The sequence below is a fragment of the Peromyscus maniculatus genome, chromosome 5 (assembly GCF_049852395.1).
Source record: "Peromyscus maniculatus bairdii isolate BWxNUB_F1_BW_parent chromosome 5, HU_Pman_BW_mat_3.1, whole genome shotgun sequence".
In the NCBI taxonomy this organism is placed as follows: domain Eukaryota; kingdom Metazoa; phylum Chordata; class Mammalia; order Rodentia; family Cricetidae; genus Peromyscus; species Peromyscus maniculatus.
In genome coordinates, this window is record NC_134856.1 from 44,980,055 (window position 1) to 45,112,922 (window position 132,868).

The following is a 132,868-nucleotide window of genomic DNA, read 5'->3' on the forward strand; positions in this document are numbered from 1 at the left end:
AGCAAAGGCTAAAAGGTCTAACCCTCCAATCACAGGGCCCTTCATTAGCATTCAGAAGAGGGCAAATTCCAAGGTTCCAAGGTTTTCAGGAACTCTTATTTCTTTTGGTTTTTCTTTGGGTAACACTCCTGGCTGTCCTGGAACTCACTTTGTTGACCAGGCTGGCCTTGAACTCATAGAGTTCCGCTTTGTCTCTGCCTCTGCTGGGATTAAAGGTGTTAGGAACTCTAATCAAGCCCGTCTTAGGGCCAGTTGTTTGCAGCTGGCTCTGGCACACAGAAGATCATGCTGATGTGGGTGGTGGTGGTAGCAGCAGCACACGACTTTAATCCCAGCAGGCTGATCTTTGTGAGCGTGAGCCAGCCTGGTCTACAGAGCAAGTTCCAGGATAGCCAAGGCTGTTACACAGTGAAACCCTGTCTTGAAAAACCAGAAAACAACAAAAAAGGGAAGTTCCCTTTCTTGAATTTCACATTGAAAAATCCCAGGATGGAGTTAAGAGAACAGAGACCTATTAACCAGCGTAAAAAGGGGTAGTCTGAGATGGCATCTTCAGAGTTTAAAAATGTCTTCTAATTAGGCATGATGACATACTCCTGTAATCCCTGTATTTTGTAGGTGGATGCCAATGGATCAGGAATTCAAAGCCATCCTTGACTACACAGTAGTTCCAGGCCTGCTGGAGTTACAGGAAATTGTACCTCAAAAAACCAAAGCAGGAGCTGTAGCTCAGCTGCTAGAGTGCATGAAGTTGCCAGCATGCACGAAGCCCTACCTAGGCCTGATTCCCAGTACCACACAAACCGGGCATGGTGGCACATAACTGTAATTCCAGTACTTGGGAGGTGGATGTAGGAGATTTGTAGTTCAAGATCACCCTCAGCTACAGAGCAAGTTCAAGGTCAGCCTAGGCTACGGGAGACCCTGTCTCAAACAAAATAAAGCCCAAGCAAACAAAAGCAAAAAAGAACAAGTGTCTTCATTGGTCAGTCAGTGTTTCATAGGGCACTGGTGAGGGGACAAAGGACAGTGACATTCCTTCATGCCCTCAGTCATTTCAGCCGGACTCCCCACTGGGTGAGGGCACCCTCTGAAGCCTCAAGCCATTCCAGTGACCTAAGGGCTTGGGGACAGATTAGGATACTGGGTATGTGAATACAGACCATTCCATACGTAACTTCTGCTAGAAAACCTGGACACAGACTGTGATTCACGTTGGTATCTACAGATTTAAAACTCATTTATCCAAGTCAGGAACCATTTATTTGTCATCTAACAAGTCGGGGCCTGCTGCAGTGTCTAACATATGGGCTGTTCACCACCCATCTCTGTGCGTCTGTCTGTCAGGGCTGTCAGTGAGGGAAGGCCAGCTCGGCCTTGATGGGCTTCACCATCAACTAGTACAAGTCCTAACACAGCTGTTCTGGGAAGAGGCACATGGCCTGACCCAGTCTCCTCAGCTCCCCCAGCCAACCCTAAGCTGTGTGTGTGTGTGTGTGTGTGTGTGTGTGTGTGTGTGTGTGTGTGTGTGTGTGTGTGGTGGTTGTGTGCACTCATGCTGTGTGGGAGGCCAGAGGTTGACATCAGGACTCTTCCTCAGTTTCTCTCCACCCTATTTTTTGAGTCTTACTGAACTTGGACATCGCTAATTTTGTTAGACTGTTTGGCCAGCGCACCCCGGAGATTGACTCCCTGTATCCTGTCATGCTCGGGATCACAGATGGGCTTTTTTACTGGCTCTTACCTTAGTGCTGAAGATCCAAACTCCGGTTCTTATGTTTACCCACTGAGCCATCTCTCCAGCCCCTCAGACCTGCTTTTTACACTTGGTTTTATTTTATGTGTATGGGTGTTTTGAGTGCATGCTATGTGTGTGTACCACAGGCATGGCTGGAGCCTGCAGAGCCCAGGAGGGGGCATAGGATCCTCAGGAACTGGAGTTGCAGGTGGTTGTCGGCTTTTATGTGGGTGCTGAAAATGAATCTGGGTCTTTGGAAGAGCAGCAAGTGCCAATAAGCCACCTCTAGCCTCTCAAATCTGCTTTTTAAAGTAGAGTGGGGGGCAACTTGACAGGACACTTTTCTTTTGGTTTTTCGAGAGAGGGTTTCTCTGTGTAGTCCTCTGGAGAGCAGGCTGGCTTTGAACCCAGAAATCTGCCTGCCCCTGCCTCCCAAGTGCTGGGATTAAAGGTGTGCACTGCTACCCTCCACTTGGAATTTTATTTATTTTTTTTGTTTTTCAAGACAGGGTTTTCTCTGTGCAGTGTTGGAGCCTGTCCTGGAGCTTGATCTGTAGACCAGGCTAGCCTCAAACTCAGAGATCTGCCTGCCTCTGCCTCCCGAGCAGTGGTATTAAAGGTGTGCGCCAGTGCCACCCTTTTTTTTTTTTTTTAAACTGGTCACTTTGAACCACTCTTCTGAGAATTGCTCCTGGAGCCATTGAGGCAGGGGATCAGTTGGAATGCCTGCCAGCCTCAATGGGACATAGAGAAAGCTTGCTACCTAGAAAGCTCATCACTATGCGATAGTACAGGATGGAAATGTTCAAGGCAAATCTGATTACCTCAGCACAACAGAGCTCGACGTGATACCTGGTTCCATTCTTTCAGTCCAGGCCAAAGATGTCTGAGGGATCTCAGGGGCACACCTACCCCTCCAGCAGAGTCTCAGACGCTGCCCTGGCTGGGGGGCCTGTGTGTCCTTGACTTTGCTATGCTGTCCCCTCCACCGCAGACATTTCTGTGTGTCCCTCTGTCCCGACACTCCTCTCCCAACACAAGTTCCCCAACACTCACATGGCTGCGGGAACCAAACAGCACCGAGAGGCTGTTCAGCGTGCTGTGAAACATGATGTGTGCACGCTCTGGCCAGTTCCCTGATGACTCCAGGCAAGTTTCCTCCCGTGGAAAATGGGGCCGTGCTGAGGCTGTGTGGTGTGTGCGTGCAAGTGTGTATGTATGTATGTTGGGGTGGGTGATCCTGAGAAATGGTTTTATTTGTTGATGATACCAGGAGCTTTCTGGTCTGTTGACCTGTCACTGTCACATTCAAATCACTTCTGTGACCAGTTCTGTGTGCTGCAAACTATCAGCCATGTCTTACCAACATACCTAAGTACTTCTAACTCTCATGAGGGACTGGTACCAAAAGGCACAATACTGTATCTTCTGGAGTGTGCTAGACCCTTCTACCATGCCCTGCCTTGACAGACCACACCAACCAAACTACACACGTTCAGACACCTTGCCACACTAACCACAAGGTAGCACAGTCTCCGGACAGCCTGTCACGCAGTCTTCCCAGTCCTGAGCGGTGGAACGCACCCTGTCTCCACTTCTCTCCAAAGGTGTCTCTGGTCCTCCAGGGATGCAGGCCATTCGGCTAAGTGGCCGCATGGCACATTCCTCATGCCAGACAGACCCTGGCTCAATATTGGCCAAGGCCTCAGTGTCTTTCTTCCTCCTTAGCTTCACAGTGTACACTACACTCAAGGTTACTTCTTAATGTGTCCCTGTAAGCCCCTAGAGGCCTTGTGCACAATTCTTAATTAGAGCACTGTGTTCCTCAAGAAGTAGGTGAGCAGAGTATAGAAAGAGGCTTGTTTTATTATTTGACCTCATACCGCTCTAGGGCAGTCAATTCCCCCCCACACCCCCTAATTAAAAGGTACTAGATACTCTGGAATTCTGACACACCCATCTGGGACATAGAGAAGACAAAGGACTGGGGCAGGGACAGAGAACTCAACTCCTAAGTCTCTGCTCCACAGGATCAGTCATAGAGGGCCCTTAGACACCTCCTTAGTCAATAGGCCCATGGTGAGGGCCAGCAGAGCACTGGGCCACCAGACCCACAAAGGGCTCCAAACTGTCCCCAGTACTGACTCATCCTTCACAGGTCCCCACAAACATTGAACCATTCCTAACTCCTGAATAAAGGGCATCATCTCTGTGGGAGCTGGGTTCCACTAAACACAGATGTGAGGAGCTAGATAAAATACTTTTTTCATACATTTTTATAAACTGGGTTAGATAGTGTCTACCATGGTTCAAACTGTTAGAAAAGAGGATTTTTGGGGGGTTGGGGTGGGGGGAGTCAGTGCTGGGGACTGAACCAAGGGTCCATCGAGAAATGCTAGGCATTTGTCAAGGTGGCTTAACCCTTTGAAAGTGAAGCAGGCTATCAGGACAGCTAACAATGTGACTGAGAAAGCAATTTTTAAGAACTCTGGTGGGCTCACACAGGAGTACATACTGACCAAGAGGAAAAGCTCCTGGGTGGCCCATGTCTGCCTCCTATGTCCCACGTGTGTCCTCCTGTGTAGCCAGCTCCCTGCCTCCATGCTACAGTCATTGTATTCAGCGCACAGGGTGTGGCCAGCAGGGCTGAAGACTCCTGGCACCTCTGTCTGGTTTATGCCTATGAGAAACAGCCACTGGTTCAGAGAACAGCCATGTCCAGTTCAGGCGGCCTGGCTTGCTGGTGGGTCCTGGCCCTCGACTCTGCCGTCACAGTGAGAAGTGCGGAGTGTGTTTTCCGAGCTGTTGAAACAGATGCAGATCTTAGTGAGCAGAGAGGACCTCCTTCCTAACAGGCAGCCCTCTCCTACACTTTTGCGGCCCTGAGAGTCAGCTGTTGGGAGGCAGGTCACCCTCTTCTGGCTCAGCCTGAAGCACTTCAAAATCCTTCCCTATATAGAACACAATCTCTTGGATAATGTTGAAAAAATGTTTTCTGTCTGTTTTGTTTTGTTTTTCTTTTTTTTTTCTTTTTTTTTTTTTTTGGTTTTTCGAGACAGGGTTTCTCTGTGTAGCTTTGGAGCCTGTCCTGGATCTTGCTCTGTAGACTAGGCTGGCTTCGAACTCAGAGATCCACCTGCCTCTGCTTCCATAGTGCTGGGATAAAAGATGTGTGTTACCACTGTCCAGAAAAAAGAAAAAAAAAAAAAAGCTTTTATGAAAAACTGAAATCCAAGTTCAGAATAGCTCAGCAACTACCAACACACGGCCATCTGCTTTGCTCTCCTACCTCCCTACTCTGCTGGGACAGCTTTAAAAAATAAATAGAAAAGGCTGTTCATGACAAAGGCTGGTAGTGCGGGCACACTGGCCAGCTAGTCCCAATTCCCTCCCTTTCAGCCTACCCTTGCGACAGAGGCTGGAAATGCTACGTGCAACATCTGCAGTTTCCCCTGCAGCCGGAGTGGTGCGCTGACCCAGGGCTGCTTTGAGGCCACTGTCTTACTGATCCTGACACACACCGGTACCCTCATTTGTATGTTCACTTGTACTAGAGTTAGGCAAGGAGGCACTTCATCAACACACACATGTACTGTAGAGAAGGTTTTTAAACTGTGAGATAGGGTGCTGGGGGCACACAGGACTGCAGGAACAGTCAGGAGAAGTAGTCACCCCAGTGCAGTGAGTGACATGCCAGACAACACCACAGGTCTCTTGTAGGTCTGGAGGTCCTGGGTGCTGGCTGGTTCAGGTTAAAGACTTCCTCTATCATCATCCCAAGACCTGTAGAGACCATCTGTTCTGATGCCAGCTTAAAATGCTCTCTTGCCACCTGAACGGTCCTTTGCGGATGGATGTAACAGACCATGAGTTCAAATGTAGCTTGTGAACTCTCTTTCTGGGTAATGAGATGCCAGCCATCTGGTGCCACCATTCAATTTGGTTGCTGCAAACACCGCCCACACATCCGAGGCCTAGATGGGGAAGCCCACTGTGACCTAGTGGTGTGGTGTTCCTTGTCCTTGTCCTGCTGGCACCAGCTCACTTCAGCCTTCTGAGACCCTGCTCTTACTCACACCATCCACAGGCCAGAAAACAGACCTGTGGTCAAGGTCACAGAGCTGTAGCCTTTGAAGCCCACTTTCTTCCTCATTCACATGCCCCAGGAGCAAGTGACGGGATTTAATGCTGTATTAGCATGGGTGGTTTGTTATTGATTTCCTTCTTTCATGCTTCCTAGGCAGGTAGTTTGGGTTTGGAATTTCCCTGAGGAGTATAAAGACAATAGTTCTTTAGAATACTCCCCACCCCCTATTTTTGAGACAAGATTTACGCTATAGCCTAGGCTGACCTGGAACTATACATAGCCCAGGTTGGCCTCAAATTAGTAGCAATCCTGTCTCAGTCTCCCAGGTGCTAGGATTCTAAGTGTGTGCTAGCACTACTGGCAAGAATATCCTTTGTCAAATAAAAAACTGAAGAATCACTGAGGTAGAAAATACATCTGAAGTAGACTTTTTTTTTTTAAGAGAAAAAGGGAGTAGGAAAAAACCAAAAAACTACTCAGTATTAATTTATACCACTGTCCCACCTTACACATGAGAATTTCATGAGAGAGAAGCTGAATCTATTGAGAACAAATGTCCAGGGACTCAGCATCTGCCCAGGGAGCCCCCTCAGCGGTCTCTGGGAAAGGTTGATGTCAGAGAAAGATCTGTGGCCTCACAAAACTCCCACCACCCCGACAGGGCAGGACGTCGCAGCAGAGCCAAGGAAGGGGAGTGGCATCTTCACCTTCACCGACCTCACAGAGGGTTTCTATTTGTTTATTTAAAGACAAATTGTAAAAAGGAAAATGGATGGAACCAGCTGAGATTAAGATACATAAACCAAACTGCAATGTAGAAAAAGGGCCTTGCTGGAAACATGATGAACACTGGAAATATTTCACAGACACACGGAAGAGCTCACATTGTCAATAGGATTAAGCTGCTACTAATTCTCCCCAGAATGTCAAGGTTTCATTTTGCTCAGCCTGAGATCTCGCTCAATTTCAAACTGCCTGTGGTCCACTCGATCCAGAAAAGCTTTCCGTTCAATGTACCTGGAAGAAGACAGAAACAGTGTCAGTAAAGTCTGGCAGAATGGCGTCCACCCCTGCACTGTCCCAACCCAGGGGAAGATCAGGCTGCAGTAACCAGCGGGAGAGCCAGGTTGACCAGATGACCACCCGGACTATCACTGACCCAAACCACTGCCATTTCACCCACACAAGGACAATTCTGTTCAGACATGACTGAAACTAAAGTGGAAAGAATGAGCTAAGCCCTTTTTGTTTGAGACAGGATCTCACTCTGTAGACCAGGCTGACCTTGAACTCACAGAGATCCACCTGCCTCTGCCTCCTGAGTGCTGGGATTAAAGGCGTGTGCCACCAAGCCAGGAGTAAAAAGTAAATATTGACTGGGCAATTCTGGTCAAAGTTTGAATCTTTCTGAGCCTCACTGTTGTCTACAGCAACAGGATGACACTGTATTTTCTGGCTCCAGTGATATGTTGAGTTGGCAGGTAAGAGGAAGATCTCTCTCTCTGGTTTTTTGAGACACAGTTTCTCTGTGTCCTGGCTGTCCTAAAACTTGCTTTGTAGACCAGGTTGGCCTCGAACTCAGATCTGCCTGCTTTTGCTTTCCAAGTGCTGGGATTAAAGGTGCACTCCACCATTGCTAGGCCAAAATATATTCTTTTAAAAAAAAAGAGATGTATTTTGTGCTTGTGTGTGTGTGTGTGTGTGTGTGTGTGTGTGTGTGTGTGTGTGTGTGTGTGTGTGTGGGCAGGCACATGTGGAGGGCAGAGGACAGCTAACTTGTAGGGCTGCTTCTCTTCTTCCACCATGGGGTTCTGGGGACTGAACTCGGGCTGTCAAGGTTGGCACAGGTGCCTTTGAACCACTGAGCCATCTCATTGGGCCAAAGCTATGTTTTTGTGTATCTCAAAACACAAAAAATACACCTGAAAATGGAAGAAATAGGCTAGAAAGCCAACCACCAAGGACTACTCTGAGGGTGAACAATTAGCCAAGGTTTGCAAAGCCATTTGATTTCCTCTGCTGTTTCCCTAGGTACCTTCTCCTTAGTTTGGGGCCAGGCTGCTTCTGTGGCATCAAGAGGCCAGTTCCTGAATTCCCCTAGCAATGAGACCAAACACCTCTGCATCCACAGTCACACACAGGGCTCCCCTGAAGCCTGGAGCTCTGCTCCAGCTCTCAAGCCAAGGTCAGAAGGCTCCCTCGAGGTCTCCCTCAGTCTTCCCAGACAGGGTGGGAGGGAGGCCAGCCTATGCTGGCAGGCACGATGCTCCGGAGGGAGCCTGGCTGCTTAATGAGACACAGCTGCATTTTAATGGACCCTTTCTTGCCATAAAGTGTGCTGCGATTTGCTTGAGGGGAGGAACTCTCTGCTGCTAATTAATCTATTGAGGGAGCAAAATTGCCATTAAAAATGGGAGACATAATTGAATCTCTGCACTAATTTTTCTTTGTTGCACCATGGAAAATGTGCATCTGTCACTACAAGGTTATTACATTCATGGTGAAATGTAACCAGGTCCAGGAACCTGTGTTCTTCGCTGAATTCAGGTCTTGGTTTTCTGCCCCTCAGCATCCTGAAGTGAAGCCCACCTGCTTGCCAGATGAGCCTGTGGCTACTAATCCTCCACACACTACCAAGGACTAGTCAGAAAATACAGGTTCTGAGGCCAGTGGAAGCTGAATTTGAATCCTGTCCCTCACTGGCTGTATGACTCTGGACAAGTCATATAAACTTAGCAAGTCTCAGTTTTCTAACATATTAAAAGGGGGAGGGGACAATAACACAGACACACAGACACACACACACACTACTGCTAAGGCTGAGGCAGGAAGACTGATGTGAGTTCTACACTAGCCTGGGCCAGAGACCACTCCGGCATTTTTATTTTTTTGGAGACGGGGTCTCATGCATTTCAGGATGGCTTGCTATATATAGACCAGGATGACCTTAAGCTTCTGACTTTACCTTTCTAGTTGCTAAGATTACAGGTATGAAGCACTATGCCTGTCTTATAGGATGCCAGGGTTTTGTACACACTAGGCAAACACTATACCAACTGAACAGTATCCCTGGATCCTGAAATACTGTCTTAATGAACAACAAAAAGAATCCCAAACCAAAAAACTTACATCCCCTCCCCCTGCTAAAAGAAAAGCTAGAGGGAGATAAAGCCTCCTTACTCAGATGGGCTGCTCTGAGGAGTAAATGTAGTATATTAATAACACTTAGCATGGAGCAAGAGCTCAACAGACTGGTAGCTAATACTGTCACTATTATTTTAGATAGCCAACTTCCATCAGGGTCTTGAGGACAGCAGATGGCCCAAGTTGGGATGTATGCTGTCTGAAACTAGTAACTACCGCCTCGTCTGGATCAGCAATTAGGCTGTGGTGTCGAAACTGTCAATGAGGTCAGATTAGCTGGAACACACGGAAAGACTGTGCTCAGGCTTGACACAAGTCCCTCGGGTCAGAGTTGTCAGATTTAGTAAGTGAAAATAAAAGAGACCCAGTTAAATCTGAAATTCAGATTCCCTGGCAGAGAGAGCAGCGGCACAAACTGTATGCTCCTCTGATAAAGGCAAAAAATGGGGACCCAGGCGAGGAGGTGTGGACACAATCCGAGGGCCTCACCTACTGCGATCAGTCGTTCCCAGCCCCTGCCTATCCTGGATCTGGAGAAGTAGACACGTGGGAACCGGGGACTTGGTGGCAGGCAAGCTAACTGCCCCTTGGAGGAGCCAGCAGAAGAGCAATGAACACAGGCGAGAGATGGTACTGTGCCAGCGTCACATGCGGGTGTTTCAGGACAGAGCTCTCAATCTGCTGGGAGAGCAGGGAGGAGAAGGAAGCGACTCTCACATTGGGATGCCCACCGAGCATGGATAAGGGCTTGCAGGTTCCAGATGGCCGGGAGACCACTGGAGACAAAGGGCAGAATAGATGCTAATGGGGCAAAGCTGAGGCCAAGGGAAGCCTGAGACATCAACAAGAGCACACGCACAGATGCGACTCAGTCCCCAGGGCAGCCCAGACAAAGGCCATCAGGCAGGTCTGGCTATGTTATCCCTGCTCACAGCCACAGGCAGCTGCACGAGGGTCCTGTGACAGCTTGGTTCACATCCAAGAGCTGAGCGTGCTGATGTGCAGAGGCTGACTTGGTGCTGTGGACGAGAACGACTTTGATATCTACCATCTGTACTTTTGGGAAAGGTATAGGTATTTAACTTTTGGCCTTGTGTGTTTGTTTGTTTGTTTTTTTTCTCCTCTGTAAAACAGGAATAAAATGTAATGCCTCTCTGTGGACACAATGAAACTCAAGAAGTGCTTTATAAGAGCCGGCTACGCGAGCTATTTGGGGTTTAGGTTCTCGCTTCTCATCAACTTAACCACAGCCATAATCTGCAAGGCCTCAGACCAGGACATTTGGAATTGAGACCAAGACTGGAAATGCTCTTGGGGAAGGGCTGCCTTGAAGGCCACCTGAGGGTTCGCCTACTTCAGCTGGGCTGCAGGGGTTTCCAGGCACTTTAATTGGGCCAAGTTCCAGAACACATCTGCTGGCTGACAGGTGCAATGGGAATTATGGTTCTTACTCTTCTTTGGCCTTGCTACTTTTCTGGCCTGAAGGAGTATGTCATCCTCTCAAGCTACTATAGTCTTTTATGGCCCATTTCAGCAGCAACAGCAGATTTATTTATTTACTTATTCATTCACTCTACTCTTCCTTCCTTTCTTCCTTCATTCAAGACAGGGTTTCTCTGTGTAGCTCTGGCTGTCTTGGAACTCACTCTGTAGTCCAGGCTAGCCTGGAACTCTTGGAGATCAGCCTGTCTCTGCCTCCCTAGTGCTGGGATTAAAGGTGTGGGCTACTGTGCCTGGCAGAGCAAGCAGGCCTTTATTATCATTAAAAAAAAAATACACTAATAGCATCAAGAACTGAGGTGATTTTCCAGTTTTCCTTCCAGAACTGGGTTATACACAATAGGCTCTGACATCTTTGGGACCTTTTGACTCACATTACTTTTCTGCCTCACTTATCTTGAAATTCAGGACACTGGGTAGGGAAGAGCAGGGAGCACTATCAGGGAAGATGCCAGTACCTCCTGTCAGAGAACCCAGCCTGGAAGAGGTCAGAGGGTGCTGGCTTGCAAAAACCACAGGAGAGGCTTCCTGCCACTGCTGGGGAAAAGGGCATGCGCAGGAGACACAGGTAAGAGGACACTCTGGGGCTGGAACCGTTACTGGTGCAAAGTGCTGGCTCCCTGTGCACGTCTGGTGCTGCACAAACAGCACAGCAATGACACACTCCAGCTCCTGGTGGGCAACAGAAGCACTCAGACCCAGCATGTCTCTGGGGTAGTCCTAACAGGGCAGGATTCCTCTGCCCTGGGGGCTTACTGCACACTAACAAAACATGACAACATCAGTCACTTAGTACAGCAGAGAAACGGGGTGATGTGACCGAGGTGGTGGAGCTATTCTAGAGTGGCATCTGAGCCGACAAATCAGAGCCTGTAGGGGAGGGACCTCACAAAGGGAAGAGCACCGGGGCTGGGCTGCAGTAAGCAGCGGGAGAAGTGGACAGAGCGGGTGGAAAGGCCCTTCTGTTCTGGGTCACTGGCAGAAAATGGTGGCTAAGTCTTAGAACCAGTGTTTGCTTGGGAAGGCAGAAAAGCCAGCCTGGGAGACTTGGAGAGATGCCTCCAAGCTCTACCCCAACACCATGGAAAATATTCCTAAATAGCTGGCCAGGACTTCAATGGATAAAGCATCCAGCTTTCCAGTGAGGTCTGAGTCTGAGGGTGGTCAGTTAATGCAAGTGGGAGAAAAGAATGCAAGCAGAAGCCTGCGGGGAGGCCAGCATTTTGCCTGTTTTGCTTCATTACCCCAACACCGGGAGAGGCCTCGGAAAGGCTTCCACTGTACAGATGACTAAGCTGGAATTATCGCCTGTCCTCGCTAGCTAGCTCTGTTGCTGTGGGGAAACACAACCAAAACCAACTCTGAGAAGCGTAGATTCATCTGGCTTACGAGTTATAGACCATTATGGAGGGCAGCCATGGCAGGAACCTGGAGACAGGGACTGAACGAGAGCGCTAGGATTAAAGGTGTGCATCACGACAGGGGCGGTGGTGGTGACACTTTTAATCCCAGCACTCGGGAGGCAGAGGCAGGTGGATCTCTGAGTTCAAGGCCAGCCTGGCCTACAGAGTGAGGTCCAGGACAGCCAGAGCTACACAGAGAAACCCTGTCTGGAAACACAAAAACAAAAAAGGTGTGCATCACCATGTTTGGCAAGATTTATTGTTATGTGTCCATGTGTGTATGTGTGGTGAGTGCAGGTGCTACGGAGGCCAGAAGAAGGCATCCGATTCTCTGGAGCTGGTGTCCCAGGTGGTTGTAAGCCGCCCGCTGTGTGTTAGGAACTGAACGCTGGTCCTCGGGAAGAGCAGCAGGCACTTTAAGCCATCTCCAGTCCTACTGTCTTTTTTTCTTCTTTTGATGTTTCCATTGACCTCCAGTTGTTGCTATGGCCATTTCTGACTCTGACATAAACAGAACTCTATTCCGTGTATTCTTTTGAAGCTGATGTGCTAGTTTTGCCTGCTCTGACCTTCATTTAAGTAGAGCCGCAGCCTCCCTTCCTCCTTTACGCCTTGATGCTTCTGTGACTCGCTTATGTTCACACCCACTGCTGGACAGCAGCCCACTGTGCAGACCGGATATATTTGACTTAACTGTCACACTAGTGACAGACCGTTGGGTTATTTCTTGTTTTTGTATGTTGTGCATATTGTCAGTACATACCTGCACTTCTACTGGGAATAAAGCTCCGAGTGAACTGCTGAATTACAGAGAATGACTATACGAAGCCTGAGCAGATCACGGTAAGTGGTGCTTTCCAATTTAACCATTCTCTCAGATGTCTGTCACATGAAGAGACTACCCTCTTTATCACTGGTAATGTTCTGGTCTTAAGGTCTACTTTGTCTAATATGAATGTCATTGTATCAGTTTTCCTTTGGCTAGTACTACATAATTCACCTTCTTTCCTCTCAACATTTCCTCATCCCACATTTTACACCAATCTTTTTAAAACAGCAAATTGTGCTTTGATTTTTAAAAAATTTAACCTGTTAATTTCTGACCTTTTTTTTGGGGGGGGGGGCGTTCAAGACAGGGTTTCTCTATGTAGTTTTGGTGCCTGTTCTGGATCTCACTCTGTAGCCCAGGTTGGCCTCTAACTCACAGAGATCCACCTGCCTCTGCCTCCTGAGTGCTGGGATTAAAGGCGTGCGCCACCACTGCCCAGCTAATTTCTGACTTTTAACTGGAACATTTTGTTTATTTACATTCAATAAAAATACTGATAAATGTAGTCTTTTTTTGTTTGTTTGTTTGTTTGTTTCGTTTTTCGAGACAGGGTTTCTCTGTGTAGCTTTGCGCCTTTCCTGGAACTCGCTTTGGAGACCAGGCTGGCCTCGAATGCACAGAGATCCGCCTCTGCCTCCCGAGGATAAATGTAGTCTTAAATCGACCATTCTAAGGGCTACAGAGATGGCTCAGCCAGTATTGCTATTGCTGAGGACCCAATTCTGTTCCTATCTACACAGGTGGCTCATAACTGCTTGTAATTCAATTTCCAGGGTATCTGAAGCATGTGCACATACCCAAAGATACACATACTCATAATTAAAATAAAACAAATCTTAAAACAAAACCTCCAAACCTATCATCCTATTCTATTTGTCTGGCTGTTCACAGGCTGCTCTAAAACTCCCTATGTAGCCAAGGATAATCTTGAACTTCTGATCCTCTTGCCTCTACCTCCAAGTGTTGGGATTACAGGCTTGCAGTACCAAGCCCAGTTTATGTGGTGCTGGGGATTGAACCCAGAGCTTAATGCAAACTAGGCCAGTGCTCTACAGATGAGCTACATCCCCATCTTAGTTATACCATTTCCCATTTTCTGAAAAGTCCTCACTAGGTAGACATCTTCAATTTCTTTATTATTTTATGCATGTAACTGTTTTTGCCTAAATATGTATCTGTGCCTGATGCCAATGGAGGCCAGAAGAGACATTAGATCCCCTGGGACTGGAGTTATAGAGGGCTGAAAGTTGCCACATGGGAGCTGGGAATTGATCCAGGTTTCTAAAAGAGCAGCCAGTGCTCTTAACTACTGAACCATCTCTCTAGCCATTGGGTAGGTGTCTTTTTTTTGTCGTTTTTGTTTTTTCGAGACAGGTTTCTCTGTGTCTAGTCCTGGCTCTCCTGGAACTTGTTCTACAGACCAGGCTTGCCTTGAACTCAGAGATCTGCCCCTCTCTGACTCCCCACGTGTGTGCCACCACCGCCTTACTGGGTAGGTGTCTTTTTAAATCTTGTTTTCTCTTCCACTCTGTGTATTTTTTCCACTCTGTATTTTATTAACACTCCCTTATCTCGAACAGCATCGCTCCTTACTTCTATGAGATCTCTACCTGCTTAAACATAGTAAATGTTGTTCAACCCACATAATCAACACTCAGAGAGGCAATCCAGTGTAGCACACTCTAGCACTTCTTCTGCTGAATAGCTTGGCTAGACTGACTTGGATCTGGTGGTTAAGCACGATTATAATATTTTTAAAAAATTTTAAAACATATTGGATAGCTTCCAGGTTGATTTAAATGTTAAGACATTTTGAAATACCTCCAGGGCCAGTGAAATGGCTCAGTGTATAAAGGTGCTCGCTGCCAAGCCTGACAACCTAAGTTCAATCCCTGAGACCCACCATTAAAGGAGAGACCTGAAACCCACCGTGTATCCACCTCTCCATAATAATTGTAAAAGAAACAAAACAGTGGCGCATACCTTTAATCCCAGCACTTGGGAGCCAGGCGGATCTCTGTGAGTTCGAGGCCAGCCTGGGCTACCAAGTGAGTTCCAGGAAAGGCGCAAAGCTACACAGAGAAACCCTGTCTTGAAAAACCAAAAAACAAAAATTCTCCCAGTTTGGTTCAAATAATGTTAAGGTCTTATTTTGAAATATTACTCCCAGAGCTGGGTGTAGTATGCATTCCTATAATCTCACTTAGCACTAAGGAGGCTGAGGCAGGAGGATTGTGCAGCTGGCTTGGGCTACACAGTGAAGTCCTATCTTAAGAAAAAGAAATACAATGCCCCTACTTGTTTTTAATTATAATTTAGGGTACATTTTATTTACTTTTTGGCTGGCCTGGAACTCACTGTGTAGACCAGGCTGGTCTCAAACTCATAGAAACCTACCTTCTCCTGTTGGTGGTTGAAAGAAAATGTCCCTCATATAGAGAATGATATTATTAGGAGGTATGGTATTGTTGGAGGAAATGTGTCACTGGGGTTGGGGGGGGGCAGGCTTTGAGGTCTCATATATGCTCAAGCTATACCCACTCTGACACACAGTTGCTTGTGCTCTTGCAGATCAAGATGTAGACCTCTCAGCTTCTTCTCCAGCACTATGTCTGCCTACATGCTGTCACTGTCACCCACCATGATGATACTGTAAGCTAGCCTCAATTAATATTTTCTTTTATAAGCGTTGCTATGGTCAGTGTCTCTTCATAGCAACAGAAAACCCTAACTAAGACACCCTACCCCCCAAGTACTGGGAATAAAGGCTAATTTAGGCTAACTAATAACCTGAATGACATGTACTTATATAGGCCATCATGTGATGAGTGGCCATGTCAGAGAGGCAGCAGGTGGCAATTGACTCCAGGAGATTGGCCCACCAGATGCAAGTCACTGGGGGTGACTCTCGGACAGGCAAGGGCCTTTGTCTCCGGAATGTCTCTTGCTACTGCTGAGCCTTTACATGTTTGCCACTGCCATCTTCCTCTGGAATCTGGCATGGAGTGATTGTGTGTTGGGGAATCCTCCCTGCCTTTGATGTAGTGTGATTATCTCATGGAATATCCTACTCTACTGGGCATTTTTACCTGTGGATTATTATGAAGATGATTTCCTCTTAAGCTGTACTGTTTAAAGTGTTGCCCCTGCCCCTGATAAAGTGAGGGCTGCGGAGAATAGAAAATAAGAACAAGGAAGTGTCACACAGCTAGGTCTTACAAGTTTTTCTTGAAGAGCTGTTTAGATTAATGATTAAGGAAAACAATTGAGTCCCAGGAGTTAGCTCAAGCTCTTTTTGATATTGGGAAAGGTGTTTATGGGTTTCGGTGTGCATCATAGCCAAAACAAAGCTTTTAAAGCCGGGCGGTGGTGGCGCACGCCTTTAATCCCAGCACTTGGGAGGCAGAGGCAGGTGGATCTTTGTGAGTTCGAGGCCAGCCTGGGCTACCAAGTGAGTTCCAGGAAAGGCGCAAAGCTACACAGAGAAATCCTGTCTCGAAAAAACCAAAAACCAAAAAAAAAAAAAAAAAAAAAAAAAAATGACTTAAGGTTAGGTTAAGATGTTTTTTTTTTTTTTTTTCCTGGAGCTGAGGACCAAACCCAGGGCAAGTGCTCTACCACTGAGCTAAATCCCCAACCCCCGGTTAAGATGTTTTTGTTAACAGCTTTGAGGTAGAAAATCTCAGGGAACAATAAAGTTCAGAAAGGCACACATTCAATGGGTGAGTGGGGACTCACTGATGTCAGGGAACAAAACAATGACTGCCTGGCCACTGCTGGCTGACATACCTTCCTTGCTCAGATGGGTTGGTGATCAAAGGTGATGATTAATTAATTCCTTGTACCCATTTCTGCCCTCAGCTTCCTGACATAAAAACTGTGGATGAGTGGGTATGCACCCGAGGATTTAAAGTAGAGCTGACTGATTGTCTTACATATGTAAAAGTTTAGATGTATGATTCTTTTAAGATTTTTTAAATAAGATTACCCTTTAAATAATAAATAATAAAGTAATTGATCCTTTCTTTGTAACCACAAAATGCAGCCTGCCAGTAAAAGAACTAGCTGAGAAAAATACCTTGCTTGCTTACACTCTATTAATCTATAACAAGTTGCTTAGTCATGAATGTATGTGGGTTCTTGGGGAGAATTTGTTTTTCACCTGTAATACATAAAATGTTTAATCATAAGGGAAATACAAGTAAAAAACAACGTGTAATTCATTGTAATCATTCGCTTAAAAATATTATGTAACCACATTGTAACTTTCATATTGTTTGAAAGATTCTGCTGGGGTAAATAAGCTGTAAGGGAAAAAATAAAAACCCAGAAGGGACACATCTGGATAGAGGTAAGAAAATAAAGAGACGAGAAGGAGATGATAGAAAGATCCTGAAGGTGATGTATGTGTGTGTCTTCCTTTTTCACCAGCCCCAGATAGTTAGGTTTTGCTCTGCTCGATGGCCTCAGAGAATTTTAACTTTTACTGCCTCAGATAGAAAAGTCAAATTGAGTGATGAATCTGCTGATTCATGGCTGAGCTGCTGAAGGCTCTTTATGGCAGCTCTCTTCAAAGCACTTTATACATATTACATTCGTGTAAGTGACACAAACATTCTGCTTTCACCCGAATGCAGGTGTAAGATTATCCCGATTTTACTGGTAAAGGAGCTGAGATGACTGCCATGCTGAGAGAGAAGATCTTACTGGTGAGGGGCAGGGTTGATGGGAAGCCCGGACTGGATAAATGGCCGTTCAATACCTTAGGAGTGAGTAATATGGACTGAAGCCATGTGTCTGTGTTCCTTAGGTTTCTCTTGCACTCCCTAAGCACTAAATGAGCCCCATTTCTTTCTACTTACCAAAAAACATATGGGGCAGCTGGGTGTGGTAGCTCTTGCCTGTGATCCCAAACTTGGAGGACTGAGGCAGAAGGATTGCCATCAGTGTGAGGCTATACTAGGTTACAGAGTGAGATCCTTTCTCAACACTCCCACAGGGAAAACAAAATAAACACTAACAAGGAAAAGGTCATTTTTGGTTTACTCCAGAGTGAACAGGAAACGGCACAGCAATGGCCTTGCATATATCATACAGGCTGTAGAAAACGGTCAGACTATGCCCTGGACCATAGTAACATGGTCGAAAAAAACAATACCAAACCATTCAGGACAACGTGACAGTGTCCTGGCACTGGGCTGGCTTCCTTTGCTTTTGAAGCACTTGAACTAGCCCAATTCTCAGAAGACCAAAAGATTCAGATTAGGACAAGCCAGCTGCCATAAGCCAGACCCAGCCTTGTGAATAAACCAGGAGACTTACAGTTCACTGAGCTTTAATTCAGCAAACTCAGTCCAGGGGAACACTGCTCCTCACTCCCGGCCCCCATCTTCACCCAGTGGCACCTCACAGACGGGATCTGCCTCATCTTAACAGAGCTTCCCCAGTAACCAAAGCACTCCATTATTTTCATTGCACAGTGAAACACTCCTGCTTGCTGAACAGGATGGTTGAAAGAGTCACTGCAGTTCTTGGCCAGAGGGGCAGAACTGCTCCTTACCCTTCTTTCCCTCGGTTATGGAGAGCCAGTTCTTCACCGATCCCTTCTTCCTCCTTGAAGCTCTCCCAGTCCAGCTTAGACTTCTCAAGCGTGCTCATTTTCTGTTTTTTGGCTCCAATTTTCCCCAAAAGGCTGCTCATGCCACTTGACCTTTTTATCCTATGGAAAGGAAAAAATGAATATAAGAACCCTGACCTCTAAATTAACAGTGTTTTGTTTGTTGGTTTTGGTGGACCCAGGGTTCCCTAGATTGGATCCATCTGTCTCAATGGAGCCATGCTGGTACTTAGGGCATTTTCTTTTCTATGTGGAAACTGTAGGCAGGTAGAATCCTAATCCGCCTTTCCTGCCTAACACACACACGACTGCTCAGCTGCACAGCTGACAGGAAGCCCTCAGCCCTTCAGACCTGTGTGTGCGAGGCAAGTCTCTGCTTGCAGGGCGGGAGGAGGATGGTGGGGTTCAGACAAGGCTTTGGAGTCACATGCACAGGTCCAAATTCTAGCTCTGTTCCAATGACTCAAGGCTAATTGTTCAAGTACATGTGTCTCGATTTCCCAATCTACACTGAATGCTTACTCATGGATGGTGGGAACTATTCATGTAAAGGGCCAAAACAGCATCCGGCATAGGGGTCAAGGTGCAGTTAACTGTTGGCCACTGTGAATCACTGTCCTCGCTTGTGTTCTGAAGCCCCAGGGGACTATTTCACAGAGTAAGAACCAGGGCCTAGAACATACAAGCAAGAAGTCATAGCACTGTAATAGGGCCTTTTAAAGGCAACTGCCTTTCAACTCCTGGAAACGGGGCCTGTTTTTTTCCCAGGAGGTAGAGAACATCCCAAAGCAGAGAATGTACAGCCTGTGCTCTACTTGCTGATGATGCTATCTATCATGAGCTGTGGGAGAAACCCCAAATGCCAAATTCGAGTCTCGGCAGGTTGAATGTTTCTAGTCAATGTTACATGAATGAGATAAGGCAAACAGAAGGCAACCAGAGTTCGTAAGAAGGTGATATGAGAGGAGGAAACTATAGAAAGAACATGGGCTTAAAAAACATTATTTTTTTTTTTGTGGGTTGGGGGGGGGGGCAGGGATGTGCAGATCAAACGTCAACTTTGTGGTGTTGAGTCTCTCCCTCAACCTTTATCTGGGCATTGATGCCAGGCTTGTAAACTTGGACTGTCAGGTGCCAAGGGCCTTTACCCACCAAGCCATCTTGCCAGCCTGCTTTGGGCTTTATAAAATTAAAATGAATTCTCTGCTGGAGGAAACTGGAGGTTATTTTCTGCTTCACAGAGATAGGCAAGAGTTGAAATATGCAGGCAGCGCAGGCTGGCACTGCAATGCTTACTCTCCCAGTGTCTTCCCATCTGACTTGCATTTGGCTACTGGTGTAGATAACCTCAGGTTTAATGCCGAAGGGAATCGTTTCTGAGCAGACCTATTATCATTCCAACCTAATACGAAACCATGGACTGTGGGCTATTTGTGCCCTAGGATAGGCCAACAGGTTAGTGCCCACACCAAAAACACAAGAGACTTGGGAGTGGTACAAACATTCTTATTCTGATAACACTGATACAGAGGATGTCAGGCTAGTTCATTCCCCTACACACTGGGCTTATTCATTAAGATCAATTGGATAAATAAACAAAATTAAGAGAGATTAAACAAAAAATACAAGGAAGGCCAAACCAACAGAAAATGGAGATACAGGACAAAATGAGGCCTCAGGACTTGAGTGTTTCCAAGATGAGAAGCTGCTTAAGAGTTTTCTGAGATCTACTTTGCTTAAGATAATTCTAAATGGGATCAAAATGCACTGTATACATATATGAAAGGACCCTGGTCCTTTTTGTGTGGTAGTACTAAGCAGTGATCATAAGAAAATTCAACTACAAGGTATACCCTCCCATTAAGGAAACAGATATTACATGTGTCTTGTCTGCTCTGTGCCTCAGCAGGGACTTGGATTCATTGTTCTCTGTAGGAAGAGTCCTACTGCTGCTCATCCTCCACTATGACCTAGGCTACTGTCTATTTACAAGGTCTGGAAAGGAACTGAGGAAGAGGCCCCTACTGAAGAGGTTGGCAGAATGTGCCAATGGGGTTCGAGGATATACAAAACCTTCCTTCCCTGTGATCTTTAACAGCAATTCCAATAACTAGGCACCCACAGGAGAGTTCTTGGTTTGAAACAGGATTTAAAGTCATCTTTTTTCATCCATCAATTATAGTCATTCAACAGAGATAGCAGCTCCACTGTGCTTGAAATTAGGAAAACACACACACACACACACACACACACACACACACACACACACATACATACACACACAAAGCTACAAGGTCTGATCTTTGGCTATGAGGAGAAAAAAATATCTAGTAAATAGGGTAACAAACAGGCAAACTGTGACCATTTACTAGAAGACTCTAAAGAGGAAGTCGCTGAGGGGCTGTTTAATATAAGCTTATTTCACACATTTGTTAACCAAACTGCACTGTGAGGGAACAAACCTGTTACAGTCCACAGTGGTGGACCCGGGACTAGTTCAGTGCTCCTCACACCAGCTGCTGGCTTCTCCTGTGCATGACCCCACAGCCTGGGACACAAATCCTGTATGTGCTTGCACACTCCCATTTCTACTATTGCTCAGTTGGGGGAGGAAGAAAGGTCCACTTTCCCTGTTGTCCTGGAGCTCATCCATGCCTTACTCATTCCTTTTTCTTTGTTGAGACACGGTCTCACTATGTAGCCCAGCTGGCCTGGAACTTGCTATGTACACACAGCTGACCTAGAACTCAAGAGATCTACCTGTCTGTGCTAGGATTCAAGGCGTGAGCCGCCACACTCTGCTGTCTTACTCTGTCTCACTCACACTGAAGCAAAAAGCTTACTCATGGCATAAGATTTTTAGACTTTTAATTGACCAAGTCCCCGATTTGACAGCACAGTTACTCAAAAGTTAACTATTACTCAGTTACTCAAAGGAAAAAAAAATCCCCTCCTCATAACAAAAAGACTCAACACTGTGCTTGAACTGACAGACAGAAAATCAATCCAAGTGGACCAGCAAGTACAGCACATGTCTGGAGCACTAGTGAGCTCTCCTTAGAATATTTACAGAGCTAGGCTCAAGTCTACACCTCACATCAAAACTGGCAGAACCACTAACGTGCAAATCATCTGCAGCAGACTCTTTGGCAGAGAGCTGCCTGTCCTTAGTGTCTGCCCTCTGTTTACAAGGGAGGGGCGCACATGAACTACTTTCCAGGGCTGGGTGTAGGCCTGGCACCTTGTAGGAATGTGAGGAAAGCTCAACCTAAGAACTCCCTGTTGCAGGCTTGGAGCTGCTCTTCCTCTGGTTTTCCCTAGATTAGCTGAAAGCTTTAAGAATGAAAAGTACAATCCAAATCTCTGATGGCTGATTTCACTACCCACCTGTTAACTAATCTCCCAAAGCCCCGATCAGAGCAGAGCACTCAAGGAAAGGACTGAAGCCAGCGGTGACAAAGCCTCTCTAGACCCACCCATCTCAACACGGAACCTGAAGGCAGAAACTCCTATGAAGAAGTCCTAATGACCATCTTGTGGGGTTAGAACCATCAGAACTCTTTTTTTTTTTTTTGGTTTTTCAAGACAGGGTTTCTCTGTGTAGCTTTGCACCTTTCCTGGAACTCGCTTTGGAGACCAGGCTGGCCTCGAATGCACAGAGATCCGCCTCTGCCTCCCGAGTGCTGGGATTAAAGGCGTGCGCCACCACCGCCTGGCCCATCAGAACTCTTTATACTGAAGCTGACACAACCCCAGGAGAAGATGTGGCACCTACCAACAAAAGGTGAAAACGAGAGCTGGCCAGCAGCCACAATCTCACAGCTTCACACTGACACACTGCTCTTCAGTTCGACTGCTCCTGTGCTAATCCTACAGTAAGGGCATTTGTTGGTGTGGTTTCATTTCCCTGAGATAGGGTCTTGCCATGTAGCCCAGGCTAGCTTCAGATTTTTTTAAATATGTGAATTAAGCATACCTGATTATTTTAATGGCAAATGTCTCTTCAAAAACAATGCTATGAGTCCCTCTCCATGTGTTCAGTGTGGAGATCTGATCTGATCTGCTGTGGACTCTCAGCTGGCCATCTCAAAGAGGACAATGCAATTGTAGCTGACCGTGGTTCAATTTGAATGAAGAATTCCTCCTAGGTAAGGGCCCTCCATTTCCACCAGTGAGACCTGAATCCCCTCCCCAGAGCAGAAGTACTTTAGCTACATGGTTTCTGGTTTCTGCTGTAATCAGGCCATTGATTTGGAGACAGTTAACTGGAGCTCAGTGTTCTCAAATGACACCAATGTGGCTGACCTGCTGGACTCACATCCACGAGACAGTTAATGCCCCTCCCCTCTGTGAAGTGTGGTCCTCTGCTGACCTTTGGTTCTGAGACCAGCCAACTCAGTTGGGTTGTGTCCACACACAGAGCAATGTATTATGTGTGCTTACTGACGTGCCTAGTTTGGAAATTCTGGAGGGAGTCCAGGTTTGACCAAGTGTTGGGGAGACTGGACCCCCCTTTACTTCTTTCTTGGTATACCCAGCAACTGTCACGCTTGCTTCACATATTTAATACAAAAGGATAAGCCAGGTGTGATGGAACATTCCTGTAATCCCAGCATTCAGGAGACCAAGACAGAAGATTGGGAATGATGCCAGTCTAGGCTACACGGTGAGACTCTTTTCCTCAAAAACAAAACCAGAAGCAAAAACAAAAAATGCAAATGGATATGCACTGTCAGTCAATAATGTGAGCTTTATGGCATGGTACTTCAAGTTCACTCTGTTCCTGCTTCTGAGCAGGTTTATGAAGAACATGCCTCAGTTCTTCAGAAAGCAAGATTCCACCAAACTAGTTTTCCTCTTTGCACGTAGATGCTTCAACTATATAAAATACATGTCAATTATAGGTTCAAAGCTGAGCTGCTGAATCTGCCCCTAAGCAAACCCTAACTTGAGTGAGATGTGCTTAGTCAAACTGAGAATACCTATGATCCTAGCAGGAGTCAGATGTTTAAGGTCAACTCCCTCTACAGGATGAGTTCCATGCCAGCCTGGGATACACAAGGCCCTGTCTTAAGGTATGGGGAGATGAGGGAGGGAGGGAATCCCTAAATACATGCTACAACATGGATGAACCATATAAACACTACACTAAGTCAAAGAAGAAAGTCACAGAGAATGCAGATCACATGATTCCATTTATATGAAATGTCCAGAACAGGCAAATCTATGCAGACTACAAGTGTTAACAGGGTAAGAATTTCCATGATAGAGGGGAATGGAAGGGGGTGGAGAACTGAGGCAATGGCAGCTGTTATGGTTGGAATATGAATTACACCCTCCCATCCCTTGCTCAGATTGGTGCTGTTGGCAGCATCTAATTAATTGACCAATCTATTCACAGCTGAATGAGCTATTAGGAAGTGGAGCCCAGTTAGAGGAAGAGGGTCATTGGAGGCATACTCTTCATTTATTTTTAAAAACCTGACACAGACTTACTATGTAGCTCAGCTTGGACTCATTCAGCCTCTTGTGTGCTGGGGTTACAGGGATATGCCACATCTGGCTTTAGACATGCCTTTTAAGGGTGTATTTTTGTCTTTGGATCCTTCCTTTTCTGTTCTCTCTGCTTTCTGGCTACTGAGGTAAATGGTTTGTTCCTCCCTGATTTCCTGTCAGTGTGCTGCCTAGTATATCAACCTGATACAAGTTAAGAGTCATTTTGAAAGAGGGAACCTCCACTAAAAAATGCCCCCACAAAATTGGTGTGTAGAGAAGCCTGTGGTACATTTTCTCCATTGATGGTTGATGTGGGAGGGTTCTCAATGTGGGAAGTACCACTCCTGGGCTGGTAGTCCTGGACGATATAACAAAGCAGGTGAGCAAGCCATGAGGAACAAGCCAGTAAGCAGCTCATCTTCATGGCTTCTGGTACAGTTCCTGCCTCTAGGTTCCTGCCCTGACTTCCTCCCTTAAACTTCCTTTGATGATGGACCATGATGTGGAAGTGGAAGTGAAATAAACTCTTTCCTCCCCTGCTTTTGGTCATGGTGCTTTATCACAGCAATAGAAACCTAACTAAGACAGCGAGTGTCAGATCTGAAAGTAATGGGGCCAGCTGACCACAGACAGAACTTCTGAAACCGTGATGGAAAACACACAATTCCAAAATAAAGAACCAGTGATATGATTCAGTAGGTAAGGGAGCTTGATGACCTGAGTTTGACCTCTGAACCTTGATGGTGGAAGGAAAGAACCGACTCCTGCAAGATGTTCTTTGTTTAACCACACCTGAGCGCACACACAAAATAAAGAAATGTAAAACAATTTTTAGTTAATGAACTTTCCTTCCTGAAGTTCTTTTTCTCAGGTATGCCGTAGCAATGAGAGCTGACTAAGCAGCCGAGGATGCAGGTTTCCTTTTAGGAATAATACAAGTTTCCCTGGGAAACATTGGAAGACATGGCTCATTTTCCGTATTCTGGTTCCAGAGCTATGTGGACAGATGTACAGCCTGAGAAGATGCTAGAAGCCAGCTAACTCCACTCTCAATGGAGAAATTCTACCTCAATAACTATTTTGGAAAATGTATACCTATTCTCTAAGCACTGAATTTACATACCTAATTTATCTTTTATGTTCAAAAGAAACTGAATTTTTGATTTGTTTTGTTTTGAGACAAGGTTTCTCTGTGTAGCACTGGCTGTCCTAGAACTGGCTTGGTAGAGCAGGCTGGCCTCAAACTCAGAGATCTGCCTCCCTCTGCCTCCAGAGTGCTGGGATTAAAGGCGTGTGCTATCACTGCCCAGCCCCAAAAAACTATTTTTAAAGCAAAAATATTACTTAGATTCACAAAGGTAACTTAAAATTGAGCTATCATGTGGCCAATCAGAAGATTTCCAGGCCAGGCATGGTGGCATGTGCCTTTAATCTCAATACTCAGGAGGCAGAGACAGGCAGGTCTCTATGAGTTCAAGGCTAGCCTGGTCTACACAGTGAACTGGTTCAGCTAACGCTACAAAGTGAGATCCTGTCTCAAAATCAAGCAGCCAACCAACAAAGGCCTTCTATAAGGCACACCTTTTATAATGATAACGAGAGAAACGGGCACCAGTCTACAGTCATACTTCCCTGACCTCCTCTGAGCTTGGATGTTGTGTGGGGTTGGGCTTGGTTAGTTCTTGGAAGGCAGAAATGGGAAGCAATGTTAGTCAGTGGTTTTGCCTTCCATCCCACTCTGCTGCTTGTTTTACAACAATAAGAAGACAATTTGGAAAGGCCACAGGAAATCAATTTAAGATTTCAACTTTCCAGTTCGAAAATGTCAGAGGGAGAGACACAGCACTGCCAGTATCTGAACAAGCTTCACTTAGATTCATCAATTAACTTTTGGCCACATACGCTTTTTTCCCCCTTTATACTTTCGGGGACAGTATGGAACTATTCTTAAGTAATTTGTAGACATCCCACGGCACCTCTCCGTACTTCAGCTTTCATCTCCTAGGACACTCTCCTACATAAACTCAACACCTCATATACCCAAGAAACTTAGTACTCTTCCCAGCACAGCACATTTCAAAGTGTCTTAGTCTCCTTTTAAACTTTCATCTTGAGCAGTCTTCTGCTTCTGGCCTTGGTGTCATTATTAATTTTTAAGAGTCTACTCTGGCTGTCTCATAGATTGTTGCTCACTGGATTCACCTGTCTTCTGTGGACAGATTCAGGTTAAACAATTCTGCTGAGCATGCTACCTTGACAAGGCTTGGATGTGTTTGCTGTACCATCAGCGGCACAGTGTGAAGTCAGCATATACTGAACGTTAGTAACCAGCGGCAGCAGCAGCCTACCTCGTCATCATCCGTCACCAGGCACCTTTCCACCATTAGCTACTTGACGTGTGCACCCCTGAAAAGTGTCCGCCAGGCACAGCTCCCTCTCTTGCTTCTCTCGCCTCTTGTTCCTCTTCCCTGTCTGTCTGTCTGTCTGTCTGTCTGTCTGTCTGTCTACCCCTCAATGTCCCTACTCCGAGAAGGCTTTTTGCTCTTTCACTCTGCTCTAACTTCGTTGTGTGCTGGGCGTTTGGTTGGTGGAATACCTTGGCAGAGGCCACCAAAAGGTACCCACTTTGCCTTTTTTTTTTAAGCATTCGACTGAAGACATTAAGTATTGTTCCTATAGTAAGGGGATGACTGTAGGCACACTTCCTCTCTCTAATTAACTTGTACTATGGAGGATGATTAACTTGTACCAGGAGTCCAGGAGATTCTGGTTGCTTATTTCTAGTACCTTATTTTGTTATGCCCAGCCATATCTAGATACACACTCGGGTAAATGAACAGTAAAGGATCCTACTAGAAGGATAAACACACAGAAGATCCCCAGAGGATAATAAGCTCTGGCATGAGAAAGTCTTAAACTCACGAGAACAGCACAAAAGAAATGGTGAAGGACCATGGAATTACTAGCAGAGCCCTGGTTTGAAGAGCACAGCCTAAGGACTGGGCCTCTCAGGGCGACACCACAGAAATGCACCTAGATGTGTGAACCACGAGGGGCAAATGACGTGAAGCTGGTGGCAAGGCAGAGCCTCTGACTCTCAGACATTAGGAATTCTAAAGCAGTCCCAGTCCCACTCCAGTGTAGTTTCACTTATTCCCAAGGAAAGAGATAATTCCACAGCCCTTCCTGACTCTGCTCCAGCAGTTTCCTTCCTGGAGCCATTCCCAAGGTGGGGCAGGGGAACCTCCTGGCAAACAGGGAAAGGCACTGTTTCCTGGCAGTAAGAAAGGAAGGCAGTGGCAAGCTCTTTGAGAGGAAATATTCAGTTTAATGGGAAGAGGATTATGCATGGAGAGGGGATGTTTTGTTCCTGAGGTACAAACTGCTGTTGCTTTCATTTGCGTCCCCAGATTAAGCTGGGGACAATGATTTATTGACCAATACAACAGACCATTTACACTTCTGAGATGGAATTTTAAAAAAAATTATTAAACACAGCTTCTAATAAAGACCACGATGGCATTTTGCTTTAGGCATAGCCCTGGGAGCTCAGTGGAGGAAGATGCAGCTCATTTTCCAGATACCGATTCCACATGGGCTCCCAACCAATCTGAACCACAATGCTAAGAGGAGTCCAGGCAGACCCAGAATCTGACATTTAAAAGGCAATGATCTCTCTCAAGGAGAACATTGCTTAGCTTTCTGCTATGACCTTGCCAAGCCCATGAAGGTCAGGCATGAGCTGGTCTGAGGGACAGAGCCATATACTCACGTAATTAATACTCCTGTTAGGACAACACAGCTGGACACAGCTCCCTAGGCTAGCCCGGGGGAGAAGCAAAACAGAAGACAGATGTGCTCAATGATGGGCGTCTGGCTAGCTGCTCAGGGAGGACTTGGCACATTTTCTATCCCCAGTGTTGATTTCTCTGTAACTTTCAGCATCCCCCCCTCCCTCTCTGTCACCTTACAACAAACCAACACTCAAGAGTCTGAAGATATATCAGCGGGTACAGTGCTTGCCTAGAAGGAGGAAGCCCTCAGTTTAGCTTCCAGGATCAAGTAAACCAAGCATGATGGCGCAGGCCTATGATCCTAGCACTCAGGAAGTGGAAGCAAGAGGATCAGAAGTTCAAGGTCATCTTCAGCTATATTATGAGTTTGAGGTCAGCATAGGATACGTGAAACCCTGTCTCAATAAACAAAACACTGAACAACCAACCCTGGGTACGTTAATATTTTAAAGACAGCTTTAGTGGCGCATGCCCATAATTCCAGAACTTGGAAGACGGAGGCAAGACAGAGCAGAAGCTCACTATCTAATTCAGCTACCCAGGGAGCTTGAGACCATCCTGAACTAATACACATGACCCATCTCAAAAATCAAACAAAAAAAATCCAGATGTCAACAAAAATAAAATGTAAATTCATAGGCATCTCTAAGGTTGAGGTCATGTTTAAATTTCAGGACATGGAGGTGTCCTCAGTCAGACCAGAAACAATCCCTTCAGTTTTCCGTCATAGACACCTCATTTAAAACAGGTCATGTCTGGCCCTTTTTAGGAAGAGGTAGGCACACTAATCACATGGCTCTAAATGACTCCTAATAGCTGGCTCACATATACTTTTGTGGACGTTTCTCCAGCTCTTCTACACCTGACTGCCACTAAATAGCACGTGAAATCCCAAATAAGGAAGTCAGCGCTGGACACAACTGTGATTACCAACGGCTCAGCGTTCTGTCTGGAGAGGAGTGTGAGATATGTTAGATGAGGCTGAAGTGGTCGGGAAGCTCCTCTGGGTGTCCAATTCCCAAATCCCTTTCTGGTCAGCATCTACAACACGCTGGCTTGCTCAACTGCTAGAGGAATGTCTCTAGTCTCAGGGAAACTACAGTCCTGCGAAAACTTCACTGAAAAATGCAATGACGCTCACCTCAGCCTATCCTTCTGCCTCCTGGGGCAGCTCCCACCTCTCCTCAGAAGGCCAGATGTTCTTTCAGCAGCTTTTCCCTTGTCCTGCCACCCCTGCTAATCTAGAACTAAGGGACCCGTGAGAAGCAAAGATCTGCATGCAAGTGATTTCAGGAAGGCAGCTGGAATCCCAAAATGTCACTCTGCTAAGGAAATGTAATGGGTTTCAACAAATATTTCAAGAAATATTTGCTCTCATGTAGCGTGGGACCAAAAGCAGAAAATTCTTTCACTTTCTCTCCCTCCACCTACCTCTTTTTTGGACGCAGGAAATGGTTTTCATAGATGGTGGCCATAGCCAGGCCATCTGTCAACCACAACATTGCTTCTTGAATGGATGGAAGGCTTTTACTCATTGCACCACTGACCACCAAAATAAGAATCCCCATCTCTAGAGCCAGAGAAAACGGGCAAGCACAGCTGCCTTCCTTAAGCTGCCAATCCGTGGGTGTGAGAGCAGCCTTTCACATAGAAACACGGACAGTTCTGTTATGAACTCCTTCTTGCTGAGTGATGGCTTCATTTGTACCTAGGTTCCTCAGTGCGTCTGCATTTGTACTCATAGCCACCATAGGTCACAATGAAAAGACGTGAGTCAGGTCATTCATGGTAGAAACATCTACTAAAGCTGTTAACAATCTCAAGCTGTCACTGGCGGCCAGGCGATGAAATAAAGTTAGCCGACCCAGCAGACACATCAACTAAGATTAGACTACTATAAAAAATTCAAGTGTGACTGAGAAGGGCGGAGAATTCACTTCTCCCGGTTGTCCCCATGTACCTGCCACATGCTCTGGGAAATGGGGCACAATACCCCCTGCTGAATGAGGCTCTCAGGATTTTACTCTCTCCTGGGGGACCAGTGGCTTTGTGCTGCCTGCCATTCCTGTTACCACGGGCTGGACTAGGAACTCTGCAAGGACTGAATGAGCAAGCACCATCAATGCTCTCACAGTTCGGACTCAGGAAGGAGACTGCGCATGGGCACCGGCAGTCTGACTTGAATGATACAGCTCAAAGTGGGGCACTTGTGTGAAAACCAGAACCAAACCCAAATCACAGCCTCAATCACTTTGAAGAAAGTTCTCCTGGGAATGAAGATAATGGAAATCACCCAAATATAAGCTAATAAACTTATGCTCTGAAAGCTGGGAAATCTGATGACCAGCTAATTCTTTCTTTTTTTAAAAAAATAATTCCTGAGTCCTCTGGAAGAGCAGTCAGTGCTCTTAACTGCTCAGCCATCTCTCAAGCCCCAACCAGCCAATTTTTAATCCCAGAGAATACTTTTAAAATAACTTTATTGGGATATAATCCACACAATAGAGAGCCCACCCACATAAGGCACAGAACTCAATGTTTGTTTTTTTTGGGGGGGTGGTGTTCAAGACAGGGTTTCTCTGTGTAGCCCTGGTTGTCCTGGAACTCCCTCTATAGTTGACTGACCTTGAACTCGGAGATCTGTCTGCCTCTGCCTCCCAAGTGCTTGGACTAGAGGAGAGCACCATCACAGCTGGTACAAAGGTTGTTGGTATATTATCATCATCTAATTTTAGAACACTTGGTCGTCACCACAAAAACCCTCATAACGGGTGTGGACAGGATGGCAGGATGCCTGGGAACTATTTGTGTAGCAAAGTTCTAGGTGTTGCCAACACTACCTTGAATCTATGCTTCTAATGCACTGGAGCACTACGGCTTTGCTGCACTGGAGCGCTACGGCTTTACCCACCACCTAATTACTACATATTTATCTGTACTCTGTACAAGTTAACTTCTTGAAACTCAAGTAACCCATTAGTAAGATGAGGGTAATAATAACCGCCTTGAAGAGTGGTAATTAAGCCAGAGATAAGACACGGCTAAACCCTTATCTACAGAATGCCTTTGGTGAGCCGAACCCTTTGTTGCCACTGGAGACAGAGGCACAGATTTTTTTTCTCTTTTAATTCACCCACAAGAGACAAATATGCAAACAAGCAGTTACTTTCTTTAAAAACTGCACACAGAATCAAGTGGTGGTGCACACACCTTTAATACCAGCACTCAGGAGGCAGAGGCAGGTGGATCTTTGAGTTCAAGGTCTACAGAGTAAGTTCTAGAACAGCCAGGGCTACACAGTGAAACTGTCTTGAAAAACATAAACACCAAACCAAACCACCCCCCCCAAACAACAACAAAAACCTTGCACACAGGAAGTGTAGCTGAGCAGAACAGGGAGCAAAGAGATGGGGAAGGCTACGAGAGGAAGGAGGCGGTGTCTCATTGGAAGGCCAAGGAGAAATGTGCAAGGACAGCTGGGACAGAGGCACCCAGGAGGTGGAGCATCTGACGGTGGTGGCTGTGAATGTACACATCACAATACTCGGCACACTAACGCTTCCAGCAGTCTCCACTATGGTCTTCATGTGTCCTCCAAAAGATGCACTCTACGCTGGGCGTGATGGCGCACACCTTTAATCCCAGCTCTTGGGAGGCAGAGGCAGGTGGATCTCTGTGAGTTCAAGGCCAGTCTGGTCTACAAAGTGAGTTCTAGGACAGCCAGAGCTATACAGAGACACCATCTTGAAAAACCAAAACAAATAAAAACATGTACTCTAAAATCCACACACATACAAATTTATAAAGTTTTCAGTATTTATTTTTAAATGTAACATACATTTGTACACATTTGGGTAGGTCTCGAGGTACTCAAAAGAGGGTATTGGACCCACGAAATTGGAGTTATAGGCATTTGTGAACCTGACTTGGGTTCTAGGAACCAAACTCTGGTCCTCTGAAGAAGCAGCAAGTATACTCAACCACTAAGGCATCTCTCCAGTCCCCACATTTAAACTGTTACTGCTAGAAACATTAGTGGACTTGGGATCTAAGAGTTGCTTGTTCTACTTTTTTCTGAAGGTAAGTCATATTTGGCAGCAAGATATGTTTTACCTCCCAACCCCAAATAAGTCCCTTGAATTTCAAATCAAGAAAAGCCGATCTATTGTATAACAGCCCCCCAAACCCGAGAACTGGCTTTCTATTTGGACTTGGTCTGATTGTTAAATTTTAGTTTCTCTGAAGATCTCTGGGAACCTTCTAAACAATCAATTTTGGGCACTTTTTTCCTGGCACTCACTCTCCAGATGACATCACTTGGCACACTGTCTGGTCCTGGTATGTACTCAATAAATATTTGTTAAAAGAATATATGAATTTTGGGAAATAATATTAATTTTGTACATCACACATAAATTCTCATAAGTGAAATGATTTAAGTGAAACTCTTTTGGTTAGGGCCTTTGTGGCTGTCCATCCTTAGCAATTTCCAGGCAGCTGTGAACTTCAAATCAGCAGCAGAAAAGCATTTGTTTATTGCAACATATGACAGACATTCTGCATAGTTGTCAGAAGTGTGGAGTTTAGCCTAGGCTGGCCTGCACCATCCTGAGGATCTGCAGAATGTTCCACCATCATGTCATAAACGCTAATGTTAGATACTTGGTTACAATCGTTTCAGTGACAATAACTAAAAAGAAAAGAATGGAAAGGAGCCGGGTGGTGATGGTGGTGGCGGCGGCGGCGGCGGCGGCGGCGGCGGCAGCAGCAGCAGCAGCGCTGCTCACCTTTAATCCCAGCACTTGGGAGGCAGAGGCAGGTGGATCTCTGTGAGTTCCAGGCTAGCCTGGTCTACAGAGTGAGTTCCAGGAAAGGCACCAAAACTACACAGAGAAACCCTGTCTTGAAAAAAACAAAACAAAACAAAAACCAAAAACAACAACAACAACAACAACAACAACAACAAAAAGAATGGAAAGGAATGCTGATGAATGTTTTCCTCTAGGATAGAATTTGCAGTAAGTGAAAGAAATGCAGGTTCATTTTATACAAAAATGGAACTCTGTAATAACTAGATCATGAAAACAACCAAAGACTTCTTTATTGTAGGTTTTCCCACTTTCACTGGAGACAACACAGCTGGGCTCCTTTTAGGGGTGTGTGTGGGTATGTTGTGGGGTCACTAGAGCTCGCATACATGTGTTGGGGGTTGGTGTTGTATTTGGGTACATGTACAAGTATGTGTTGCTAGCAATACACAGCACATAGGACCTAACATATGCTAGATAAGCCTCTGCTCCTGGACCTGTGTCCTCCAGCCTGGAGGAAGAAGTGGGGCCGCTTTCAAAGTTATATATAACTCGATGGATATAATCAGAGCAATTAACTAACTCAGTACTTAGCCAACTGCATTTCTTGTCAGAATCTGCCAGAAATCATCAGGTTTACATATTTGCTACAGGCACAGGATAGCTTCAGAAAAGCAAGCATTCCTCCAGCTGTGCCCAGCCATATCAATGTGAGACACTCATACAGACACTAGCTTCCTATTCTGTGGGGACTTGAGCTGTGTGCACAGCACAACTAGAGAGGCAGTGACACTAGCCAGGAAGAGGTGCAAAAAGGAACTGGTGTTTCTCACCGGTGGGCTTCTTGGTGCCTAGTAAGGATCTTGGGGATAAAAAGAAGACTGGAAAACTTCCAAACTTCCAAAGGTTCAGGCATGTGGGTCAGATCTGTGATTCCAGTCTTTCGTAGACTGAACTTGGAGAATTATCATGAGGACTTAGGAGATTAGGCAAGCTACAAAGCAAGACCCTGTCTCCAAGCAAGCAAGCAAGCAAGCAAGCAAGCAAGCAAGCAAGCGAACAAACAAAAGCTTTTGGGGGGTGGAAGTGTGGTGAAATGAGGTCATATACAAAGGCCCCCAACTTCAGAATTGCTCTGGGCTTGTCAAGAGCAGCTCTGGAAGCAGGAAGACTGACAGCTTCCTCTCACCGTTCTCCAGGGAAGACTCTGCTCGGCTGCGGTGCTGTACCAGAGAAGCGAAGGCAGAAAGAACACTCACTACCACACACTTCACTTCTCACAAACCTGCTCCTGAGGAAGGCACTGGAAGATGAGTTCTATGACAACCCGGAAAAATCAACCCAGAAAGAGGAAGTTATAGGACCAGGGAAGAAGGACAGTTCACAAAGGACAGAAGGAGTCCCAGAACAAAGCTGAGAGAGCAAAGACCACAGGATTGAGCAAGAGGAGAGGCTCTGGAAGGGATCACCAAGGGAATGGAGGAAGGTGGACAGATCGCAGAATGCAGGGGCCAGGATTATGGTCTGATGTTAGAATGCTTGTCTAGCATTTGTGAGGACCTGACTCTGATGATCCATCATACAAATTATAAAAAACCAAAATATCCAATATAAAACAGAAGACTATATCAAATATTAATACAGTAGAAATTAGTAGAAAATAGTCTTCAGCCAGACTTTAAGCTTTGATGGAGTCTGGAAAAAAAAATGGAAACACAGAAAACCAGCCAGACGATAAAAAGTATATTTTTATAACAGGAAATAGAGTCCACACCCTTTGAGTACCGAGCTAAACACAGTGACCGTCATCATGAAAAAGGTGCCATGGGAAGGAAGCTAGTACAAGAATATTTCACCCCCCTGTCTCAAACAGGACGGGCAGTTGCTTACTTTTTCTACCCTGAGAACAAAATCGAGGGCCTTCTCATGCTAAACATGCACTCTACCCAATGAGCTATACCCAGCCAAGCTGGTGCTTCTTAAGGCTAGAGGAAATTAATAGAGACTGTGTAAAACTTATAAAACAAGAAACAGCACTACAGAAGCACATTATTTTAAAATATGGAACAGAGAGTTGGGAGAGGGAGGGAGAGGAGTAGCAGCTTAGAAAGCTTTTATTCTTTTTTCTAAGTGACTGTGTCTAGGAAGCAGAAGACAGGTTTCAGTCAGGTGACTGGTATGATATATCTTGGCTTTTCAAACTGTACATCTGTATACTTTTGATTAAAAAAAAAATTCACTGGAAACTGGAGAGATGGCTTTGTTGTTCTTCCCAGGTTTGGTTCCCAGTATGCCCAGGCACCCTTTCTTACCCTGCCTATTAACTCCAGCTCCAGAAGATCCTAAGTCTTCTAACCTCCACAGGAATCCACACAAGCATAGCACACACAGAAACACAGACACACACACAGACACACAGAGACACACACACACAGGGGTGTGTGTAGACTTTGTGACACAGACTTTAAATTCTAGCACTCAAACTGCAGTTAGGTGCATCTCTATGAGGCCAGCCTGATCTACAGAGTTCCAGGCTAGTCAGGACTACATAGTAAGACTCTATCTATATTAAAAAATACAAATTTTAGCCAGGTGGTGGTAGCACATGCCTTAATCCCAGCATTCAGGAAGCAGAGGTAGATGGATCTCTTTGAGTTTAAAGCCAGGCTGGTCTATAAAGCAAGTTCCAGGACAGCTAGAGCTGTTACAGAGAGAAAGCCTGTCTCAAAAAACCTAAATAAATAAATAAATAAATAAATAAATAACCAATCACTGGTAGTCAGTTTGGGTTAACCTTTTTTTTTTTTGGGGGGGGGGGGTAGGTGGGGATGATGATATAGTGTAGCTCAATAGAATTGTATGTGCCTGGCACATGTGAGTTCAATCTAACAAGCCCCAAAGGGGGATCCTGGAGACTCTTCAGTCTTCCCATTGGTGTCTTCATCCTCCTCATCTGAAGCTGTCCTGTTTCACCTCTGCTGCTGCGGTACTTTAGTGTCCTCCTCCTTCTTAATAAACACTGTGCTTACGGCTCTGCAGTCCTCTCCACAACATCAAAGTTCCCGAATGGAGCTGTTTTTGATAGCACTCTGTGCATATGCCATTTGCTCTAATTAGTTCATTTGCTCATTCACGATGTCCTGTATTCCTTCCTAGTCTGTGCCAGCAGCCATGCTGAAGCCAGGGACACAGCGTACCCAGGGTTCCTGTTCCTGGGAGCTCTGGCTCCTAACAGTGCATGATAAATAGAACACCAAGAACATCTACTGCCTGCTTCTCCTCCAACACCCACCACATATTGTTTAGTGTTCCTCAGAAGTCTAAGAACCATCAGCTCTGGAATCCCTGAATACAAACTAAGAATACAAACTTGGGGCCCACAGGACGGCTGTGTGGGTAAAGGCCGTCAAACTTGACTCCTGGAACCCACATAGTAGGAGAGTCCTTTGACCTTCATAAGTGTGCATGCAAGTAGAAACATACACAAAATGCAAATTCTGGGGTCCCTTTCTTGTTCCCCAAGACATACTCTAGGAGCAAGGCCCCATCATCTGCACATCACTAGGAATACACTAAGGGTTGAGGACCACCATTGAAGCAAGCTCTTGATTTCTTTGGCCGAAGCACAAGTAGTCACCCAAACATGAAAGCATGGACATAAGCTGAACTGGTCCTAACTAGATGTAGTTATTAAGTCAGCAAAGAGGCAGATTTAAAAAACAATGAATATATAGACTTAAGATTCAAGAGAGGCTGGGATAGGGTAGCCATTAACTTATTGCTCTTTCTCCATTGGAAAAACAGATGAAAAAAACTCTCATTGAGTACACTGATGGAATGAAAAAGTAAGAAGCTAGAATATCCTTTCAGTGCCTAACAGAAAAGGTTTTACAGAATCCTACTTAGCAGATTCATGATCTAATGACTAGAGCATGAAGAGTTTACATATCTCTTGAGAATGACCCTCACTCTACAATCAGGTCCATTCCCAAGCACAATGTATCCACAGAGCTTTTGCTACTATTTTGAAGGCTGCCTCTCAGGCAAGCCATCCAGTCTCTAGGACAAAATGAAGCAAATTCCAGCTCTTAAAACATAAAGTGAGGGCTGGAGAGATGGCTCAGAGGTTAAGATCACTGTTTGCTCTTCAAAAAGTCCTGAGTTTAATTCCCAGCAACCACATGGTGGTTCACAACCATCTGTAATGAGATCTGGCACCCTCTTTTGGCCTGCAGGGATATGTGCAGACAGAACACTGTATACATAATAAATAAATCTTAAAAAACAAAACAAAAAACACCAAGTGAACCTTATACACCAGGGTTACATCAATGAGCAATATGGGGTTTCATTCTGCAGCTATGAGGACCGCTACTGGCAAAGCTTAACCTGCTGTGTGGAGACATCACATTCTTATGGTCAGGAGCTTGAAAAGAAAAATCACCACTGATGTGATGACGGCTCACCCCTGTAGTACCAACATTTAGGAGGCTACAGCAGGAAGAGCAATTCAAGGCCAGCCTCAGCTCCATAATGAAACTCTACCTCAAAACAAAACAAGAAATGGGGCTGGAGAGATAGCTCAGTGGTTAAAAGTACTGGCTGCTTTTCCAGAGGAAATAATAGTTTATGATAAAAAGGGTAGATTATTGAATCTTCAAAGAAAAAGAGGAGGATATAAATATAAGATAAAAAGGTAGATTATTGAATCTACTTTAAAAAAGCAACTACTAATTTTAAGCATTTTACATCGAATCCGATTTTTGTATACTATATATGTAATATATATATGTTATATATATATAATTTGAGATTAATTTTGTTAGAAAATACTGTACATATATTTCTAATCTTATTCAAGGTATTGTGCCTATGCAGCTCATTTAACAATGTAATGCAAATTGCTAGTCCTTGAAAGTTATTACTACCAACTAATTAGGATATAAAGAAATGCAAGTTAGTAATTAGTCACCTATTACAATCCAACATGTAGTCAGGTTAGGTATGTTTTTTAAGGTCAAACAGAGATATAGTTTAGACAGACAGGTCATCTTCAAACACTTGAGATCTATAAGATATGGCGTTTAAGATGTTTTAATAACATAGATTCTTTTTTTTTTTTTTTTTTTAATGACAGTGAGACATGTCTGCTCCTGGCAGCACCAATATACTTCAGAGAAGATGATGGGCAATGAAAAAACTCCACATGGAGTTTATTTTCTTTGTGGCAAGTAAGCCACTGGGCAAGAAAATGCCCTTGTCTCAACTGCTGACAATATGATGTCCAAAATGGACAAGCAGGACACAAAAGGAAGGACTGCTGAACCTTGCAAGGTAGGGAGGCCCTTTAGAAAGTCCTGCTTTAAATGATGATGTCTGTCAGATATGTTGGGCCTATAGGCTGAACAAAGATGGATGCCCCAATGTTGCAGAGAAATCTCGGGTGACTGTCCAGGCAGCAGCTGTTTCTGTCATTTCTCACATTTTTTGAAGTTGCTTGTTTGCACTTCCCACTTACTTAGGTAATATTATTTCCTTCTCAGGTCTCTGAGAGAGTTGAAGATTAGACAGTTATAGTTTTCCTTGTTACTCACTGAAGAGGTGTAAAGTGTATAAGACTGAAAGACATAAAAAGATATTTTTGGTTGGTAATACAAGTTAGGATAGAACGTGAATTAGATACATTTTGGACTCACAAAAATAGGATACATAAAGGAGTATTTTCTCTAAATTTTTGTCAAATGTTTATGGACTGGACATTGTTAATATAACTCTTGACTATATATATTGTATATACTTATTATATATATTGTTTTTCTTATATTAGTTATAACCTTTTATTATTTTAGACAATAAAAGAGGAAATGGGTGATATATTGTGTACACTAATAAGGCTTGCCTGAAGATCAGAGGACAGAGCCAGCCACTAGATTAGACATAGAGGTCAGATGATAGTGGCACACACCTTTAATCCTATCACTTAGGAGGCAGAGATCCGTCTGGATCTCTGTGAGTTCAAGGCCTCACTAGAAAAAGAGCCAGGCAGTAATTGCACACACCTTTAATCCCAGGAAATGATGTCTGGACAGAGAAAGGTATATAAGGCATGAAGAAACAGGAACTCACTCTCTTTAGGTTGAGGATTTTATAGAGGTAAGAACCAGTGGCTGGCTGTTCTGCTTCTCTTTTCAAAATCTTTCAACTTTTACCCTGATATCTGGCTCTGGGTTTTTTATTAAAAGACCATTTAGATTCAAACAACAACTTGTGTCTGGTTGGTGGCTTTCATTTAGATTCGAACAACAACTTGTGTGTGGTTGGTGGCTTTCATGTGGCACAATGCCCTCCAGACTCACCGGTGTTACAAGGACCAATGGCTGGGTCCTCATTATTGCCATACTTTGCTAATCCATCCTCATATCTGGACACCTGAGCTGTTAGCAGATTTACACTATTAGGAATAAAATATGGTTGCATGAAGTCTTTAAAATTCACACGTTTTCATTTCTTTGAATGAAAACAGAAGCAGAATTGCTGAGTATAGAGTAGGTGCATATTAAGCTTAACAACAATGATGCCCAATAGTTCTCTAAGTTGGAAACTCTCCTAGGAGTTTGGCTGCTCTATATCCTTGCCAACATTTGGTGTTCCTTATCTCATTTCAACTAACATGGATTGACTTTCACTTCCTTGAGGTCTCTTAATGTCAAACATACTTCATGTACTTATTTATCTATCTTCTTTTATGAAGTCTGTCTACTTTTATTTAAAACATTGGGTTGTCTTATGCGGTCAAGTTTTATATATATAGATATGTATACACATACCAAGATATCTCCTGTAAACACTTCTTGTCTTTCTGTGCCTGCTCATGTTCTTAATAACATTCCCTGATGAGCAGGAGAGGTATCTGCATGGCTACTGGGTCAACATGAAAGAAAATCATTGACAATGTTACTCATCTAAAGCGCAAACTGGGGCAGTGAGGCTCAGAGGGTAAGAGTGGTGTGCATCTGAAATCCCAGCGCTCAGGAGAGGTGGGAGGATACAGGCTAGCCTGCACTATGTAACAGACTGTCTCCATGACTGCACCCCCAAAAGGAAAACTGTCTCAGCAAAGTCAGAACCATTATACTCATCCCACTGTCTAAACGGGGTGTGCTGTGCTCAGGCGAATTCTAAAATGATAAATCTTTGATGGTTACCTGTTTCAGATATATGTTTGCTTTAGGACCAAGGAAAACTACAAGAGATGGCTACATGGACACATGCCTCTGTCAGATAGAAATCAAGAAGGGGAGCCCTGAAACGCTGCTGAGATTGCCATCAAACAAGAGTTGTGGAGCTTTTTTTTTTTTTTTTTTTAAAGTAGAGGAGAAAACCAAAAGAGACAAGAAAGGAAATACTTAAAACCCCTCATACCACACTCTGGTTATTAACAAAGCACACAGCATCCTCACATTCTCCACAAGCTGATTATACATAAAGAAGGAAGTTATGGTGGTTAGCAAGGCGTGACCATGCCAAGGCTTCTGGGCTGCGCTCCTAATTCATCTGCTGTGTGCACTGGCCCACCCTGGAGAAAGTACTCTTCCATTTGTTCCCCTTCAGTGGCTGAGGTATCAATTTAACTCAGGAGAGACTAAGAGCTTTACTAATTATTAAGCTCTACAAGAGCCCATGTGGAACAGAAGCACTGGGTTATCAGTTACCTCATGGTCCTCTGGAAAAGCCCAGAACTGCTTGCCCACCTTCCTGTGTCTACCACCTGTAACCTCTTTGTAATCTTGTCCATGAAGACTTACAAATGTCGCCCTGCCCCGGACCAGAAGAGGCATGAGGACAGAGCTGTCACAGGAACCTCCCCTGTACAGAGAAGCCTGCATTCACTTGTTTTTTGAACACCCACATATCTCTGAGGCACAAGCCCCAGAGTCAGTCTACAAGGTGATAACCAGTTGTGAAACAGAAGCCAAGGCTGGTGGTTGGGGAGATATGGTCAGCAAAAGAAGGAAGAAAGGAAGGAGGGAGGGAGGAAGGGAGAGAGGGAGAGAGGAAGGAAGGAAGGAAGGAAAGAAGGAAGGAAGGAAGGAAGGAGGGAGGGAGGGTGGGAGGGGGGGAGGGAGGGGGAGGGAGGGAGGGAGGGGGAGGGAAGGAGGGAGGGGGGAGGGAAGGAGGGAGGGAGGGAGGGAGGGAGGAAGGAAGGAAGGAAGGAAGGAAGGAGGGGGGGAGGGAAGGAGGGAGGGAGGGAGGGAGGGAGGGAGGGAGGGAGGGAGGGAGGGAGGGAGGAAGGAAGGAAGGAAGGAAGGAAGGAAGGAAGGAAGGAAGGAAGGAAGGGCCATGCAATGGCACAATAACCCTCTTGTCTTTTTATACCACTTACATGCAACCTGGGCTGGAGAGATGACCCAGAGGTTAAGAGTCCTTGCTGCTCAATCATGAGAACCAGAGTTCAGATCCTAGCACACACCTCTAACTCCAGCTCCAAAGGATCTAATGTCCTCTTCTGGCTTTGGCAGGCACCCACACATACATGTGCCTAGTCACAAACACAGATGCACACACATAAATAGAAGACATCTTTAAAAGAAGAGAAACACAATCTCAGTCTAACAAACTGAAGTCTAGAGGCATGGCTTTAAAAATGAGCAAAAAGATGCCCCAGTAAAAAATAATCTACCTGTTCCAATATACCCTGTTCACGTACTTTTTCTCATTTCTTTTCTAAAGATGAAATGTTTTATTATATTTACTTACTTAATTTATTGTATATGAGTGTGTGAGTATGCCTGCACATACCACAGTCTCTTGTGTCCATCAGAGGACCATTTTCAGGAGTCACTTCTCTCTTGCACCATGTGGCTCTGAGGAACCAAACTTAGGTCCTAAGACTTGGTGGCAGGCTCATTTACCAGCTGAACCATCTTGCCAGCCCCAGAGTTCTGACTATGTCCACTCAGAGAATCTGAACATCCACAATCATTTACAGTTCCTTCCCACCAACACGTAAGGAACATCCCACTCCTTTAAAGCTGAAGGCCACTCTATGGTACAGAAGGACCATGATTTGTCCTGTGGTTACCACTGATGCTGAGGAGGTGATACCCAGGAGAGCAAAGTCACTGAGGGGAGAAGTTCCAGTGTGCAGGTGGTTTATAATAAACACAGGCCTTGAAAAGCAGTGTGATTGAACTTTATGGTTTCTGCAAATCTGGTGAAAAACAGCTTCTCCTAATGACTTGAATCTGTGGTTTTGGGGCTGGAGAGATGGCTCAGTGGGAAAGAACACTGTCTGTTCTTCCAGGGGACCTAGGTTTGAGTCTTAGCGCCCATATAACTCCAGTTCCACAGGAGCTGACGTCCTCTTCTGGGCTCCACAGACAATGCATGTCCATGGTACTTAGACATAATGAAGTCAAAACCCCGATACATGTAAAACAAACAAACAAATAAATCCGTGAGTTTTTTTTCTCACTGAGAAAAATGCAGCATCTTTTCTAAAGTGTAGAGGTCATTTGCATTTCCTTTCTTGTGACCTCTCAAGTTTAGTGCTCTTTAAAAACTTGAGTGAGGAGCCGGGCGGTGGTGGCGCACGCCTTTAATCCCAGCACTTGGGAGGCAGAGGCAGGCGGATCTCTGTGAGTTCGAGGCCAGCCTGGGTTACCAAGTGAGTTCCAGGAAAGGAGCAAAGCTACACAGAGAAACCCTGTCTCGAAAAACCTAAAAAAAAAAAAAACAAAAACTTGAGTGAGGTTGGGTGTGGTGGCACATCTTTTTTTTTTTTTCCCCCTGAGACAGGGTTTCCCTGGGTAGTTTTGTGCCTTTCTTGGAACTCACTCTGTAGACCAGGCTGGCCTTGAACTCACAGAGATCCGCCTGCCTCTGCCTCCTGAGTGCTGGGATTAAAGGTGTGTGCCGCCGCCGCCGCCGCCGCCGCCGCCGCCGCCGCCACCTGGCTGATGGCACATAATCTTTTGATCCCAACACTCAAGTGGATCTCTATGAGTCTGAGGCCAACTTGGTTTACATGAGGAGTTTCAGGCAAGCCAAAGCTACGTAGTGAGACTCTGTCTTAAAAAAAAAAAAAAGTAATTTAATTGAAAACAAACAAATCTGAGTTGTTGTGATTAAGTTGGTTTTCTTCCAGAGATTCAGGGATGGTTCAACATAGGCAAAACAATACATGTAATATAGTGCATAAATGGATTCAAGGGCAGAAATCACGTGATCGCCTCAACAGATGTTGAAAGGCTTTGGACACTATCTAGTATTCAATCATGACAAGGTCTTGAAGAAACTAGGAGTAGAAAGAACATAATGCATGTATACACAATAAATCTATAGCCAACATTACACTAAATGAGGGGAAATTAAAGCATTACCACTAAAATAAAAAACAAAATCCATTTTCTCCAGTCTTATTAAATATGTAGAATCAGGAATATATTAACTTGCAAAGAACTAAAAAACCAAATAGGATATCAAACAACCCCATCAGTAAACAGGAAAAATGAAAGAGTAATCAAAACATAAAATCCAAATAACTTGAAGGAGAAATAAAAGGGTAGGGACAGAAAGGATGAAGTCAAAAGATCATTTTCAGGTGATATGATTCTATAGATAAAGGACCCTATGGATTCCACTAGGAAACTCTCTGATCTGATAAATCTTCAGTAGTGACAGGATGTAAACTAACACACAGACCCAGCAGATTTCGCAAGTAACATGCTGAAAAAGAAATCAGAGAAACACCACCAGTTACAACTACCACATCAAGAAAAACACAACAGGACAACACAACACAGCACGTCCCTGCAAATGGAGTCAAAATAAAAAGCCCAAGACACAGAAGCCCCTTGGCAGACTTCGCTTCTCTGCCACACAGTTCTTTTCTCGCTCTGGCTCCCATTTGCTCACTCAGGGTTAACTCCTAAATCAGAGAAATGCTGTTTCAGCTGCACAGAAAGCTTCTAAGGACAGGGTCAATGCAAGGACCAGATTCTTCATGAACTCATTAACAAGACAGGTCACTGTGTCCTCAGGGTTCATTCATCAGCAGGAAAAGCTCCGCTGGTAATGGCTGGCTGTTTCCTGTACATTCAAAATGCACAGCAGAGCAGTGGCCTCCATTGTGACTCTGCTTCCTGACTGGGAAGGAAAGAAAATATTTTCATGATGACCACTCTCTTCTTAGGCTAGTGTTACATTTGGCTCAAAGGCATCATGGGCAAGCACAGAGCTTCCACTCCCAGGGCAATTTTTAATGCTCCCCTTTCCAGTTAATTATGCTCTAATGATGCTATGTTTTCTTCACTAGGTCTCACTGACAAGGCATCAGTTTTTAATGAATTGTGTGTACATGCTGACAGCTGTGATTAGAAGGGTGTGCAGTACTTGCCTGTCCAGCACGGCACCAGCTATACTTCTCTGGCTGCCATTCTTGACCTTACCAGTCCTACTCCAGAGCGAGACTCAAAGCTGCTAAGGGAAACCCAACTGATTTTGTTATAGCATTCGGAAATGCTCTGTTTTATAACGTTGAGCTTGGTACCCAGCCTGAGGAAAACCATGTAAGACTGCACAATTACCATGCTGTCGAGAGAAAACAGGTGCTTCTCTCGGAAATAAGACACCGGCTGAGTCGGCGGAGGGCTCCAAACCACAACTCCGAGACAAACCTCTTGGAGCTGGACAGGACTCGGAGTGTACTCGGCATCGCGCTGACAACCCCAGGCAGGAAGGCTCCTTTGGCCTTTATATACACAGCAGGCTTCAGCAGGAAATGGAAGACAGGGTGGTTGTGGGAAAACTGACACTTCACAGCTTTGGCCTCAGCACTTCTGGAGGAGTTGACGAGTTCTTTTCCTCCTCCTGCTTTCCATTCACCCTCACTTCTAAGACTCTCTTTAAAAAGGCAGCATGGATCCATGGGAAACAACTCTAGCGGGAACACGCAAAGGCTTCAGTCTTTCAACTCTGCTTTGCTCCTTAGCCTTGCTCAGGTTCATTTCCCGTGGTCTGTTTCACACCTAAAGTTCCAGTGGCATTTAACTGATACACATTCCAGCTTTGTGCTTCAAGATGACCTCGTGCCTGAATGTTCCAGGCCACAAGGTGATGGTTCCACTCAGCATGTCGAAACATCTACTGCCGGGACCCTTCCTATGTATTTGTGTGCTGGAGGTTTTAGAACCCTTTGTTAATACCAGGGCTTGTTTTTCACTGTAAGAGATTGAGAACCGAGGCTGGGAAGAGGCTCAGGAAATAAAGTGTTTGCTGTGCAAGTGTGAGGACTAAAGTCCAGATCCTCAGGGCCCATGTAAAAGCCTGGCAGGTGTGGCAGCCACTTCATTTTCAACACTTGGGAGACAGATAACAGGTCCCCCAGAGCAAGCTGCTTAGCTAGCCTAGACAGAATTAGCAAGCTCCAGGTCAAACAGCAGATCTCCTCTCGTTAAGTAAAGTGGAAAAAGACTGAAGAAGCTATCTGATGTCAACTTTGTATCTCCATATACACACATGTGAATATGCATACACATGTACACACATAAACGTACACATGTACACATACAAACGTACACATGTGCAGATGCTTAAAAAAAGACAGAGGCCAGGCAGTGGTGGTACACACCTTTAATCCCAGCACTCAGGAGGCACAGGCAGGTGGATCTCTGTGAGTTCGAGGCCACCCTGTCTAAAGCGTGAGTTCCAGGACAGGCTCCAAAGCTACACAGAGAAATCCTGTCTCAAAACAAAAACAAAAACCAAACAAAAAACACATAGAGAAAACTGGTACTTTCTTTCTAATTATTAAGACTAGGAAACGCTAGGGCGTTGTAAGAAACCGCTCTTCACTCGGGTGACCGACCACCCTTGCTGGTGCTGCTTCTCACCGGTAACCCTTTCTACTCCTCCCGAAGAGCAGCTGGAACTCTGGTGCACAAACCTGCTGTGCCTCAGCCCCCCAGCTTTACCAGAAGCAGCCTGTTTTCACTACCCGCTGATTAACAGGAAGACTACAAAAGTCTGTTTAACCAGAGGCAGCGAGGAACCCACTGCTGGCATCACTTTCCACCTCTGCTGGTAGCTAAAGGCAAGAACAGGATTAAGACGTCTGCCTGGCTCCTGCTGCACACCACATACCCCTGCTTCACCACAGCAAAACCTCCTTTCTCTAAGAAGGGAAACTATCTAGAGGCTGAGTGGCTGGGCTGAGAGTCAGGAGCCTTTATACATCCTAGGACAAAACGGACTGCACTGTGATGTCTGTCATTTGGTACATTGATGGATCTGTCTTGTTGATGATATTTTGATTGCTTTCCTAAACATTCAAGACTTTAAATTTGTTTGCACAGAAGCCCCAATCATGACAATATAAACAAGACCATTTGTTTTTCTATTGTGGGTAGTTTAAAGTAGACCAACATGGATGCTGGATTACAAGGAGTGTAGTTCAATTAACTTGAAACAATGACTCCAGTGTGGACATTTGGCCTTCATAATAATCTCCTATGAGGAATTTTGCCTTGCTTAAAGTGTGCAGCATATTCAAGGTTTGCTGGTACAGACTTGGTGTCAGTTCAGAAAGGTCATGAGACTGTATCCTGGATCCTGACATGGAAGAAGCAGGTAAACACAAACGCAAAAAAAAACGCAAACTAAACAGCCTCAGGATGAGTAAACTTGCCAAACCTCTCTAAGGAAACTCTCAACTGCACGTCAAACCAGATTGAGAGATAGGATGCAGGAAGTAACAGAAACTAGATGATTTCAGTCATACTTTGACTTTCCAAAATAGCTCTGAAAACTTCCACTCAAAAGCAACTCTCCTGCAAGAGATTCTATGCCATCTCCTTCCAACTTTGAAAGCAAATCTCCCCTATTCCTCTTTCTATTCCACTACTTAAAAAAGAACTCTAAGTCTTGTCAGTCAATAGGACTCCCCCCTGAAAAACGACTTAGCTTCTCTTAGAAAATGCACGTGGTCTCGCCTATGCTATCACTTGACAGCAAGTACTTAAGGCCACAGCGAAGTCTGAACGCTCAAGTGTGTTGACAAAAATAAGTATTTATTTAATTTTTTGAGGCAGGGTCTCACTGTATAGCCCAGGATGACTTCAATCCTGCAGAAATCCTCCTGCCTCAGCTTCCCAAGTGCTGTGATTACAGACATGCGCCACCACACAGGGCAATACATCTTTATTAACAAACAAAATTAATTTTTTAAAAAAGTTGCTTAGCCAACAACCTGTCACAGACTGGTGAAGACTCAGGAGATCTGACAACTTACTGCAGGACAGAATGCTTGTGTGGATCCTGGAACACAGGATGGTCTTAGTGGGAAACCAGCAATGTCGTGACTATGGCCTCTGAATAAAGTAGAACAGGCATGAGTGGAAATCCTAGTCCTGTTCTTATCTTACTGGGAAAGCACCCAGATTCTCTTAAGTATGTTGATTATGGGATTTTCCTACACAAGCTTTCTCAGGTTGAAGAAATGCCATTCTGTTCCCAGGTTGTTGAATTACTTCATCCTTCTTATCGCTGAATAACATTCCATTCATTCATAGATACACATTTTGTTTATCTGTTTACCACTTGGTAGTGACTGGGCCATTTCTACTTTTCAGCACATTTGTGCACCAACTTTCTGTGTGGCTGTTTTAATTTCTCACAGGTATAGTGAGTGGAACTGCTGGGCCACGTAGTGTCTGTGTTGGCTAATTTTATGTCAACTTGACCCGGGCTAGAGTAATCTGAGAGGAGGGAACCCCAATTGAGAAAATGCTTCCATGAGCCTGTAGAAGATTTTATTATTATTATTATTATTATTATTATTATTATTATTATTATTAATTATTATTATTTTATTTTTTGAGACAGGGTTTCCCTGTGTAGTTTTGGTGCCTGTCCGGGATCTCACTCTGTAGACCAGGCTGGCCTCTAACTCAGAGATACGCCTGGCTCTGCCTCTGGGATTAAAGGCGTGTGCCATCACCGCCTGGCTGAAGACTTAATTAGTGATTGATGGAGGAGGACCCAGCCCATTGCGGTTGGTGTCATCCTTGGGCTGGCAGTCCTGGGTTCTACAAGAAAGCAGGCTGAGCAAAGCCATGAGGAGCAAGCCAGTAAGCAGCACCCCTCCATGACTACTGACTGCATCAGCTTGTGCATCCAAATTCCTGCCCCTTTTGAGTTCCTGTCCTGATTTCCCTCAGTAATGGAATGTTACCTGGAAGTATAAGCTGAATAAACTCTTTCCTCCCCAAGTTGTTTTGGTCATGGTGTTTCATCACAGCAATAATAACCCTAACTAAGACAGTAACTCTGTTTATTTTTTATTTTTGAGGAAATGCCAATTTCTTTCCTGTGAAGTACTTACAATTAATCAGCAATATAGAATGGTCTCGGTATCTCATGCTCTGTCTGGCTACACCTGCTATGGTCAATCTTTTTTTTTTTTAAGAAACAGCCTCTCTTTATAGTGCACACTGGCTTGAAGCTCACAATCCTTCTGCTTCAGGCTACTGAATACTGTGATTCCACATACTGAACCACCACTCCTGGATCATCTTTTAACAAAATCATTTAATTTTTAACTTCACTTTATTTTTTACACGCACGGGTGCTTTGCCAGCATACACATCTGTGCATCACACGAGTGACTGGTGTCTGATGAGACCAGAAAACGGTGTCAGACTGCGGAAACTGGAGTTACAGATGTTGTGAGCTGCTGCATAGTGCTGGGAATCCACCCAGGTCCTCTGGAAGAGCAGCCAGTACTCTTAACCCTGAGCCATCTCTCTAGCCCTCTCCATTATTATTATATGAGCTACCCTAGTAGGAGTAAATTGGAATTTCATTGTATTTGATCTGCATTTCTCCAATTAATTAAATACACCAAACTCTTTAAATAAATATTATTTTTATTTAAATCTACTACAGACATTTAATTGGGCATAATTAAAGTTAACAGATAACCTTAAATCACACTGAAATCCTTGCCAGAAACCACAAGAACACACAGCATAAGCCCGCTCAATGCAGGACCCTCCTTTGTCATAATAGAGATGAGAAATGGACCCAAGCTACCTTGTTTGCAAGCAACAGGTAAGAAAACTTTTTAAGTACACAATCAAGTAACTCCAGGGCACACTGAGTGAAAACAAAGTGTGCAACGTTCTGAGATGTATGAAGGTTAATCTACGGAGGCAAACACAGCCAAATTTATTACGGAGACAAAGCCATCTCTACAAGTTAAAAACTACAGCAAAGGAGTCTAAAGATAAGAAGGAAAAAAGCCCTTTCATAGTCACTGATACATCTCTAGTGAAATACATTCCAAGGACAAACAGAACTGCAAAAATAAAATACAGCAAACACCAACTGGCCACAGGCAGGAACCGCCCAAAATTAGACTGGATTATTTAGTCGCACAGATCAGACGGCAGCGTTCAAAGACAGAAGGGACAAGTGTCAAAGGTCATGCGAACTCACTTGAAGTAGTAATGCCAAGGAGGAAACAACTTGGGAATCAGTAAGGATGGTAACCACAACAAACTGAAATAAGACCAAGTATTTACATTTATGGTTCAAAAATGAAAATCAAAAACTGAAATTAAGTTCATGGCTTCATGATACAAATATTAAGTAGTCACTGTTGGAGGATGTTAATGACTAAACCAGTTTGCAAACAAGTAAACAAATGAAAACAATTTATTTTTCCTACATAAACTAGGAACCAAAGAGAGGAAAGATTCTGTTATTCCTTATTTATTACCTACAATACTTATAAAGACATAAATTTCTCCTCTTGTCACCATTTTCCAAACATGACCAGATTTATAACCATTAGTGGCTACTAATATCTCTCTCTCTCTCTCTCTCTCTCTCTCTCTCTCTCTCTCACACACACACACACACACACACACACACACACAATCAAAAATTTAAAACAAAAAATTAAGCTTTAGCCGGGCGTTGGTGGCGCACGCCTTTAATCCCAGCACTCGGGAGGCAGAGCCAGGCGGATCTCTGTGAGTTCGAGGCCAGCCTGGGCTACCAAGTGAGCTCCAGGAAAGGCGCAAAGCTACACAGAGAAACCCTGTCTCAAAAAACAAAACAAACAAACAAACAAACAAACAAAAAATTAAGCTTTATGAGTTTCCTAATACAAAATGTTATTCAACATGTTCAGTACTAAGCATGATATAATCTTGGTAATAAAGAACAAAGCTGGGTGTGGCAGCACACACCTTTATTCCCAGCATTTGAGAAACAGAGGTAGTCAGATATCTGTGAATTCAAATCCAGATTGGTCTATGTAGTGAGTTCCAGGCCAGCCAGGGCTCACGGTGAGACCCTGTCCCCAAACCAACCAACCACCAAACAAACAAACACTGCTCAATTATACAGGAGTTAAATCTAATCAAGTCTCTTTATCTAACACCAATTTGTAAGATACACAAAGGATAGAGGAATATATTAAATGTCACTATGAAGTCAGGTAAGTGGCACATGCCTGCAATATTGACACTTGGAGAAGATAGGAAGACCACAAGTTCAAGGCTAGCTTGGGTTACTGGGCTACCCAAGATCTTGTCAAAAACACAAACAGAAAAATAACCTTTCTATGAGAACATGTCCAGCAAAATCCAGGATGTGGAAAACTCCATGGGACAAATGCAACCTAGTTCAACATATACAGTTCATGTCTGAATAATAAGATATACCAAGGCTCAAAGGCAGAGACATCTCAACAACTGCCCTTAACAGACCTAACTGGATAGATACAAACAACCACAGAGCCAGTGAACACCTGAGAAAAACTAGCTATCTGAGCAGGATGGGATGATGGTGGCAGTGTAAAGCCCTGTGACCCAGGCTGGCCCAGCTGCTGTCTACCTGAGGATGCCCTTAATAACCTCCTGACTTACTTGCCAAGTGCTAGAATTATAGGAGTGTGGCACAGCACCAACTTAATTTTTAATTACTGAAGCTGAATAAAAATAAATAAATGGGCCCCAAGAAATGATTTTAGAAATCCTTAGGAAAGCTTTTGCTTTTCTTTTTTTCCTCTCAAAGCTTTGTATCATTTTACTGAATCTCTGCTCTGTGCCGCTTTCTGGGATCAGAAAAGACTAATTGTAATTAAAATAGAATGCTTATACCCTCCACTGTCATTATTTTTATGTTTAAAAGAATGCCCACAGAAATCATAAAAATTCATCCTAACGAATCTTAATTATACCAAAAACGACTCCAGTGAAACAGGTGCACTCCTCACATCAACATTAAACAGAAAAATAAGCTGAATTGCTTGGATGAACCAAGTGCTTTTTGCCGAGGGAAGTATTTTATTTTATTTTTATTGATTTATTCTTTGGTTTGTTGAGACAGGTTTCTCTGTGTAGCCCTGGCTGTCCTGGAACTCACTCTGTAGACCAGGCTGGCCTCGAACTCACAGAGATCCACCTGGCTCTGCCTCCTGAATGCTGGGATCAAACGCGTACGCCGCTGCCGCCCAACAACTGGGGGTGTATTTTAATCTTCGAGAAAAGGGAAATGGGGGCACAACCATCACATTTATTTCTAGTTCTCAAAATAAATGAAGTCCACACAGGAAGAAAGCCCTTCATTTAGAAAACTGACAAAACCACCACTCATGTCAGGAAAACCCAATACCTCCCATGTCAATAGTTCCTTTTCCAACATGACAACCATGATCAGTTACGAGGTGCCAGGATACTTAGCGGCCACACTTGTCTATCTGCCTTTGCTTCCTAGCTCCCATCTCCTTGGAAAAGCATCATTATACAGTGAGTAAAGCCCCTATTTTGAAATTGGACAATCCCTGTCTCTTAGTATACTGGGCAAACTAATAGGACTCAATGAACTTGTTTGTTTTTTTACTATGTAGAAGGGGATGAAGCTGTTCCCTGGTCTTAGGGATCACACACATAAAAAGCCGTGACAAGGGCTGGAGAGATGGCTCAGGAGTTAAGAGTGTTTGCTGCTTTTGCAGAGGACCCAAGTTCAGTTCCCAGAATCCATGTAGAGTGGCTCACAACTACTTATAACTCCAGCTTCAGAGGATCCAACACTCTCTTCTGGATTAATTAGGCACCAGCACTCACATGTATATAACCCCCACCCCCACAAATCTCTCTATATATATAGATTTAATGATAATAAAAGTAAATATTAAAGGGGCTGGAGAGATGGCTCAATGATCAAGAGCACTGGCTGCTCTTCCAACACCCAGGTTCAGTTCCCAGCACCCACATGGCAGCTCACAACTGTCTGGAACTCTAGTTCCAGGGGCTCCAACACCCTCACACAGACATACATGCAAGCAAAACACCAATGCACATAAAATTAGAATAAATAAATAGTTGTAAAAAGCCAAGGTAGAAGCTCATTAAGTAACTATTACCACCATTCTCTTTTGTATCCAGTCTTACTGAAAGAATGAAGTGCCAAGTCACTACTGCCACCATCATCTCAAGGGTGACAAAATGTCTGGCAGAGTTGAAGAAAGGAAGGAATGGACCACAAAGAGATGCTGGCCTATTGGCCTTGGAGACTTCGTATGTGAGAAGTAACATGGAAAACTGTGGTGATGAGAAGAGATAGCAAACAGATAAGGAAAGGCCAGATGATCCTGTGAGTGGGAGAGGACTGCTTCAGACAAATTTGCTGGGCCAGAGAGATGGCTCAGTGGGTAGAGGCTCTTTGCACATAGGCCTCATAACCTGAGTTCAAGCTCTGGATCCCACAGCTGGCAGGAGAATTAATAGCCCCAAACTGTCCTCTGACCTCTATACACCACCACCACCACCACCACCATCACACACACACACACACACACACACACACACACACACACACACACACAACAAATACATAATTAATTCAGTTGAAAAGAGAATTTGTGTACATCTGGTTATAGAACTGTTTCCCTTCAATCACTGGGATTCCAGTCCTTGAAGACGGAAACTTTTTCATTCTTCTCTACATCCCTAGCAAAACACTTTGCAAAAAAGTATTCTTTAGTTCTGAAGAGCTAAACAAAGTAAGAAAGGGAAGTAGGGAAGAGAGAGACAGAGAGACAGGGAGAGAAGCAGAGAGGAGAGACCAGAAAGAAGCCAGTTTCACTTAAGAATGAAGTAGTAGTTTGTTGAGTGCATGTCGCTTGCCCTGCACAGGACATTATGTCAGGGAAGAAGTCCTAATGTCTGATGCCAGGCTTGAAGTCACATAAGCAAGAGATGGGCAGTGTTGGAGGTGTCCCATGTATATAGATGGGAGGCACCACAGCCTCTCAGATCTGGCAAGTGCATCTTAGGTCTGCAAGATGTTGGGAGAGGTATACACAGAGCATACTCTGATTACCTTTGCAGTTTTTTCTAAATCTACAATTCATTTATTTTCTTTCTTTTCCTTTTTTTTCCTTCCTTCCTTCCTTCCTTCCTTCCTTCCTTCCTTCCTTCCTTCCTTCCTTCCTTCCTTCCTTCCTTCCTTCCTTCCTTCCTCTCTCTCTCTCTCTCTTTCAAATAGTTTTTTGAGACAGGGTTTCTTTGCATAGCTCTGGCTATCCTGGAACTTGCTCTATGTAGACCATGTTGGCCCAGAACTCACGGAGATGTGTCTACCTTTGCCTCCCGAGTGCTGGGATTAAAGGCATACACCAACACTGTCTGGCTTTATTTATTTTCTTAATGTAGTAGGAAAAGTATTGGGTGTTTTTTTTTTTTGGTGGTGGGGGGTGAGTCAGAGTTTATCTGTATAGTCCTGGCTATCCTGGAACTCGCTCTGCAGACCAGGTTGGCCTTGAACTCACAAGATACCCACCTGCCTCTTCCTCCAGAGGATTAAAGGCACGTGCCACCACTACCTAGCAAGTGTTGTTTTAAAAGTTGCTATCTTTGGGCCAGCAAGATGGATTAGTAAATAAAGATGTTTACCCTGCAAACCTAGTGTCCTGAGTGAGTTTGAGCCTTAATACTCAAATAGTGGAAGGAGAGAAACTGACTCTCACAAGTTATCTTCTTCCTTCCACATGGATGTCATGGCAAAAATGTGTCCACATACATACACATGCACACACCAAGTAAGTGAGTAAACAAATGTTAACAAAGACCCTGGTTCGAGAGTACTTTTCCTGGGAGGGAGCCTTTCAGCATGTGGGCAAAGCCGTCAATCAAGGCAAGCTCTTCAAGTGAACATGTCTTGCCGTGGCCTAGCTGCCTGCACCTACCTTTCAAGGAAGATGGGAGTCATTAAAGGAAACTGAACATTGGAAAAAACAAAAACAAAATCAAAACCCAAAAAAACTAAAGCAAGCCGGGTGTGGTGGCACATTCCTTTAATCTTGGCACTTGGGAAGCAGAGGTAGGCAGATTTCTTTGAGTTTGAGGCCAGCCTGGTCTACAAAGTGAGTTTTGGGACAGCCAAGGCTATTTATTACATAGAGAAACCCTGTCTAGAAAAACAAAAACCAAACAAACAAACTAAAGTAGCTTCCCACAGCAACAGTATCCTTTTCTAGAACAGCAACAGGACACTTGTGCTTTGGAAAACTAAGGAAACCAGATGAAGTGTGCAGCTTGATTAGTAGGAATCTTTTAATTTAGACAGATCTAGTGCCATGGCGCCATGGCCTTATTAGGTGATGACATGGGGAAATAAGTGCACATATCATTTTATAAGTTTGTCTGATATAACTTATGATGGTTACTCAGAATTATTCTGAAATAGAAATTTTGTTTTTATAAGAAATGAAACAGCAAGTTTAAATAAAACAAACTATACATTTGTAATAAAATAAATCTAAATTTAATAACACAATTAAATCAAACCTTGGCTCTTTTTGTTTTGAGTCAAGGTATTGATATGTAGCCTTGGCTGGCCTGGAAATTGCTATGTAGATCAAGCTGGCCTCAAACTCATAGAGATCTCAAACTTAAGTTCATTTTTTAGTTTGTTTTTGAGTCTTGTCTGGCCTTGAATTCACACAGATCCCCTCACCTCTACTGTGGTTCTTTTTGTGAAGACTTGTTTTATTTATGTGTATATGCATATGTACATGTATAAGAGATTGCCTGTAGAAGCCAGAAGGAGGGCACTGAATCCTCTGGAGCCAGACTGATTACAGGGGTTTAGATCCACCTGACCTGGGTGCAGGGAACCAAACTTGGGTCCTAACAGAACAGCAAACACTCAAACACTGAACATCTCTCTAGGCCCTAAACCTTTGTTCTTAAGTAGATATCTTTTTAACATCTTCAATGGAAAATAACCAAAAAGTATTCCTACTGGGAACAGAGGTCTCCAAAGGAGCATTTATGCAACTGAGCTGTAAGCTGAATTACCTGCTTGGGTAATGGAGCACCATTTCATTTCAAAGTGTCTGGCAGATAAACCATACTCGTTCACGCTTGGGAACTTGACAGACATTTCTCATTTCTCAAGAATGAACGAAGTAAGTCTGTCACTTCAAGGAGAACAACTGGCAGCACTGGCTGCCAATGACAAATTCTGAGCTTTAGAATTCTGGAAAATGTGTACATACCACCATGAGCTGGACAACCTCCCAGTACTTTGCACAGTTTTCTGATGAAATTGGCAGTAATAGTAATCAATGTTATTTACAGAAACTATCCAGTGAAGTCAGCCAACATCAGAAGAGCAGCATAATCCAGCAAGTAAGTATTTCTGAGCAAATGAGACATGGTGCTACAAATCGTATCAGTGAATAGTTCTTCAGGCCGCAATGAAACTACAAAGTGCACGGATAGGCCAGATTGTGCTCTTAACTAAATCAGAGGAAACTAGCACTCTTCTTCACATTTTAGTGCAGCAGCACAGGACAGCAATCATCATCCAAACTGCTAAAACATTCCTTTCTCAACTACCCATTTGCATAAAGCAATCTGTCAAAGCAGATCACATGCTCACACAGATGTGAGGCTAGCTATGTTGTATTAAGCCAGGCACTAAAGAGATTTACAAAACCACAATGCTGTTTTTTGTAATTAAAAAAAGTTATGTTAACAAGTAATGGGCTTATACTTATTGTTATTAAAAAATGAATTGCAAGCTGAGCACAGTAGCATATCCTTATAATCCCAATACTTAAAAGGTAGAGGAGGCAGGAGGATTGTTGCAAATTCAAATGCAGCCTGGTTTATATGTAACAAGTTTCAAGCCAGCCAGGGCTGCACAGTGAGATCTTGTCACAGAAAAACTGAACAAACAAAAAAAGAATTATTAAATATTTTCATTTTCTCTCAGCTCTAATTTTATTTACAATAAATAACAACAGTTAAAACTCAGTCAAGGGCTGGAGATGGTTCAGTGGTCAAGAGCACATACTCCTCTGCCAGAAGACCTGAGTTCAGCTCCTATTATCCAGGCAGCTCACTCCTGTCTGTAACTCCTGCTCCAAGAGATCTGATGTCCTCCATAAACACCTGCACACACCCAAAGACATATACATAACTAAAAATAATAAAATAAAAATCTATAAAACCTGCTCAATAATTCTGTGGAGTGGAAAGAGGCCCTGAGAACAAAAAGATCAGAACTGCTGATCTGGAGCAATGTGCTGTGCCTTAACTTCTTGCCAGCAGGGAAAGCCAGGTTCCTATTAACAGGGAATAATTCACACCAACGGTTCCAAAATAGGAAAGCTCTGTAGAGGCAACTATGCCGTTGATTAAGTGCTAGATTCTAGTCTGTGTATTGGATCTCCTCCCCTACAAAGAAAGACTGAGTGGAGGGAGCGGAAGGATAAAACGGCCATTGCAAATCCTTCACCCTGCCTTCCCTGAAATCAATGCAGCAGTCACTTTACCAAGCGCTAGTGCTCACCTTCCACCAGACTGTCCTACAAGGGCTAACAGCCAGCTAATCTAGACACTTAGGACCATTAAAATGATGTCTTCAGGGCTGGAGAGATGGCTCAGAGGTTAAGAGCACTGGCTGCTCCGCCAGAGGACCAGCATTTAATTTTCATCACCCACAACTGTCTGTTAACTCCAGTGCTAAGGGATCCACCCTTCTGACTTCCACGGGCACATGGTGCACAGACATACATGCAGGCAAGGCAAAACAAACATAAAATAGAAATGTTAAAGTGAATTAGTTTTGGGGGTTTTAAGACAGGATCTCACTCACTATGTAGCCAAAGCTGGTCTTCTGATTCATGGGTGACCTTCTTCTGCCTCTGCCCTTTGTGTCCTGAGAGTAGACCTGTGAGTCACTAATGCCCACCTAATTTATGATTTACCCACCATTACCACACCAGCTTTTCAGCTCTTCTTCCTCTTCTTGGAATCTATCTGTCTGTCTATTTAGCTAGTTTTTTCGAGACAGGGTTCCTCTGTATGGCTCTGACTGTCCTGGAACTAGCTCTGTAGACCAGGTTGGCCTCGAACTCACAAAGATCTGCCTGCCTCTGCCTCTCAAGGGCTGAGATTATAGGCATATGCCATCACACCAGACTCTTCTTAGGGATTATGCTTTGCATTCATAACAAAGGGGCACTAGGGAGACTGAGGTAGGAGGATTCCATGAGTTCCAGGTCAGAGTGAACTATAGATCTGAGTTCAAGGCTAGCTGAGGCTATATAGCAAAATTTGGTCTCAAAAACAAACAATCCCAAGAAGAAGAAAGAACCTGAAGGGCAGTGGTGGTGCACGCCTTTAATCCCAGCATTCAGGAGGCAGAGGCAGGCACATCTCTGTTTGAGGCCAGCCTGGTCTACCAAGTGAGTTCCAGGACAGCCAGGGTTACACAGAGAAACTCTGTCTTGAAAAAAAAAAAACAAAAACCAAAAGCCCCCCCACCCCGCCCGCCCGCCCCCAGAGAGGTGGCAGTGGGGGGATCTGGAGTCTGTGGCCTGAGACAGGACACCAGACTATATCTTTAGAAGTATAGATAGCAGCAATGTGCTGAAATACCTTAGAATAGAACTTTGAATGGCACACTTTGAATTTGAAGAGTTAACTTCCTGTTCTTCAGGTACAGCTAACATTCTAACACTGAGCTATATAACCAACCTAGAAAGTTTTTGAAGCTGGGCATAGTGGCACTTGGGAGGGACAGAGGCAGGCAACCTCTTGAATTTGAGGCCAGCAAGTTCTAGGACAGCCAGGGATACACAGAGAAACCCTGTTTCAGGAGGGAAAAAAAAAGTTTCAGGATCTCATGAAATAGTCCAGGTTGGTCTAAAATTTATGATCTTGCCTCACCCTCCTGAGTGTTAGGATTAAAAGTGTACACTACCCCATCTATCCAGATGACTTGCTTTTGTATTATGTTAAAATGTTTGAGAAATAAGTTAACAAATAAAGAAATGGTTGGGCCAGGTGTAGTTCTGCATGCCTGTAACCTCAGCTACTTGAGAGCTAAGGCAGGTGCACCTTGAGTGTCAGGTCAGCCTAGGATAATGCAGTGAGACTCTATTCCAAAATAAAAAAGGAAGAAAGTTGTGTGGGTTGAAGAGATGGCTCAGCAGTTATGAGCACTGGCTACTCTTCCAGAGGACCCAGGTTCAATTCCCAGCACCCACATGGCAGCTCACAACTGTCTGTTGTATGATATTTTGTTTGTGTTCTGACAAATAAAGCTTGCCCAGCTAGCTCAGTCAGTAGAGCATGAGACTCTTAATTTCAGGGTCATGGGTTTGTGCCCCACATTGGGTGCCAGATGAAGTGTGATCCTAATTAGTCTTAACTCCAGCTCCAGGGGATCTGACACCCTCACACCAATGCACATAAAATAAATTTAAAAAGAAAGGAAGGAAGGAAGCTATGAATATAGCTGAGTAGTATAGTGTTTGCCTAGCATAAGTGAGGCCTGGGTTCAATCTCAGTATGGGCGAGAGGCACTGTTAAAGCAGGTGTGGTTTTTAGTTTAGAAAATAACAAAGCCAGTCTTCACCCACAACACAAGCCATGAGCCTGTGGGTTAAAGTACCTTCCATAAGACCACCTGTTACTCTTTATTTCTTCACTTACAAGCAAACCTATATTAGTGCTGTTTTGTCAAGGGAAAAGAATCACTTACTACACAACTGTAGTTTGCTGTTGGCCTTTATATTTTTGTTTGTATGTGTACATGGTTTTTTGAGTTAAGGTCTTACTATAGCCCAGACTGCCCTTAAAAACTCAGGACAATTCTCCACTGAGAGGTCTCTTAAGTGTTGGGATTGCGGGCGTGAGTCACTATGCACAAATCTCACTTTTGACAGCAAAACTTCTATCCCATGGGGCTATTTTATATACAATTACTAATTCTTCTTTTAAACAATGATACTCTGCCAGGCAGTGGTGGGGCATGCCTTTAATCCCAGTACTCGGGAGGCAGAGGTAGGTGGGTCTCTGTGAGTTCAAGACCAGCCTGTTCAACATAGTGAGTTCCAGGACAAGCTCCAAAGCTACAGAGAAATCCTGTCTCCAAAAACAAAAGCAAAAACAATGATACTACATGGAACCAGGGGTGAGGGCAGGAGGCCTCTCAATGGACCTCAAAGGCTGCAGCAAAGATCCAGCTGAGATTCTGTTACTATGGCAGCTGTAGATCTCGCGGCAATGGACAGTCTTGCTGTTTATGAGCAAACTACTGACTCTGACATCCAGCCCCTCACCCTCTGCAATCCAGTGGCATGTGAGCTAGGAATACTCAAGAATCACTACAAGGAGACAGAGAGATGGGGCCACCCTGAGATCAGACAAAGTCAAGGTCTGTGAAGAAAACAGAAAAGAAAAGAAAAAAGGGAGGGAGGAAGGGAAGGAGGGGGGGAAATGCTCACTGTGTTCATCTAGGAAAAAACCTCATTAACCACTCTCCACCCCCCACCCCCCGAAAAATAAACACACAATCTTTAAAACAGACGAAAAGACTTCACACCTTCATGGTCTCTCCTGACTGCTCCTCTGGGACCTATGCAGAGATGAGAACAAAGGCTGGGAGCATGAGACCCACACAGAGGGCTGGAACCCAGTTTGGTGGTACTATGTTGCAATCTCAGCATTTGGCAGACTGCAGCAGGAGGATTACCTCACATTTGAGGCTTGTCTGAACTACATAGTGAGTTCTAGGTCAGCTTGGGCTGAAGAATGAGATGCTGTCTCACAAAACAAAACCACCCCCCACAAGCATCAATCTATTACTTTAAACATCTTCTTGCCAGAAAGAAGATAAGGGTTTTATTTAATAATAATTTATCTTAAGATGGTAATTAATATACAAAGCAAAATAAAATATGCAAAAGGTATTGGAAAGGTAGCCTACATTCCACTCTCTGCTGTCTCTCAACCAGCAGAGTGTCCTTTGTGAGGTGAGGCCTCCAGAGCTGTCACTAAACCTGTAGTTGTCAAAGTGTCACAGGGACCCAGAGACCTCTTCTCTCCCGGGAGTTGAAAAGATTAAAATCACTTCTGTGATAACAATAAGACAGAATTTCTCCTTTTCTCTTATAAGACATGGTGGCATTTCCCACAGGGCAGTGTTATAACTCTGACAGCTAGTGAAAGTGCTAAGCAGCTGAAAGGTAGCCAGTCATCTTCTATGCAAACAGATACAAAGGAGAGTCCTAAAAATATAAAATAATGCCACATTTCATACTAGAGTCTAGAAGCTTTACAAAAGATACACAAAATTATGCTAGTCGCAGTAACAGGGGATGAGTTTTTTTTTTTTTTTTTTCTTTCCAAAATAAATCAATATTTTAAATTTTCCTGCTTTAGGGGCTGGAGAGATGGGTCAGAGGTTAAGAGCACTGACTGTTCTTCCAGAGGACCTGAGTTCAATTCCCAGCAACCACATGGTGGCTCACAACCACCTGTAATGGGATTTGGTGCCTTCTTCTGGCCTGCAGGGACACATGCAGGCAGAACACTGTACACATAATAAATAAATATTAAAGAAAAAATTTTCCTGCTTTAATTTAATTCAGTAAATGTCAATAGGAATCCTTAACTATTTATGTGAATACAAAGGAGACCTAAGAACACACAGGTTGAGAACCACTAACCTGTGTATGTAAGTAGGCACTAATTCATTCACTCACTGAATATGTGGAGTGTGTGAGTGCAGGAGCCTACACCTCAGGTATCTGTCCTTGTCTTCAGCATTGCTTTGAGGCAGGATCTCTTCACTGCTGAATCATCAGGCTAGCTGGCGGCCAAGCCTCTGGGGATGAGCTGGGATTACAAAAGCATGCTACTGTATCAGGCCTTTCTTTCGGCAAACGCCCAGCTGCATGCAGTCCTTACGCTTGCAAAACAAATACTCTACCTGCCAAGCCATCTCCCAAGCCCCCAAGCACTTACAAATGCATGCCAAGCTAGGAGCAGTGATCATTTCTGTAACCACATACTTGAGGGTAGAGGCGTGAGGATCAGTAGTTCTAGACTACCTAGAGCTACATGAGACCTTATCTCAAAAAACAAAAAGGGAGTACAGTGGCACATACCTTTAATCCCAGCACTTGAGAGGCAGAGACAGGTGGATTTCTGTGAGTTCGAGGCCAGCCTTGTTGATACAGTGAGACTCTGCATCAAACAAAAACAAACCAACAAAGGCTGGTAAGATGCTTGGTATGTTTAAAGCACATAAGCCTGGCAACCTGAGTGTAACCCCCACACAAAGGTGGAAGAGAAAAGTGACTTCTCTAAGTTGCTCTGACCTCCACACACACATGTGTGCACTCACATCACATCATATACTCTCATAGGGATAATAAACTAAAACAGGTCAGTTGTTTATTTTTAACGCTATTAAACAGTGGTCATCTACTGCCTCATTTTGGAAATGTTTATGAGTGTCTTTAAACAGGTTCTGACAAGGAAACCACTTCTTTACCTGTAGCTACAAATTATTTGGCCATAACTACAAGTTTAAGGTGGATACTGCTGTGTTTTTCCCACACCATCTAAAATATTCAGCATATAAATGTGTGGAGTTACTCTAATCCCGAAAAGAGCTTACAAGTCAGAAAGCAGTAGCTTGTGTGATGGGAGGGTACAGAGAACACGCTGATCTCCTGACTTGATGGACTAACCCTCTCTCAGGCAATAATTATGAACCCGAGCTAATGGACATCTGAAGGCACTGGAAGGCAACTCAAACAAGGCTCCAAATGAGCACGGGGAGGAAGGAAAAGCGTGCCAGTTCCTCAGAGTGCTTTCAGAGCACAAGGCTTAACCCACTAGGGAGAGGCTGGAAACACAGAGCACGAAGGTTTTAGTGCAAGTTTCACATACATGTTAATTCCACTCCCTAGTTTTGTGATCTAATGTTAACTAGAAAAGAGGTCAACCCTGTTATTTTAGAGGGAAAAAAATAAAAAGAACAAAGGAAATTGTCTTGTTAAGAATCATGTCTTCAGTGTGGTGTGTGGTGTGTGCTCAGGTGCCGTGAGGAGTCCGGCCTCCTGCTCCGTGCTGCGCCTTATCTCCTGGAAACAGTGTCCCACTGAAGCTAGCCATTCAGCTATGCTTCCACTGACTGCCTGTGTCTGCCCAGTGCGAGATTACAGGCGTACAAGGTCATTCCCTGCTTTTATATGGTGGCTGGGGCTCTTACCCACTGAGCCACCTCCTCAGCCCATTTTGTTTTAGCTCAGGCTAGAAGTTCTTATGTAGTCAAGAATTACCTTGAACTCTCGATCCTACAACCTCTACTTCCTGAGTACTAGAATTACAGGTGTATAACCAGATCCGCTGGAAGAATAATTCTTTAAAAAAAATTTAGTTACATTTATTTGCGTGTATGTGTGCATGTACATGAATGTGTACGTGTGTGTGCCATGGCACGTGTATGGAAGTCAGAGGACAACTGGCAGGAGCCAGTCATCGCCTTTTTCCAGGTGACTGAACACAATGTGTTCATCTGGGGATTGAACTCAGGCTGTCAGACTTTACCTACTAAGCCATCTTGCTGGTCTAAAAAAATAATTTTTATTGAGTTCTTCTGAACCAGAATGTATATTAAGATAACCTGTCTCATTTCATCTCAAAATAGCTCTATGAAGTTAGAAATTATGATTTCATCCTTTCATCTAAAAGAATCAAGCAAAGAGTTGAGCCTGGCAAGTCTATCCAAGTCCAAGGCATAAAAATTATATTCTCCTTACTTCTAAAGGAAGCAGGACTCTTCCCTCTACTGTAAAATCCAGGGGCCCCAAAATAACAGCTCTAAGATTTCAGTCTAAAGAGTGACAAGGAGCTAAGAACCCAGTAAGTAAGGACTCAACACAGTCTAGTGGCAGCATAAGCTGCGTGTGTGTGGGCATCCTATCTGCTCCTGAGTAACTGAGTACTGAGTAGTGGGAACACCCACGTTTATAAGATGGCTGCTGCTCGGCCTCAGTAAGTATCAACTGGCTTCTTAAGATACAGATCAGGTCAGCTGGAGCTCTCCAGTTCTCCAAGGAAGCAGTGCATAACTGCCCACCGGAAGGCTCAGGATCCAACCAGAACCAGAAAAATCACAACAAAAGCAGATCAAGAACTGGGCACCATTTATTTTTTCATGAAAGAATTAACAAGAAACTAAGCAAGGTATTCTGCTCCTGCCTCACAATCTTCATGTCAGTCCGTTCTCTGAATTACTGCTAAACTTCACTCAATTTCTCCTTTCACATTTTGTTTCCCGGAAGAAATCTCTGTCACTCACAAATTTAGACTCAATCAAGCTCTGATCCCAGACACATATACACACCTTTTACATACCTGGTTGAGTTCTAAACAAGAACACACGTTAGGAAGAATAAAAGCCCCAGCAAGGAACATTTTACTTCCAATGTTCCACACACAAACTGCTCACTAAAGAGGAAAATTAACTTTATCAACTTAGGAGAAAGAAAACAGCTCACGACCTCACTGTTTGAAATCAGATTTAATTCCCCACCCAGGAACAGACCGTCCTGGTGTGGAGGTCAAGCAGTGATGGTTGCTGGATGAGCCTCTGTGCAGCAACTGCTCTCACTCAGCCAATTACATTACTTGCTCTGACGCCCCTTCAGACCTAGGTTTACTCAGTTACACTTGCCGAGAGAAAAAGCAAGCACATTTCCTGGGCCCCATTCATAAAAAGAGCACAAGGGCCCATTTAACACCTTCGCAGGCAGATGCACAACTAGCCAAGGTATGCTTAAGTGATCTCATTTCATTCATTCTGTGTGTGCGCGCGTTCGTGTGTGTGTGTGTGTGTGTGTGTGTGTGTGTGATACCACTACACCAGACAGCAGAGGCCTGACATGTGGTGGCTCACTACCCATAACTCCAGTTCCAAGGGACCTGACCCCCTCTTCTGACCTCTAGGGATAACACAGGAATGCACACAATACACCTACATACATGGAGGAAAACACTCATACACATAAAATAAAAAAAATTAAAATTTAATGTTTTTAAAATAAAAAATTAAATAAAAAAGGATGAGAAAGACTAGAAGACACACTTTACAAATATGTATACATGCCAAATAGTCATGTGAAAATACATTATCTGTACAAATTTTCAAGGCAGTGCAAGCTAAAATTACAGGAAATACCATTCCATAGTTCCTGAAATAAAAGACTGACTACACCAAATGTAAACAGGAGATGGCCAGTTAGAGCTCTCCTGGGCCAATGGCAGGAAAATAAAACGGGACAACTATCTTGAAGAACTGTTTTCAGTTTGGCATGCGCATTCCTAGGTATTTATTGCCTATGGATGACTGAGTGACTGAGCGTGGTGATGCATGCCTGTAACCCCAGGTGGAGGCAAGAAGATTAGGAGCTAAAGGGCAGCATCAGCTCTTTAGCAAGTCAAGGCCAGTCAGGTTTACACAAGACACCCTCCCATCATGCCTCCATATTCCTCACCCCAAAAAAAGATTTAAAAATAACCATGGGCTGATGAGACAGCTCAATGGGTAAAGGCTTTACAGGAAGCCTGACAACCTGAGTGGGAGCCATCCCCCAACCCACAGGTCCAAGGATAGAACAAACCCCTAAATCTTCTTCTGACTTCCACAAATGAATACACACAAAGGAGAATTTTGAAACATTTAAAGACAAACAAACAAACATAAACCATCAAAACAGTAGAATGGATGGACACAACCTGCTACATTTACAAAATGGAGATAAAACAGAAAGAAACTTCTAATACACATACCAAGGACAAATCTCAGAAACACTGAGTCAAAGATGCCAGGAACAAAAAAGCAAAATAATGTATAGTTTATTTACATGAAGTTCTGAAATAGGGAGAACTAACCTACCAAAATTAAACTAATAGTTGCCAGTGACAGAGGTGTAGGGCAGAGCCAAATGGGAAAGGGGTATGAAGGAACTTTCTGGAATGATGGCATAAAACATCCTATTTGAGGGTTGGGGATAAACTGATGTATACAATTGTAAAAATCCACTGAGCTGAATGAACAGTTAAGGGTCCTGTGATAACCAACCTAATTCCTGTCTTGAAAGTTTCATGCTATGAGACCAAAATAAGCAACACTCAACAGATGCTGCTAAATCCATAGTGAGCAATCTTACAGATGAAGAGTGAGTCTGGCGGATTCTCATTCACATATTCTCACCATTGTTTATCATACAGTGACAGGAGACCACACAATCTCCTCAGTGTTAGCAGTTAGTAGCTAGTGACTTATAAATGAGATGAATGCACACTAACCACACTAAGATGACATGCTTGTCTCTGAAATCTTCTTTCCAATGAATGTCCAAATAAGGATGCTGGCTCAAGGAACAGAAGGAAAGAAAGTAAAGAAGAAATGAAGTATGAGAGAAGACACAGAAGACGCTCACAGTGTTAGGGAACAGTCTACTCCGTCGAGTGGCGAAGGAGATGGGATATGAAGCTCTTCAGCATGTTTGAAGTGAAAAGGAAAACACGGAGATGGAGAAGCTATGCCTCCCTGGGCATGGTGGTGCACACCTTTAATCCCAGTACTCGGGAGAGAGTCAGGTGGATTTCTGTGGGTTGGGGGCTAGCCTGGCCTACATAGCAAGGTGCAGAGCAGTGCCAGGGTTACATAGTGAGACCCTGTTTCAAAAAAAAAAAAAACAAGCCGGGCGTGGTGGCGCACGCCTTTAATCCCAGCACTCGGGAGGCAGAGGCAGGCGGATCTCTGTGAGTTCGAGGCCAGCCTGGGCTACCAAGTGAGCTCCAGGAAAGGCGCAAAGCTACACAGAGAAACCCTGTCTCGAAAAAACCAAAAAAAAAAAAAAAAAAAAAAAAAAAAAACAAACAAACAAAAGGAAGTTATACCCCTACATGGCCTCCTCTCCACAGCTTCCCAGAAGCAGTAGGAAGATTCTCCAAAGCTACAAACAGGTGCCTTAGCACTACACAGAGTGTCATGCCAGGACAGAATGTTTTAGCTCATGTCCCTTACATCTACACCACCCAGCAACTTTGTTTACTGCCACCAGCCAAAGCCTAAATACTTTGCATATCAAATCCCTTCAGCACACTTTAATCTGGCACCTGTGCTAAAGGGCAGAAAACAACTTAAGGGTTTTCCTGTTGTCCACAAGACAGCCTGAGTTAAGTGCAGGAAAGGCTGACGGAATACCATGTGTTTCCTGGCTAGGAAACAAGGCTACCAGGCACATGGCAGGGCTTCTGCATATTCCAGCAAGGATGTGCATTGTGAAATGTGATTGTGGAAACACTTCCACAAGGAGACAAGTCGACGTCAAAGAAGGGAAATAGCAGGAATTGCAAAATAGGTCTGTGGGATGAGTAAAGAACTTCCTCCATGTCTATGCTTGAACTACAGTGTGAGTAAGCTCAAGTGTCATTCCAATCACATTTCAGACACTCCAAACTGTTCCACGCTTAGTCACTTGCTGGACACAAGCGATGGAATCCAAACCAACCTGCTGTTACAACTAACACTGAGAGGAGATACAAACTCAGAAAGGATAATGAGTCTCCAGAGACCAAAGTTTACTTGTTGCTTTTTTTGCGAATGTGATACTGAAGATCACGTATGTATATATGACACTGACACACACTGACACACACTGACACACACACACACACACACTGACACACACACACACACACACACACACACACACACACACACACACACACACACACACAGAGATTGTTTTACTCACTTCAAATTCACCAAATGCAATCCACAACTCTCCACTAGTTGCTAAATGGGCTGGCTAATTTTATGTCAATCTGACACAAGCTAGAGTCATCTGAGAGAAAGGAACTTCAATTCAAAAACTGCCTAAAATCAGGCTGTAGGCAAGCCTGGAGGGCATTTTTGATTAATGACTGATGTGAGAGGGTCCACACCATGGAGGTTGGTGCCACCCCCGGGCTGGTGGTTCTGGGTGCATAAGAGAGCAGGCTGAGCAAGCCATGGAGATCAAGCCAGTATGTAGCTCCCCTCCATGACCTCTGCTTCAGCTCCTGCCTCTAGGTTCCTGCCCTGAGCCAGGCGGTGGTGTTGCACACCTTTAATCCCAGCACTTGGGAGGTAGAGTCAGGCAGATCTCTGTGAGTTTGAGGCCAGCCTGGTCTACATAGTGAGATCTAGGACAGGCACCAAAAACAAAACAGAACAAAACAAAACAAAAAAAGGAAGGGGGGGGGGGGCTGGAGACATGGCTCAGTGGTTAGGAGGACTCAATTCAATTCCCAGCAACCACATGGTGGCTCACAACCACCTATAATGAGATCTGGTGCCCTCTTCTGGCCTACAGGGACACATGCAAGCAGAACACTATACATAATAAATAAATAAATCTTAAAAAAAAAAATGATGCTTAAAAAAAAAAGAAAGATAAATCCTTTCCTCCCCAAGATGTTTTTGGTCATGATATTCATCATAGCAACAAAAACCTAAATAAGATGCTCAGAAACATGAAAAACAGCAACAGGATATCTGTGATGAATGTTTAAGATAAACTAAATATTTGCCACATAACATAGAAATACTAGACAAAGGATATCACTATTTTAAAAATTTACAAAAAGGAAAGGGAACCTCTAGACAGCTAGACTTAAAGGAGGAAGTGAAAAACCACAATAGTGCACATGACCTAATAGAATGACCAAGAGGGCTGAGAGATGGTTTTAATAACTTCCGGGCCTGGGTTTGGTAAACCAAATCAAAACAGGACTTGTCTTGGTGTTACGGAGAGCACACAAGAGCGCATCTCTGTTCAGGGTAGAGGCAGATAGGAAGACGTGTCTCTTCTGAGAAAACTCATATGGATTTGGGATTGAAGACTATAATCCTAACTACAGTGTTCTAGGGATTCCAAACCATACATTTACATTCAAAATTAGCCTAAGCCAAAGCTTAAACCAGGGCATCAAAGAAACATAAATTCATACCTATTTTGAAAAATACAGTTTAACTCCTAGCCTTAAAAGAGCACCATCATAAGAGAACAAACAGAATAGCTTTAGAACCTAAGAACTTCCTTCCAGTAAAAAACCTTCAGCTAGAAGTTATAAAGGAATTAAATAATTACACACATACCCTAGCCACGCTTTGTAGCACACGCCTTTAATCCCAGCACTCAGGAAGCAGAGGCAGGCAGATCTCTATGAGTTTGAGGCCAGTCTGGACTACAGAGTGAATTCTGGGACAGTTAGGGCTACATAGAGAAACCCTGTCACAAACAAAAAACAAACAAACAGAATAAGATCCCATGAAAAAGCAAATCTGAAAACAAAGCAAACAGGGATTTCTAAAAAAAAAAAAAAAAACCCCAAAAAACAAAAAACAGAAAAACTCAAAACTTAGCACTGAAATCAAAGGCAATGCTCAGATGTAAGCAGACTGGACAGTGCTAAGGAAGAAGTGAAGACACAAACACCGGAAACAACCAAGAGGCAGTTCAGAAATCATGAGGTAGACGACAGCAAAGAGAAGTTAAATGATACAAGGACAGGAGGAAACTGACTTGTCTCACGGGAGCTCCAGGAGAGAGAATGCAAAAGATGCAATAGTCAGAATGCCAGAGAATTTCCCAGGCCAGATAAAAAGTCACCAACTCAGACTGAAGAAATCAAATCTACACCAAAGCTGAAAGACAGTAACATAGACTAAAGGGAATGAGTCCCTTCTGGCTACCACACAGTGTAACTTAGAAAAAAAAGAAAAACTGGCTAGAGATAAAGGATGGATTTCCTTAACATGAGGCTAAAGAATCTAACTAACAAGAGTAAATTTTTGGGCAAGTAATATAATTTGAACTGAGCCGCTGCCTAATTATCCTGGTAGTGGCACGCTGGATGGATGGATACAGGAAGAGAACCTGTGGGTTTTAAGTAGACTTAGGAAACGATTACAACAGTAGACTTTAGCCTACAGATAGATATTTAAAAAGGTTATGGAAGTGGGGATAAAATAGGCCACTATGATGAAGGAAGAAGTGGGTGGGATGGAACAGAGGATAAGAATATTTAGAGACCCATCAAAGATACAATTAAAAGAACTTACTGGATTGGGTTCAGGGTAGGGAGCAGATGAGGAAGAACTCTGAGGTTTGGGCCCAGTGTGCAGTACACTTCCCTTGCCCCTGAACACGAAGTAGGGCTGTGCAGGTCAGCTGCTGGATTGGAAAGAGGCTTTTGGCAAGCTTCTTAACATTAGGGCTCACTACAAAGGGCCCACGAGAAGGGAGGGAGGGGCCATGAATTTGAATGACCCTGGGATGCACACCATAGTGCCCAACAATTAACATAATAAAGATACTTTCCTCAGCTGGGCAGTGGTGGTGCTCGCCTTTAATCCCAGCACTTGGGAAGCAGAGCCAGGCAGATCTCTGTGAGTTCCAGGACAGCCTGGTCTACAGAGCGAGTTCCAGGACAGGCACCAAAACTACACAGAGAAACCCTGTCTTGAAAAATCAAAACAACCAACCAACCAAACAAACAAACAAACAAAAAAGATACTTTCCTCAAACTTCTGGCTATGGGGAAAAATCCTTTCTCTTCCTCCACACTCCCCCAGCTGGAGCGAAGGAAGAGCTCTCCATCTAAAGCAGAAGGCACGGCAAGGCATGGGTTTCCCATTCATCCTCAGTCAGCAACTGCTGACATGGTGTCACGTTCAAATGCAGCTAATAATCAAACTGTGTTTTTATGGTCCTAACATTCATGTTCACTAGGTCAAAAGACAGATGCTTAGAACCTGTCATTTTCTCACTTTTCTGTTTCTTTAGGTTTTTCTAGCTCATCTATTTTTCAAAGTTTTAAATTATTTCATCTTACATTTACAATGGGTTTGCTTGAATAGTAGGGCTTTGGCAAGAACTCAGGCCCATGGAACTAGATACAGCAAATGCAGACTTCAGGCCAGCCTGATTTTCAATCCCCAACCAAAATAATTAGAACACAGCTGCTCAAGCATCTCCTGGAGGAAAAATCCCTACTTGAAATAAAAAATTTAATATGTAATATGAATCTTGCTATATAATCATAGCCATCCACAAAATAGTACTAGGAATCTTTTATCAGAACCTCGATCAGAACATACAGCCACGCTCCAAATGAATGGCATTCTTTATGGACACTGGAGCAGATAGTAACTTCCACGCACAAGTGCCTAAGACAGCAGCATACAGCATTTTGAAAGGATCAATATTAATAACGCAGTTCCTAAATTTCTTTCTTTATAAAATTCAAGGTTTTTAACCTGAACTTTTTTTACATTTATTTATTTTTGTTTGGGGAGGAGGAGAAGGTCATGAGTACCACATCATGTGTACAGAGGCTACTGGACAACTTGTGGGAATCTCATCAGGATATTGGGAACAAACGCCTTTAGTGGTTATGCCACCTGTCAGCTCATCTTTATTTGTATTTAACAACCAAACACCTCCATAAATAAAACTGCATATCATAAAAATGAAAGGAGTAAATCATTTTCCAAACAAAATAGAGTTAAAACAATTTAATGTATCTAGAAACTGCACAGAACAAAGAAATCTCAACAGACTAATCTAAATAGACAAAAGAAAAATGTACAGCACCATACACAGTCTTAGGAATGCTTCAAGCATCTGAGAGCTTGCTTTCCTAGGATTAATCTGCCCTCTAGTGCATGCTCAATGATCACAGCTGTAACTAACCAGGGGACTTGGACTCATTCCTAGAGCATCACAATGCTCTTTTTAAATGAAGGTCTTCATCTCCCTGTTCACAAATCCATTCCCACCATTATCCTGAGTCAATTCTGCTAGTATAATAATTGCAAGTGCCTGTTCTACACGTGCAAAAGGATCTAAAGTACTTCACTTTTTTTCACACCAGGAGAACTGTGGCACAGCTGAGACTGTAAGAATACAACAACAATGGGTTATAATACACTCTCCAGCACGCTAAACTTATTTTTTGATGACTTCATCTGCAGAGCTTTTGTTTTTATATTATTTTTTGAGACAGGGTTTGCTAATATCCCTGGCTTGCCTAGAACTTGTTATGTGGATCAAGCTGGCATCAAACTAGCAGCAATCTATCTTCTTGCCTCTGCCTCCCAAGTCACCACACCTACCTAGCTAGAGGTTTATTTTTAGAACAGTTTAAAAGTACCTTAAAGAGACTAGAGAGATAGCTCAGTGGTTAAATTGCAGGGGACCCAGCTTCAGTTCCCAGAACTTACATGGTGGTTCACAACCATCTCTAACTCCAGCTCTAAGGGATGTGACATCTTCTGGCCTCTGTGGACATCAGGCACATACGTGGTACACAGACACACATGCAGGTGAAACTCCATACACAGATAGTAAATTTTCAAAAAATTAAAGAGCTACTGTCTAGCTACTGTCTAACCCACAAATCCTTGTAGGGATATACCCTAGGGCAATGAAAACATCCAACAACACTCAAGTTTGTACATGAATGTCCACAGAAGCATTTACAGTAGCCAAACGTAAAAGTCATCCTAAATCCACTAATTAGCATATACATAAACAAAAGGTAGTATAGTCTTATAATTGTATTATTCCACAAAGAGTATAAAAAAGAATAAAGTATACATAAATGCTGTAACATGGATGAACCCTGAAGATAATTCTGTTAAGTCAAAGAAGCCAGACACAAGGGCTGGGGAGGTACCTCAGGGTTTAAGAGGACTTAATGCTCTTGCAAAGGACCCAGGTTCTGTTCCTAGCACCCACATGGAAGCTCACCATCACTTTTAACTCTAGTTCCATGGGATCTAACACCCTGGCTCCCACAGGCACACACATAGTGCAGACATACATACAGGCAAATACTCATACACATAAAATACATAAAAAAGTCTTAAAAAGAAAAAAAAAAGCAAATATTGGAATTCCACTCATGAAATGCCCAAAATAATCAAACTTAGACCCAGAAAGTCCACGAGTGAGGTTGAGCATGAACATGGGAGAGTGACTAGTAATAGGTCCAGTGTTTCTAAACTGTCCAGTGTAGGTGACAAAAACCAATTGCAGTTGCCCATTACTATGAATATGCCCTGTGAGTTTGCTAGAAACCAATGAATGGTATAATTCAAATTGATAAATTACATAGCATCACATTTAATCTCATCAAAGTATTTTTTGGTTGCTTTTCGTTTGCTTTGGGCCAGATTTGGTAGCGTACACCTATAATCCCTGCACTCAAAAAGTTGAGGCACGAGGATCACAAGCTTGAGGCCAGCCTAGCTATATAGTAAGACCCTGTATTAAAAATAAACAAACAAGCTCCAAAGCTACACAGAGAAACCCTGTCTCGAAAAACCAAAAAACAAAACAAAAACAAACAAACAAACAGCCAGTAGTGGCGCACGCCTTTAATCCCAGCACAGGGGAAGTAGAAGCAGGTGGATCTCTGTGAGGAGGCCAGCCTGGTCTATAGAGTGAGTTCCAGGACAGCCAGGATGGTTATACAAAGAAACCCCATCTCACAAAACAAAAAACAACAACAACAAATGGCACCCACAAAACAAACAACCGAAAAATCATCTAATTATACATTACTAAATGAACAAAGCACTGTTCATTACAGAAAATCACTTCGATCTCCCATACTGTCAGGTCATGTTTGCTGGAATATCTACTTTCCTCTATTCCCACCACCCCCCACACAAGATTTCTCTGTGTAACAGTCCTAGTTGTCCTGGAACTCACTCTGTAGACCAGGCTGGCCTCAAACTTACAGAGATCCACCTGCCTCTGCCTCCCAAGTGCTGGGATTAAATGTGCGTGCCGTCTGGCCTCTATTTTTAATTACAACAATTACCAATAAATTTTTACTCATGACATCCCAGACATTTATTTCTGTTGGGATCTAGCTGGAGGTCTTACTTCTGTGCCTGAACCACTCAAAGGACTTGGCTTTGGTGTGTATGCAAGCTTTTAATATACATTCAACTGTAAACATATCACTGGAGAAAGAAAATATGAACATACCCAAACAACAAAACAAAAAAACAAGGCAACCAGAGAAGTCTAATTGAAACATTTCCTCCCAACATTGCGGCTATGTCTGATTTCTGTTAATTTAGGAAAGGTCAACTGTCAACTGTTCAGACAGAAAAACTATTCCCAAAGGTTAGGTTCCTGGGACAGTCAAGGCCACCAACACTGACAAAGCACCTGAACAGGTCTTACTGTTGGTTTTCAGAGACAGTCTCAAGCAGTCCAGATGGACCACAGACTCACTATGTACTCAAGGCTGGCCTTTAACTCCTGGTCCTACTGCCTTCACTGCTGGGGACTAGGATTACAGTCATCATACCCAGCTTATCAATATGAGCCATAATCTTCTTATGGCTCTATAACAAATCCTATCTTTTCTGTCTTTGGGACAAACACTGCTTAAACTGATGCCACCAGGGACTTGTCTGAGATTCAACAATAAAGCCTTTTTCTATGTCCAAAAATCAAGAACAAGACAAAACCACAAGGGAAAAATCGTATCTATCAACCTTATTTTATCACCTTAGTTTGTTCCCAATCTATAAGGCTACAGCTTAAGGTAGTAACTCAATAAAAATAACTCTGTGCTTACAGCAAGGATTGTTAAGTTCTGATGAGACTAATGGAGTAATAAATGTGGAAGAAAGAACAAATGTGGGACTGAAGCCTGCCAGGCACCAGCTAGTAGAGCTAGATGAAGCAAGAATTCAGTGTGCAGAGGAAGAGAGATCAAGAGGCCTGGATGATGAAGCCATGGGAATTTAGACACACTAAAGAAGCATTGTACTTTCCTCTATCAAATGTAACAGCCTGATTCTGGCCTCTAATTAGAAGAGGGCTTATTCCATCCCCAACACATAAACTCTGACTTTTTATAGCCTAAGCTGCATGCTATTTTAAACATGTGGAGGAAATGCATTTTCAGTTACAAACATTGGCTCCTCGGCATCTGTCCTTATTTGTTACTGAGAGATGTGGGGCAGGATGTTTTAGTCTTCTGCACTGGTTTTCCTGTGTTGCTTAAATCTGTTTAGAGAAAAGGGAAATACACAATTTCTATAAACTGAAGCAGCTCCCAAAGTGGGGAGAAAAAAAGGCCATGGAAAACATTTTACTGTATCACTTTTCTTTTATATATTAGACGACTCCTGCAAATTCCTCCCTTGAAAAGACCTTCTATACTTAAGTGGTATCTGTTGCAGATAGTTTTCACTGATAAAATGAGTCCAAATCCCAAAGCAGATGACTTCCTTTGGCATTCCAAGCAGTTATAACTGTAAAAGTTTTCTAAGACACAGGTCAGAAAAACAAGCAGATCACCCTTGAAGGCCGTGCAACTTATCAGAAATTGAAGGCATAATACTGTACCATAGGTAGTTAAAAGTCCCATATTCATGCACTTTTACTCAGATACTTAGAATATATTCTTATACTCTGATATATTCCATTATAGCTTTCAAAGAAATGGATTTCGACAGATTTCATTTTACTCTTTTTTAAGAGAGTCAGTGGGTCATTAATCTACTAAAAATATTTCTCTAGAACAGCTGCCAGCAACGGCTCCTTTTCTCAGCTGCCCTGTGTCCCGGTAGCTTTCCTGTCCACAGCCTCAGGAAGACTCCTCCCTCCTTAATGAACTCTAGTCAGACTCCTTTCAGCCATTTCTCAACCAAGTCTTGACACTGACTCTTGTCTATGCCAGGACTATCTAGCTCAGGTTTAGGAGGAATCCATCTCAGTCAATTTAAAGAGACTGTCCTATGCTGATATCCAATCACCTCAGCTGCCTTTAACAAGAGTCTGTTTAGCCAGAACCTTCCATAGCAACAGTACTATTAATGTATAACAGGAAAGGTGGTTAGTATTATCTGAGAGGGGTCTCCCTGACATCACTTCTCACATAACTGACTTGCATGTAAACCTATCTGAGATTCTACTCTAGGTAAGTGCACCCTAGAGGATATAACACTGTAACAATATTACTCAGAGTTGGAGCTAAAAAGATGAAGATTTGCCTACACAGTTTGATAGGAAAATTGGATGAATTTTTAGTGGGAGAAAAAAATGTAAAATAAAATGTTCCTGTTTGCCAGGCATAGTGATGATATACACCTTTAATCCCAGAATTCAGGAGGCAGAGGCAGGCAGATCTTGGTGAGTTTGAGACCAGCCTGGTCTACAGAGTTAGCTCCAGGCAAAGCCAGGGCTATATAGTAAGACTGTCTCAAAAACAAGAAAAAACCAACAACTTCCTGTTTACAGCAAAGGTGGGTACATTAATGAGGTGGCAGTCCTCATCTGGACAGTCAGAGGAGCCAGTGTAGGAGCCTGGTCTACCAGAACTCTCTATTGCAGGGGATAGCTGGCTAGTTAGGGATGCCCATGTGATGAGGCCTACAGCCCTGGGTTTCTCTTATTTACTTCTTATATATGCTAAGAAGACAGGAACTTTGCTTTTTCAAAGAGAAAGAACTTCAGGCTTCAGCTGAAAATAACTAAAGCATGGAACGCACAAAAGGAGTAAACTATCCGAGTTTCTTTCTTTTGATCATTTTTGCCTGCTTTCTCTGAGACAGAGGCTCACTCCGATACCGACACTAGCCTTAAATCCTGGGCTCAAGTGATCCACCTCCACCTATCCCAGCAGCTGGAACTGCAGGCATGAATCCCCCTGCCCACTCGACTTTCTTATTTATGTTCTTTTGTCCTCAAAGGCAAAGGGGGGTGGGAGGTGGAACTAAGCACTCAATTCAAACATTCATTAAAAGTTCTGATGAAGAGGCAGGCGGATCTCTGAGTTCGAGGCCAGCCTGGTCTACAGAGTGAGTTCCAGGATAGGCTCCAAAGCTACACAGAGAAACCCTGTCTCGAAAACTCCAAAAAAAAAAAAAAAAAAAAAAAAAGTTCAGATGAACTGCTAACGTTGTCATGCAAAAATTATTATTTTTTAGTTATATAATTTATATGTTTAGCTTTGTGGTTACCTTCTTTCAAGCTGGATTATTAAATAAGTAACATAGCTAATTTTTTTTCTAGCAGACTCTATCTGGGTAAAAACTTGCAACAAGGCAGAGCAGAAGTTTCCTTCCCTATCTCAGAACAGGAGTGGTGACCACTACCTTAGAAACAGGGTCTTGCACAGAAGTTTCCCGAGTGTGCCAAGACCCCTGGGACAGACACACATACTCACCCCGACCCCGCAGGGAGTGGTGGCGCTGCTGAAGTGGCCACAGCCTGAGGGTTTTCCTTCTCAGTTTGCTTGAGGAAAGACTTGGCTTCCTTGGATGAAGCATCTACTTCCTTAGTCACCCTGTTTCACGGAAAGAGACATCAATTTACAAGTGGGCCAAGAAGTCAAAGTGCAGCAAAGGACAGAAAGGAAAACTGGGAGCACACTCACTGCTGAGTCTCCAATCAATTCCAGCCACTTGATCAAAGTCCCTCTAACAGTCCCACCAAGCGATGCTTTCCCAGACTAATGGTGCTAACTAATGACACGACCAGTAGTGAAATGTCATCCAAGTCTGCTCCGTTACATCTGTCAGTGTGAAGACTCCGCTTCACTGAGTCTCAGCTCACTTGGTGACTCACGTGACGGCCACAGAGACTCCTGCACTACTCCTCACCTAACGTAGCGATATGAAGACTCGAAGGGCCAGTGAAAGGTGGGATGGAGAGAGGGGACACAGGGACAAGAGCACTGCCATCCACCATGTCAAGAAGAAAAGCAAACTCCTGGAAATAGTCTGCAGAAGGCTCCTTCTTGCTCTACACCTAAAACCAAAGACAAAACACAACTTCCTAAAACTGGGCAAATCACAACTACTCAGGGAGTAGCAGAATGTAACACAATACTATCCAATTTCAAATTTGGGGAACTGCATCAGATAAAACTGAGTTCTAAAGGATAAAATAAGGATACTTAAGATGTCTCCTCTTCCAGGTAAAGAGAAAAGGAGAACTATGTAGTGCATGCTTTGACATGCTAGAGCAACAAAAACATTTGGGGAATTTTGTTTAAATTCCAATCTACCAGTAGGCAGGTCCAAAATTATAGTCAGTGCATTATAAATATTCAAACAAAGACTGCCCAAAAATGATAGAATAAACCCTATAAACTCCATCTATGAGGGTATACAAGTCTCTACCACCTTCCAGGATAAATTTTCTAATGAAGGGCTACCTCGCTGCTGTACTTAACACTGTGTGTTATGTATGTAAGTGGCACCAAGTTAAGCTTGGAGCTAAGATGAGACAAGCAGTTCCAGGCAATACAGGAACACACCAGCAACACTCCACTGCTTACCATTTGCTGTTACAGCTGAGGCTGGGGAGGTTTGCTCTACAGCACTAATATACCAACGGGAAGCTCATTTACCTTCCTAAGTATTAAACCTGAAATCTAAGGGGTCATGCTCCTTACTCCACCATCCAGAGACTACACGGCAATTGAGTGAAAATTCTGCAACAGATGGCATATTCCAAACCTGCTCTTCCAGAACCTAAGCAAGCCCCTTAATGGCTATCTCACCCAAGGGGTTCTGTGTAAGTGGCTCTATAGGCCTTCTAAGGGCTTTCTCCCTTGGGAATATATCTTCAGAACTCCTAGCCTAAAGCTACTCTGCAACAGAGATCACATGGAAAGACCACACAGACACAGATGTCTAAAGAATCATTCCTAGCCCCAAGATAGCCGAGTCCTTAAGCATCAGAACTGGAAGTAAATGATCTTTATGATGGTCCCAACCACTGTCTGATTACAAGTACACAAGAGAGCCTGAGCAACAACCACCTACTTGGCCTTAGAGACCCCTGGAACTATGAGAAATTGTAACAGAACAGTTCGCTGTTTTATGCAAGCCAATAAATTTTAGGGTGATTTGTCATACTGCTAAATCAATACCCAAAATAAACCTGCATCAAAATATTGGACTTAATGCAGATCCCAAAATACTGGATTCAAAATAGTCCCTTGTCTTGAGTAAAAATTACTACAGAAAATTAATGTGATTAATGAAGAATTAAAGCATGCTTTATTGTCCACTTACTATCAAAGTCTACTAATAGTGAAACAAATGTAACTAAAACTATACAACATTAGTAGAAGAGGTAAAACAGAAAAAGATATTAATTTTTCAGAAAGTAAAGAAGCTGGCCATGGTGTACATGCCTGTAATAGCTTCACAATGGGACAGTTGAGCAGGAGATCAGGAGTTCAAAGTCATCCTCAGCTACATGAGATTGACTCAAAAAAAAAGTAGCAAATATCTAAGTAGCAACTGGTTTTGGTTTCTTCTCTGATCTCCTAAATTTACAGCCACGTGGAACGGATAACAGCAAGAAAGCCACGCCGCGTCACAGAACCTTAGAAAGGCTTGTTCAACTTAACTTTCAGGGACTTTCAAAGGTGAGAAAGAGGTGCAGGCTGCCACAACCAGCTGAAAGCTTGCATTAGGAACAACTAACCTTTTTTCTTTTATTATTATTATTATTTGTTTTGTTTTGTTTTTCAAGACAGGGATTCGCTGTGTAGCTTTGGAGCCTATCCTGGAACTCGCTCTGTAGCCCAGGCCTGCCTCTACCTCCCGAGTGCTGGGATTAAAGGCGTGCGCCACCACCGCCCGGCACAACTAATCTTTTTTACCTCAAAACACAGGCTATACGCTACCACTGCTAATCCTGAGGGATCCACAACACTTAGAGAAAATGAAAACCACAGAGGGACAGGAATGAAGAATGAATCCCATCCTGAAATTAGAAGAATTAAACGAAAAGCCACCCAGAAAGGCTGTATATTCCAGAGGGCTGAGTGACAGACCTAAGTGCTAACCACCCCGTAATGTACTAAGAAATAGACACTTTACTATGTGTGCTACTGAAGCACAGCTTGTTGTCCAAACACAGTAGAGCCTCGTCCGAGTTCAAACAATACACATTTCAGAAAAGGGGGAAATACAACAAAAGAAAGTCTAGAATTGAAGGAGGAGTTTCAACAAAGAGCCACAGAACACTTGATTGACACAGCCAACTTTAGAGGATCCACGTCAAAGCACAGAGCTGAAATTCTGGAACGCTATGATATGAAGAACAAGTGGCCTAAGGAACAAGGAGAGCAAAGTGCCAACCATGTAGCTTATGTTTAGTTGTGTTGTTCCTGTTTTACTACAGGGCCGACAAGACTCTGATACACACTTAAGTAAACATTTTCTGGAAAGCATTCCAAATGCTGACATTGTTAAATATTAGACATATAAAGAAACATAATACGGCTTCTGCCATCAAAAACTCACAGTCCAGCAAGACAGCCAAACTACAAAAGCGACATGACAACCCATGCCATAGTGTCACAGAGTAGGCATGGGGAAAACAGAACCCTTGGGAATGCCCTTCTTAATTTCTTGTGCCAGAGTCTATCCATCCCCACCAGAAAACACATTATATAAACTGGGATATTTCTAAGGAATTTGATGGCTGACAAAGTAATAGCAGATAACTCTCTGCTGAAAACATCCTTAAACAATACCACTCTTTCTGCCATTTTGTTTTGCAGGAGAGGTCTCTGTATGGCCCACGCTGGCTCTCTACTTGTGCTCAGCCTCCTGAGGTACCAAAGAGTAACCTCACCGCTAATAAACAGTGAAGGATTTAGCGATCATACTACTTCTAAGTAGGAGATTGGTTAACTTACAATCATCTTAAACATGAGGAGGACTCCTGACAGGAAAATGCCTAATATTAGCAATAATTAATCTATTTGTTTTTAGCAAAAATTCCATTTTAACTTCATTTTCACTCACTCAACTTCCTGAAAAGTCTTTATTTGGACAGAACTTTTCCATGACTGGACTTTTCCAAAAGGTGAATCATTTAGGAAAGTCTGAGCTCACAGGGTCAGCTGGCTATGCCATTGAGGAGGGTAAGAATGATCATTTTCCTCCTTTCCCCAAGGCTTAAAAAATCACATAGTTTTCATGGAGGAAAAACAAACAAAACAGCCAAATCCAAAATTTTACCATTATAATAAGTTAGAGAAACTAAGAGACTAACTTCATGCTAATACTACCTCATTCTTCAATTAGAAATTTCTCCCATCAGCTCTTCCACATTTCTTTACTTTTTTTTGGTTTGGTTCTTTGAGACAGGGTTTCTCTGTGTAGCCTTGGCTGTCCAGGAACTAGCTCTATAACCCAGGCCAGCCTTGAACTCAGAGATCCACCTGCTTTTGCCTCCCAAATGCTGGGTTAAAGGCTTGTGCCACCACAGCCCGGCTACTCCTTCACATTTCTTAAAGATGCAGTGATGCCCTTAACTTGATACAAAGTCAAAAAGGAAAAACAAAACAATGATGTCAAGAGATTAAACGTTGTGCTCAAACCCAAACACCAAGTTTGTGTCTGAGCTGTCAGTTAAAGTTCAAATCTAAGATCCTTCAAGAAAGTTCCTTATAGCACCTTATGTTTTATTTATTTACTTATTTTTATTTATCTTTTTTAGTTTTTTTTTCGAGACAGGGTTTTTCTGTGTAGTTTTGGTGCCTGTCTTGGATCTTGCTCTGTAGACCAGGCTAGCCTTGAACTCACAGAGATCTGCCTGCCTCTGCCTCCTGAGTGCTGGGATTAAAGGCATGCGCCACCACTGCCCGGTGTACCTTATGTTTTTTAAAAAAAAGTTTTGCTAGTAGTTGGTTCATGGTGGCACACATCTTTAATCCCAGAACTCAAGTGGATCTCTGAGTTCAAGGCCAGCCTGGTTCAAAGAACAAAGTTCCAGGACAGCCAAGGCTGCACAGAGAAACTCTGTCTGGAAAAACAAAAACAAAGTAAACAAAGTTTTACCAACATGGCAACTATTAACAGGTTTAAATAAATGTTACATAGCTGGGCAGTGGTGGCGCACGCCTTTAATTCCAGCACTTGGGAGGCAGAGCCAGGCGGATCTCTGAGTTTGAGGCCAGCCTGGGCTACCAAGTGAGTTCCAGGAAAGGCTCAAAGCTACACAGAGAAGCCCTGTCTCGAAAAACCAAAAAAAAAAAAAAAAGTTATATATATATATATAATGTATACATATTAAACATGTATATAAACAACTATATATTCATCCCAGGTGGACCTTGATCTTCCTGCTTCCACTTCCCAAGTGCTGGGATTACAGGAGTGTATCACCACGGCAGATTTCAACAAGCTTTCATATTCTTTATGGAAAAGGAGTTTGAGAGGACACTCACTTGTTCTGTTATATATTTCTATAATATATAATTTTTTAAAATAGCATGTATTACTGTTAAGTATAAATAAATGCCTATGTATGAGAGTGTGCAATTAATGTAAAGAAAGTGCTCTTATCCTGTTTTATTTTTGACAGGAGACACAGTGCTGCCCTCTTCTGACAAATGGTACAAACGGCAGGCTCCTGAGTACTCACCAATATTTACAACTGCCATTTATTTGCTTTCAAGTGAGAGCACACTCCTTTGATCCCAGCACTTGGGAGGCAGAGACAGTGGGATCTCTAAGAGTTTGAGGCCAGCCTGGTCTACATAGCGAGTTCCAGGACAGCCAGGGCTGTACAGAGAGACCCTGTCTCAAAAAACAAACAAAAAAGTAAAGAGTGGTTGCACATGACTGTACTCCCAGCACTTACTTGGGAAGCAACAGGCAGGAGAATCGGAAGTTCATCTCAAAAAAGAAACAGGAAAATATTCAATAATAATGTTTATAAAAAACTTTATGAAATTCATAATTTGATCAGAAATGTACTGATTTCTCAAAGTAATGGTTATTCAGCTGACTTTGTTCTCTACGTAGACCTTCCCGTAGATATTCTACATTACATGTGGGAAGTGATCCAATCCAACACAGGCTTTGAGACATACTCTTACCATGTTGTCCTAGCTGAAACTTGCTCTGCAGACCACACTGGCTCTCAACTCTGCCTCTAAATGTTTTGTTTTTAATTTATGTTTTCTATGGTATATTAATACTCTCTAACTTCTTAGTGTTTGAGAATTTCATACAGGCAAATACTGTGTTTTGACTAAGTTCACCCTTCACTCCCTCTCTTCCAATTTCTTCCTTACCCTTCTACCACTATCTAGCACCAACTTCCTGTGTTTGTTTTTCTTTTCTTTTTTTTTTTAAACCCACTGAGTCTACTTAGAGCTGATAGTACGTGCTTGGATATAGGGAATCACCTGGAACATGGACAGTCTCTCAGGGGCACATCCTTAAAGAAAACCGACTCTGCCTCTCTCGGCAGCCATCAACAGCTTCTGAGCCAGGAGCTCAACTCTGTGACCCACCTCCACATGCTGGGATTTTGTCTGGATGATATCATGCAGGTCCTGTGCATGTTGTCACAACTGCTGTAAGCTTATTGCAAATGGCCTGCTGTGCCCAAAGTTTCCTAAATGTTAATGGTTTACTGTCAATATTCTGCCACTCCCTATTGGGTAACTGCAGTATGATTTCTGGAGGCAAAATACATCACTAATTTACACCATCAGTAATTATGTGACTGACCCCAAAGTGACTAATGACTGAGGGTGTCTTACAATGGAGAGGTCTGACAGACGCTGCCCACGTCCTTTAAGTCTCCAACTCACACTGGGCTCCTGGGACAGCAAGTACTGCCAGTGTAGTAGTTTTGTCTAGGGCAGCAGCTCTCAACTTGTGGGTCGTGACCCCTTTAGGGATCACCTAAGACCATTAGAAAACACATATATTTACGTTATAATTCATAACAGTAGCACACTTACAGTCATGAAGTTGCAATGAAAGTAACTTTATGGTTGGGGGTCACCTCAACATGAGGAACTGTATTAAAGGGTCGCAGCATTAGGAAGGTTGAGAACCACTGGTGACTCTAAGGTGATTAACTAGAAACTAAACATACAGGGCAAAGCAATAATCCAAATTGAAGTGTGTTCTCCAATACAAATGGTCTGAACTTTTTGTTGTTGTTGTTTTGTTTTCCGAGACAGGGTTTCTCTGTGTAGCCTTGGCTGTCCTGAAACTCACTCTATAGACCAGGCTGACCTCAAAATCACAGAAATCCACTTACCTCTGCCTCCTGAGTGCTGGTTTAAAGGCATAAGTCACCACCACCTGGCATATGTCTGGACTCTTAAAAGACCAAACCCACTATTTAATCTTGACAGTGTAAGAACAACTAGAAAGAGTATCATTGGAATAACTGGGCCTAAAAGCCCCATGCGTAGACCTACTCAAAATACGGGCTGCAAAACTGTTATTGGTGAAAAATGAGAAAATCTTTAAAACCAAAAGCCATCTCTTACTGGCTTAAGACAAGAGGTACATCAACTTCATATGGAAAAACAAAAGACCCAGGATAGCTAAAAGAATCCTGTATAATAAAGCAATCTCTGGAGGTATCACCATCCCTGACATCAAGCTCTACTTTAGAGCTATAGTAATAAAAACAGCTTGGTACTGGTATAAAAACCGACATACAGACCAATGGAATCGAATTGAAGACCCTAACATTAATCCATGCACATATGAACACCTGATTTTTGACAAAGAAGCCAAATGGAAAAAAGAAAAGTATCTTCAACAAATGGTGCTGGCATAACTGGATGTCAATATGTAAAAGACTGCAAATAGATCCATGTCTGTCACCATGCACAAAACTCAAGTCCAAGTGGATCAAAGACCTCAACATAAATCCAGTTACACTAAACTTAATAGAAGAGAAAGTAGGAAGTACTCTTGACCGCATTGGCATAGGAGATCACTTCCTAAATATACCACCAGCAGCACAGACACTGAGCACAACAATTAATAAATGGGACCTCTTGAAACTGAGAAGCTTTTGTAGGGCAGAAGACACGGTCAATTAGACAAAAAGATAGCTTACAGAATGGGAAAAGACCTTCACCAAGCCCACATCTGACAGAGGATTGATCTCCAAATTAAATAAAGAACTCAAGAAACCAGACATCAAAATACTGAACAATCCAATTTAAAAATGGGCTAAAGAGCTAAACAGAGAATTCTCAAAAGAAGAATCACAAATGGCTAAAAGACATCTCAAGAAAAGCTCAACATCCTTAATCATCAGAGAAATGCAAATCAAAACGACTCTGAGATACCACCTCACCCCTTTCAGAATGGCTAAGATCAAAAACACTAATGACAGTCAATGTTGGAGAGGATGCAGAGCAAAGGGAACACTCCTCCACTGTTGGTGGGAATGCAAACTTGTACAACTACTGTGGAAATCAGTATGGCGGTTTCTCAGAAAATTGGGAATCGATCTACCTCAATACCCAGCCATACCACTGTTGGGCATATACCCAAGGAATGCTTAATCATACCACAAAGATACATGCTCAACTATGTTCACAGTAGCATTAATTGAAATAGCTAGAACCTGGAAACAACCTAGATGCCCATCAACTGAAGAATGGATTAAGAAAATGTGGTACATATACACAATGGAGTACTACTCAGCAGAGAAAAAAATGACAGCATGAAATTTGCAGGCAAATGGATGGAACTAGAAAATATCATCCTGAATGAGGTAACCCAAACCCAGAAGGACAAACATGGTATGTACTCACTCATAAGTGGATTCTAGACATAAAGCAAAGAACAATCAGACTGCAACCCACAGAACCAAGGAGGCTATGTAGTAGGGGGGACCCTAGGATGACTGTGGCTTATATTAAGTTTTGGTTTTACCTAATCACTGGGCAAGCCTCAATGAAACATTTCACTATTAGGATAAGAATTTGTACTGTATCAAGCTAACAGAAAAATAAATAAATAAATAAATAAATAAATAAATAAATAAATAAATAAATAAATAAATAAATAAATGAGAATGGGGGAGAGACAAGAGGTACAGTAACTATGAGTGTGGAGATACCTGTTGGATGTATGCATTATTCATACTTAGCCATTAGAATCATTACATTATGAAGAACAGAGATCACTTGTATCAAGGTCTGCCAAGCCTGGCAAACTGATTCAGTTCCCAGGACCCCAGGGTACAAAGAGAGCCAATGGCCACAAACTGTCCTCTGGCCTCCATACACGTGCTGTGAGTGCCCACACCCACACCCACACATAAAGACACACAGCACTGAACAGTGGTGAATCTGAACGACAGAATGTGAACTAGGTGAGTATTCACCACAATATTATTCTTGCACCTCTGCCTTAAGTGCATTTCACAAAAGAAAATGTTGTTGAGGAAGAGTTTTAAATGAATGAATTTGGTACTAGAGAGATGGCTCAGAAGTTAAAAGCATTGACTGCTCTTCCAGAGGACCTGAACTCGATTCCTAGCACCTACATGGCTCACAACCATCTGCAACTCCAGTTCCAGGAGAACTGACACCCTCTTCTTACCTCTTCAGGCACCAGGCATGTACACGGTACACAGACTTACACACACGCAAAAGACCCACACACATAATATAATTAAAAATAAATACAATAAGCATTGTTGGGCACAGGAGCTCATGCATGCAGTCTCATCACTCCAGAAGTTGAGGAAGATAGAATATTGTAACTTCAGCCACCTAGGACCACAAAGTGACTCCAGGACAGTTTGGGCCACAGTGAGAACCAATCTAAAGAAATTTTTAAAAGTTGTGCTCTGTACTATTTATAAAACTGAAAATATAAAACTTCACTTTCCAAAATGTATTTTCACTGGATAAAAACAGGCAATACTGTGTGTTAATGGGTTATATACCATAAATCAACCAAATATGGACAGAAAACATTTAGGGGAAGAAAATCTATCTGCAAAGAGCATGTACATATATTTTTCTTGGCACTAGTCCCCACACACTGTGCTACTTTTATGGCATTTACACTTTATTAAGTATATTTAATGTACAGAAGAGGTTGTACATAGGTTATATGCTGACACTATGTAATTTAATATATGGGACTTAAGAATCTGAGGACTCGCTAGGTGGTAGTGGCACATGCCTTTAATCCCAGCACTTGGGAGGCAGAAGCAAGTGGATCTCTGTAGGTGGAAGTTTGTTCCCAAATACCCAGCAGTTGCTTCTTAAATAGTTGACTAAGAGGCTTAATATTATTTATAAATGCTCAGCCAGTAGCTCAGGCTTATTACTAACTAGCTCTTACATTTAAATCAACCCATAATTCTTATCTATGTTTAGTCATGTGGCTTGGTACCTTTTCTGAGCACTGTATTCTCATCTTGCTTCCTCTGCATCTGGCTGGTGACTCGTGACTCTGCCCTTCCTCTTCCCAGAATTCTCCTAGTCTGGTTGCCCATCTAAACTTCCTGCCTGGCTACTGGCCAATCAGTGTTTTATTAAACCAATAGGAGTGACAAATCTTTACAGTGTATAAGAACATTATCCCACAGCAGATCTCTGAGAGTTTGAGGTTAGCCTGGTCTACAGAATGAGTTCTAGGACATCCAGGGCTACACAGAGAAACCCTGTGTTGAAAAACCATAAAAACAAAAACAAAACACCACCTTGTAAAAGCACTAGTTTCAAACCCATGGAAAACCTCTTACCTCACTTCTTCACCAGCGAAGTCAAACACCTTGGTAATTTTCACTTTTTCTGATTCTTTAGGTTTCTCCAGCTCATCTGCTTTCGCCAACAGTTTATTTGAACTAGTCTCTTCAGTCTCCTCTGCTGCCTAAAGGGTAAGAAATGGAATCAGGCCTGTAGTGACATACACATTTAAGTGCAGCACTCAGGAAGCAGAGACTTGAGGATCTCTGCTAGTTTGAAACCAGCCTGATCTACATAGTGAGTTCCAGGCCAGCTAGGGCTACACAGTGAGACTCTGTCTCAAAAATAAGTATATCAATCAGTTCCATCAAGGTATAAGACTGAAAGAACTGTTTGAACATGCTGTTTAGGGTTGCTCTGCCGTGGTTCATTTCCAATCAGTTAAAAATTACTAGAGGACCTGGAGATGGCTCAATTGTTAAGAGCATTAAATTCCAGGTTAATTTTCAGAACTCATAATGTGGCTCACAACCACCTATAACTCCAATTCCAAAAAAATCTGATGCCCTCTTCTGGCAACCATGGGCACTACATGTATGGGGTGCAAAGATACACATGCAAGCAAATTACCTGTCCACATAAAATAAAATAAAACAAAACAGGCTTATTGGAGAGGTTGGAAAGATGACTCAGCAGTTAGAATTTTTGAAGAGGCAGGGTGGTGGTAGTTCACATCTTTAATCCCAGCACTTTGGAGGCAGAGACTTGAGGATCTCTGCTAGTTTGAAGTCAGCCTGGTCTACATAGTAAGTTCCAGGCCAGCTAGGGCTACACAGTGAGACTCTTGTCTCAAAAAAACAAAGAAAAAAGAAAAAGAAAAAGAATTTTTGCAGAGGACCCAAACACAGTTCTTAGCACCCAAGCCACATTAAGGTACCACTTACCTTTGGAGGCCAGAAGAGGACATTAAATACCCTAGAGCCAGAGTTACAGGCATTTGTCAACTACCTGACATGGGTGCTGAGAACTGAACTCAGGTCCCTTGGAAGAGCATTAAGTGCTTTTAAGCACAGAGCCATCTCTCCAGCTCAACAAATAATCTTTAAAGAGTTTCTAAAGGTCTACTGACAATATATCTGATTGAAACAGCTCATTTCCCCTGCTGCTAAGGAATGCTTTGCTTTCCACTTAGTAAAGTCAGTATCAAAAGACATCAGGTTTGCTTTTTGCTTTGAAATTCAAATCTCAGCCAGTTTGTAAATTAAAAAAAATAGGAAGCTGCTGGGGAACTGAGGGTGTTTCTGGAGAGGTCTCTATCCAATCAATCTCTCTCAACTTACCTTAACTTGTGAACTTGGAGCTGCTTTTGACTTTGGTCCCACATCATTAAGGAAGCTGGCCCACAGTTCATCTTCCTTCTTTTTCCTTGCATTCTCGGACCCAAGGCCTCCTTGCTCCTCTTCATCTTCTCCACTACTACTACCTCCAGATTCTTCCTTGTCGTCCTCGTCTTCTAACAAGAGGCCACTTTGTTTTCTCTTTCTAATCACCAACAGCCACCCAGAAAAAGACAAGACAGAATGCAAAATTATTCATTCCCTTTCCTCAACCCTTACACACTTGAAAGTTTAAATCTGTGATTACTAATAACACAATAGGAGACAGAGCAGGTGAACTGAGATTTAATTGTTTGAAAGTATTTATTCACTTACATAATGTGTATGTGTGTGTTCCTGAGTTCATGTATGTGCACCACATGCACACAAGAGCCTGTGGAGGCCAAAAGAGGGTGTCAAATCCCCTGGAACTAAGGTTACAGGCAGTTGCAAGCCTCCATGTACACGATGATAACTGAACCCAGGTCCTCTGCTAGAGTAGAAACTGTTTTTAACCTCTCAGCCAACTCTCTAGTCCTGACTTAATTTTTTTGATTGTTTTTCAAAATAAGGTTTCTCTGTATAGCAGCCCTGGTTGTCCTGGAACTTCCTCTGTAGACTAGGTTGGCCTTGAACTCACGAGATCTATCTGCCTCTGGAGTGCTAGGATTAAAGGCATGTGCCACCACAGCACAACTAATTTTTTTAAGAATATTTATTTATCAACAATAGTACAATTTAGAATTATACCATACAGTGAAAAAAATACCCACAATTTTCTCAGTGTTTCCAAATTCTTGGCATGTTACTCTTTGAAGTTCAGAAACAATAAATCAGTATCCCAGTATTCTCAGGGTTTTTTAAATTGTATTTTAAACATATTTCTTTTTTTTTTTTTTTTTTGGTTTTTCGAGACAGGGTTTCTCTGTGTAGCTTTGCGCCTTTCCTGGAACTCACTTGGTAGCCCAGGCTGGCCTCGAACTCACAAAGATCCGCCTGCCTCTGCCTCCCGAGTGCTGGGATTAAAGGCGTGCGCCACCAACGCCCGGCTTTAAACATATTTCTAATAATCTTCACAGTCTATAATTTGAATAGCTGGAATTCTTATTTAAAGAATAAAACACATTGAGTCTAGTAGTACTTACAAAGTTTAACTACATCCTGAAGGAACAGTTAATGAAAATTTAAAATTCAGGCCTTACCTGCCTTGCAAATGTGCTATGCCTGGAAAGCAACTGAAGGGCTCTCATGACATACACTGTATACACTGTGTGTGTGAACTCTTCGGTAAGCACTGTCTCTTTATTACTCCCCTTCTTCTTAATACAGGGGAGCACTGAGCTCACTTGAAACTTAAATTTAGTATGCCAAGACTATTATTCTCACTAAGGAAACACCTGAGGCAGGCATGGTGGTGCACACCTTTAATCTGAGCACTCAAGGAAGCAAAGGCTTGAATTTTCCTGTGAGTTGGAGGCCAGGTTGGTCTACGTAGTGAGTTCCAGACCAGCCAAACTACAATGTGAAAACCTGTCTCCAAAACAAAACAAAACAAAATGGCAAATAAAAGAAAAAAAATAAATAAAAACCCAACAACTAAAAACAGATAAAAAGAAAATACCCAAGATCACCTCATGAGATTAATCTGTTCAGAAATGGGGTTCTATACACGTATGTGCTAAACACTTTTTTACTTCTAAAATCCACTCCATTTGGAGAACAAAGTCTACTCATTCTCAGATTTACTTGTATCATGTTCTTCTACACACTCTAAAAAATATAGCAATTTCATGCACCTCCAAAAGAAACAAGTTCAAATACAGAAAAGGGAACTGGACCTAAGACTTCAAAAGTCCATGTTATACTATTTGGACCTTGAAAACATCATATAGTACTTAATGTTCATTTTCTCCTTTTCATAAACTTTGATACCCATGACAGAAACAACAGTGATAGAGAGAGTCCTACAGAAGATGCCTTTATCTGAGTTATAACCTGTGATTTTCCTATTTTGGGATGGAACTGTAATTCAGAACATGGCCTGTGGAAAATCAACTGAAAATAATTTAATTTACAGCCTTAGATCAAACAATTCTACACCTTCAAATCTGACTTACAAAAATCCTTGTACCAGTATAACAACATGTTCTGCGAATGTTTTCTGAAGCCTTTTGCTGTGACAAAGACCATACAATCTAATTGCTCCTCAATAACGAGATACTTAAGTCAAGTCAGGCCTATTCATAAAGTGTGACACTCCAGTCCCTGAAAGAACAAGGTATGTCTAGGACTGCCATGGTGTCCTTTAACATAGTGAGACAGTGAGAATTGTCAGGGTGGTGCCTCCCTGGAATTACAGTCCTGCTCAGAAGGCTGAGACAAGAAGCTCAAGAATGGCCCAGCCTGGACAACACAGTGAGAGAGCAAGAGTGAGCGTGGTATGCAGTGTGCTACCTGTTGTATTATTTTTAAATAAAGAGCGCAGGAAATATACTCCCACACTGAGTATGACAGTAACTAAGGTAACAAGCTTTTTGGGATAAGAACAGAAAATGAATCCTGTAGTAACAGAGGACTGTTTTAACTATGTGCGTTATTTTACCCAGTTATTTTTAAAAGTCCTAAAAATTTTTAAATTTTTTGCAAAGGCCAAGTTTTTTGGAAACAATTTGCTTATTTTTAGTTTATGTGCATTGGCGTTTTGCCTGTTTTGTCTGTGTCAGATCCCTTGGAACTGCAGTTAGAGACAGCTGTGAGCTGCCATGTGAGTGCTAGGAATTGAACTCCAGTCCTCTGGTAGAGTAGCCAGCTCTCTTAACTGCTGAGCCATCTCTCTAGCCCATTTTGTTTTTGTTTATCAAGACAGGGTTTACCTATGTAGCACTGGCTATCCTGGAACTCACTTTGTAGACCAGGCTGGCCTCGAATTCACAGAGATCTGACTGCCTCTACCTCCCAAGTGCTGGGATTAAAGGCGTGCGCCACCACTGCCCAGCTGAAGGCCAAGATTTTAATTTCAGAATATCAGCAAGTATGAATCTCCTTCATACAGAAAGGTGTTAAAAACCTTGGCAATAGCTGAGTAGAGATGTCGAGGTCTACAAAGCAAGTTCCAGGACAGCAGGACTGTTACACAGAGAAACTGTCTTGAAAAACCAAAATAAAAGAAATTTAAGCCAGGTGGTGGTGGCACACGCCTTTAATCCCAGCACTCAGGAGGCAGAGCCAGGCAGATCTCTGTGAGTTCAAGGCTAGCCTGGTCTACAGAGCGAGATCCAGGACAGGCACCAAAACTACAGAGAAACCCTGCCTCGAAAAAACAAAACAAAAAATAAATAAATAAATAAAAATAAAAAACACCCAACAACAACATAAATCAAAAAACTCTGGCAATAATGCTAGGTGTAGTGGTTCATGCCTATAATCCCTACAATCCAGGAGGCTGAAGCTGGAGGCTAGGCCAGCCTGTGCTACAGCACACACACACACACACACACACACACACACACACACACACACACACGCACGCACGCACGCACACATACACATACAAACACACACACACACATACACACACACACAATAAACGTGAAAAGACAGACAGACATCTATCATGAGAGCAATCTCAGCAATGAAGATAGCTCTTATGTAAAGGCCTTGAGGGCAGCATCACCTGGCTGGAATGCTCTGAGCCTTCCTTCTTTTCCCTTTGGTTTTCTCAGCCTGCTCTTCACCATCCACTTCGTCTTCCTTCACTAATTCATTGACATCATCTTCACTGTACTCTCCACCTGAAACCATGTAACAGGGTGGTCAGATGGCTGGGATGAAGACTTTCACAAAGCATGAAGAACGGAGTCCGAGCCAGGCATGGCTGTGCACACCTGATGCTCAGTACTTGGGAAGTGGAGGCAAGAGAACCACACGTTCAAACTTTTTCTCCGTTACACAATGAGGTTGAAGCCAGCCTGGGCTACATGAAATCTGGTCTTAAAAACAAAAGCAAACAAACAAGTAAACAAACAAACAAACAAAACCCCTAAAACAGCAGCCACAATAAAACAAATAAAAAACCTTAGCCCTTGTAAGATAAATATTTCTGAGTTGGGCATAGCAATGCACGCCTTTAAATCCCAGCACTCTGGAGGCAGAGGCAGGTAGATTTCTGAGTTCCAAGCCAGCCTGGTCTATAGAGCGAATTCCAGGTAAACCAAGGCTACACAAAGAAACCCTGTCTTAGAAAAGAGAAAGAGAGAGGAGGGGGGAAGAGAAAGCAAGCGGGTGAGAGACAGAAATTTCTGTTTATTGAATGATGCAGAATCAATATCACTACAATAGCAGTGAACATCACTGAAATTCAAGTGGTATTTTTTATATAATTTACATTATAAAGGGTTTCCTTGTGAGAGTAAAAAATTAGTTCATTTCAGGCAAGTAAAAGAAAAGGTGGAATCAAAACACCCAGCTGCACCACAAAGTCAGGGCCTGAGTTAATAATAGGTTGTAATAAGGGCCAAGTAGGGTGATGCACCTGAATTGAGGCCAGCCCAATCTATATAGCACATAGGCTGGCCAGGGCTTTGTAAGAGACCCTGCCTCAAAACAAAACAAGAACAGGTCATATTAAATGGACTGAGCTGGGTCTGCAGCTCAGTGCTAAAGCACCTGCCCATTTTTTAAAAAAAAAACAACAGGTGGCAGGAAGGAAAACACTCTACCTACAGACAGCAAAACTCAGAAGCGACAGATTTGCTCTACGACCCGGTACCTCCAAAGCATGGCAGCAATGCCTATGATTCCAGACATGAAGGTGGAGGGCAAGAAGGCCAGACTGGACTTTCATCCTGGCTAGGAGTATCTGATATAAAAAACAATATAAGGAACTGAGTGTGTGTGGTGGTGCACGCCTTTAATCTCAGCACTTGGGAGGCAGAGGATCTCTGTGAGTTCGAGGTCAGCCAGGTCTACAGAGCTACTTCTAGGACAGGTTCCAAAGCTACACAGAGAAACCCTGTCTCGAAAAGCAAAAAAAAAAAAAAGTGTTTAAAAAGCTATGTATAAGCATAGCTATGCGTGAGTACAGGTGTATGTACAGTACAGAGCTAGAGCTAGAGTTATAGGAGGTTTTTAGCTACCCAGTGTGGATGCTAGGAACCAAACTTGGGTCCACTGCAAGAGTACCTCACTTTTTTAATCATTGAGCTATCCCTCCAGACCCCAGAATAGGCATCTTGGGTTTTGACAGGCATATTTTGATTCACCTTAGAAGCTGTCTTACCTAGGGTTTTTATTGCTGTGATTAACCATGACCAATTACACAGAAACCCTGTCTCGAAAAACAAAATACCAAACCAAACCAACACATCATGACCAAAAGCAACCTGAAGAGGAAAGGGTTTATTTCACCTTATAGTTTACAGTCCATCATAAAGGAAGTCAGGGCAGGTACCTGGAGACAGGAACTGATGCAGAGGCCATGGAAAGGCGGTTGTTACTGGCTTGCTCCCCACAGCTTGCTCAGCCTGCTTTCTTACAGCACCCAGGACCACCAGCCTGGGGGTAGGACCACCCACATCAACCATCAATCATGAAAAGGCGCCACAGGCTTGCCAACAGGCCATCTGGTCGGGCATTTTCTAATTGAGGTTCCCACTTCCCAAATGACTCGGGCTTGTGCCACGTTGACACAAAACCAGCCAGAAAAGAAGCACTGATGAAATGGACTAAAATTGCTGTTATTCACAGAGAACAAATCAATGTTTTGGAATATTCAAAGATGATAACTGAATGCAATAGAAACAAAAAGTCCCATAACAATAAAATACATGTTTCTATTTGCCTTCTTTCAAACAGTATTTCTGTTTTGGGTTTTTGTTTTGTATTGAGACAGTCATGTGTATCCCAGGCTGGTCTCAAACTCACAGTGCAGCTGAGACGGCCTTGAACTTCTGGTCTTCCCACCTTTACCTCCCAAATGCTAAGATTAAGGAAGTGTGTTCTCACACTTGGGCGTCAAACAGCACACACACCCTACTTCTTCACAATAGACTCTTCTCAAGAAGGCAATGGGTCTTGCTAGACCTAAAACTGAACGTAAGATTTTTATTCCACAATATGGTACAGGTAAGGGTCCTCAGGTTCTCTCTCCAAAGCCACCTTCCCACCTCCACTGTCCGTGGTTGACTTCTCATCCCTCATCTCCTCCTTCCACAAGAGGACAGTGTTCGGAGGAGCACGACCATATATATTCTTCGCATCTCTCCTCTGCGGCCATCTGGGACAAACGTTCATTCTCCACACCTTTCACCTTGTTGCTGTGGGGGTGGCTGACAGGGCTCCAAGTTCCCTGGGCTCACATGGAACAGGAGGGAAAGAGTGAAGGAGCTTCGGGGCACATGCTGCTGGCCTTCTCCAGCTGCTGCTCTCCTCCCAGAGTGCACCTCTTTGAAAGGTGCCTGTGAGGAGCAATAAGGGAGACTGCCTAGGTTCCCACCCAGCTAGCTCAACCACCACTTTTTTTTTTTTTTTAAAGACAGGGTCTCACTATGTACCTTTGGCTAATATGGAACTCACTATGTAGACCAGGCTAGCCTCAAATTCATCTCTGAGCCTGTCTGCCTGCCTGCTTCTGCATCCTAAGTGCTAGGATCAGAAGCATGTGCAATCACACCCAGCACTCAGCTACTATCTAGACTGGTGACTTTCAACTATTTGCTTATGCTTTCTGATCCTCAGTCTTTTCATCTGTAAAATGAATGGTACAAAAGCACACGCCTGGAAGCACTGTGTGATTAGGTTAGCAGTGAGTTATCATTCAAGTATTTTAAAGGTATGTGCACACAAAAGGCATTCTTGAACAGGGAATAGTTAACCTCTTTCTAAATAGTGAAACACTCATGTCCTCTCAGCCTCCTTAAAGACAGATAGCCGGGGGCTGGAGAGATGGCTCAGAGGTTAAGAGCACTGGCTGTTCTTCCAAAGGTCCTGAGTTCAATTCCCAGCAACCACATGGTGGATCACAACCATCTGTAGTGAGATCTGGTGCCCTCTTCTGGCCTGCAGGGGTGTGTGCAGACAGAACACTGTATACATAATAAATAAATAAATCTTTAAAAAAAAAAAAAAAAGACAGATAGCCAAGAGCTAGAAGAAAGACCCTTCTCATCATTCCTACTTCAACACCACAGTGGGAGTATCTAGCGTAATATGTCAAGCAATAGAAATACAAAAGTATCAGAAAAAGACTAAAGCTTCCTATTCAGCCTTGACATAATTAGTTATCTACCTGGAAAATACCATGGAACCTACAAAACCTCCAGAACTAATATATGGGTTTAACAAGTTTGAAGAATGCAAGGTTAGCATGCCAAAACCCAAAGTGTTATGTTCTTGTGTTCTAGCAATAAATAAACTGGAAATAAAAGACCTACATAGAGAGGAGAGCATGGTCACAGACTGGTAGAGAAGACTGTGATCCATTCTCCTCACACTGACCTACAGATTCAGTGCGATTCCAAACAAAATCCAGGCACAGCATCTGTGGGCAGACTGAAGCCATGAGCTGCAGGGGGACCTGTCTGGGTGGAGGCAGGCGGGCGGGGGAAGAACATGGTAACTACAACCGTGCAGAAGGCCTAATACAGGCTCAACACAACAATGAAGATTCCAGAAAAACTTCCGGGGAGAAGTTTCTAGAAGGCCCACTGACTACCAACCAAGTCATGCCAACGTGTATGAGGACACTGGTGACAATCCAGCATCAGGAATATGGCGGCAAAGAGAAAGTCCTTCGGAGACAGAGATCCTCCACAGGGAGCACTGGGGAGCAAACCCGAGATACTGCACAGGCCAGGCCAGCCCTCCCCCATCTCCGAGCTGCATCTCCAGACCACACGACAGACTTGCTGGCGACACTGGGACCCAGCAAGCCAAGCAACACTTTCACAATTCTGATGGAAAACTACTCCCAGCCCAGGCTTCTGTTATCAACCAATCATCAAACAGGCCTGAGGTAACGTTTAGACATTCTAGGTCTCAGAACAAAGTTTCTGCCTTGCCTCCTTCCTCAGGAAGCCATTAAATGTTCTCTTCTCATGCTGGTGGAACATGTCAAAAGAGAAGACCGCACACACCGAGAATGAGTGAATCTGAGGCTGGCACGGGCCACACCTTGAATTACTGCATAGGTGGAGGGAGGAGGGTCAGGAACTCAAAGTTAAACCAGTTACATACGGGCTTCAAGGCCAGCCGGTCCATGGGAATACAGAAAAGGAACAGAGCAGACCGGAAAGAGTGGTCGTGATGGTGGAAGACCCAAGGTTTAAAATTCCAACAGGCAGAGAAAGAGAAACCACACCAAATGAAGCAGGCTTGAGGCAAAGACAAACGTCCAAGAGACGGAGATAAAACCCAAGGAATCCAAGTATGCTGGGCGATGATTTTGGCAAGTCTGAAATGCCAGAGCGTGGACAACTAGGTTAAAATGAGAAACAGCAAGATGGCTCAGTGGATAGAGCACTTGCCACCAGCCCTGACAACCTGAGCTCTGTCCCTGGAAGCCACGTGGTGGAGGACACAGCACCCTACTCCATGTTGTCGTCCACCTCCTGCATGCACACTGTGGTCACACACACTAACACATGTAAAACAAAACAGAAACCACTAATTCCAGAGAAAGGTAGTCTAGCTGAAGCAATCACAGCACACCCCATGGCTCAGCTGTGAACAGGTGGCCACACAATCAGCAAAAAGGTAAACGGAATACTTATCTAATCAAAACAGGTACAATGGCAGGTGAGGGTAATTCCGTTGAAGAGGAATTGAAGAAAGGTTGAAGAATGTAAGCTGGAGACAGGGGAATGAGATACGGTGCTAAAAAGAAACTCACTATGTATGACTTAACTCAAAAGAAACTAGCAGGCCGCGTGGTGATGATGAACACCTTTAATCCCAGTGCTTGGGATGCAGAACTCGGTGAGTTTGAGGCCAGCCTGGTCTACAGAGCAAGTTTCAGAACAGCCTCCAAAGCTACAAAGCTAAACCCTGTCTTGAAAAAAAAAAAAAAAAGAAAGAAAGTAGCACAGCCAAGTTAGAAAAGGGGAAAGCAGTTTCCTTAAATGGACTGAAATATCCGACTATGTTTGAGTATGTGTATGCATAACTTTCATTAAAATGAGATGAAGACTGATTTCCAAAAATGATCACTCTGGTTGTCGGCAAAAGAACAGTGTTAGAGAGGATGGGATGGGGTGGGGATGGCTTGGAGGCACAGCACTTGGCTTGCTTGTTTGAAACCTGGGTTTTATTCCTCAGCTTCTGAGGGTGAAGAAAGAGTAAATGTTGGTAGGTGGAATGAGGAAAAAGTCAGAAAATCCTGAACACTCCTAGTGAAGGACGATGGTAGTCTAGAATGAAATGACAGCCATGAAATTGGCCAGGTAACTTTCCAGATACAACAAAAGCTTTAGATTTTATACCCAAGGAATGCTGATTCATACCATAAAGATACATGCTCAGCTATGTTCATAGCAGCACTATTTGTAATAGCCAGAACCTGGAAACAACCTAGATGCCCGTCAACGGAAGAATGGACGGAAAAAATGTGGTACAGATACACAATGGAGTACTACTCAGCAGAGAAAAACAATGAAAGCATGAAATTTGCAGGCAAATGGATGGAACTAGAAAAAAATCATCCTGAGTGAGGTAACCCAAACCCAGAAAGACAGTCATGGTATGTACTCACTCATAAGTGGATTCTAGATATAAAATAAAGAACAATCAGACCACAACCCATAGAACCATGGAGGCTATATATATAGCATGGAGGTCCCTAGGACGACTGTGGCTTATAATAAATTTCGGTTTTACTCAATTATTGAAAAAAAAAAATAGCCAAACGAATGGAAACATATGAACTATGAACCAAAGGCTGAGGGGCCCCTAGCTGGATCAGGCCCTCTGAATAGGTGAGACAGTTGATTGGCTTGATCTGTTTGGGAGGCAACTAGGCAGTGGGACCAAGGCCTGTGCTCATTGCATGAGTTGGCTGTTTGAAACCTGGAGCTTATGCAGGGACACTTGGCTCAGTCTGGGAGGAGGGGACTGGACCTGCCTGGACTGAGTCTACCAGGCTGATCTCAGTCCTGGGGGCGGTGGGGAGGCTTTTCCCTGGAGGAGGTGGGAATGGGGGGTAAGGGTAAGGGAGGGGGGTGGGGAGGGGGGAGAACAGGGGAACCCATGGCTGATATGTAGACCTGAATGGTATTGTAAAATAAAATAAAAGGAACAAAAAAAAAAGCTTTAGATTCTAAAGCTGGGGAGGGGTCTGGAGAGATGGCTTGGCCTTAAGAGCACTTCTTACTCTTGCACTCACGTGGTGGCTCACAGCCATCTCTAACTCCAGTTCCTTCCCACCCCTTCGAGCAGCACACAAGCAGTATGCAGGCATAACACTCACATACATAAAATACAATTTAAAAATCTAAAAGTGGGCCAGGCAGTGGTGGCGCACGCCTTTAATCCCAGCACTCGGGAGGCAGAGGCAGGCAGGTCTCTGTGAGTTCCAGGACAACCAGGACCACACAGAGAAACCTTGTCTCAAAAACAAAAACAAACATTAAAAGCAATTTTTTAAAATAAATTTAAAAACCGTTTAGAGGGAGGATGCTGAAGAGACAGCTCAGTGGTTAAGAGCCCTTGCCGTTCTTTCAGAAAGGCCTGGAATTCCACTTCCAGCACCATGACACTTGAAACTCCAAGTTCAGGAGATCTGACATCCTCTTCTGGCCTCCTCAGGAACCACACACATGTACATGCACATGCAGACATATATATGAAATTGAAAAATTAAATATGAATTTTTACTGCATTCTCCCATCCCTAGTGGTACTCATGTGTATGCCTTCCTGTAGAGGGCAAAGGCCAACCTAGAATATCATTCTTTTTTGTTTTGTTTTGTTTTTGTTTTTCGAGACAGGTTTTCTCTGTGTAGCTTTGCACCTTTCCTGGATCTCACTCTGTAGACCAGGCTGGCTCAAACTCACAGGGATCCTCCTGGCTCTGCCTCCCAAGTGTTGGTGGGATTAAAGGCATGCGTCACCACCGTCCGGCTTAGAATATCATTAAGAAAGCTGTCCACCTCTTTTGAAAAAGGTCTCTTGTTGGCCTGGAGCTCACAAATTAGGTTAATTGGCTTGCAGAAGGACATCGCCCTGTGTCTTCCCAGCACTGGTGGTATCATATAAGCGCTGAGCATTTACACCAGGCATTTTTATCACATGAATTCTGGAAACTGAATTCAGGTCTTCTGGTTTGCTAGGCAAGCATTTTACCAACTGAGGCGTCTTCCCAGACTCCCTCCCTTCCCCCAGGACAGGGTCTGATTACATTATCTTGGCTGGCCTGGAATTCACAATGTTGACCATGTTATTTTCAAATTTATAGCAATCCTCCTGCCTCAGAGCCCCTCAAGTTTCTGGATTATAGGTTTATACTACCACACCTGGCACAACATAACTCCGTGATTGGATGGGTAAGAATGACCAAGAGGCATGTGTGTGAGAGACTGTGTGTATGTGTCTGTGTGTACAGTGGCTGAGGAAGATGCCCGCGCAGTCTTCCTCTAGGATCTTTTCACGCCTTATTTTTTGAGACAGTGTTTCTCACTGAACCAGAAGCTCACTAAGCCAGTGAGACCCCAGGATTGTGTCTGTCAGTACTCAAAATGCCACAGTTAGAGGCACCCACAAGCTACTTCCAGCTTTTCCATGGGTGCTGGGCTTGGAACTCAAGGCCTCATGCTGTAGAGCAAGCCTTCTAATTCACAATCCCTAAGCAACTACACTGGAATAAATAACTTTAAGGAAACGGTTAAACCAGGACAAGGTACAAGATAAGTTTTTCATATTAAGATACCTTGGACTGGAGAGGATGGCTCAGTGGTTAAGAGCACTGGCTGCTTTTTCAAAGGACTCAAGTTTGACTCCTAGCACCCATTCAAAGGATCACAATCATCTGTAACTCTACTTCCTGGGGATCCGATGTCCTCTTCTAGCCTCTGAAGACACCAGGTATGCATATAATGCACAGATAGATGTGCATGTGGGCAAAACATCCATACACATAAATGAATAAAAAAATTTTTAAAAGATTTGTCTTGACCTCACATAACTTGGTTTTCTTAACGTGCCCCCTCCCCCACCCTCACCTCCACCCCCCAAAAAGATAGCTACGCCGCCGTTAAGAGCGCGTGCTACGCTTTCGGTGGACCTGACTTTGGTTCCTAGCATCCATGTTGGGTGGTTCACAACTGAGTGTGACTCCAGCTCCAGGGGATCCAACATTGCCTTCTGGTCTCTCTGGGCACCTGAACACACTGCCATACACACACACAAATAGTACTAAGGGGCTGGCGAGATGGCTCAGCGATTAAGAGCACTTACTGCTCTGGCAGAGGGCCAGGGTTCGCGGTTGGCAGCACACACGTGGCAGCTCACAACCACCTGTAACTCCAGTCCCAGGGGATCTGGATGCCCTCTTCTGACCTTTAAAAGCCCTAAGCATGGACATGGCGCACAGACATGCATGCAGGAAAAACAGTAATATGCATGACATACAACAAATCTCTAAAAATAAAACTTTAAAAAAAGTTCTTAAAAGTGGGCAACGAGGAGCCACTGCAAAGAGACAAAATACATTATCACATGAACTTTCTAACAAGCCGATCCCTTGTGAGCCCAGAGGCAGACAGCTCCGTCTCGGACGAGGAGGGAGCTGGCACTTCCCCGAAAACAACCTCCAACCTGTCCGGGTCGGCTTCCAGGACGCTTCGGAGCGACGGTGCGCTCAGCCTGCCAGCTTCACGCGCCACTTCCCGCGCTCCGAGGGGGCGGCGGCCCAGGAGAGCAGCTGTGCAGAACCGACCCACGCGCGTTCCAGGCCGGCTGTGGGCCTGGGTCCTGAGGACGGGGGCGCCGGACCCACGCGCCCCCCGCCCCCGGGGGACTCGAGGCCATGAGGCCAACGCCCTGAGGAACCTGGAGAGCCTCGAGTGAGGCGTGAAGCGTGGGAACCACCCTCCTCTCGCTCCAAGCCTTATCACTCACCCGACGGCACGTAGTCCTCATCCTCGTCCGACGTGGAGAAGTCTTCGGAATCGAATTCCTCCATGCTGCTGTCACTTGGGGCCTGCTACCCACACGACTGCGGCCACGGCCCCCAAAGAGCAAAGCTCTAGGGCGAGACCATAGAGGAGCTGGACCAGCAGCTGGGGCAGCCCTGAAAGCGTGCGCACATGCGCAGGCGGTGCCACGTGGTCAAATACGACATTTCCGGCTGGTGCGGTCGATCATCTTACACTCTCTTAACCCTTATGGGATTTCGGAGCCACCCGGAAGCGATGCATGCTGGGACTTGTAGTCTTCAGCGCTACCGTGCATCCTCGCTGGAGAACGGCCTGTCTGCGGAAATACAGTTGTCTCTCTTTATACGTGGCTTTTTTATTTTCAGATCGCTTCCTTGGTAACTGTTTCTTTGTAACTCTCAAATCAATGATTAAAATGTTACCCCCGGACTTGCGCAGCAAGTAAAAACTAAGAGTTGACACTGTGCTCAATTCCCAGCGACTTTTGAGCTGGGAAGAAGGCTGAAGCTCCGCCTTCTTGGTTCAACTTTACCGCTAGTATCGAGTCTTTTTAGCACAGTTTTAATGCCTTTCCCCCTGCATTTTGGGTTTTTCTGGATAATTTTGCAGTCTAAAATGGCTCCCAAGAATACTACTGAAACTCTAATATTCTAAGCGCAAGAAGACTGCGATGTGCCTTACTGAGAAAATCTCCCTGTTAAGTTGCTTTTCAGGCCTGAGTTACAAGTGGTTTTGGTAGCGAGTTCAATGTTAATGAATTAACAGTTGGATAATCAACTAAAGACGAAAGGAAATCCGCTTATCTGTGACTGAAGCCACTGCACGAAGTGCTAAATTGACACTTATAGTACATGGCGAAGCAATAGGAAAGATGGAAATCAATTAAATCTGTGGCTTTGTGGGCATTAGAGAGATGGCTCAAAGGTTAAGAGTACTTGCTGCTTTTGCAGAGGACCTGGGTTCGTTCTCAGTACCCACTACACGATGGTTCACAACCACCCTGGAGTTCTGACCTCAGTGGACACCAGGCATGCCCATGGTAGACACACATACACACACGCAGGTACATAGGCATGTACACGTAAAATAAAAATAAGTAAAAATCTGAAAAATTTGTGGATTCATGAGATGGCCTGTCAGAAAACCATAATGTGCCTGGCAGTGATGCAGGCTTTTTGTTGTTGTTTTTTGTTTTTGAGACCGGATTTCTCTGTGTTTGAACTTCCTTTGTAGACCAGGCCTTGAACTCACAGAGATCTGCCTGCCCCTGCCTCTTGAGTGTTGGGACTAAGGGCATGCGCCACTACCACCCAGGCAAAGGCAGGCAGATTTTGGAATTCGAGGCCAGGAGGCCAGAGTGAGTTCCAGGACAGCCAGGACTAAACAGAGAAACCCTGTTTAGGAAAAATAAATAAATAAAATTAAAAAAAAAAAACAAACAATAAAGATAAAAGAAAGAAAACCTTGACATGAAACTGAAAGCCAAATTTTCATGCCTCAAACACCACCTTTCTCCACCAGCCCCTTGGTCAAAGTATAATTAAAGCTTTCAAGGCACTCTATACAAGGGAGCTGTTTTTGTTGTTGTTTTTGTTTTTTGAGACAGGGTCTCACTATATAGCTTTGGCTGTCCTGGAACTCAGGTGCTCACACCCATTTCCACCCAATCACCAGTATCTATGGATTTGCCTGTTCTGGACATTTTATGTAAACAGACTAATACAGTGTGTGGTCTTTTGTGGTGTTTAGCATGGTGTTTTCAAATGTGGAGTTGTGCCCTCATATAATAGTGAGGGACTGCTAGACTGTCTTCCAAGGGGAGGTCCTGTCTATATCAGCAGCAGCAGCCTGAGAACCCATTTCTCTGTCTACATCCTTGCCAACACCCTCTGTTGTCTTTTTAAAGGCTATGAAATGGCATCTCGTTACAATCTTGATTCATATTTCCTTGATGACAAAAGATGTTAAATATTATGTCCTTATTGGTCACTGTATATGGTCTTTGGGGGGAAAATGCCTTTTCAGTCAGGTGTGGTGGTACATGCTTTTAACCCCAGCAGAGGCAGACGGATCTCTGTAAGTTGAAGGCCAGCCTGGTTTCCATAGTGAGTTTCAGGCCAGCCAGGGTTACACAGTGAAACCCTCTTTCTCACACACACACACACACACACACACACACACACACACACAGAGAGAGAGAGAGAGAGAGAGAGAGAGAGAGAGAGAGAGAGAGAGAGAGAGAGGGAGAGGGAGAGGGAGAGGGAGAGGGAGAGGGAGAGGGAGAGGGAGAGGGAGAGGGAGAGGGAGAGGGAGAGGGAGAGAGAGAGAGAGAAGAGAGAGAGAGAGAGAGAGAGAGAGAGAGAGAGAGAGAGAGAGAGAGAGAGAGAGTCTCCTCAGAATCTTTGCCCATTTTACAACTGGTTTTATTGACAGGGTAAGTACTTTCTGTATCCTGGATATCTGTCTTCTGTATTTCTTTGGAGGCCTCTTTGCACTTCCTGGTAAGTGAGGGGTCAGTCTCTGTTCAGATGGTGTCACTAAAGGAATGTGAGAAGCGCCAACACCCCCTGCGGCTGTCTGAGCAGACCTGAGTCTCTGGAACACCAGATGACTCATAATGGAGTCCCAGCTAACTGGAGACCCTCTAGTTTGGCGCCAAAACCTAGGGCGTTGCCTGCTTCCTGCCCGTTGTCTGCACACACACACACACACACACACACACACACACACACACACACACACAGCCTGGACATACTGCCCCCACTGCACACCCCCACATAACACGGTTGTGTGTCATTCGGACTCACTGGACAGCAACTTGACATGGCCTTAACTGATTGGGTAATGTATGCATATATGACAGTGAACATACAGTTAAACCAGATCTGTACCTCCATGCTGGTCTCTGGAGTCTGCTTCCAGGAAATTCGTCATGACTCTGTTTCCTTCATCCCTCCCCCACCGAGCCGCCCCGCCGTGGAGAGGGAGCAATAACCCCACAGGTAATTCCTTTTGAACATGAATTTTTAGTTTTGATGAAGTCTATTATTGTGTCATTCATGTATGCTTTAGGTATTTTATCTAAGAAAACTGCCTAAACCAAGATCATGACTCTTTAGTATCCTTCTAAGACTGGAGAGTTTTAGTTCTTACATTTAGGCCTATGATTCCTTGAAACAGATTTTTCTGTTTTAAAACTTTTTATTTGGTGTGTGTGCCCTCTTGCATGTGCTTACATCATGAACAAGCAGGAATCAGTGGAGAATCAGCAGGGCTCTGTTCTCTCCTTCCAACTTGCAGGTCCCAGGGATTGAACTCAGGTCGTCAGGCTTGGTGGCAAGTATCCTTACACATGGAGACATCTTGCTGGCCCTAAAACAGACTTTTCTTATCTGAAAATAATAGAATAGGAAAACTTAGACACAATCTTTTGAATTTCACTATTCTTGGCCTTATTATTCTTGGATATTATAAATACTCCCTGTGACTAGTAGTGTAGCCCATCATGGAGGGCATTCTCCAAAGAAGAGGTGTTGGTATTCACCAGCAGTTCTCTCCCAGTCCTCCTAACACTAATGAAGGTCAGATTCCCAACTAAAATTTCCAGCCAGTATGAGAACTATTGCATAGTTTCGAGTACTTATGAGATTCTCTTCTTCCATTTTTTTTTTTTTTTTTTTTTTTTTTTTTTTTTTTTTTTTGAGGAAGGGCCTCTGTAGTCCAGCATGGCCTAAACTCACCCTCCGACTTGTGATAATGCGCTTGCCTCAGGCTCTGAGCGCTGAGATCACTGGCCTGAGTCACCGTGCCTGGCTGTTTATCTGAGGAGGGGCTACCTGTATGCGGTATATCCATGTTCACGTGTGTGTGTGTGTGTGTGTGTGTGTGTGTGTGTGTGTGTGTGTGTGTGTGTTTGCGCTTGCACTCCTGCACATGTGGAAACTAAAGGTTGGTATTGGATGTCTTCCTCAATCATGCTCTGCCATACTTTAGACAGGGTCTCTCTCTCTGTCTTTCTTGAACCCAGAGCTAGCCACCCTTGTCCTAGGAATCCCCTGCCTCCACCTCCTGAGCACTGAGGTTACAAAGGAGCCTCCACAGCTGCCCAGCAGTTGTGTGGGTGTGTGCTGGAGACCTGAGCTCAGATTCTCATGCTTGCACAGCAGACATTTTACCAACTAAGCCAGCTCCCTCGCTCGGAGATGCTTTTCTCAAAAATGGTGGGTAGCAGGTCAACTCGAGCTCTAAAACGTGTACCGATGGATCTAGGAACATTGTACAATTCAAGTGTAGCTTGAGGGCAGTAGTGTGAGTCCAAGGCTCTGGACTTGATCTCCAGCACCAAAAAAGATTTTAAAAAAAGAAAGAAAAATTGTCGGCACTTAAAAATAGATGGATTTCAAACAGTCTAGAGTCCTAATTTCCCAAAAAAAAAAAATTAAATATGGCAACAGGAGGTCATCATCCAGCAGGACAAAAATAGGGCAGAGCCAGACAACAAGGGTCCCTCCAGTCAGGGCAACAATCAGACCAGTACTAAGCCTCTTAAGGCGCTTGGTTCACTGATGTCTTGGCAATAATCTAGGGGATCATCCCTACCAAATTTAGCTCCTCATCTTCCAGTCTCCACCATCCAGCTTGGGTTGTCACTTTTATGGAAACTCAGAGTTCCTTTCATTATGTCTCAGGTCCATACAATCATGGGGACTTCTGGCTGAACCCTGACTGTCCATACCTGTTACTCTGTATCCTTCCAGGATGGCAGAAACATGTCTCTGATCTGACAGGTAGTCACAGAAGTACACACATATGCAAAAAATTACCAAGCTGTACAGTCAAGATCTGTGTACTTACTGTTTGCTCAAAAAAAAAAATCATAGCTGAGTGCGGCGGCGCACGCCTTTGATCCCAGCACTTGAGGGGCAGAGGCAGGCAGATCTCTGTGAGTTTGAGGCCAGCCTGGTATACATAGTAAGTTCCAGGATAGCCAGAGAAAATAATGAAACCTTGTCTAAAAACAAAAAAATGAACAAACAAAAATTTCTAAGATAGAATGGATGACAAACTACCCAAGCCTGTGACCCACGCTGCTGAAAATAAAAGAGGCATATTAGTCACTAAGGACATTAAATTATGGAAACCTAGAGTTCCTCCTCCAGTGGACCATTGAAATTATATATAATTTGCACACTACTCAGCCATCCTGGTCTAAGAGCACACAAATGTTTTTTCACATGTATGGTATACATATACGTTCACATGTGTCTGAGCAGATGTTCCTATGGAAAGCAGAGGTTGACATTAGTGTGTTCCTCATGCTATATTTTATTTACTGAGGCAGGGCCTCTTGATGAACCTTCAGGGATCCATCTCTCCCCCCAGAGTGCAGGAATTACAGGTAGGTCCCTGTGCCTACATAGCTTTTTCTGTGAGTGCTGGGGATCTGAACTCCGGTCCTCATGATTGCACAGCCAATGCCTTCTCCACTGAGTCATCTTTTTAGGCCCCATACAAAGCTTCTTGATGTGAATATATGTCCGGATCAGTAAAGTTAGTGAGTGACGTTCACCTTAAGTACAGTTTAAGCACATCTTTGAAAGAGAATTTTATTATAAATTATTATAAAGTTGAACATAAGCCAGGTGGTGGTGGTGCCTACCTTTAATCCCAGCACTCGGGAGGCAGAGGCAGGTGGATCTCTGAGTTGGAGGCCAGCCTGAACTACAGATCTAGTTTCAGGACGGCCAGAGCAAACAAAACAAACAAAAAAGGGGTTGAGGATTTAGCTCAGTGGTAGAGCGCTTGCCTAGCAAGCGCAAGGCCCTGGGTTCGGTCCTCAGCTCTGAAAAAAAAACAAAAGACCAAAAAAAAAAAAAAAGAAAAAATTAAATAAATAAATAAAATAAAAACAAAGTTGAACCTAAGAGAAATACAGTTAAAGCATACATAATTCCATTATAAAAGATTACTCCTGACAGGAGTTTGATCCCAAGGATGAACATGGTTGAAGGAGAGAACCGATTCCTGAAAGCTGTCCTCTGACCTCTACTGATATGCCATGACAAGCACATGCCCTTGCTCCCACCAATAAATAAATTAAAAATGGGGAAGGGGTCCAGTCATGGTGGCACATGCCTTTAATCCCAGCACTTGGAAGGCTGGGGCCCGCAGATCTGAGTTCGAGGATAGCCTTAAACAGGTTTCAGTCATGGCTGCATAGTGAGACCCTGCCCCAAAATAAATAAATAAATAAATGGGGAAGGGAGAAGAAAAGAAAAGAGCAACTCCAGAGCCGAGTGTGGCAATGTACCCATAACCCCAGCACTTGGGAGGCAAAGACAGGTAGACTGCCACAAGTTCAAGGCCAGCCTGGGCTTCATGAAGAGTTGGAGGCTAGACACAAATAGAGCAAGTCAATGCCTCAGATAAAATCTAAAAACAAACAAACAAAAAATCCCAACTCAAAGAATTTAAAGTAATTCTTTATTGATAAACATACTAGCATTAGAAATGTCAGTAGAAAAATAAAATTTAAATAAGTTTCTAATGTACAAAGATTTGATCGCTTGGACTATAGCAGTTAAGTGCAATAACCTAATATAAAAAGTTGAGCTGATTTTGGTCATAACCAGCCTTACATAGTACACAGAAAGAAATACAAGTTCACAAACCCTTCTGCATGTGGGCCACTAAGGACACCAGGGCTTCACATTCCAGGAAACAGTCCCTCGGGGAAGGTTGGCGTGTTCTGCAGTGTCACAGGAACTTAACGGTCAGAAGGACATTGGAATCAAAAGCCAACATACAACTTAGAAACCTACAGGACACAGGAAGGACACCAGTATTTGCAGAACTGCTTCTCACTAGTGCCAGCATTTCCTAAGGAGTGTCTTGCTCCAAAGGAAGTTAACAGCCCAGAGACACATCTTGCTCACATAATAATCATTATACTTTTGGACACAAACTTAATTTTTATCCCACAATTCACTAAGGAATCAAGAGATCAGCTTTTTGGTTGGGGGTTACCCCTCCATCTCAGAATTTAAAAAGAGGGGGTGAGAAGTGGAAATATAAATGCAGGAATCAGGGTCCAACAAAGTCCTTAGTGGGAGACACCTCCTGAAGAAATTGTATAAGGTGATGTATTCTACAGAAATCATGGCAAGTAAATCTGCATTTGAGACCAGCGAAAAGAGGAAGATGAGGAACAGGGATCAAAGTGGAAAGCATTCTTGCTTTACCATTCAAATGAAAACATATCAAGCCTTTACAAAGCTCAGTCTATAGAGTCTATATACACTTATTGACAAAAGAATGCTTGACACACATTGGGATAGATGAAATATTCAGTAATTTGAAGATACATTTTACAGTTCAAGTTCTTTATTTTTTAAGAGCAGATAAAACATAAACAAGAAACAGATGGAAACAAAAATGTCCTTCAAAATGCCCTAACTTTTGTGTCTTGGCTGTAAACACAAAGACCTAACATTTTTATCATGGATGAGTATGTTCAGAAGTTATTATGTAGGGAGAACAGCCACCACCAATTCAACTATGTGCTTAGGGTGTGAAATTACATCCCAAAGAATGTTCAGTGAGCACTCTACAGTGCTCTGCCATAAACGGTGTGGTCATTTCCCAGAATGCAGAGGACAACGTTCGTTTTCCAACTGAAAGGATGTTTTCCCAATCCACAGCCCCTGAGACTGAAAATGGAAATCTTTTGTCAAAAGAAAGATTGCTCGTATTTCTGGGGAATATTAAGGGCCCTTTATCTGCACTTCAACTGCCCACCAAATCCGACCTGTTACTGCAGTTTTAACAAGTGGTGGTCTAAAGGAAAGCCGACTGGTTTTTGTGGTCACCCCTGCAATCCCCCCCCCCCCCCCCCCCCCCGGCAATTCCTGGAACAATTGACCGACCCTCTTGGCTATTTTACCTTATTTTAAAATTTATGTGTATGTGGGGGACAGGGAATATGTGCACATAAGTGCAAGTGTCCACAGAGGTCCTCTTGGCTATTTAAAATGTTTTATTCCATTTATTTACTTATTTATTCATTCATTCTTACATGTGAACAGCATATGGAGGTCAGAGGACAACTTGCAGAAGCTGGTTCTCTCCTTCCACCATGTGGGTCCCAAGAATCAAACTCAGGTCAGAGGAAAGCACCTTCACCTGCTGAACCATCTTGCTGGTCCCCTCCTGGCTATTTCTAACCAGAAGCTGAAAGCATATTGCTTTAAGGTAAATTTATGCCCTCAGAGGTTGTCAGTCTTAATCTCACAATGAACATTCTCCTTTTAAAATGTGAGAGTTAAATACCAGAGGCTACTTTGAGAACAGGTAACAACAAGAACATTGTACTTTATACAAAACCATTAAAATGATGAAAGGCGCATACTTTTTTACATCCCTTTCCCTTCTGAAGGTCACAGGTCACAGGTCTTTTTAATGAAAAACAAAGTTAGGCAGTAGAGTAAAAAATTAAAATAGCTAAAATCAAGTTAAAAACTATCTCCTTAAGGATATAAATTCTCTTGAATAAGAGGAAGTTTTAGGCACTTTCTGGGAGTTGACACTCAAATACTGCCGAAGCGGGCCGAAGAGCCACTGCTAGGTAAACACAGAAGGAAACCAATAACCACTAACTCATTTCAGCAGTACTCCACAAGTTTTGGAGTCATCACATACACTTAAATTAGGAAAAAAAACTATAACAGAATCCTGCAAGTGTCTTACTTGTGCCTGAATGTCCCAAGAGTATCTAACCTGTCTGGTTTTGAACTTCAACTTAAGAAAGTCTGCATGTTTCTAGAGAAAGTAAATAAAATGGGCAGCATTAAAGGTGACAGGTAAAGATATCATGGCAATTCTTTGGAAAAAGAGCCTCAATTAAGCATGACGGTGATGCCTATAGTCCCAGCTACTCAGGAGGCTGAGGCAGGAGGATCACTTGAGCCCAGGAGTTTGGGCTAGCCTGGGCAACAAAGCAAGTCCTCACATCTTAAAAAAGAAAAAAAAGAAAGAAGAAAGAAAAGAAAAAGAAATCTCAGCTAGCTAGCTTATTTTGATCAAATGATAAATTCACATCTCTTAAAATATATTAAATAATCAGAGGTCAAGATAGTTATCCACAAAGTGTCACATTCTAAGTAGTCACCTCCTTTTGACAGTGGAACCAAAGCTGTTACTTTGAATTATACTTCAGTTCTTCGTCCCGTTACATTCCACCAGTTTGTTCTCAAACTGTTCTCACCCCAAGCCAACTCGGCTTTACCCTCACAACGATAAGCTTTTAGTACAGTGCAGCCTGCTTCCTTGAAATTAAACAGCACTTTCCATTGTTTCTGTGAAACAGCAATGTTGCATTTCTGCAAATAATGATGCAAATTCTTGTTCGAAAGATGCAAATTTGAGGCATTGTTGGCTTAGGTGAAGATATGCACGTAAAACTTAAATAGCCAAAAGAAAAAAGCCGAGGAGCTTGGTTTGGCTGAGAATGAGAGGTGGCCGCAAGGGTCTTCAATTGCTGGAGCTTCTCAGTGAAGGAAGAGCTGCGGTGTTCTTCACATTCTCCTGCCTCCAAGTCGTTTCCATTTGAGGAATGAAGAAACCAGGACACCACCTCTGCCTTTTGACGAGTCTATAAAACGCAGGTATGACATCCCAGTGCAAGGGCATATGCTATAGAGTAGCTAAAACCCGTAAAAAAGAGACCACCACTACACAGAACGTCTGTCCAGTGCCAAGAGTGAGGGCTTCAAACGGGATCATCTCCTTCCCTGCAGCTCGGTAAACCCCAGCAATTGCTGCACCTGGTCCAAAGTGAATCGTGTTAAAAGAGAAAAAACATTAATTAGTAAAACAAAGCCTGAGATGAATGACGTCACTAAAACATTACACTTAAAAATTTCACTATTGGGAGACAGGCTTTCCATTTAATTATGCCAGAGGTTTTGTGTTCCTTGTCCTTTCTGGTCCACACTGACTTTCTTTGTGTGGTTTGCAAGTCAGCAGTTAGCTTTGTACCCCCTAAGATTGAGCACCTCGTATTTACTGAGTGATCTGAAGTGACAGTGAAGAGGACAGGACAAGACAGCAATTCCCCCATGGTCCACCACCTCTCTTCACTCCTGTGCCCTTCAGTTAGCCCCATGCCTGTCACTGAAAGGGCACCAACTCATTCCTGGCAATGGACGACAATCTCCTGAGACAGATCAAGAAATGTTTCCAGGCCACAGGGAGTCCCAGCTCCACTTGCTATTATACTGAGGGTTCCATCCAAGAAAGAAAGAAAGAAAGAAAGGAGGGAGGAAGAAAGAAAGGAGCGAGAAAGCAACACAGCATTCTGAGCCCTAAAGCTGTTCAAAGGGCACCAGGGCAGAGAACTCAGGGTCCTTCTGTTTCCCAGGTCACTGCTTTCCTCATTATAGTGACTACAACTTCCGAGAGAGGAAGAGCACAGCACACAAACACCTGTGTCGACCCAGACACCCCCATCTAACATTCTACACAAGCACCTGCGTTGATCCAGACCCCACACACACACCCCCATCTAACATTCTGCACAAACACTGGTGTGGACCCAGCTATCCACCTGAGAGTCACAGGAACTCACAGAATACAGATGACTCCATCAAATATCTACAGGTAGGCTGGGGCTGTGGGTCAATGATAAAGCGCATGCTTAGCATGCATAACACTACAGGTTCCGTTCTCAGCATCCCCCAAAAGATAGGAAGACTACACATCTTAAACTGTGATGCGAGATATTATTAATGTGTTTTAACAAGCAAACAGTGTTAGATATTTATTTGACTTTGCCTCCAGTGGTAATCAATGCCGCTAATCTCAGAGTGCAAGTTTCATGGCACCTCTGGACTGAGCTTCCTTGAAGAGAAAAGAAAGAAGCCTGAGGAACTTGATCTGGGCCTTCACATGAGATATGGATGACGAGGGAAGAAAGGAAACTCTTACAGAGAACAGGAAGAAAAAAAACTACCCCAAATCCTGAAAACAGAAACGAGCACATATTCAGTCACTGTGTGTCAACTACTGTGCCAAGTACTCCACTCTGTGTGGAGACATCTCATCTGATCATCATTCAGTGATGTGGAGCGGGGAGTTCATCTCTGCTTTACTGACAGAGACAGTCCCAGGGGCCAGAAATTCAGTGTGGCTACTGCAGCTTTAAGCGACACAGTTAGAACACAGAGAAACTAGGCTACGGTGCCTCAGAAGGAAGGAAAGAGAGAGAGAGAGAGACAGGGAGAGAGGAAAAGAAAAGAAAAAAGAAAGTCAAAGAGACCAATGGACATCTCTGCTCAAAGCTCAGGGTTAAAAATTCACAGGGAAAATAAAATAAGGTGACAAATTAGGAATGTTACATTCCTGTTTCATAAATAAATTTATGATTTATATATATACATATACAAAATCCACATAAAAATACAATCTGTGGCTATTAATATAAAATATAATTTTCATTTTTATGATGCTTTTAAATTTTTATTTCTAGAAAATACATATGCTTCTATGTAAGTATGAATTTAGAAATGATTTAAGCTTCATTTTGGTCCCTCTAATTGTGTTAGTGAAATGAAACAAAACAAAGACAAAAAAAGAAGCAGGTTTAAAAATAGTCTGTAATTTCCATGTTACTCCGGGCTCTGGTCAGGAAGTCTGGGGGTGGGGGTACTGTGGGATAATCTTCCCGTACACTGTGAAGATATGTCTTTGCCAAGGAACCTTCTGATTGACTTAATAAAGAGATGAATGGCCAATAGCTAGGCAGGAGAGGATAGACGGGATTTCCAGAGAGAGAGAGAGGAAGAGGAGGAGGAATCTAGGTGCACTTAGGTGAGAAGCCAGGGAGACACAGAAGAAGTTGGACATATGATACAGAGTAGAGGTAACCAAGCCACATGGCAGAACATAGATTAATAAGAGCAGGTTAATTTAAGTTATAAGAGTAAGTGGGACAAGCCTCAGCTAATAGTCTCTGGGTTGATATTGGGGGCTGGCAATCCAAAGATAGTCCAACAAGAAAGCCTGCTCCATAGGGGAGCATGGAGGATTGAAACACACAAATCGGGCACTTCCTTTGTGTGTGGAGCTGGGGTCAAACCCAGAGCCTCAGACGCTAGGCCAGCTCTGCCATTCAGCTTTGTATCCCTAGCCCTCAATTATCTTTCTAAAAAAAGAATTCCTATCATCAGATTTATCTCCACCCCTAAAGGAACCACACCCGAAAGAGCAGAAGCAATTAGCGAACCATTCTGCAAAGCCAAGTCAAGTCAGACTGGAAGAGAAAGGTGCTGAAGCTTCGATAACCAAATATTTCTATTTTGCTCATGGCCTGTCTCACAAAGCTTCACATCTGACCTGGGAAGCCAAAGAGATTAGCCAGGTGAGGGGCTTGAGAGCTAAAAAACAAAGCAAAACATAAAAAGGAATACATAAAAAAAAAAAAAAACAAGATCCACACTTAAAAGCTAACTCTAAAATTATGTGTGTGTGCATACATGCAACACACACATAACACACACCTTTTTTTCTTCCCAGTGCTAGAGACCAAACCCAGGGCTTTGTGCTCACGAGGCAAGCATTCTACCACTGAGCTACACCCCCCGCCCCCATATTTATAAAAGGAGTCCTAAAATTAGGTGACTAACCACATCGCAAGTGTTTGACTGGTATTTTAATGTCTAACATACTTGTCAAGATTCCAGCAGTAATTGGTCCCACGATGCCCATCAACAGGATGCTTACAGACATGAACCTACCATATTTGTGATGTCTGAGGGTGAAGAGGGCCAGTAATCCAGCAGGGACATGAAAGAAGACAGAAGACACAAGTGCCCACAGGAACACACCGTACCACATCTCTGTGAGGGCAGAGAAAAGCAGAGCTGGAGTCACCGTCCTTCCCAGTGAGGCCCCGCCAAGGAGCTCAGTCCAGGCCCCCCGCTGCTCCCGTTATTCCCATTCTCACAGCATTTAGTTGTACTCTAGAGTGTTTGGGTGGTGGTGGTTTTTGTATTTTGTTTTTTTGAGACAGGGTTTCTCTGTGTAGTTTTGGTGCTTGTCCTGGATCTTGCTCTGTAGACCAGGCTGGCCTCAAACTCAGAGATCCACCTGGCTCTGCCTCCTGAGTGCTGGGATTAAAGATGTGCTTGTTTTGTTTTTTAAAGTAGAGGGAGAAACCTATTTTTAAAAAAGTATTTATTTATTTTATGTGCATTGGTGCTTTTGCCTGCATGTATGTCTATGTGAAGGTGACAGATCTTGGAGTTACAGACAGTTGTTAGCTGCCATGTGGGTGTTGGGAATTGAACCTGGGTCCTGTGGAAGAGCAGTCAGTGTTCTTAACTGCTAAACCATCTCTCCAGGCCTTTGTTTTTGTGAGACAGGTCTCATCCTGTAGCCCAGAACAGCCTGGTACTCATGTATCTGAGGCTGGCCTGAACCTCCCGCTTCCCTTGAGTTGGTATTATAGGCATTTGCCACCACACCAGGCTTTACTGATGGTATTTAAAGGGTTCACAAACTACCACACACAGCTGATCTCCTGTTTGCGTATGAGGACTTAAACTCATCATAGGACTTGGAGACACAGACATCTTTTGACCCAGGCTTGCTCACTAGTCCTGTCTAGAAAAGCTCTCCAACACGAACAAGGAAGGCTGTTATCAGTGGCAGACACCGTAAGCCTACAGAGCTCAGAAGACGGAAGTCTTCAGGCCCTTTAAGGGAAGAGCTAACCAACCCAGCAAGCTACATCTACTCTCAAGCTAGAGCGGGAGAAAGGCAAGGCCACCTAGTCCACAGGTCAAAAGACCGACCTGATTTCTCGACTATGCTAGCACAAGCCAATAAATATCTGCAAAGGGAAACTGCTTCAAAATAAGCAAATAAATAGCAATAAAAAAATAAATACTGTTAATCAAGGTATCAAAAACTCTTTAAAGTGTGAAATAAAAGCCTGCCTGGTAGGCAGGACTGTAATGTCCGCACTAGGGAGGCAGAGGCAGAAGGTTCATGAGTTCAAGACCAACCTAAGCTATATAGAAAGACCTTGTCTCAAAAACTAAGAGGAAGAGGAGGAGAAAGAAATAACAACAACAATAGTAAATACACAGCTGGAGAGATGGGTCAGTGGTTAAGAGCACTGGCTGCTCTTCCAGAGGTCCTGAGTTCAATTCCCAGGAACCACATGGTGCCTCACAACCATCAGTAATGAGATCTGGTGCCCTCTTCTGGCCTGAAGGTATACATGAAGGCAGAACATTGTATACACAATAAATAAATAATAAGTCTTTAAAAAAAATAGTAAATACACATGTCTGGCTGGCTTGAAGACAAATGGCAGGTAAGTGAGAAAGAAGGCTACAGAGCTGGGTGTGAACACACCTGTAACCAGCACTTGAAGTACATCTGCTAAGTTTCAACTTGGAGGCTGGCCTGGGCTACATGGGCCTCTGTCTCAGGGAAAAAAAAAAAAAAAACAGAGCTGGCTCCTACTGAGAACCACTACTCTTTTGTTTGTTGGTTTTTCAAGACAGGGTTTCTCTGTGTAACAGTCCTGGCTGTCCTGGAACTCCCTTTGTAGATGAGGCTGGTCTCAAACTCAGAGAGATCCGTCTGCCTCTGCCTCCTGAGTGCTGGGATCAAAGGCATGCGCCGCCGCCACCAGGCTGGACCTCTACTCTTTTTTTTTTCCCCCAGTGGATCAACCAGTGAGTTTATTGGGTTATTTCCAGGAGCATAAGTGCTACGAACACAGCCACATCACTGAAAAGCCCACCCAGCATTGGTAACAACACCTATGTGAGAAGCTGCATCCCTGGAGCTCCTTGTTCAACTTGCAGTCCTGGAGAGTTCCTCTCTGCGCCAGCTGTGGCTGCTTCTACAACCTTAGGTAGGGGTCTGAGTCCTGTAACTTTCTGACTCTCCTGAGTCTTATAAGTTTTGTTTACTTCCCGAGTTCTTAAAGCCTCCCTTTTCCTTCCAGGAGGAACTGTTTCAGTTCTGAGGTTACAGTTGTTCAACAGTGCAGTAACTTGAGGACGTCTCAGTCTACCCTATACCCTAACACCCCTAAACATTTCACCAATATAGCCAGAATTTTCCTGAGATCATCTCTTACTTTCTGGGCTACATGTGTTTAATTAGGGCACACAAGTCACCCTGTTATACTCATATAGGATATTTGGCCTCCCAGTGATCACACGGACACAAAATAAAAATAAATTTTGGACACAAAGTAAGAATTTCCCACATACAGTGTTAGCAAAGCTTACAAAATAATTTGATGATTTATTTCCTTTTAGTTTTCAAGGATTTAGGATATCATTACTCTGGGCATTAATAGCAAGAACACAAACTAGTAAATTTCAATAGAAGCTATAGAAAAATCAATCTTAGAGAAATGATGGATGTGGTTTATATATTCCTATCACAAACATTACATGTATGCACATGCATATATAACATGTGAATATATAGGGCAAAATTTATAGTATATACACAGTATAATATATATATATATATATATATATATATATATATATATATGAAATTGTTGGACTTCTGGTCCAATAATCTTATGCCTTTATCCTAAAATTAAGAACAAATAAATACATATGTGTATTTCTTGCCCGATATATTTACTCTCTAGTTGCCAAGACACTGAACAAGTCTTCGAAGAGGCATTAGTTTTTTTTTTAAGACCTTACATATTTAATACAGTGCGTTACCCCTGTACAAATGGAAAAAAAAATTAAGTTCAACATTTCTAGACCAGTATGGCTGTTAACTTCTGTACAATGCCAACTCAACACGGTAAACTGGGATACTTTTTCCCAAAGTTGACAGCACAGCTAGTTTCCAAAAATTCAAATTATTTATATGTATATATATATTTATATTTATATAAAAAGACCAATAATAGCAGTGTGTTATGCATCAATAGCAGCAACAGCTTTTCCAGGTTCTGCAGTCACTTGAACAGAATTGTAGAGACATCCAGCACACTCAATTTAAAAAAGAAAGAAAGTAAAAAACAAAACCCCAGAAAACAGCACAGTCCTGTTACTCTTGTGGTACCTGGCACCATTTTTTTTTTAAATTAGTTTCTCAATCATCATCTGGAAAGAAAACATTCTGAGCAACATCATTAAAAACAGCTCTGATAAAGCACAGTCACTACTATGTATCATAAAGCAGGTACAAGCTATTTTACATTCACAGAGGTATGATACAGTACTTGGACCTCTACTCTTAAAGAGGACTCTAATTCAAATATTAACCTTTTTTTCCCTTTCTGATGCTAGAGACTGAACCCAGAGCTTCACACATTTAGCACACACTGGCCAATAGTACTCAGTTCCCAGATGTGACATAAAAATATCTCCAGACCATGCCAAATGTCTCCACAGAGACCAAGGCTCATACACTGGTCCCTAGCTAGTAAAAATATTCCAGAAGATGGTGGAAGGTAGGAGGTGGGGCCCAGGCAGAGGAAGCAGGTCACTAGGGGCGGCTCCTTGACTATCTCTTTCCTGCTTCTTGGCTGCCAGTGGGTGAGTAGTTCTGCTCCACCAGGCCATGGTACCTCACCACAGTCCCAAAAACAGTGCACCCAACTGACTATGGACTGTGGTCTCTGAAACCTTGAACCCGGGTCTTTGAGGGCTAGATGATATTTATTTATTTATTTATTTATTTATTTATTTATTTATTTATTTATTTATTTATTTATTTTATTTATTTATTTTTGGTTTTTCGAGACAGGGTTTCTCTGTGTAGCTTTGCGCCTTTCCTGGAACTCGCTTTGGAGACCAGGCTGGCCTCGAACTCACAGAGATCCGCCTGCCTCTGCCTCCCAAGTGCTGGGATTAAAGGCGTGCGCCACCACTGCCCGGCTGATTTTTTAAAAAAATATCTATTTAATGTGTATGAGTGCTTTGCCTGTATGCTTGTGTGTGGCATGCCTGGTACCCAAGGGGGCCAGACATTCCTGGGACTGGAGTTACAGATGGTTGTGAGCTGCCATGTGGGTGCTGGGAATTGAACCTGGGTCCTCTGGAAGAGCAGCCAGTGCTCTTAGTAGATGAGTCATCTCACCACCCCCCCAGGATGATTCTTCAGAAAACCTCACAGATGCCCCATCAAGCAAAAAAAAAAAAAAAAAAAAAAGAGCCAAACCATTTTTGACATTTTTTTTTTCCTGCTAGACTCCCATCACTCTGAAACTAACTGCTGAAGTACAGGGCCTGCAAGAAAGTTCTGTGACGACTCTGGGAAGGCTGTGGCCCCACAGTGAACAAATGAATGTGAACCCACCCCCAGGAACTTACAGCAGTCACCACCCAGTTGTCCAACACCACTGACTGGCCTGAGGCCGGACCCCTCTGTGCGGCTGCAGCAGGGGCTTCTCACTGGCCGCCCAGAGCGTGAGTGGTGGTTGTGGAGGCAAGCAGTGCCCGATTCACCAGATACATCAAGTTAGTAGTTCCCACATACGTGAGTCTGGCCTAGGTGTACCGTCCAACTGCTGTGGGTTGAACTGTATTTCCCCAAATTCACACTAAACCTGAGAGCACTATATTTTGGTTTTTGAGACAGGGTCTCACTATGTAGCCCAAGCTGGCCTGGAACTCACTCAGATCCATCAGCCTCTGCCTACTGAGTTCTGGGGTTAAAGGTGTTCATCACCCTTAACTGTCTTGTAAGAGAAATATTAACTCCACCCCGTCCCACCCCTGACTGCCAAGACACAGTAACAAGGCAGCTCCCTGAAAGGCAGGAAGGAAATCCTGATGCTGATTAGCACCCAGACTGAGGAAACAACCAGCTGTTTGAATGTCTAGCCTGTGCAGTTGCGTTCCAGCAGCCTGCCAAGACACCTACCCACTCACTCATTGCTACCTCCCCTGGAGCACAGCACCTAGCCAAGGAGGGATACCCGGGCCCTAGTGGCACCATTCTGAGCTGTGGGGTAGCAGCCCACAGGGACGCACTACCCCCCCACCCCACGCCCACGCACCCTGAGCCCTATGTGTTGGCTTCTTCAGTGCCCAAATACAAATGACTTAAAACACTTTGAAGGGCAAGAAAGGCTTACATAAAATGAGTAGTTTATAAAAAATACTCTCAGACAGGATGATTACAAGATTTTAAAAGCTATAGCAAACTTAAAACACTAAAAAAAAAAAAAAAAAACTAAGTGATTTCTCTTTAATCTACTGCACCTCAATTTACCAACTGTTTAATAGCTATTTATTGATCGATGTGGAGTTCTTTTCATTGCCCTGGCTCAACACACTGTCAAAATGTTTCCCTGGCTTACAACATCTCCTTGCTCCCGCTTCACAGCCAGGGCGTTATCAGCTGTGTTTTCCTTGGTGACTTTAGTGAAGGCTTTCTGCTGCTGTAACAATCTTTTTGGCTCAAGGTTCTGTAAGCTGGGAAGTCCAACACTGAGAGGCCACCTCTGTGAGGGCCTTCTTTTTATTTTGTGTGTGTGTGTGTGTGTGGAGGGGGCACATGTGTGGAGGCAGAGGTTGCCTTGGAGTGTCTTTTTTTTTTTGTATAATAGTTTTATTTTTCTCATTTACTATTTTTACATTTTATGCACAAATATTTTTATCTGAGTAAAAATAGAAAATAACTGTTTTGTGTAAAATTACAAAAAACAAAGAAATATATAATTGCTATTATGATAGTATAAGAGTCTTTATTTAAAGAGTAAAAATGTATGCAAAAATTCCCCCTTCTACAAAAGACTGAGAATATTTTTCTTGGGAATAAGTGAATTATTGATTTTTTTTTTTTTTTTTTTTTTTGGTTTTTCGAGACAGGGTTTCTCTGTGTAGCTTTGCACCTTTCCTGGATCTCTCTCTCTAGACCAGGCTGGCCTTGAACTCACAAAGATCCGCCTGCCTCTGCCTCCCGAGTGCTGGGATTAAAGGCGTGTGCCACCACTGCCTGGCAAGTGAAATATTGAAATATCGACATTTTTATAGCCTTAGAGGGGTGTCTTCTTGGTTGCTCTCTTCCTTATATTTTGAGGCAGAGTCTCTCACTTGAATGCACAGCTCACAATTCAAACAGCCAACTCTTTCTGGGGATCCCTTCTTCACCTCCCCAGTGCCAGGTTTACAAGCAGGTCACCATGCTCACACCACATTTATGTTGTTACTGGAGATCCAAACTCTGGTCCTGGCGGTATCAAAGCCCTGGTTCAATCTTGAGCAAGATACATCCGTCCATATAGACACAGAGCTTTCAGACAATGGAAGAGTAAAGTCTCCTGGAGAACTAGCAAAAGGGCTTGCTGATGGACAGACAGCTTTCCGTCTGAGTCCTCTTGGCCCCAAGATCAACTCCGTTCTAAAAGAACAGAAACAGGAGGGCCAGGCAAGCAGGCAGCCATCTTTTCAGGAGGCCCTACTCTGACCTTATGTTCCAGGTCAAACAGCTGAATAAAGTCTGCTGACAGTTCCTGGGGCTGTAAGCAGACCACATCTGTCCTCCTGGGGACCAGAGTCTTCTCAGTGCTGTGACTCCCGGCTGGAACTAGGCTGCCCGGATGCTCATGGCCCACTGGCCTGCATCACTCCACTGTTCACCCCTTGCTTGCCAACTGTCTCCTATCTGCCAGGTGATCCACGCGGAGCCTCCCTCCTCTCTAACAGTGGCCTCTCGGGACTACCAACTGTGGCCTGGCACCTCTTCCTGACACTACTTGTCTTAGTTGGTGTTCTATTGCTGTGAAGAGACACCATGGCCAAGGCAGCTCTTTCTTACAAAAGAAAACATTTAATTGGGAGCTTGCTTACAGTTTCAGAAGGTGAGTCCGTTATCACCAGGGCAGGAAGCAGACAGGCATGGCACTCAACAGTAGCTAAGCGCTTACATCCCGACCCACAATCACAAAGCAGAGAGACAGAGAGCCTAGTGTGGGCTTTTGAAACCTCGAAGCTCAACCCCAGTGACGTACCTCTTTCCAATAAGGCCACATCTCCTAATCCTTCCCAAAACAGTTCTACCAACTAGGGACTGAGCAGTCAAACTTATGAGCCCATGGGAAGGAGTGGGGGACATTCTTATTCAAACCACCACACAGCCAAGGCTTGCCTTGAATTCAGGATGTAGCTCAGGAGGGTTGGCCTCAAATGCACAACCACCTTGCCTCAGCCATTCAAGTGCTGTTTACAGATGAGTGCCACCATACCAGGCCCTGATCATCCTATGTAAAACAACACTCCATCCCCTGACCCACTTCAGCCACTGACTCTGCCTCTCACGCCCACCACCAGGTATGGTGTCCTTACTTTTCTCTCTGTCTCTCCACTGGAATGGAATGATCCATATGGAGGGGCCCTTGTTTCATCTGTCAAGGCCTTTCTAACTGATACCCCAACACAACCGGAAGGCTGGAGAGATGACTCAGCAGTTATGAGCCATTGCTACTCTTGCAGAGAACCAGAGTTCACATTCCAAAACCCACAATGGGCAAGTACCTGTAACTCCAGCTCCCAGAGATCAAGGCCCTCTTCTGGCCCCTATGGACATCCGTACACATATGTTCATACACTTAAGTAGAAATAAATCTTCAAAAACAAAACAACCCCAGATACACCACACTCAGTAAATATTTGTTCAGTGAATGAATAACTGACTTGTCCAAGTTGGATCCATTCTTCACTGTAACAACAGTGTTGCTTATTGGGCATTGCTTTGCTGGCCAGTGGTGGCGCACGCCTTTAATCCCAGCACTCGGAAGGCGGAGGCAGGCAGATCTCTGTGAGTTCGAGGCCAGCCTGGGGTACAGAGTGAATTCCAGGACAGGCACAGCTATTACACTGAGAAACCCTGGCTCAAAGGAGGAAAAAAAAAAAAAAAGATGAGAGTACTTTAGTGAAATCCCTGTCTTCAGAGTACGGATGTCATTCCTGACAACTGACAGGATGACAACTAAAAGCCAGTCATGGTGGTGCAGGCCTTCTCCTCAGCACTAAGAAGGGCTCAGGCCCTCTGGCAGCCTCAGCTGCATAATGAGACCTTGTCTCAAACAAACACACACAGAGACAACAAAAGAAATTTGAGCAAGGCAGAATGAGAATTTGGCAGAATCCTAAATGGCTAAAGTACAAAGGTGGGTTAAAAAAAAATCAATTCAAAGCCTTTCAGTACAGAGAAACCACAGAATATTTTAGGGCAACGATCTGCCATGAGTTGGCATAAATTACAAATAACCTTTTCTGTGTGACCAAAACAGAGGAAATCAGCCTCGGGACCCTGAATAAGATTCCTAGTGAGAGGTCTTTGGTCTCTCAAACTAGGGTCAAGTCCAAGTGGCCATTCTAGCCAGAATTCCAAATAAAGAGGAGGAGACACTGCGGGGAGGGGGTATGTTTGCTGCTGGACTCGGTCAACTTGAGGTCAAGGGCTGTACATACTGGATTAGCCCTTGTGATTAGTACACGGTGATCAATGAGGGCTTTACCCTCATCCGTGTTTATGCCTCCGGCCTGGAGCCCACACTGGGCCAGACGGATGCCTGATGAAGGAGTGAGTCTTGGTAACCATACTCTCGAGTCTCATATCAAGTCTGGAGGGAGGGCTCAGCAGTAAACAGCAGTTGTTGTTGTGACAGGTGGGATGCACACCTTTAATTCTAGCACTTGGGAGGCAGAAGCCGGAGGATCTCTGTGAGTTCAAGGCCAGCTTAGTATACAGAGCCAGTTCCAGGACAGCCAGGGCTACACAGAGAAACTTGTGTCTCGAAAAACAAACAAAAGCCAGGAGGTAGAGGCAGGAGGATCTATGTGAGTTCGAGGCCAGCCTGGGCTACAAAGTGAGTTCCAGGAAAGGCGCAAAGCTACACAGAGAAACCCTGCCTCGAAAAACAAAAACAAACAAAAAAGAAAAACAAACAAAACAAAAGGAAAAGAGTGGTTACTGCTTTTCCAGAGGACCCAAGTTAAGTTCCCAGCGAGTTCCAGTTTAGCATCAAAGTGAAAAATAAACAAAAAGCTGAAGTAAACACTGGTGTAAATGATGCTAAAGAGTCGGGATAATCAGATGCAATATATGATTCTTTCTATTTATTTTCAAGACAGTCTATGTAGTATGTAGCCCTGGCTGGCCAGGAACATGCTGTGTAGACCAGGCTGACTTTGAACTCACATATCTGATTGCTCCTGACTCCAGAGTGCTGGGGTTAAAGTCACAAGCCACCACACCTAACGATCAGCTCCCAGACTTCGTGAAACTTTTAACCGCCCTTTTCTCAGCTCCCTAGGCCATCTGCCTTTCTCGTTCTTGATAAACTACCTCTTTCCCCCACCAAATGAACACAAAAGCAACATGAACAACAACAAAGGAGAGATGGCTCAGAGGCCGAGAGTAATTGCTGTTCTTCCAGAAGCCCCAAGTTTGATTCCCAGCACCCAGGTCAGATAGCTCACAACCAATCACCAGTAACTCCACCTCTGGCCTCCAATCACCAGTAACTCCACCTCTGGCCTCCGTGAGCACCTGCACTCATGTCCACATACCCAAACACACGCACATATTTAAAGTAATATTTTTTTAAAAAAAGAAAGAAAGCCTGGGAAAAAGAAAGAAAGAGAAAAAGAAAGAAAGAAAGAAGAAAGTTATCTGGTTAATTGAAAAGAAATTTAAATAATTTAAATAAGGCCTGGTAAGTATTTTAGACGTGCAGTGACTTGGGAACTGTGAAAGAACCCATCCCTGCTTCAGAAGTTTTGAGCTGAAGAATCATAAAGTCTCCTGACTTGTGCAGTACAGGAAGTTAAAATGTGATGTGTACACACATGTACATAGGTGTGACAGAGAGAGAGCAAGAAGAACCAAAAGTCATGCTTTGCATAATGAAATTTTCATCAACACAAGCCAAATATTCAACTGTGGCCCCATATCTAAAGTAGCCTGTCATCTGCTTGCCTAACTACATGGGTGATGGTCTCACAACTGCCTGATGAGCCCCAGTTTATAAGCAGTGTGTGACTTTAACACTGAATATAAGCATATGGGTATTTGTTTTACTATGTTTCAATTTCTCAGGTATGGAAAATTCCCAAATAGTTGAAGAGAAATAAGAAAATGAATTAAAAAAAAAAAAAACAGACTGATTTAATCCTCGGAGAGTATGAACTCTTCATCATTTGGAAAGGGACTCCAGAAAGGGGTTCGTGTGTATTTTTATTTACTTTTTAAGCACTCACTGTCAAGTGGTGACACTAATACTTTTCCGGACTCTCATTTTAGACAGATCACAAGCTAACATCTTCAGCTGCGGCAAAAAGCGATAACCACTTTGTCAGCTACTCCACAGGCAGGTCCCAGGTGTCCACTGAGAGGCGCCTGGCAGTCGCTGCCCAGTGGATGAGACTCACAGGTGCCCCGGTCAACACGCAATCCCGCCCCTCTTCCTTTACGGTGTCTCTGGCCCAGCTTCTCTGTTTTCGAGGTCCAAGTTTCAACTTTGCTGGGGCGCCCTAACCCCCCACCCCCCGCCCTGTCGTACCCCCGATCCCAGTCGCCTAGCCTTCAAAAACCCAAAGAAAATAAATCATGCCCTCCCCGAAGGCCTTTCTTTCCTATGGATCCCAGGGGGAGGTAACTCTCCTCCTCGCCAACTTTCTGAACTCTGGCAGTTCTGCGGTGTGAATGTAACTTTGAAAGCTCTCCTGACAGCAGGCGGCGAAGCTCGGGTGCCAGGGCGGGGCAATTCCGAAGTGGAAGTTCTTCAAGGTGCGGGTGGGAGAACGCGCAACAGGTTTGAGCAAGTGCTCCCTACATAGACCGGCTGGAGGGGAGATGGGTGTAGGGCAGAGCCGGGGGACAGGGCCAGCAGACAGGCTCTGGGAGGGAGTAAAGGGACAGGACAGGCGTCGCCCCAAGATACCCGGGTGCCACTCGGCGGCGGCGGCCTCGGCCTCGCCCTAGGGGTGGAGGGGGGGGCGGCGACAGGTGCGCAGTGCGCAGGCGCGGGGCGGGGCGTACCTGGGAAGGAGCAGAGCGAAGTGGAGTTGGGGCACAGGGTCCCATTGCCCACCCGCGGCACGAGCTTCAGGCTGAGGATCTGCTGCATGAGCCCGGCCGACCCGCCGCCGCCGCCGCCGCCGCCGCTCCCCTCGGGCTCCATCCCGCCGCCATCCACCGCCCGGAGTGCCGCGGAGCCCCGCACCTCCGCCGCCACGGCGTCACCTCTGGCCGGCCCTCTTCTCCCGGCCACCCCAACGGCGCTCCTAAGTAATCGTTTCCCCTTCCAATCACAGGGCGCCGCAGATGGAGGGGGCGGGGCGAAGGCTGTTCCCGCCCCCTGGCGCTGCGTTCGGTTGGAAAGACCACCCCACCCCCCGGTGTGCTGCGCCCCCTAGTGGTCAAGTCTCTCCTGCTCAGCGGGGAAAGCTCTTACCTGCAAGCATGAGGGATCTGAGTTCCATCCCTAGGACCCCCACGGTGGAAGGTCGTCCTTTGACATTCACACGTGAACTGTGCACATGAATTTATCATAAATTAATCAACATTATAAAAATTACAGCCCCCAAAATAAATACATAGATAAAAACAAATGAAATGGTCAATAGTGTCCTCAAATTTCTGTGTAGGGCTGGGTATGTATTGGCAGAGAACCAGCCTAGCTGCACAATATCCTGGATTTCAACCCCAGTTGGCTGTAAAAGGCTGTAGGTTCAATACCCAAATAACCAATAAACAAAATAAGACGTTAATTGTGCGGTGGTGGTGCACACCTTTAATCGCAGCATTCGGGAGGCAGAGGCAGTCAGATCTCTGTGAGCTCGAGGCCAGCCTGGTTTACAGAGAGCATTCCAGGACAGCCAAGGCTACACAAGAAACCCTGTCTTGAACACCTACCCACCCCTGTACCAATAAATAAAATAAGGTGTTTTGGATTTGAGTGTGTACTGGCTGGTTTTGTGTGTCAACTTGACACCAACTAAAGTCATCAGAAAGGAAGGAGCCTCATTTGAGGAAACGACTTGATGAGATCCAGCTGTAAGGTATTTTCTCAATTAGTGATCAATCGGAGAGGGCCTAGGCCATAGTGAGTGGTGCCATCTCTGGGCTACTGGTCCTAGGTTTTATAAGAAAGCAGGCTGACAAGCCTGAGGAAGTGACCTAACAAGCACCTCCCCTCCATGACCTCTACATCAGCTCCTGCCTCTAGGTTCCAGCCCCGTTTGAGTTCCTTGTTCAGATATCCTCCCATGATGGACTATGATCTGGAAGAATAAGCTAAATAAACCCTTTCCTCCCAAACTTGCCTTTTGGTCACGGTGTTTCATCGCAGCAATAGAAACCCTAAGACAGAGTGTATGCCTTTTCCCAGGCGGCCAGTCCTCTCCTTTCTCTTTCTAAGAAATTGCCTCCATTTCTATTACCGTTTTTGTTTGTTTGTTATTGAAACAAGGTGTTGTTGCTATGTTGTCTTGGCTGGCTTGGAACTCACTGCATAGACTATGTCTGGCTTCTACTACCATTTAAAAAAGGAAAAGAAAAGGAGTGCTCCCTTCCACAGCACACATATAAAACTGAAATGATGCAGAGATTAGCATGCCCCCCCCAAGGATGGCATGCAAATTCGTGAAGCGTTCTGCTTTATTTATTTATTTATTTATTTTTGAGACAGGGTCTCTCTACATAGCCCTGACTGTCCTGGAACTCACTTCATAGATCAGGCTGACCTTGAACTTACAGAGATCCATTTGCCTTTGCCTCCCAAGTGCTGGGATTAAAGACCTGTGCCACCACCACCTGGCCATATTTTTATAAACATGAAAAAGAATTTAAACAACAGACAACAGACTGTGTTCTGAAAGCATAAGAGTGTCAGGTGTGGTCGCACAAACCTGTAATTTCAGATCTTGGAAAAGACAGGAAGATTACTGTAAGTGCAAAGCCAACCTGGGCTACATAGACTGTCTCAAGGGGTGGGGAGCGTGCAGGGGTCTGGAAAGATGGCTTAGTGATTAAGAGTGCTTCCTGCTCTTCCAGAGGATCTGTCAAGAAGCTCACAATATCACATCTCTCTCTCTCTCTCTCTCTCTCTCTCTCTCTCTCTCTCTCTCTCACACACACACACACACACACATACACACACACACACACACAAATATATTTTTCAAGTGGGGCATCAACTGTGAATCAAGTTAAGAAACAAGAGCTTAATGTAGACAAAAAAAGAAGAAGAAGTAAATAGATAAAATTACTTTAAAAGTTACACTGTGAAAAATACCTGGCTTCTAGCTGGGCATGGTGGTCCATACCTTTAATCCCAGCACTTGGGAGGCAGTGATCTCTGTGAATTCAAGGCCAGCGTGGGCTACAAACAAAACAAAACAGTATGTGGGTTCTCATGACATAGTAAAGTCACATTCCACTTCAGTAAGTAGGCAGTGAAAGCCGAACTTACTTTAAATTTGAAAGCATCATGTGCAAAATACACAGCATTTCTCTTTCAAGGATATTAGTAAGATGACTAATTAGCAGCATCCTGAATCCTCCTGAAGCCAAATTTTAGAATGCTTCTAATGTTTGTTCCATAACAATGCTGCTGGAGATTTTCTTCTTTTCTCTTCTTTTTTCTTTTTGGGTCAACCAAGAATCTTATCCAAAACAAAAACACTAAATGTTAAAAGTCATCTTTTTGCCGGGCAGTGGTGGCACACTCCTTTAATCCCAGCACTCAGGAGTCAGAGCCTGGCTGATCTCTGTGAGTTCGAGACCAGCCTGGTCAACAGAGCAAGTTCCAGGATAGGCTCCAGGGCTACAGAGAACCCCTGGGGGGCGGGGGAGTCATCTCTTCAATGCATTGTCAAGATTGCCAGAGTCTATTTCAAGTGGAAGAACCCATTGTTTGGGGTTATATGACAGTCGACTGTGTACCAAAGCAGGAAAAAACTATTTTGAATTTAGAATCCTATCACCAAACTATAACTGGAAGCTTATTTTTAAGATTAACTTTGTTTTTATTTATGTATATATGTGTCTGTCTTCATAAGCATATATCACTGTGTGCCTGTGTCAAATCCCCTGGAGCTAGAGATACAAGTGATTGTGAGCTGCCAGAATCGGGTGCTTGGAACTGAATTAGGGTCCTCTGGAAGAGCAACAAATGCTCTTAACTGCTGAGAGATTCAAAGAAATGTATTAGACCCAAAGGACTCAGAAAAATGTGTATTCTTATGCCTTTTCTAAAGAAGTGTTGTGTGAACTAGAGCAAAGGTAAAGAGTGGTGAGCGTGGAAGAGAGGGGTACAGTGCAAGAAATGGGGGGTTAACCAGAATGCCCCACACCCCTGTGAAAGTCCCAGCAGCCACCTGTCTGGATTCCACCAGAAAGAATTACCCTCGGGAAGAATAATAAAATCACTTTCAATCTAGCAACGACATGACATGATTGCTAAAATTTTACTAACTGGGAAAATGAGGACGGGAAAGAGAAAGAAAAGGGATTTGTGGGAGCTGATTGTAGGTGCTCTCTCCTGTAAACATATAGAACTTAGGAGTCTGAGACAGGGAAGCCAACCAAGAGTTCTAGGCCAACCTGGGCTCCATAGTGAGTTTCAGGCTAGCCTGGTCTACAGTGTGAGCCATTGTCTCAAAAAATAAAGCGATGTGCCAGTGAGATGGTTCAGTGGATAAAGACACTTGCCACATAAGCCTGATCGACTGAGTTAGCTCTCCAGAACCCATGTAAAGGTCAGAGAAGGGAGCCAACTCCACAGAGTTGTCCTGTGGCCACACAGGTGCCAATGGACACACACACCTACACACAGTAATGACAGTTTTTATTTTATTTTATTTTATTTTATTTTATTTTATTTTATTTTATTTTATTTTATTTTATTTTATTTTATTTTTGAGACAGGGTTTTTCTGTGTAGCCCTGGCTGTCCTGGAATTCACTCTGTAGACCAGGTTGGTCTCAAACTCATAGGTCCACCTGCCTCTGCCTCCTGAGTGCTGGGATTAAAGGTGTGACTCACCACCGCTGGGCTAATAATGATTTTTTAGTGTGTATGAATGTTTTGCCTGTTGGTATGTCTCTGCACCGAATGTATGCCTGATGCCCTGGAAGCCAGAGGAGGATGTCAGATCCCTTGGAAGTGGAGTTACAGACAGCTGTGAGCTGCCATGTAGGAGCTGGGAATTGAACTCCGTTCCTCTGGAAGAGCAGCCTGCTCTTAACCACTGAGTTATCCTTCCATCCCACAAGTAAAGTTGAAGGAAAGAAAGAGAGAGGAAGAGAAAGGAAGGAAGGAAGGAAGGAAGGAAGGAAGGAAGGGAGGGAGGGAGGGAGGGAGGGAGGGAGGGAAGAGAGAGAGAGAGAGAGAGAGAGAGAGAGAGAGAGAGAGAGAGAGAGAGAGAGAGAGAGAGCCAGGCTTGGTGATGCACGCCTTTAATCCCAGCTGTTGGGAGGCAAAGGCAGATGAATTCCTGAGTTTGAGGCCAGCCTGGTCTACAGAGTTCCAGGATAGGCTCCAAAGCTACACAAAGAAACCCTGTCTCGAAAACAAAACAAAACAAAGATCCAGTTGTGGTGACACACACTCTAAGGATATGCTAAAGAAACAGGCAGGAGGATTACAAATTTGATGCCAGCCTGTGCTTATACCTTTTGTGGGTGTTGGTGGTACATGCCTTTAATCCCACCATTTGGGGAGCCAAGGAAGGTAGATCTTTTTGAGTCCAAAGCCAACTTGGTCTACATGGTGAGTTCCAGGACAGCCAGTGATATACAGTGAGACCCTGTATTAGTTACTTTTTTTCCTCTCAAGAAATTGTCCTGTTAATCCACTTCAGTGGAGTAAATGTGCTGGCTAGAAAGATCCCAGTTCAAGCTAAGTGTAAAGAACAGATGAGGTCAGTAGAGGGCAGTGTCACAAAGGCTTTCCTGAAAAAGTTGGTGTAAGTAACTGCCTCACACTTCATTCTGGTCAGAAATATGACTGACTCCTTATAACTATGACTGCTGCTGATGGGAAAGGCTAAATTAAAAACTACTGGAAGTAAGCATGAAGGCGCGTTTATAATCTTGAACAGGATAAAGATTTCAGAGACAAACACAAAATTCAGAGGCCACAAGGGAAGAATTCACTTGTAACTTCGTAATTTGGTGACACTGAATGTGACGACGTAATGATTTGACGTCATATGTACAAACATACAACCCAGTCAAATTTCATACATAAAATGTGCAGCTGGTGTATGCCAGACACACCACGATGTCACAGTCCAGCTGTGAAGACTGCTGCTGGACTTTTGGCTATTCGTTTTTTGTTTTGACTTTTAAAAAAATCTATTTATTTATTGTTCTTAGCTCTGGCATTCTAAGCAGCTACTTCATCTTACTACGCCTGTGCATACTGTAAAGATTGGGATGGTCTGTTCCTAGGCTGACTCTCTGATTTGTTGGTGGACTCCTTTAGGGAAGGGGTGCAGCTGGTTCTTTTTATCCTCAGTGACGAGCACAAAGCAGGAAGGCAGGCTGGGGAAGAGTACGCAGGCAGGAAAGGGATCAAGCAGAGGGACTGCAAGTGTCCACCATACTGCTCAGTAGTTTCGGTTTTTGAGATATTTGTAGACAAGTGCTTGGATGATTCTCTAACTTCAAGGGGTCACGTCATAGTCAAGGTCAAGTGGTATCGCTTTCTAAGCTTGTGGTGTGGTCCTTTGCTGTGGTCTACTTTCATCCCTATTTTATGGTGTGGTTTACTTGCTGCGACCATTAATGGTGAAGTCAAACCTTTGAGGTTTGTTTGTTTGTTTTTGTTTTTAGTTCTTTTGTAGGGCACTGTTCAAGACAGGATTTCTTTGTGTAGCTCTGGCTGTCCTGGAACTCACTCTGTAGACCAGGCTGGCCTTGAACTCAGAGAACCACCTGCCTCTGCCTCCTGAGTGCTGGGATTAAAGGCATGTGCCACCACCATCACCACCACCACCACTGCCTGGCAAGGCTATGAGTTTTAATCCCAGCTCATGTATTGAGCTGTAGGGACCAAGTCTTTCTGCTGTGGACCCCCACATCCATGTGTTGCAGTCTTGTGCTGGGTGTGGCGGCATGCACCTGTAATCCTAGAGCTCAGGAAGGGTGGGCAGGAGGTCTGAGTTTGAGCCAGCTCAGACCACACAGTGAGCCATCAGAGAAGAAAAGAAAGCCAGGAAGAATAAATCCTAGCTTCCAAGTTGATGGCGTTAGGAGGGGGACCAACCTTAGGGTGACTGGATAGACAAAGGCTGAAGCCCTCGCTATGGGATGGATCCCCTTTACAAAGCAAGCCTGAGGCTGGGAGGGTGGAGCAGACTTGTAATACCAGCGCTTGGGAGACACAGGCAGGAAAATTGCCACAAGCCTGAGGTCAACCTGGGCTACTTAGCTACACAGTAAATTCCAGGCTACCTTGGGTGTTATTCTAATACATAACAAGCCCTGATCTAAAAAATAAATAGGCCCAAGAGAGCTGCCCTGTCCCTTCCCGTAGTGTGATCACAGAACTAGACGCACCATCTTTACCCAAGTGCTATTCTTTAGACACTGCCAGCACCTCGCCTGTGGTTTATAAGTCACAGTCTGTGCTGATGGACCTTCATGGTCAACTTGAGCAGACTGAGGATTACCTAAGGGATTAGTAAAGCACGCCTCTGGGTGTGTCTGTTAAGGGCTTTATCTGAGACCATTAGACCATGGTGGGTCTGACCTAATGAATGGATAGATGGTTTGAATGACTCCCAATGTGATGGAATTATTGGAAGGTGGTCAAAAGCTGGCTGGAAGAAGCTCATCACTGGGGGCGTACCCTCGTGGCTGTACCTTGCTCTGGCCCATTCATGTATCCCACTTTTGCTTGTTTCCTACCCATTGTGATGTGAATTGCTCTGCTCCACCGCAATCTGTCACAATGAAATGACACCACTGAAATGCTGAGCCATCTCTCCAGCCCTGGTTCCTTCCCTGCTAAGTTGTTCTTTCTGAACAGCTATGAGACAAATGACACACGCACAGTCTAAGGCATTTTGTTGCATTAGCCTAAGTAGATTAAGGTCACTTTCTGAGCTGCCCATTAATAAAATTAGAGTTTAGCCAGTTGCTGTGGATATCGCTCTATATAAATAAAACACTGATGGCCAGTGACTAGACAGGAAGTATAGGCAGGGCAAGGAGAGAGGAGAATTGGTGAAACAGGAAGAAGGAGGGAGAGACACTGCAGCCACTGCCAGGACAAGCAGCATGTAAAGACGCCAGTAAGCCACGAGCCACGTGGCAAGGTATACATTTATAGAAATGGGTTAATTTAAGATATAAGAACAGTTAGCAAGAAGCCTGCCACGGCCATACAGTTTATAAGTAATATAAGCGTCTGAGTGATTATTTTATAAGTGGATTGTGGGACTGTGGGGCTTGGGGAACCTGGAGAGAAGCCCTCCAGCAACAGCCAGTCTTTAATCCCAGCATTCAGGAAGCAAAGGCAGGCAGATCTCTCTGAGTTTGAAGCCAAACTGGTCCCAGGACAGCCAGGGCTATGTAGAGAAATGCCATCTCAAAAACAAACAAACAAACAAATAAACAAGTTGAGTGGTGGTGGCGCATGCCTTTAATCCCAGCACTCGGGAGGCAGAGCCAAGCAGATCTCTGTGAGTTTGAGGCCAACCTGGTCTACAGAGTGAGATCCAGGACAGGCACTAAAACTACACAAAGAAACCCTGTCTCAAAAAACCAAAAATAAATAAATAAATAAACAAACAAACAAATGAAATTAGGGCTTTAAACATCATGCTCACATTGTCAGCAGGGGGAGAAACAGTTTTTTATATAGCTTGAAGCCTCGAAAGCTTGAAAGATGAAGAGGATGTGAATCTCAGTTGGTAGCATGCTTGCCCAGCATGCCTGAAATCCTAGGTTCAATCCCAATACCACATACCACAGAAAACAGATGCAGA

General features: G+C 43.8%; 2 protein-coding genes and 1 pseudogene across 7 annotated transcripts; 1 reads left to right on the forward strand and 2 right to left on the reverse strand.

Annotated features, from left to right (window-relative positions):
* Positions 1-1,840: 1,840 nt before the first annotated feature.
* Cfdp1 (craniofacial development protein 1) lies at positions 1,841-101,039 on the reverse strand. 3 transcript variants are annotated; one of them, XM_042277731.2, is made up of 8 exons: positions 100,826-101,038; positions 91,393-91,510; positions 87,684-87,885; positions 86,400-86,527; positions 76,060-76,179; positions 18,262-18,420; positions 6,710-6,842; positions 1,841-4,540 (listed from the first exon to the last, which is right to left on the reverse strand). In XM_042277731.2, the coding sequence occupies exons 1-7, from the start codon at positions 100,887-100,889 to the stop codon at positions 6,752-6,754; spliced, it is 882 nt and encodes a 293-aa protein (XP_042133665.1). In that variant the 5' UTR covers positions 100,890-101,038; the 3' UTR covers positions 1,841-4,540; positions 6,710-6,751. The 3 variants fall into 3 exon arrangements, with proteins under 3 accessions (XP_042133665.1, XP_042133663.1, XP_042133666.1); XM_042277729.2 differs by lacking the exon at positions 1,841-4,540 and having other exon boundaries at positions 6,528-6,842; XM_042277732.2 differs by lacking the exons at positions 1,841-4,540; positions 76,060-76,179 and having other exon boundaries at positions 6,528-6,842; positions 100,826-101,039.
* Positions 101,040-107,332: 6,293 nt separating this feature from the next.
* On the reverse strand, positions 107,333-125,146 carry Tmem170a (transmembrane protein 170A). 4 transcript variants are annotated; one of them, XM_015992910.3, is made up of 3 exons: positions 124,909-125,146; positions 113,655-113,756; positions 107,333-110,684 (listed from the first exon to the last, which is right to left on the reverse strand). In XM_015992910.3, exons 1-3 carry the CDS (start codon positions 125,048-125,050, stop codon positions 110,554-110,556), a joined length of 375 nt encoding a protein of 124 aa, XP_015848396.1. In that variant the 5' UTR covers positions 125,051-125,146; the 3' UTR covers positions 107,333-110,553. The 4 variants fall into 4 exon arrangements, with proteins under 4 accessions (XP_015848396.1, XP_006974141.1, XP_076428295.1 ...); XM_006974079.4 differs by having other exon boundaries at positions 113,586-113,756; positions 124,909-125,144; XM_076572180.1 differs by lacking the exon at positions 124,909-125,146 and adding an exon at positions 120,055-121,733.
* Positions 125,147-126,432: 1,286 nt separating this feature from the next.
* On the forward strand, positions 126,433-126,533 carry LOC121829881 (U6 spliceosomal RNA; annotated as a pseudogene).
* Positions 126,534-132,868: the final 6,335 nt, after the last annotated feature.

Bases quoted from the DNA above. Each gene is read 5' to 3' on its own strand.
- Tmem170a (XM_006974079.4), bottom strand. From the start codon at position 125,050: ATGGAGCCCGAGGGGAGCGGCGGCGGCGGCGGCGGCGGCGGGTCGGCC. The intron at 113,757-124,908 runs GTACGCCCCGCC...CTGCCCTCACAG, and splicing joins TTCGCTCTGCTCCTTCCCAG to AGATGTGGTACGGTGTGTTC. The intron at 110,685-113,585 runs GTATGTTAGACA...ACTTTGGACCAG, and splicing joins TACTGCTGGAATCTTGACAA to GTGCAGCAATTGCTGGGGTT.
- Cfdp1 (XM_042277731.2), bottom strand. From the start codon at position 100,889: ATGGAGGAATTCGATTCCGAAGACTTCTCCACGTCGGACGAGGATGAG. The intron at 86,528-87,683 runs GTAAGTTGAGAG...CTTACCCTTTAG, and splicing joins CTCCAAGTTCACAAGTTAAG to GCAGCAGAGGAGACTGAAGA. The intron at 18,421-76,059 runs GTGAGTATGTGT...TCCTTTCCATAG, and splicing joins CCACTCCCTGCGGGGTCGGG to GATAAAAAGGTCAAGTGGCA.